The sequence below is a fragment of the Aedes aegypti genome, chromosome 3 (assembly GCF_002204515.2).
Source record: "Aedes aegypti strain LVP_AGWG chromosome 3, AaegL5.0 Primary Assembly, whole genome shotgun sequence".
Classification (NCBI taxonomy): domain Eukaryota; kingdom Metazoa; phylum Arthropoda; class Insecta; order Diptera; family Culicidae; genus Aedes; species Aedes aegypti.
The window spans coordinates 59,163,820-59,307,998 of NC_035109.1; positions in this window are offsets into that span (position 1 = coordinate 59,163,820).

The following is a 144,179-nucleotide window of genomic DNA, read 5'->3' on the forward strand; positions in this document are numbered from 1 at the left end:
GGACTTTCGATGAATTTTGCGGAAGAATTTGTAAATATTTTTTTGAAAAAACTATTTTAAGGGACTCGCAGAAGAATTTCTCTACTAGAAATTCATTCAACGAAATATCTCAGTATAAGATATGACAGTATCAATGATTTTTTTGAGGAATTGTGAGGAAAAACTGAAAAGAGATTATCTAACGTTTTTTAGGTAAATCCGGGAACATATTCCGGAATCAATAAACTAATAAAAAGTAGACATTCAAGGAATGGATGTCAACAAGGTGGAATTCGCTATGAAAATATGAACAAGTCCCACAATATTATTTGACTTATTTACAATAGATTTTCAAAAGTTCTGAAGCCAACCTTCATTATTATTTGAGAGATTTGATTATACTAAAATTCTATAAAGAATATCGAAGTTAATTAAAACAATGCCACAATTCTGTTGGCAATTAATAAAATATAATTTATGAACTAATAAGTTTTCTTGGAAAAACATAGATTAATCGATAGTTTTGTTACACTTTTTCACACCAGCTTAAATTTCTGCCATTCATCTAAAGAAAACAAGTTACCCCAGCAAAGGCGGATAACTGGATGATATCAAAATGATAACAACTTTTACTATCGCAGTTATCATTTTGATATTATGTTATCAATGATAACCGAATGATAACAAAATTTGTTATCATTGAATCCGTGACAGACATTTTTGATAACTGGTTGATAACAAAATATGTTATCATACATATTTTGTATAACATTTTTGTTATTAAAAAAAGTTGATTTTTCATCATACAAAATTCTGTAAAATTATTTGGAGCGTAAGTTTCATCCAAAACACTCATCTCTCAAAATTTTTCCCTGATTTATGACCATAAAATTCAAAATTATATGATGATATAAATTTAGTTATCAACTTGAACTCAATGATAACATAATTTACTATTACTTTGTTATTCGACAAACAAATTTGAGTTCTCATTTTTGTTATGTTGGCTGGTAATTCAGCCAAGGTGATAACAAAATCAGTTATCAAATGATGATAACCAGGTAACAAGATTTGTTATCATTTTGCTATTCACCTTTGCTCGGGTATGCCTTATTTCCGACAAAAATTTTGGCAATGTATTGTCTTAAAATTACCTTTAGCAATTTTCTCTATTTTTTTCAATTTTTTCACAGACATTATAGAATTGGAGTTAATGTACGGACTTCTTTAGTGAATTCTCATCACCGGACACCTCGAGCAGGGTATCCTCCAAAAACATAATACATCAAAATGCAGGGAACATGCTGCGTTATGCTGAAACAGTATTATTTGGATTTGGAACGAATCAGAAAATTTTGCTGCATGTCAATTTGTTGTTTTTTTGTTTATTTTAATTTTTATTATCATCAAAAATTCTGGGGGGCTAGATGATTCTGGAGGGGGCCAGGGCCCCCTGACGCCCCCTGTTCCTACGCCAATGGGTATTTCCAAGAATTTCAGTGACCCTCGAAATATTAGACATCCAGACAATTTCATTCAATCTTATTCGAAGGTAATCATTAATTTCTAAAAGGGCAGCTTCATATTGCTGTTCAGTTTACTGGACGGATACGAGTTAAGCAATAATTAACAAGATGAGACTTTAACATTATTATGTTTGTCTTTTTCGTGTAAAATGTGTATTTTTCATTCCGTAAAAATTATAATCTTTAACAATTATAACTCGAAACACTTAGTTAATGATTCTGACACCTAATCCTCTTATCTAACATGCACCAAATACCTTTTAGAGCATAATCCCCTGACACGTCGTAATGCCCAAAAGCCGAGATTTACCCATAAATCAAATTTGGCAAACCACAATCGCTAGCTCTGAACAGGGACAGCGAGCTTCGAACGGTTCATTCCCAGGGCAGGCTAATATTTGCAAATTTGTGTCATGCCGTTTTGCGGTTTAGCTTAGGTGCACCAAATTCAAAACTAGGCAGCGGTTATGGTGGTGACGGGGGAGGCGATTGACTGTGACTTGCGTGGTCACATTTCAATTAACATTACTCCATGCGGCCCAGGCCAAGAAGGGGGTAAGCCACACATGCTTCCGCGGAAAGTTCATACCAGCAGAGGATGTATCGGGGATATATTTAATCAAAGCAAATATCATCGACCAGAGATGGGACATTCGGCCGCGGGTTGGCTTACCCCGTTTCTGGTTTACGGTTTAATGATGTTGCATATATACGGCACGCGTAGAATTAGCGTTCTTTGAGTGCGGTGTGTTACAGCGATGCCAGGGATAGTGGATGGGAAATTTTCTGAAAATTAAGGAATCTAAAACATAAATTAAAATTACACGTTATATCTACGGAAATTATAATTTCCGTTGCCAAAAGTGGTTTGTTTTTTAATATTTATACCATTGGATCACGAAAGCAGCACACAGAACAAAGAACTGCTAAGGCACTACTATAATTTACTTTGACAAGGAATGTTTTTCTCAACCAAATTGTCTGAAACTTTGCAATAAGACGATTTTCAATATATGCATATTGTGACAAAATATGAGCTCAGTAGCTTTTAGAAAACATCCCTGTTGAAGTGAATCAAAAGAGCTAAAAATAAGATCCGGAACGCTTTGTTTCAAGATGATCGCTTTCTATTTTTAAAAGCTTGTCAGAATTTCGGCTGCAAGCTTTCACAGATTCCTTTGAAAGTAATAGTAGAGCATTGGAAAATTCTTACTTCAACAAAAGCGTCATTTTACTTAGGAATTAATACATTAAAATAGGCCAGCTCAAATAATGTGTATGTATCAGGAATCGGAGTGAATTCGATCACACCCATTTTACAACAATATTTTAATTTATTTCGATTTATTTGTTCGACGTACCTAAATGTCGAGAAGTACATTTCGAGTATAGTCAACTCTCCATAACTCGATATTGAAAGGGCCATCATGAACAGAAAACCAGTGCATATGCGACTCAAAGGACCATCGCGGTAGCCATTAAACCCAACTTTAACTACCAGATTGAAATATTGAGTAAGAAAGAATTGACTGTAAGGAGTGTATCGAAAAGTAGTCGCAAACATTCAAAACAGTCTCAAAAATATTGGGTTGAACCCACACATTTTTTTTTGATCAACATCAACTTAACAATGTATTTAAAAATAATTATGTGGAAATTTTGTTTTAATAAAGTGGCATTTTGTATGATAATTTTTCAAATTACTAACAGATGTCGATGAAAATCTAGCACACCTCTGAAAAAATTGATTTGTTAAATAATGTGTCAAATTTAAAAAAAAAATGGTTTTTGTTTATGCTAATATATTCTGTGCCACAACTATCATGACATAATGCAACCAATATATTGAAATATACATTAACAAGCATTTGAGAGCAAATACAAAAATCGAAAAAAGGCTTTTTTCGATTTTTTCTTTCTATACGTTAATGGTAATATCGAACGATTGGAACGAATAAAAAAAAATGTCTTGATTGGAAAAGTTTCTTTGCATGTTTATGAAGTAAAGTAAGCAAAACATGGTACTTTATACAAAAGCCGCTGTATATGACAGAGCTTCAAAAGTTGATTATACAAAAAGACTTTCAAAAACCGACCTTATTCCAATAATTGAGCTTTCTTAGAGCAAACATTTATTTTATTGAAATCCATTTTACATGCAGTATAAAGTAAACATATTTTCCGATATAATAAGCCTTTCATCCTATTTTGTTTAATATAAATTTTGTTCAATACGAATCATCGAATCTTCAAAAGACACTTCAAAAATGTAATTTTGTGCAAGATTTTATTTTCTATGCTTTATTAACCTTGTTGTATTTATATTAAAACTGCAAATCAATCTAAATTTTCTTTTAGTTGCTTCAATATTAAATGACATTATGAAGATTTGCGTGAAAAAAGCTTTTAAAAAGATGATGTATGCTCTGAGATATACCGTTTTGAATGTTTGCGACTACTTTTCGAAACACTCCTTAGTAAATCACGCAGCACAGTTTGTTTGAGTTATAATTCTAAAGGGTCAGCCGTCAGATCGTTAGTTTGAGAAATTCGATATGAATATTGTTCACCATATTTTGGATTCCTATTTCTCAATTTCAATCAACGTGATTTCTTGCTCGCTGAGTGACGATTTACTATAACTGTACATTGATAATAGATTTTATTCTGACAACTGTCAATAAAGTGAAACAATGATGAGTTTAAATCTTGAGTCATATTCGAGATTTAACCAGGCATTGGTCTTTTCATATGCCAACTTGATTTTTGTTAGCCTGCATTGGCCCAAGATCACACCAAAAATATCTTAGATTTACACGTAACGTAATTTTAGCTTCAATCAAGCAAAATAGTTTATCATGTATTTTTTTTTAATTATTATTATTCACAATAATTTCTTAAAAACTAATTTACAAAACGAGTGTGTTAGTTGGTTACCTTAATAGTTCTACAAGCTCATTTCTGAATCTTTTTGTGACTGGTGTAGTATACATGAAGTGTATGTACTTGCTAAACACTAATACAATATTTTCTCTCTCTGATCTACTAAATTCTGTTAATTCGGGAAACTGAAATCTATCAAATCTTTGGCTAGTGAATTTTATTGGGTTGATTTGTCTGAGATGTTCGAAGCATATTCCCCACATCGAATCAGCTGTACTACATTCTGAAAACAAATGGGACAGTGTCTCGATCATTATATTGCAATGTCTACACAGATTTGTGGAACTGCGGCCATGTCTAAAATATGAATCCATGTTTGGAACTTTTTCATTCACAATCAAATAGTAAATCGACTTTTCTTCTGAGTTCATTACTTTTGACAAGCTGATGTTTCTCCAGATATGAGTCCACCTTTTATTAGGATGCTTTATTGTTATTTCAGCATGCCCTTTCTTTGAAAAATAATGTTCATATAATAATTTACACGAAAATCTTTCCATTATATGCTGAGGTATTGACGACAACTCCGAGCGAAAAAAACTTACAAAATCGAGACTGGTTGGAATTATGGAATTTTGTTGGTTCAAAAATTGATTCACGATAAATGAATTGTCACAATTACAGGTAACAAAAGTGTTTATGATCAATGACCAGCTTTTGCATTCTGGATCATGTAATGCCAAACCACCAGATTTTCGAGGCAATATTAATTGGTTAAAAGCAACTCTCATTCCATGATTTCGCCAAAGAAATATTCCAATCAAGTTCTTTAATTTGGCGCAGTACTTATTGTTTAGCTTTATCTCTGAAGCTACATACCACGCTCTAGATAGAGCAAATGTATTCACAAAGATTTGTTTTTGTATTAGATTAAGTTTCCTCGGTTGATTTACTTGAAGAACAAAAGATACGTTTTCAACAACAGATTTCCAATTTTCATCTGACATTTTTTTGATTGAGTTCGAATACTGTATTCCTAGGATTTTAACTCTATCAGTCATATTTAACCAAACAGGAATCGAAGAAATTTGTGGTCCATGTCCTATCTGTATAGCTTTTGTTTTATTAACATTGAGCTGTGCACCTGAAACTTTCCCGAAGTTCACGAACAGTTGTTTAATTATTTCTAAGTCATTCAAATTGTTGATCACCAATGACGCGTCGTCAGCATAAGCGTTGACTAAATCCAGCACATTTGAACAACTAGCAATAATCTTTTGTAATAATGGCTCCATATACAGCACAAATAAATGCATAGATATAGGGTCACCTTGCCTTATCGATCTTTCAATTTTGATTTCTCTGGACAAACATCCATTTACGAGAATTTTTGAATAAGAAACATCTCTAATTATTTTCATAAAATCGACAAATTTTCTGTTAACGTTCATCGCATTCAAAGTATCAAATAAACAACGTGGTTCCACTCTATCAAAAGCTTTTTCCATGTCAAAAGAAATCAAAAGTGCCTTCTTCCTATTATGTTGCAGCTCTACTATGCGATCTCTTATAGAATAAGTTACTTCAAATATGTTTCTTTTGGGATTGGCGCATTTTTGATTTGAACAGATCAAATCAGGCATTAGCTTGTTCAACCTTTCTTTCAATATCCTTGCGATTATCTTATAATCAAAATTCAAAAGAGTCAGTGGACGATACCTTTCTATCCTATTATTAGAATTCTTTTTTCTAACCAAAACAATCATACCATCACATATTTTTTTCTCCATGTTTCCGTCAATTGCACAATTTATAACAGCTGTTATTTTTGTTTTCACGGTACTCCAACTATCCATAAAAAACTTTTTCGGCAACCCGTCTAACCCTGGTGCTTTTTTTGAAGCACTGGTTTTAATTGCATGATAAACTTCATCTTCCGTTACTTCAGACATCAAATTTTCATTCTGCAAATTTCCAGCCGGTAAGACATTTTCTGGTCTGAAATCTCTCCCATCTTCAATGGGATTCGATTTGAAAAACGATTCAAAATGATCAACGATATGCTCTTGAATAATATCTGAACTATGCTCTTGCCTTCCTTCGATATCTAGAATTTTAATTTGTGTTTTACTCTTTTTCTTTACCTTCTCATCCAACTGAAAAATTGACATCGGTTCTCCACTGAAATAAATTTCATTATTCCTGGACAGAAACGTGCTGAATTCTCGTTGTAGTTTTAACATTTTCCCATTGATCCTGTTTATTTCAGCGATCTTTTGACTATTGATCAGATAATCGTCATATGCTCTGCGCAGAGCAAAGTACCAGAACTCCATATTACTATGAAAGTCCTTATAAATTGCACCTGATTTCCATTTGAGAAACGATATTACTTTTGCCTTTGCATATTCTGTTCACCAAACTAACCAATTTCTATAATAACGTCATTGTGAAACCCAATACTGCCATTTTTGATTGAATTCGACACGATTTTGTTCATCTGCTAAAATCAGGGATTTGTAATTCCACACACCTTTCCCAAAGGTTTTCCTAGAAACGGTAATTGAATTCTTACGATGTGAGCTTTATGATCCGTGAAAGACGAAACCTGGTATTTTGCGTTAACGATATGTTTTGAAAGTGATTTAGATACATATATGCGATCAATTCTTGAACCAAAACCTCCTCTTACAAAGGAAAATTCTTGTCAGTTACCAGATACGACTTCCCAAGCATCCTCCAAATGGAGTGCCTGCCTCAATCTCTTCAACATGGGACTGAAATTATTTGTATTTGCATCACTACTATCCTTACCATTTTCAATGCAATTAAAATCGCCTCCAAGAATAATTAAATCAGAAGAACCTCTCAAATAATATGGTACGGTCTCTTGAAAAAATTGTTCTCTACTAGATCGGTTTGCAGAACCAGACGGAGCATAAACATTGCAAATAATGACGTCATTGTTAAGTTTCAGCTTGATTACTCTGGAATCTACGCTTCATTCAATCTCTCTACACTGTAAATGTGCCTTAACCGCTATTGCGGTTCCTCTTTTCTCATGATCAATGTTATACACTATATCAAACCCATACAGATCTAAATTCTCATTTTCTACCTCTTGGAACAGAATCACATCTACATCCATCAATTTAACAAATGTCTTCAGAGAGTTTATCTTGTTAGTATTGGAAATGTTGTTTAAAATTATACTGGCGATATTATATGATGTTAGTCTGTTAGTATCGGTGTTAGTAGCCATTGTTCTAAGCTTCTCGTACTTTCCTGCCTTTATTCTTCGTTTCTCCTCTTCTTGAAGACGTAGACTTCATTGAACAATCGGTCTCGTAATCAGAGATATCATTCGGGTCCATCAATGCCTCAAACACATTCGACTTCTGCACACTTGTTTGGTTATCGTTAACACCTTCAGTTGGCTTACCGAAACCATCACTACCACCGATGATGCTGGAAACACGAATTACTTTGTTGGGTGTAACGAAATCAGATGAATGCTGCTCGACGAGATCTGCTGCCGGTAGTAATGGTAGCCTTCAGGTTGTCCTTGTCTTGAGTTAACTTCCTATTCAGAGCGTTCAAGTTAACCATTTTAGGTTCAATCCTGTCCATTGTCGCTGGTCTTTTAGGTGGTTTCAATGTACTTGACGATCCTTGAAGTATGTCCGCGTAACCTGATGATGCCCTCTGCATTCTCGTGTTGACGCTTTTCTGTGTGCCGACGATTTGTATCGCCTCCGCGCATTTTGCACCGTAGTGAACTTGTCAGCCGCAATGCCTACACGTGATCTGTTGGTTTTTGTATGTAACGAGTGTTGAATGACCAGCCATGAAAATGTATGATGGAATGGTGGTCGCTAGTCGAATCCGCTTTTTCCTAACACCGCTGGGTATTCCCCTCAACTGCTCCGGTGCTTCCCAAACCTCGCTCTTGATCGATAGTATTTCGCCGTATATCTCCATTTCGCGCTTGATGAAATCATTATCCAATTGTGGTGGTAAATCGTGTACCCTTACAACCGTGGCACCATCGTCCATCAGTAATGGTACCGTGAACTTTACGTTGTCATACTCTACCTCATGTTCCCGGTCATGGTTCTCAACTACTTCTAAAGCATATTCCAGACTATCGCATTCTACATAAGTGATCCCACGTGATCCATTGAACTGGAACGATTTGATCCGCTCCGAGGGTAATTTGATCTTGTTGAAGATTAGATCCGTCACAGTCTCGACCTTGGGTTTCTTCGCCGCTTCCGAGAAATTAACCATAAATGTGTTGATTCGCGTGGTGTTGCTGGATCCAGCGTTGCTTGTTGCTGCCCTGTTTGAATTTGTCGTGTGTTTGTGTGTGTTGTGCTATACTACGGATACCTTCCAATGAAGGTTACTACTTTGATAATCACTTGAAATAACTACAGGTCTTACAAAAGCGTCCGCACTGAACAACAGCCAAATCGAGACTCGAAGCAAAATAGTTTATCATGTATTATTCGATGATGAAACCTTAATACATATCTGTTATATCCTACATGGAACGCGTGCAAAAACGAGCCCTACATGTTTTTCACGCTGAAAGTTCAATCAAATTTGCAATTTCACTTTCAGGATGCAAGAAAGCATGCAATATTGGCGAATGATGGATATAAATAAGATCATGAAATGTTTCAGTTTCACTCAAGATTGCAAGCATTTTTGAATGCAATGAGACAGTTTACATGATTTTTCGTTCAATAGTCAATTATAACTCGTTTTACACGATTATCATAAAAGCTTACGTGTCATGTAATTTTAGGATTTGTTTGCTGTGATGGTCCTCTTTGTTTACTTCGAATGAACAAGAGAGTCATTAGCCGCTCACTATGCTAAAGCCAATGATAGTTTACACAGGGAAAATGAGGTACCGTAAAACGGGGTAACTTTGATAGTTTTTTCGAAGAAAACTTGAATATTTATGCATGCTGTTTCAAAGATGTACAATTTATATTTTTAAAACAAGTACTGGCATCCTAGCTATCGATTACAGTCGATAGATTGGCAAACGATTTATTATGAATGGATATATAATTTTTCAAATAATCGAAAGTTGGTTTTCTGTTTTGGGGTAACTTTGATTATGGAGTATGATTCGAACAAAATTGAATGAATAACGAACATTTGTAGGGCATTGCATACCTCTAGGCGTTTAACGTTATATGGAAATTTGTGACTTAGATTACAAAAATGGCCCCAGTTTGTGAAAATGCTTTTCGCTAAGAGATTTGAGAACGATTTCAAGTTCTATGATAACTAGGCTGTCAAAGATAAGTGGCCAACTATTCAAAATTACATCAAATAGTGATCACAGAATAGATTGTTTGTAAGCGTTTCAAAAATGCTAATATTGTGTATTTTTTTTAAAATTCGTATAAAAAGCCTAATATGTTCTTGATTCAAATGAAAACCACTCTTACATGAAGAGTCATACTAATATTTTTTAGTTTTGCATTCGTTTTGCTTAACTGATTAACAGAAATTATGATATTTCGTTTAGTATCTTGTGGGTTACGCACTATCAAAGTTACCCGCATTATCAAAGTTACCCCGCTTTACGGTACCGTAAAACGGGGTAACTTTGATAATGCGGGTAACTTTGATAGTGCGAGACCCACAACATATTAAACGAAATAACGAAGTATCTGTTAATCAGTTAAGCAAAACGAATGCAACAGTAAAGAGTATTAGTATGACACTTCATGTCAAAGCTATTTTCATTGGAATCAAGTGCATTTGAGGCTTTTTTTACAAATATTAAAAATTGACACAATTTTAGCATTTTCGAAACGCTTACAAACAATCTGTTCTACGATCACTATTTGATGTAGTTTTGAATAGTTGGCCACTTATATTTGACAGCCTAGTTATCATAGAACTTGAATACGGTCTCAAATCTCTTAGCGAATAGCATTTTCACAAACTGAGACCATTTTTGTAATCTAAGTCAGAAATTTCCATATAACGTTAAACGCCTAGAGGTATGCAATGCCCTACAAATGTTCGTTATTCATTCAATTTTGTTATCAAAGTTACCCCAGAACAGAAAACCTACTTTCGATCATATGAAAAATTATATATCCATTCATAATGAATCTTTTGGAAATCTATCGACTGCAATCGATAGCTAGGATGCCAGTACTTGTTTTAAAAATATAAATTATTATTCTTTGAAACAGCAAGCATAAATATTCAAGTTTTCTTCGAAAAAACTATCAAAGTTACCCCGTTTTACGGTACTCAATAGTGAGTTCATTTCACTCAATTCAATTCCATTCGTGCGTTAACCTTATCTCGAGTGGATGGGGTAGAAGTTGTTTTCACTAAAAAGGCAGATCAAAAAACTCAACTTCCAGTACTATGTCACTTACTCAAATTTGAGGTAACGCACTAAGGTTTGGTTTTTGTGTTGTTTTGCTCTTCGCTCTCTGACAACAACTTAAGGAGCAAATTAAACAGGGAGAGAAAAATAACTTAACATTAAGTAAGAAAATACTCAAATATGAGTTTTCTGTTAGCTCTGTGCACGATTTTTTTTCCGATGAACCGTTACACGAGTTCACTACTCTGACGTTTGAGCGGTGCCGAATTCACTCCTTGTAATGGTCACGTAAATAACACGGCACCGCTCAAACGTTAAAGGGTGAACTCTTGCTCTGGTCCACTGTAGGCCCTCTTTATGGAGAGAGATCCGTGCGTTGGCCGTTTTGAGCAGAGGGTATATGCACTGAGCCAACTTACTCGATCATTGTCATATGTGGGACATATAATTTTGCACCATTGGAATTTCATATAGATTGTACCATGAAGTGAAAATGTCTGACACAAAGTATATGCGATGCTATTAGTTATGTTCTAGTTATATTTCAAGCATTCGTTTTTACACACGGTTGGTGCCCGATAAATCATTGGCTAGTTCTATACAAAATTACTTGGATTGGTGGATGGAAGCAATTAGTTCTATATGCAGCTCATAGGCATTCGGTTTGCTCAATTTATGAATCGTTTTGAGAATAATGATAAATCAAACGCACAAATATCGGTTTACAATCATTATATTTCCTTTGAATATATGCATATTTGTTCAAAATACATTTAATTTCCTGTCACCTCAAATTGAAAACATAATTATGTTGCATTTTGTTGGGTCCAATTCGAAGTCCACTAAATAAAATCTTATATCGATTTTTAAGGATCTGCAGTGTAGTATTCGTACTGAAAGTATGCAAATTTCATTATAAGCAATTTTTATTTGATCATATTTTGATCAGAAGGCAGGCTCCATTTACCAGATTAAAGACTTGAGTCCTTGAATTATAATTTTGCCATAATTCAAAATAAAATCCACACAGGAACTTTTCAGGACTGGGTTACTTTTCCTCGTTTCAATCTCATCTTATTATGTCGTGCACAGAAATGTCATGTCCGATAGGGAAACAGAGGATAATATGCCCATAGGGGGCATAACGCGCCACCATCGATTTGGCCGAACGATGTGTTTTAGGATGCTTTTTTTCACCCTAGATCATAGAAAATGGATAAAAATGCTTTTCCTAATATGTTTTTATGTGTTTTTCTCAACCAAATCGATAAAATCGTATAAAAACGTTTTTCGCTGTTTTCGTTGCAATTTTGTGCGATTTTCAATGTCATTTTTTAGGTCGATAAACAACCAAATTTCTGAAACTATTGCCGAGAGCCAACTTGTGCAATGTCATAGTTTGTATTACGTGCAAAACATATGTTAAATTTGCCCTCAAAAAGCTTGTTGAAGGACCTAAACTTTAATCAACTCTGGGGGCAAAACGCCCACCCCTATTTCATAACACCAAAACTGCCGTTTGAATTCAAATTCTACCAAACGTAATGCCACGTTGAAGTTACTCACAAATTGGAACCTTACAAATGTACATTTTTCGCATCAGCATGTACACTATTATGGAACAATAACATCTGAACAAACGCCTGGATGTATGCAACTCATATACAATTGATTGTGTGCGTTCGTTTACAGCATGGCTAACGCCGAACTCAAGCGGGGCGTTTTACCCCGCAAAACAATACAAATGCAGTTAAGCAAGCATTTTTTTTAAAATTAATTTATAAACACCAGAAAAGTCAAAATGGATAGCTGTTTCTACTATTTGGTAAAAAACATGTTTGTCTATCCGACCATAATTAAAAAAGAGCATAAAATAATGTTTTTCACATCTAAAATCGCTGTTCTCCTTAACGTGGGCAAACTTCCCCCAGTCCCACTATACTGCCCATAAACGCATAATTGTCCCATGTGCATTGGAAACCCAGCAAACATGGGACTGACATGCATTTATGGGCAGTATATTTGTTCTTCGGCATTATTTTACTTCGCCTCCACCACTACAGTGCTGAAATCATACCATCGATATGACGAGCATGCATATAGCAAGCACGACACAATCGAATCAATCAATGTCATATGCAGTGCGGAACGTACATTCGTTCTGTGCGTACACGAATTCTCTCTGCTCTTGGAAGTTTTCTTAAAAACTACCTAAAGCAATAAAACAGTACTTTTCAGTGCTACAAAAGCAGTACTTTTCAGAGCTAAAATTAAAAACGGTACTTTTCAGTGCTACGAACACAGTACTTTTCAGTACTATTTGTTCTACTATTGATCCCGTTATGATCCTTGTTTGGACCTGTGCCTTCGATTTTTCGTTTCGATTCCGTTGGCGAAAGCTAGCGGTGGTAATCCTTCTTGGACACCATCTTTGGAAAAAAAAAAACCTCTCGAAGGTCACGTCTTCTTTCGTTTATTAACTAAACATGGTATCAACAACAAACAAAAGGAAGGGTGAATCTCTGCATTCACAACTTCCTTCCAAAAAAGTGGGATTTAAAACTGTCACTAAACGTGGCAAAAATGGAAGAAAGGATGTTTCCCCGGAATGCGAACTTTCTTCCAATGGTGAAATGAATAATTGTATCGAAATGAGCAATCAGTTCGAAACTCTAGACAAATTTTCGGAACACTAAATCGAAGCAGCCTCTAACACAGATGTTGAACTCCATTAGGGGAATCAAGGTTTCCTTCCAAATCGCAAAGAAAGGAGACTGTCGCGTTTTGCCGGAAACTCTTAAAGATCGCGAACTTCTTCTCAAACATCTTGAAGAGAAGAAGCAACATTTTTTACTTATGACGTCAAAACTAAACGTTTTTCAAAGTTGTCTTGAAAGGTCTCTCAAGTGACTATAAGTCTCCTGAAGAGATCAAAAATGGAATAAATGATTTACTTGGATTTTCCCCAGTCCAAGTAATCATTATGAAAAAGAGAACACAATCTGGCATTGTTCGGAAAGGGCTTTCTCAAGAATATTATTAAGTTCACTTTAGCAAAAACGAACTAAATAATATTGAAGCTTTAGAAAAAGCAAAACTTTTGTTCGATGTCCGTGTGACGTGGGAACATTTCCAGAAACCTGGAGGAAATTATCAGAACCCCACTCAGTGCCGTCGGTGCCAAAAGTGGGGTCATGGTATAAAAAATTGTCGCATGGATGCTAAATGCATGATTTGTGGAGGTTCTTCTCACGCTAAGGACGTCTGTCCAGTGAAGGAAGATACCACCAAGTTCATATGCTCTAATTGCGGGGCCAAGCATAAGTAAAATTTTTGGGATTGCCCTTCACGCAAGAGAGTCATTGAGGCTCGTGCCAGGCAGATGAAAGATAATATCCGCTACGATAATAGTCCTTTTCCGGAATTTCCCTGGTAGAGTATCGAACAATACTCATTTTTCAGTTAACGATCGCTCGATTAGGAATCATACCCATCAGGAAGATCATAATCATGCTCATTCACAAACTAATTTCAATCCGTCGGGTAGCCGTTCGAATCTTTCATTTTCGAATGTATCTACCACGGTAAATCCTTTGCCGATATCGTAGCAGGTAATTTGAACTCCTCCCCTATTCGTACTATGAGTACCCATTCTACTTGTTTCAAATTAAATGGAAAAGAAACCCTACCACCACAGGTAACATCTGCTCCGCCTCTTCGTCTGCCGAAAATTCTAATGGGAATTCATCAGTTAATGTACCCACTTCAAGTGATATGTCTGCTTCTGATTTTAATTTTCTAACTGAACAATTGAATCTAATGATTGATGCAATGTTCAAAGTCACCACTATGACTGAAACAGTCCAAGTTGGTGTAAAATTTACAAATCAAATTGTTATTGGATTACGTTTTTCTAATGGATCCAAATAATAATTTAAATATTTTAAATTGGAATGCTCGTTCTCTGAATGGTAAAGAGGACGAGCTATTTAATTCTTTTACAGCTAATAACGTGCATATAGCAGTTATTACTGTAACGTATTTGAAACCTGGATATAAACTCAAAAGCGATCCTAACTTTTTTGTTTATCGTAATGATCGACTTGATGGGGCATGTGGGGGAGTTGCAATCATCATTCATAGGCGTATAAAACATCAACTGTTTTCGTCATTTGAAACTAAAATTTTTGAAACTTTAGGTGTTTCAGTTGAAACACAGCTTGGTAAATATACTTTCATAGCTGCCTATTTGCCTTTTCAATGCTCTGGACAGCAAGTTAGTTTGCTCCAAACTGACTTGCGAAAATTGACTCGCAATAAGTCAAAAATTGTTGTCATTGGTGACTTTAATGCCAAACATCGGTCATGGAATAATTCTCAAAGTAATTCCAACGGCAGAATTTTATTTGATGAGTGCCTTTCAGGATATTTCTCAATTCAATACCCTGATAGCCCTACGTGTTTTTCGTCTTCTAGAAATCCATCTACGATTGACATGGCTTTAACCGACTCTAGTCATCTTTTAAGCCAATTAGTTACTCATGCTGATTTTGATTTTGATCATGTCCCTGTTACATTTCAAATATCTCATAAAGCGATTCTTAATCCTATCAGCTCCATTTTCAATTATTTTCGAGCCGACTGGAATATATATGAAACATTTATTGACTCTTATCTTGATGTTAATATTCCCTTACAAACAAAACTTGATATTGACAATGCTATTGAAACTTTAACAAATTCCATTGTTGAAGCCAGGAGCATTGCAATTCCAAAATGTGAAGTAAAATTTGAATCCGTGATTATAGACGATGATCTTAAACTCCTCATCTGTCTTAAAAACGTGATGATAAGGCAATTTCAACGCACTCGCGATCCTGCTTTGAATATTATATGGCAGGATTTGCAGAAAGAAATCAAGAAACGTTTTGCACAATTAAGAAAAAAAAAGTTTGAAAATAAGATTTCATAATTGGATTCTGGCTCTAAGCCCTTTTGGAAATTATCTTAAATTTTGAAAAAACCTCAGAGGCCAATACCGGCATTGAAAGAGGAAAACAAATTATTACTAACTAATTGCGAAAAAGCTCAAAAACTTGCTAAGCAGTTTGAAAGCGCGCACAATTTTAATTTAGGACTTACTAGTCCAATTGAAAATCAAGTTACACAGGACTTCGAAAATATTCTCAATCAAGAGAACGTTTTCGAAAATGCCTGGGAGACTGATTTGGAAGAAGTGAGAACTACTATTAAAAAAATCAAAAATATGAAAGCTCCTGGCGATGATGGAATTTTCTACATCCTCACCAAGAAACTTCCAGAAAGTAGCTTATCATTTTCAGTTGATATATTTAACAAATGTTTTCAATTAGCATATTTTCCTGACAAATGGAAAAATGCTGAGGATGTTCCAATTTTAAAACCAGACAAAAATCCTGCAGAAGCTTCTAGCTATCGTACAATCAGTTTGCTTTCCTCCATCAGTAAACTTTTTGAAAAGGTCATTTTGAACAGAATGCTGGCCCACATAAACGAAAATTCAATTTTTGCCAATGAACAGTTCGGATTCCGCCATGGACATTCGAACACTCATCAACTTTTACGTGTAACAAGTTTGATCCGTTCCAACAAATCTGAAGGCTATTCTACTGGTCTTTCTCTTCTAGACATAGAAAAAGCATTCGACAGTGTTTGGCATGAAGGTTTGATCGTAAAATTGATAAACTTCAATTTTCCAACATACATTGTTAGAATAATTCAAAGTTATCTGTCAAATCGTACACTTCAGGTTAATTATCAGAACTCCAGGTCTGAAAGACTTCCTGTAAGAGCTGGTGTTCCTCAAGGCAACATTTTGGGACCAATATTATACAATATTTTCACATCTGACTTACCTGAGTTACCTCAGGGATGTCAAAAATCTTTGTTTGCGGATGACACAGGCCTCTCCGCCAAAGGACGAAGCCTGCGTGTCATCTGTAGTCGATTGCAAAAAAGTTTGGATATTTTTTCTTCATACTTGCAATTTCTCCTAATGCTTCCAAAACTCAACTAATAATATTCCCACATTAACCAAAAGCTCTTTATTTGAAACTTTCAAGTAGACATGTTGTCACGATGAGAGGGGTTCCAATAAATTGGTCAGATGAAGTTAAGTATCTAGGGCTAATGCTAGATAAGAATTCAACTTTCGCGTTCAACGGACACGTTCTTCTACCTCGGATAATTTCTGGCGGCTGACAAGAATGTTAGTTGGGAAATACGAAGGCACATCATCAGTGGAAGCCGTGTCTACTATGGGCTCCAGAAAAAACTGAAGCTATTGTAATTCTTATCATATCGGTATTATTAAACCTATTCAATTTATAGTAAGATCTTGTTTATATGGTTCTCCAATCTGAATCTCTAATCTAACTCTCGCTCTAATGCTGCTTGGCATCACTTCCCTACAAATAGGAAAACCCCCAGGGCAGACATATATGCGATTTAGTTAATATCCAATTGCCTATTTAGGTGTGTTTTAATTTCGGCCAAAAATTTTCGTTCAGCAAATTATTAACGCAATTCCGACGTCAATATGCCGCAACGTGGCGACACGATTCGCGAGGCGGAAATGAATTGGAGCCTCGGGAGCGAGAACCGTGTGTGCTCTTTGTGGTTACACCCATCTCCCAACCGAATATTGCGAGGATTTTCGCTAAATGTTTTATCGTTTTATGTATTGTTCCATTAAAATTGGATTCACGGTAATGGGATTTTTGGAGCCTGTCCCGGTCCTCGTGTGCAAACGTTTGCCGGGTTCATGCGCCGACAAATAAGCGACCGTGTGATCCGTCGGAATTGCATTATTGAGATGGGCTTTTGATAATGCTCCGATGGAAATAATTAAAATGAAATGAGTCCCAGATTGTGACGCAGGAAGCAGAAATTAGAGAATTCAATATCGTTGTCGAGAGCGCACGTGGGAATGGGATTCGAGGGTGGTTTTCCAGTTGGATACGAGAATGCTCACAGAAGAATTATAATTATTGTTCTATAATGGTTCCTAATAAGTGAGGCAGAACTTGCATTCGAACCATGATTTGAAATTTATTAAATTGTAGATTAAAATTTATTGCGTGATATGATACTTTGTGGACATGTCAACTACATTTTCTTTTTTTTTGCATTGCATCTAATCCAAATTTGATCAGAATTTTTTTGTTAGCATAAGATAAAAATAACCATATCGATTTTTTCCGGACATGTTCTATATTAACCATTTCCATGGCTCAAGGAACCTACTATAGACGTGTCATGACAGCTTGTTGTTCTATAAGTGCTCTCGATAGCATCATCTTGAAAAATCCTGGAGATTGGCCTGTGTGATTGTACGGGAGTGCTGATCTAAGCCTTACTTTCAACAACTGAAAGCTTAATGAAAATGTGCTTAAATCCAGATACAACCTTCGGCAACTATGTTCATTAGCGTATCAACTAGTGAATTTGTCATTCTGGGCTCAATTGAACGCGATTAACTAGTGTACGAGACGAAATAGTGACAAAGGGTCAATTTTCAATATGTTAGAGACGAATATTCCATACAAGCTTTGAGTTGAATGCGCCAGCTGGGGGAGCAACCAAATAAGTTGAAATTTTGAGAGAGCTTTTTTCTTACCCTAAGGCACATATCTAGGGGGTGCCCCGTCGAATTTTACAACTTTTTTGTTTAAGGGCCAGTCTAGTCGGACATGTTGGAAATTGACAGGACACCTGGAACCTATTATACAAAGATCATGGCATCCGATGGCTCTCAAAATTTTACAAAACGCAAAAATCTTGAAGATTGATACCTATATTGATATGGTTTCGGACATGTCCCATGAGGGCCCAGATAGCCGTATTTTGGTTAACGCGCAGCTATTCAGCAAGACCTAGCCGAGAATCGTGGGTTCGACTCCCGACCAAGAATTCGGAACTATCGCTACTTCACTGACGTGTTCAGAATATTTGGTTCCGCGGTTTCTGGAATTTATTATTGAAATGAGACAAATACACTGAAACTTTTTTGTAATGCGATATATGGTTCCATATAGAAGAAATATCCCAAAAATACACACTGTTGTTGTCGAATTTCAATCTCGTAAAGTGATTCAGCTCCCACCCCAGAATTTCACCGATGTTGACGAAAACTATGCGATAAGTTTTCATCTAATGAAACACTTTCAATAAACAACAATTATTTAAAACACTTGCCGTTTGCAGTGCTGCAAACTTGAAGCAAGCATGCCTGCCGGGAGTGTAGAAAAAGCCACTCGAAAGTCCCATCACTTATTTACCCGAACATAAGCACATCTCATTTCATTTATGAACACATTTGCTAGGTTGCTAGGCTAGTTTTCCCGGGCGCAAGCTCATAAAAACAAGCACTAGGAAACACTATCCCATAACTATATTGCCATACATGGCAGAAAAGTTACGGTGGGAACGAAGCTGCACACTCGATGGTGATGCATATTGCTTATGCTTGGGCAAAAGAGTTGTGTTCTAAATCCATTTGGAAAATAATTTATGAGTTCATTTTATACGGGAATTTATTTTTCGGCAATTCAATTTGGAAGGAGGAAAATTTTTGTCAACATGTGAGGTATGATTGCCACGGGACGTGTGTAACCATTAGAAACCGTTAGGCAATAGTTTTGGCGAAAGAAAGGAAAAAAATCACAAATTAAATATAAAAAAGCAATCCCTACCGCTAGACAGTTTCGACGTTGAATAAATAATTAGGCCATTATTCAACATCCATTACCCAAGTTTCTAGTTGACAAATTATACAGATAATTTAAATTTTACTCAGTGGCTTGTTCTGATGGTCTAAGTAATTATCAAACAGATATACTTTCCCATTCAAGGCAATAGACGTTTTTAAAATTATCTGAAGAGTTTGGCAAAGAAGTATTCCAAAATTTGTAATATATCCATATTTAATCAAAATTAGATGTTTCACTAAAACAAAAACGGTTTAATATCGGACAGTCAGGGCAGAGTAGTCTGCCCATAACTGCATAACAGTCACATTCGACGTTTTTTACAAATTGGAGTTAATACCATGGAGAGTCATCAAATAATGAATAGTTTCGATCAACCTAATGAAATCTGTGAGATTGTTCTAGAAAATTCGAAAAAGTGTTGACGTTGGATAACCTTAGGCTGGTTCAAAAAGGATATGGTTTCGAAAATGGTCTTAATGAAGGGCCGATTATTTTGGGCGGTCTTACACATAGTTCAGTTTAATGCAGCATTTTTCGATTATTCCAAAATTGGTCAGAGTGAGATAGTGATATTTTTGAAAGAAATATGATTCAAAACAACTCATACTCTTGGAGGCCCTGATGAACTATAAGGGTACATCCCTATGGGGTTATACGAACTGGTGACGTAGGAGCACGATGATTAATGTAACCGAATTTGATCTCGTTCAGTGTTCGAAACTTTCGTAAATATTTATGCATATAACGATTTGCAGCCATGTGTACGTTTAATCATGTCCCAAATTAACATTATCGCTATCCGATGAATGTGTGTTCGTTTTGTATAAACATTACAATTTGGTCAATCATACGTCATATTTATCTATGAAAATGTGAAATTTCACATCCTAAAGCAGATTTAACAGCAATGTGTCTTTAGAAAGTTATTCGAGGATTGTAATGAAAGCTCTAGTCATCGCTTTGTTGATCTTATGGTTTGAGAGAAATATTATTCATTGCTTGGAAATGTGATAAATAAAGTTTGAAAAATTACTCTCAACTCTTTAACGCGCATTCGGTGGCCCTGAAAAGGGCCAAAGGATTTGTTAGCTCGGATGCTGTCAAAGATATATAGCACTACAGGGAGTTATCAGTTGATTGCCATGGTTAAACGGGGAATCCTCGACGTAAGTGTATAAATTTGAATAAATTCTCTGCGTATACGACGAGCCAGCTGAATGTTTCGTGGTGTGGATGGCACACATCAGCAACAGGTATTGGATCACACGACTGAAGTCGAAATCTGAAAACGTCGCTCAAGTTTGAAACCTTGAGCGATTTCACAAGCCAAACGCTCGATTTGTTTGATAGTAGTGGTAATGGTACCTAACGTGCTAACATTCACTCCGACCAATACCTGGTGATGGTGAAACTGCGCCCAAAACTATCCGTCATCAATTATGTACGGTACCAACGCCCGCCCCGGTACAATCTCAAACGGCTGAAACAACCGAATGTCGCCAATGCGTACGCGTAGCATTGCAGCGTTGCCAGATGAGAGCGAGCTCGATTGGGCCCCTCTTGAAGACTGCTGGAGGACAGTCAAAGCAGCCATTAACGACGCTGCCGAAAGCATTGTCGAATATGTGGAACGGAGCTCAAGAAACGATTGGTTCAACGAGGAGTGCCAGGAGGTTTTAGAGGAGAAGAATGCAGCGCGGGCTGCAATGCTGCAGCATGGTACGCGGCAAAACGTGGAACGATACAGACTGAAGCGGAAAGAGCAAACACGCCTATTCCCGGACAAAAAGCGCCGCCTGGAACAGGTGGAATTCCAAGAGTTGGAGTTGCTGTACCGTTCTCAAGAAACGAAGAAGCGCGAAAGTTCTATCAGAAGCTCAACACATCCCGCAAAGGCTTCATGCCGCGAGCTGAGATGTGCCGGGATAAGGATGGGAGCATCTTGACGGACGGACGCGAGGTGATCGAAAGGTGGAAGCAGCACCACGATGAACACCTGAATGGCGCAGAGAACACAGGCACAGAAGGTCAGGACAACGAAGGCGATGGCTACGTCAGCACAGCGGACAGCGGAAACCAACCGATTGTGCGATATTTGCCAGAAAACCATTCGCCAGAAAACTATTCGCCAGAATGACATCTGCCAGAAAACCATTCGCCAGAATGTACCATTTACCTGAAAACCATTTGCCAGAATGTACCATTCGCCAGAAAGTACCATTCCCCAGAATTATTTTTCTTGTCGATTTTGATCATGAAATACAGTGGATCCACAATTAAGAATCGTCCACAATTTATGAATCAGCTGACTTTAAATGACAAAATAACAACAAAAATCAACACAAAACATCACCTAAACAGTTTTACTCAAAATAAATTATAAGCAAAAATGTTTCCGTGATGTTTTGTGCTATTTTTTACTGTTATTTTGTCCTTTAAAGGCAGTTGATTCATAAATTGTGGGTGATTCTTAATTGTGGATTCACTGTATCTCGGAATCTAAGGATTGCCGTCACAATATTCGACTTGTGCCACTTTTCACATGTTCAAAAGCACTAAATTGAATAAATAGTACGGTCGTTCTTCTCATTTTAAAATTTCTGCTAGTGCACAGAGCGAACACAATATAACACTGTTATTCTACATCTCTTGCGAGATTTTTTGGCTATGAGGTTTTGATACAATATTCTAAGCTATTTTACCTAGTTTTATAAAAATTTCATTTCCTGTCACCGCGAGCTGTTCTTTATCAGAATATTGTATTGTACAGAATTTCTCGTACAACTACCAGATAGTTTTTGCTTTTCAATGGACAGTTTATTTGGGGTTGTGCTACTTTGTCCCGAATATCGATACCCAGAATGCCGTTTCCCTGAAAACCGCTTCCCTGAATACCCCGTTTTTACAAGAAAATAGGTTCCTCGAAAATGTTTTGGCACTCATAATTATCAGAACTTATTGATTATTTCAGGCTGATGAACGGTTCATATGATATGCACCCTTCTTTTTTGATCAGCGGTTCTTAAAAGTTTCTCTGAACTCAGCATTTTATCTTGTTTTCTTTATCATTCTTTCTAGTTCACCACTCTGTATCTGAAGATTGTTTCTTATCTATTTTGAACTGCATCTATTTTTGGGCCGTCCATGAACCACGTGGTCGTTCAAGAGGGAGTAGAAGTGGGTGGTTCTAACATAATACCACGATCCATACTAATTTTGGATCATTCACGGATAAAAATCTGATCCCCAAATCATGATTTACAAATCATGAAATTCATAAATTGGTTAGGTCATAATATCAGGATCACAAATCATGGTTCCTGGAGTCATAATCATGATTCTTCATAAGCGTAACATCCAGGGTGAAAACACAAACCGGTGCGCTTGGCTTCAACTCATTCGTATCGATCACTCTCAATTCAAGATAACGAAGAGGTTCAGTGGTAGAGTACGTGCCTTTCAATCGAAAGGTTCTTGGCTCAAATCTGAGTGCATGCCATTTTTTTTATTTTTATTTATTTTTATTTCGTCGATCATAAACGGATGTGCGACTCAGCATTTTTGGCATTTGAATCATGGTTTCGTGCAATCAGCAACAAAAAGCATAACGCGTGTGTTGCGTTACGGGAATCTGGCTCATGATATCATGAGTCCAAATCATGATGTATTTTCATAAGATGAAAACACGCTGGAACCATGATAACATGAGTCATAATCTTGTTTTTGGATTCAGATTTCTTCCCATGTTCGGGAGAATGGATTGCAGGAAAAATGTCGTTCGGGTATCTGGCGCTCGGGGAAATGATATTCGTGGGAACAACATTCGGGTAAAAATAGACCAAAAGGTTTTTATTAATAATGGTCACCTAAATATCAGTACATGAAAAAATATTCAAAAAAGAGTATTTGTTTACCGCTACTTGACATGTTTTTTGGCAAATAAGAATTCTTCATTCCCCATATATAGGATGTTCTTCTTGATTTTACAACTGTCTTATTTGTAGAAAAGCTCCTGAAAGTTGTTATAGTAAATGTAACTTTGGTTTGCGAATGGAGGCATTCATTACTTCATCGAACGGACGGCACAAATAGTTGCAACGTGTATCGAAATCTTGTAAATATCCAATAAACTAGCTCTTAAGTAGCAACAAAACTTTTAAGAACCGCTTATGATGAAAAGAAGGGAGCACCACTTGTGAAATATTCCAAACCATAATTCCCTGTAAAGCCTAATAATCTTAAAAAAACATTAATTTAATCTGAAAAAAACAGAAATTTATTGATTATAAAATAGCATTATGTCATGCTATAACATCTGTAGAATGATAGTTGCAACGTATATTGAAAAGAAGCAACAAAACTTTGAAGAACAGCTTATGCTGAAAAGAAGGGCGAATCGCTTGTGAAGCCTTTTAAACCATAATACCATTTTACAGGGACAACATATATTGAAAAAAAAACTTACTCTACTATCCGACATGCTAAATATCCATTCTTTACATCAGTACGCAGTATCTTTCATACATAGTGAAGCAGCTTTTAATGAATGCAATCTTTATTCTACTGTATATTTTTTTCTTTCCAGTTCCACGGTCCCCCAGTATTAAGTGTTGCTTTTTCAATTCATATTCATAAAACTTCAAATATTGCTGTTGATCGTTGAATCAGGTCCGTCACACTCGGGCTCAGATTGGGTACCACTTCTAGTACTGCATTTGGTCCCTCGGTAGTGCGAAAGGTACCCAAGTTTGACAGATCGCAGTACACTTTGAACGGCATTCTAGATTACCTTATGAGCCATGAAATTTTGAGCAACTGCAAGGGACATGGGGGTCTTTAATTTGTCTTTGGTTGAATATATATGTACCTAGTCCAACAATTAGAATATGGATATTAGAAGCTGGTTCACTAAGTCAACGGTAGGTTGTATCCAAAAGACCTTGTACTTTTTTGAGTATATTAACCAAAATAATCTCACAGATTTTTTTAATGCTCTACGATTACAAACTTGATTCACCTGAGAAAAAAAAATAAAAAAAATCCTAGGGGCTGGTCAATTCTGGGGAATGGTACATTCTGGCGATTAGTTTTCTGGCGAATGGTACTTTCTGGCAAATGATTTTCTGCCATATGGTACTTTCTGGCGAATGTCATTCTGGCGAATAGTTTTCTGGCGAATGGTTTTCTGGCAAACATCGCACAATCAACCAACCAGCTCCCACGATGGGGGAAGTTAAGGATGCCATTCAACAGCTCAAGAACAACAAGGCCGCTGGCAAGGATGGTATCGGAGCCGAACTCATCAAGATAGGCCCGGACAGATTGGCCGCTTGTCTGCATCGGCTGATAGTCAAAATCTGGGAAACGGAACAACTACCGGAGGAGTGGAAGCAAGGCGTTATATGCCCTAACTACAAAAAGGGCGACAAACTGGAGTGTGAAAATTATCGTGCAATCACCATCCTAAACGCCGCCTACAAAGTGCTATCCCAGATTCTCATCCGTCGTCTATCACCTATAGCAAACGAGTTCGTGGGAAGTTATCAAGCAGGTTTCATCGACGGCCGCTCGTCAACGGACCAGATCTTTTCCGTGCGACAAATCCTCCAGAAACGCCGTAAGTACCAGGTCCCTACGCACCATTTGTTCATCGATTTCAAGGCGGCATACGATAGTATCGACCGCGTAGAGCTGTGGAAAATCATGGACGAGAACAGCTTTCCCGGGAAGCTCACAAGATTGATCAGAGCAACGATGAACGGTGTGCAAAACTGCGTGAAGATCTCGGGCGAACACTCCAGTTCGTTCGAGTCTCGGCGGGGACTACGACAGGGCGATGGACTTTCGTGCCTATTGTTCAATATTGCGCTTGAAGGTGTTATGCGGAGAGCCGGACTTAACAGTCGAGGCACGATTTTCACGAGATTAGGACAATTTGTTTGCTTCGCGGACGACATGGATATTATTGGGAGAAATTTTGAAACGGTGGCAGATTTGTTCACCCGCCTAAAACGCGAAGCAACAAGAGTCGGGCTAATGGTGAATGCGTCGAAAACAAAGTACATGCTGGTTGGCGGAACTGAGCGCGACAGGACCCGCCTAGGAAGCAGTGTTACGATAGACGGAGATACCTTCGAGGTGGTGGACGAGTTCGTCTACCTCGGATCCTTGTTGACGGCTGACAACAATGTTAGTCCGGAAATACGAGGTCGTGCCTACTATGGGCTCAGGAAGGAACTGCGGTCAAGAAAGATTCACCCCCGCACCAAATGTACGATGTACAAAACGCACATAAGACCGGTAGTCCTCTATGGGCATGAGGCGTGGACTATGCTCGAGGAGGACTTGCAAGCTCTTGGGGTTTTCGAACGCCGAGTGCTTAGGACGATCTTCGGCGGTGTACAGGAGAACGGCGTGTGGCGGCGAAGGATGAACCACGAGCTCGCTCAACTCTACGGCGAACCCAGTATCGAGAAGGTAGCTAAAGCTGGAAGGATACTCTGGGCAGGGCATGTTGCAAGAATGCCGGAAAATAACCCTGTAAAGATAGTGTTCGCTATGAATCCAGTCGGAACAAGAAGGCGTGGGGCGCAGCGAGCTAGGTGGATTGACCAGGTACACCAGGACCTGGAGAGCGTGGGTCACAGTCGAGGATGGACAGAAGCGGCCATGAACCGAGTGAATTGGCGAATTATTGTTGGCGAGGCTTTATCAAGATAATTGATGTAAAGCCAAATAAGTAAGTAATGGTACCTAACGAGATTTATTCTTGACTGCACCACCAAAAGCCGAAATTTAGAAGCGCCGGTCAATCTAGAAATCTTGAGCGATTTTACCAGACGCTGATCAACAGCTCATAGTTGGAATTGTTGGAAGGGTTGAAATTCCCTAAATGTTGATAATCAATAGTTTTCTTTATTATGAAGGTAAAATTTCTAATCCATGGGTGCCAAAATTATTACAATGGGTCGATGAGAATTGATTTGAAAAGCGTTCGAAATATGTCGCAATATTGTTAAATGTGATAATTTTAGTAATCGAAGTGTTCCCTTAAAATATGGGAAATTAAAGACGATGTTGAAAATGCCACTCTATTTTAAAATCGTCGTGAAATGTTGAGCCCTCTCACCCTGACGGCACTGCAGCAGCGTCCGCATTCTCAAATTATCGTGTCATCAATTATTTATGACAAATGAGATATTGTATGAAGCTGTGCGATTTATTGAGGAATATGAAATGTAATAAAGTCGGAAATATTACTCTTCTAACTATTTTCCACACATTTGATGGCCCTGAGAAGGGGAGCACTGCGGGATGTTATCAGTTGATTTCCATGGTTAAATGTATAAATTTGAGTTATCTGCTTAAACGACGAACCAGCAGAATGTTTCGTGGAGTGGATGGCGCACAACAGCAACAGGTAGTAGATCACACGGCTTAAGTCGAAATCTGGAAACGTAGCTCAATCTTTATATATTGAGTCTTGAGAAGAAATCTAGAAGCGTGGGTCAATCTAAGGCGATTTCACAAACCAGACGCTGATCAACAGCTCAGTAGGCTTCTGGCTGCGAGGTGCTCCTCGCTAAGCAGGTTCGTATGAGTTCTTACCTGCTCTAAAGCAAAAATGGAATGAAACCGAATCCGGCGAAGGAAGCATGTTTTAAACCCTTAGATTAGCAGATGATGCTCCTCCCTTTTGTGCTGTTCTCTTTCTAGTCATCCAATTTGCGAAATGGGTATGTACCAAAAATGAGTTGGGCTTAGAATTACTTGAAAATTGCGGAAAATGATAATACGTGAGAAATTGGTCGAACATGAATAGTTGGTAGGGTTGACATTTACTAAATATTCAATGGTAAGCTATTGATAATCAACAGTTTTCTTTAGTATGAAGGAAAATTTCGGATTCATGGGTGCCAATTTGATGACCCTGAAAAGGGCCGATGGCTTTCTTAGTTTCGGTGTGGTCACAGATGAATATCACCGCGAAATGTAATCAGTTGATTAAACGGGGAATCCTCAACGCAAATGTATCAATTGGAGCAAGTTATTTGCTTATACGACGAACCAGCTAAATGGTTCGTGACGTGGATGGCGCACAACATCAACGGGTTGTGGATCACCGGGCGTAAGTCAAAATCTGGAAACTCAGCTCCTCGGATCAGCTTCTGGAAACAGGGCCTCGGATCAGCAACTCAGGGGGCTCCTGGTATTTCGTTCCTAACGGGTTTGCTTCTTGACCACCGATGCTGAATTTATCACGAGTCGAAATCTGTGAGCGCGGATTAATTTGCGGCGGCGATGACGATGGCTTGGGCTTGGGGCAGTAGTTCGCCGCTCGGAGCAGCTCCAAAGCCATCGTCATCGCCGCCGCAAATCAACCTTGCGTCTTCCTCTTCCGACGACACAAATTGAACTGTGACGCGGGTGCAAACGCAAAGCAAAAATAACTCGCCCGACCGTGTTCACAGTTCGACCGCAAAAAGAAGACTGAGGCAAGAAACAGGACCGGTGCGCTTTTATAGTGGGAAGCGGAACCCAAAAATGTGCTTGAACGCGATTGGTTATATAAGAAAGGGGTCAACATTTTACGATTTTTCAATAGTTTGTTGCCAATAATCAATCCATTTGAATCGACGCGTAGATAAATTTCCGTTCGATTGATATGTAAATATTAAAAATTTATCGATAAATGGCTGAGTTATTAGCGGTCAAAACCTGACCTTTTCGTTACAATTTTTCGTGTTTTGGAATTGTACCCCTATATGTTGCCGACGTTATCCAACGTCAAAAATCGCTAAAGCATATTATAATTGATTACGATACTGTACAGATTTATGGTTCACGAAGGTAAAATGCGTTCTGTGTAATTTCAACTCTATTTGATGAGATATTTGCGTTTTAATCCAACTTCGATCCATATCTGTGCGCAATCCATAACTGTGGGGTGACTGTAATTTGAACAAAATTATAACCGTCATACTCTTAAATTCTCGATAGCTTATCTCCACAGGGACGGAGACTTCTTCTCAGCTTTTTGTTCTTAGAGCATTTTGACAATTGTTAATAGCTACATTCACCCAAGGTGCCATTTTGCATTTGAACATAGAAATTATCATTCGGTGGGTGGTTATTTTAATTAATTAATTTAATTTCTTTGGAACGTGGCTAGTCACGTTGGGTATGCTAGTAAGTATATTATTCTAAAAAAATGTGTCGTCAATCAAATCCGTTTACCAGTGGCGACTTGTAACATCACTTTTCACCTGTTCACCATAAATTTTGTAAATTCGGATAATTTGCAATACATAGCGTACAGTATGTTACTGGAAACCTCAATTCTCTTATCATTAGGTGCAAATTTGACGTTGAATTTCAAGAATTTTATTCGTTGAACAGGCGGAGACTCCGTCCACAAATTACGTAACGTCGAAGAGGGAGAGATAAGGTAAACTAAAGCTATACGACTCAAACAAAATTTTGAAAATTCCCGTGCAATAAGCGTTACGGGATGTTGTCAAAAATTTCCTTTTTCAGGGTCACGTTTTCAAAAGATGCTTCCAGATTTGAGGTTAGAAAATCACCAATAGTAAAATTCTATAGTTAACGGACTTACTCACTGTGTCAGGTTTACTCACTCTTCCCCAACTAGCATCGCTAGGTGAGTTAAGGAAAAACGTCATAGAAAAGATTCGTTTACATAAAAAAAAGGATTTTATTCAACGAAACTAACACATATTTGTGTAATGCTTCTCGCTATTATTAGTTCATGTTTCCATTATTGCTATTCTTGACAACAGATACCAAATTGAACAACTAACAAAAAATCCGGAAGATAGCCGCCCTGGAGGCACAGCATAAACTACTTAATTTAACCGCATTAATTGAAGTACCTACCGGAGCTAGGTGCATCTTAGAGTACATATTTTTCTTTAGGATATGGGACCTTTGTTTCTCTACAGCACACGTTTTCAATTCGAAAAGTGAAAGAAGTGAATTTACTTCACAATGTTGCGCCATACAATTTTCTGAACACAACCTTTTTTATCGCAATTATGAACACTTTTTTCTTGATTTACTTATCACTTATGTCTACAGTATAATCAAATAAGCCTATTACTCATTTCACAATTAAGTCATAGATTTTTTTTTCACACAAGGCACTCGCGACAAACCACTAGCTATCCCGACGGCAGTAAAGATGAAACTGTTAGCCGTGCGTGTGATGTATTGACGCAGCGTGGTACCGTAATGATCAGCGGGGTAACATTGATCGGAATGACTCATCTCGTAAAAAGTTCGTATCATCATTTATTGATGGAACATTTCCAAATCACGAATGGTGCTTCTCTTTCTTATATTTATAAGCTAATGTAAGTGAGGATTTTTGTGAAAATTGCGTTTACATTATGCGTAAATTTGTCAACTTTTCGAAACAATGATTTCAATGGGTAAGGATGACACTACCAAAGATTCATGTCTCACATAAGATCTGCAAATGATATGGGCAAAGAAAATGCGGTTCTTACTAAAAATGACATCGCCGAAAACGATTCCGTTGTCAAAACTTTCATAAGTATGCTCAATTAGGCAACATTAACGAATTACCGTAATCCGGGGTAACATTGATCAGCGGGGTAACATTGATCGGGATGACTCATCTTGTTAAACGTTCAAATAAAGATTTATTGATGAAACATTTTCGAACCATGAATGGTGCCTCTCTTTCGTATATTCATAAGCTAATGATAATTAAGGTTTTTGCCAAAATTGCCTTTAGTTCATGCGCAAATTTGTCAACTTTTTGAAACAATGATTTCTATCATTTTCACTGACACTACCGAAAATTCATGTCTCACATGAGTTCTGCAGACGATGTGATCAAGGAAAATGCGGGTGTTACTAAAAATGGCATCGCCGAAAACGATTCCGTTGTCAAATCTTTCATAAGTTTATTCAATTAGGCAACATTAACTAATTACTATTACGAATGTAGAATTTCCTGAGGAAATTGCCTACTTTTAGGCGTATTCCGCGGTTCACGGTGTTTTTAATTTTGAAATAACTCAAAAAGTAAATGACTTGTAAGAGTTTGGTCTTCATATTCGGCTTCAGGGGCCCTGATTTTAGTAAGTAACGACATTTCCAATATTAGCGAACGTTGTTTACTTGGGTGATCAATGTTACCCCATATCAGCTGAATCAAAAAATCACTTAAAACATTTATTTAAACATGTTTAAATGTTTCGAAAAACAAAATAAAGTACATAGTTAGGAGCGGTGGGTGCCAGTACTTGTTTTAAAAATATGAAACTTGTAACATTTGTACCGTTAAGTCACCAGTCACCGTGCGGGCTCCATTCACCGTGCACATATACAAATTCCTACAGAATATTCATACAATTTTCACAAATTATTCTTTTGTCAGCAAAATAAGATAAAACTGATAAAATGAAGTAGTTTTTGTCACAAAGCATTTTGAAAGACCTAGTTTATGTAGTCAAAATCATGTGAATTCTGTTTGATAATGAGATTTTTCAACACTCTTAGTAGAAACGCCAAAAATAACCATTTTTCATTTTAACGTTAGAGTATGAAATTTTTCAAAATTTCAACAAGTTTACACTGTGGATACTACTAGTTAGATATATTTCATCGTATGAGCAATGAAATTTTATGCAATTTATATTTTTTTATTGTGTTTTAGTCAAAACCTAAATGCACGGTAAATGGACCCTTTTCAATATGTATGGTTTCCATTACCGTGCATTACTGTAAAAAGCTTGAAATTATTCGGTAATATTAGATTGACTGTTATGTCGTGATTAAAAAACTTCATATTGAGTGTTTGAGTGAATATGAAATGGTTTGGACAATACAGTCAAACCTCCTATAACGATTTTAATGAAAAATTATGTATTTAGTTAATTTTAAACTTTTTATGGTTTTTATTATAAATGAAGATTTCAATACTCTTAAAAATAAGTGCGCACACTACTAGCAACATAGTTGCTCCATTGCCAACGTTTCTTCAAGATACAAAATTAAATCATGACGAAAACTATATGAACGGTGAATGGTGCACTAGTGTGCACGGTAAATGGTGACATAGAACGGTACGAGGCGACCTTAACATAACATTTTCAAACATATTTTTAGAGTATTTTTTTTTATCCAACACTAGTTTTATATATTTTCCTGAATTATTATATAATTGCACGCTACGTAGTGGTATTCTAGTACGCATCAAATTATTTGGGAAAGTTATACAATTTATTGAAGTGCAAATTTTTCTTAAATGCACGGTGAATGGTAGCTTGACGGTATTGTGAAATGAAAAATTTAAGAAAAACTAAAAAAAGGATAATGTTACCCCAGATTACGGTACTGTAAAGAATATAGATTTCCCTTATGAAATTGCCTACCTTTAGGCGTATTCCATGGTTCGAAGTGTTTTTAATTTTAAAATAACTCGAAAAGTAAATGATTTGTAAGCATTTGGCTTCGGGGGCCATGATTTAAGTAAGCAACGATATTTTCAATATTACCCAACGTTGTTTACATACAATCAATGTTACCCCATATCAGCTAAATCAAAAAATCATTTAAAACATTTTTTTAAACATGCTTTAATCTTTCAAAAAAAAACAAAATGCAGTATACAGTCTCAAGCTATGGGTGGCAGTACTTGTTTTAAAAATATAAAATTTGCAACATTTTCAAACGAAATATTCAAGAAATATTCAACAAATGATCAATGTTACCCCGGATTAAGGTACTCGTAAAACATTTCAAACGTGCATAAGTTACAAAAGTGGTTATTTATTTGTTCGTGTCCATATTGTTTATATAGTTCATTTCACGGTGAAATTCTCTCAATTTCGCTCTTTAACGAAACTTGACAACAACGGTGCCAGTACACCGTTGTTTTCAGATTTCTCGAAGGAGAAAAAGAGAGCGATTTTCTGATGACGTCACCATGATATAGCCAATTGAATCAGTATGAAGCAAGGTGTGTGCATTGTACTCTGTAGTGAAACGAGCCCGCCTTGGTATGAAGCCGTTTTAATGGTTTCTTTTAATTGCAAAATCAAAAGAATGAATTCTATAACGCATTACAATGCATTGTAGGTACCGTAATCCGGGGTAAAATTGACCAGTTGTTTTTGGATATTTCTTTAACATTTCATTTGAAAATGCAAATGTTGCAAGTTTTATATTTTGAAAACAATTACTGCTAAGCGTTGCTCGTGACTGTATACTGTATTTTGCTTTCTGAAAGATTTAAGCATGTTAAAAAATAAAAGTTTAATGTAATTTTTTGATTTAGCTGAAATGGGATAACATTGACCACCTATGTGAACAATGATCGGTAATATATAAAATATCGGTACTAACTTAAGTCATGGCTTCTGAAGCCGAATATGAAGGCCAAACGCTTACAAGTCATTTACTTTTTGAGCCATTTTAAAACTAAAACCACCTTGAAACGCGGAATACGCCCAAAGGTAGGCAATTTCCTGAGGAAATTCTACATTCTTAACAGTAATTTGTTAATGTTGCCTAATTGAACATTCTTATGAAAGGTTTGACAACGGAAACGTTTTCAGAGTTGCTATTTTCAGTAAGAACCGCATTTTCCTCGCTGATATCGCTTGCAGAACTTATGTGAGGCATGAATCTTCGGTAGCGTCATCGTTAACTATGGAAATCGTCGTTCCGAAAAGTTGACAATTGGGTCCTAAATTTTTTAATGAAATCTTGTTTTTATTCAATAATACGAAAGAGCATGTTACTGTTACTATTTAGAAGTTTTTCCCGCTAAAAAACGGATATATCATGTTTAAACTTTAATTTGAAAATTGGGTCCATATACAAACCTTGACACTTTTGATCATGTTTGACGTTCGTTTAGTCGACAAAACACCACAGGGGTTTAAGTTTTAACACTGGGGTTGTTCCTTTATGACATTTCGGAAGGGACACGGAAAACATAATACACCCAAAATTTGAGTTACAGCCAAAGGGTGTGACAAAATAAAAAAAAATATAAAAAAAATGTTTTTTGGATGGATACCAACTGAAAACATTAGAAAATTGAGTAAACAAGTGTTATTGGCCTGAACTTATGCGTTTGGCACTGAAATTGGGACAGGGCTTTAGGACCCTATTTTACGCGTAAAGTCAACGCAATTTTCGCAGAAATCTTTATTTTCATTAGTTTATGAATATAAGAAAAAGTAGCGCAATCCATGCTCTGGAAATGTTCCATCAATAAATGATGATACCGTAAAACGGGGTATCTTTGATAATGCGGGTATTTTTTATAGTGCGTAACCCACCACATACTAAACGAAATATCATAATTTCTGGTAATCAGTTAAGCAAAACGAATGCAAAACTAAGGAGTATTAGTATGATACTTCATGTAAAAGTGGTTTTCATTTGAATCAAGAGCATTTGAGGCTTTTTATACGAATATTAAAATTTGACACAATTTTACCATTTTTTCAACGCTTACAAACAATCTGTTCTACGATCACTATTTGATGTAGTTTTGAATAGTTGGTCATTTATCTTTGACAACCTAGTTATCATAGAACTTGAATACGGTCTCAAATCTCTTAGCGAAACGCATTTACACAAACTGGGACCATTTTTATAATCTAAGCCAGAAATTTCGATATAACGTTAAACGCCTAGACTGCCCATAAACGCATGTCAGTCCCATGTTTGCTGGATATCCTATTCAAATGGGACAATTATGCGTTTATGGGCAGTAGAGGTATGCAATTCCCTACAAATGATCGTTATTCATTCCATTTTGTTCGATTCATACTCCATTACCAAAGTTACCCCAAAACAGAAAACCAACTTTCGATTATATAAAAAATTATATATACATTCAAAATAAATCTTTTGGCAATCTATCGACTGCAATCGATAGCTAGGATTCCAGTACTTGTTTTAAAAAGATAAATTATAATTCTTTGATACAACAGCTACCCCGTTTTACGGTACGAACTTTTTACGAGATGAGCCATTCCGATCAATTTCACCCCACTGATCAATGATACCCCGGATTACGGTACTAAGACTTTCTTAGGGTCATTTGAAATGTTGAGTGAGATTCCATATGTACACACGAAGAAATCAGATAACCCAAAAAAATAAATGGTTCAATGAAACTATGATTTGGCTAGTTCATAAGTCATGCAGTATGGAAAGTATTATTGCCACAGTGTGCACTGCCGTGAATTTGAGTTGAGTTTATCTTTTAACATTTTTTACTATGCTCTTTCAGCTGTACGAATGAGGAAATGGTCCCATAAAGAAAAGAAGTCGCATATAAGTCCCACAACATATTTTCGCTCCGTGATACACAACAATGAAGCTTGTTTTGATCATCTCTATATATATGCCCACTAAATTTCAGGAAAAGTTTGAGCTCCTAAACTTCAACACGTTGATTGCCACTGCCTCGATGGAATTTGACGAATCTCAGCAGACTCTTGTCAATCAAGATGATGGAATTGAACCCAATAGTAAGTGAAAAAACAAGTGGTTTAATTTTCTGTAGGGTAAAAAGGGGCAAGATGGATCACATAAGGAAACGACACCCTTATCTACCCATATACATCCTGGATCCTTGACGATCAGTTTCCAGAACGTCTGCTACAGTCAATTCTCCCTTTTTCGATATTTTGCGTCTCGATATCGAGTTAGAGAGCAATCGTAAAAGTTGATAATAAATCTTCAAGCTGTTTAGTAGAATACCTATAATGAGATGAAAAAAAAACGAATTTAGTATTATACCATTTAATTCCACTAGAGTTTGTATCCTTTGACAGATACGCGTATTTCGACCTCAACTGTAAGGCCGTCTTCAGTGTCGTGTACTAGTCGAGTGTACCTATTTTTACATGAATATGTCATATTTAGCTGAACTGCTTTGATTTTGTTCGCCATTGTTCGTTTTTGGAAGATCTCACCCCGTGAATAGTGATTTCATATTGATTTATCTGCTATTTATAATTACTAAATAAAATTACTGCAATAATTTTCCGAAATTGTGAGTGAAAAATGTCACGTTTCTGAGAACGGTATTCTTTATGCTAGAAACCCTGAAAAATACATGAAAATCCAAAATGTTTTAAACTCGTTTTTTCAATTCAATTTATCAAAAGGGTGTTTTTTGTAACACAAAGAAACAAATCGATTTTTTCGGACGTTTTGGAGGTTCAAATCTAACGCATCTCTGAAATTTCTTCAAATATATCAATAAATAGTGTTTTTTTGTCATTGGCATCAATGGAACCCGATTTTATCTGCTGAATTTTCCAAAATTTGTTTATAAAATGATAAAAAAAACATCAAAAAATGACACTGTAGATCTTTGTTTCTGAAAAGATGGATGCCAGAAATATTAACTTCCAGACCTTAAAGTTCACATACAAAAAATCCTCCTTTTATAAAATATTGGGCACTACTCCTTATATAAAATATTGGGCATCTGACAAATCTTGTGAAAATTTCAAATGCTGAGCATTCTTAAAACTCACATGATATTTTAAAACCTCAATGCATGACACAAATATTTTGTGTTTGACAATCATATAATGGTGTCTATCATAATTTTGAAATTACCATGATTAGATATATAACGATGTATGGTAAAATTGTCCTGGAAATAGTTAAGTTTTGAATTGATTAACTATCAGATGTGTGTCCTCCAAAGGTTTTGAGTAATTATTTTCAAATGTTCCCATCTTTGCTTTTTCGCCCCCTTTCAGGATTTTTCGCCCCCCAAATTCTGTTTTACAAATTTTCGCCCCCTTAAGCTTGAAAATCGCCCCACGGGGGCGAATTCGCCCACTTTGGGTATCACTGCACTAAAGAGACGTCTAAGACAGTAAGGCATTGAAAAATTTTCATAGATAACTAATTGTCACCAGTTTACGCAGGTCCACACAATTATAATCAAATTTATAAATCTGTATTAAATACTTATTGAAGTATACCTCAAAAACGATCCAACGTGACTCCAATGATCACCTTGTTCTCTATTCAAGCATATGGATTTTCTATCTTGTACCAGCGCTTCTCATGTCAAACACCATCTTTCCACAGCACACTGGCAAAAAAGAGCCTCACATTACAATCTGCAATCATTCACTCCAGTCAACAAACTGAAGCACTACTCAAATCCATTCCTAGATTGGCAGTGCAACTCTTTGCTTTCCATTGGAATCCTTTAGGTTTCTTACCAAGTATCATTCCCTACTCAGAGAGTGTGTCCATCGACATAACTCAATTGATGAATCGACTGTGGTAGTAGTGATTCCTATTGAAAGTTGCAGCATGTTGAATTGCACGATTTACATTGACCACGTTGGTCTTGGTCTCCCTTGCACTAGTTGTAATGTCCGTGGCTACAAAGGAAAGCCATGCTGAAGATTTCTGGGTTCAATTTCGGTCGGTTCAGGGTTTTATCATAATGAAACATTTCTTGGATTTGCTGGGCATACAGTATCATCTTGTCTGCCTCGCGATCTACGAATATGAAAGTATCAACTTTGTCAAATGAAGCTTCGATCAATAACTTTGTAAGTGCTCAATGAACACTAAGCTGAGAAGCAGTTAATAATTGGTTTCAATGTAATTTCATTGCAAAACCGCAATTGAATCCAAACAATTTCATTGGTTTTATTTGTAATGCAATTGACAGAGATTCAACATGTTATATTCAGACCCAACTTACCGCGTAGTTTGAATTTAAACCGTACTGGATTCAAATATGCGTCTGATGGACAGGAAGCCAAAAGCAGCTCCAAGCTCAATTGAATGCCTTCACCGCCTCTGCATTTTACCATTTTTACTCTCTCTCTCTCTCGGTGAAGAGCTCCATTCACCAAAGGTAGCCCCAGAAGAAGGCAGATAAACACGTTAACGTCTCCTTGACTAGCACGGCCGGAAGAATTTGAATACTGCCAGGTTTCGCAAGGAAATATTCTACCTACGCAAGGATGTTCGTTTACCCCAGCCAGCAGTCGGGCCGGATGAAGGTGTGCACTGTAGTCTACATGTTTTCCCACTGACGCATTTGTACGGTTGTCGATGGAAGTTAGTTGGATAGATGGTTTGATGAACCAAGAAGATACGGGATGGAGTATGAATGCTCGTTCGAGTGAATGATGTGTGTGCCTTAGAGGATTTCCCAATATCATCACTATCATCATCTCCATCTCCATTGCCACCGCTCGGAACCGGATGAAGTGGAGTCAGACGGAACCACTGGTAGAATGTAGGTGTAAAACGGTATCAGAGATCCGGCACTCACCGGTAGTCCCTTGGCTTGATCCGGATAGTTGTTGTTGTTATTCGCTTGGTTTGTATTTACACGGGCTCGAATTGGGATACTAGTTACGGAAAGGGGAGATGCGACTGGTGGCAACTCGTCTCGAGTCGAGTTCATGTTATATATGTTAACCAGTGCACATAAGATACATCCAATTCCGTTCTACGTTTTGTGAGAGGAACGAGGCTACGGAGGAGCGGAAGATCTGGTAACCTTCTCCCCAAGACCCAAGCTACACGTGTTGGCGTGCATCGACGAGGGTATAGTGAACAACATCAAGGTTGACGAAATGCTTTCATGCTTTTCAATTTGCATATGAGGATTCCATGACAGTTGGATATGATACCATGTTTGGATGCTACCGCTCGACTCGACTCGTCCATTTCGGTGCACCCGATCTAGACGTTTGTTTAAGCGCTCTGTGGTGGACCCAGTTCTATTGCAAATGTTTGTCTCTGTTGTGACTGTTAACAGCGTCACATTTCAAAGGATTAATCCTTCACGATGCCAACCGGGGATAGATGGAATGCACGCCATTCGTTGCGCACGTCATCGTCATCGTTGTCGGCACAGTCTGGAATGTTGTGGCGTTGTTCAACGGATGTGTGTCGTTGTATGGAATTCGGTAAATGGAGCGATGTACGATGACAATGGGAAATTATGGGGTCAAAATTATGCAATTTTTGGCTAAAATATTAAGAAAAAAAACAATATTGAGGATAGCTGGTAAGACTTTAAATGTTTCACAGAAATAGGACAAACCCGTTACACTTCTGTTGAGATTTCAGCCGATGCCTGTCGATTTTCGTAAAGACTTCAGAAAAAACTTTTATAGAGAGCTTTGTGAAAAGCTCCATGCAAAATTTTGTGGAGTATTATGTGACAACCTCCTTGGAGATATCTGCGGAGAGTTCAGTGCCTTCAGGGGAATCTTTTACGGAGACCTTAGTAGAGATCACTGTGGACACATCTGAAGAGGACTCTACAACGACCTCTGTGAAGCTCAATTTCTATAGATTTACAGCACTTCTAGAAAAAGCTAGAAATTTTAACCTTTCCCGGCTGCTGTTTGCGCTAACCTTTTCATAGCTTGGGCCACAAGCCTGATGAACTTAGGACTATTTCTCGGTATAATTCTGGAGGGCAAGGACCTATAAAAACCGCTACGCCTTTTAAGCGTCTCCTGTTCACGACAATAACCATAAGCCTATCGCCGAAGCTGATTTTTCGGAGGAAAGAGAGATGCGAGAGTGTTTTCTCACGAGATCTGCAGCAACGAATCTATACGTAATGGCTCGAGAACGGGTCAACGGATTTGCAAAATTCTCTCACTGTCGTATTCATCAGGGGTTTCGACGTGATCGTGAGAAACGTTTTGTGAAAGGCTTTAGAAAAGGCTCCAGAATAGTCGAAAAAACGGGATACAAATAATCTGTAATTTTGTATACAGACTACTTGATGGCAAGACGAAGTTTGCCGGGACCACTAATTTATAATATTAACCTTGTGATGATTACAACGGTAAGTTTAGAGCTGATAGAGTTTAGAGATAAGCTGATAAAGTTGGACCAGTGCAAATGATCAGACTTTTTAAAATTTTCACAACTTAGGGTGCTTTGGCATCGGAGGTTTTCTCAGCCGATTTGTCTGATACTTTCGAATAAGAAGCATTTAAATACGATGCATGTTGTGGCCACATATAAGGTCAGTACCGTGATGCATTAATACCCAGACACTTAAGCCGACACAAATGTTTGAACTCTAATATGAGTGTATTGTTTTAGGACATTCTCCATGTTATATTGTTTAATACATTGTTTCATGCCAGATCTTCACGAAAGTGATGAACTTTTTTAATCTAATCTAATCTAAGCGCTTGCACAGCCAATATTGAAAAGTATCCTGGAAATATCTTAATTAATTAAGGTACTTTCTTGTCAGTATTAATATTTGCAGAATATCGGCAATATGATACAAATATTAAAAAGGCCAGGCCCACTGTGCAGACTTTGGGGTTGAAGGCAATTGAAAAAAAAAATCATGACTATTAGGTTATTCACGCATGAATAAACTGATAGGCAAAACCATTCCAATTCATGAAAGGAAGAAACGGGGACAACCGTACCAACCGTTTCGATTCAGGGTTATAGGTAAAATCGTTGGAAGTGGCGTTGCTAAGAAAGTTAATGCACACTCCATTGTTGAAATCCTCGGATGGGACATAGGCATTTCTTCCTCATGTCCTGGCTCTAGAGCCTTGGTTTAAGCGCCTTTGCTCGCTTTCTGAAACGAGATGAAAATTTATTTTGCCCCTTACCCCTTATAGGAAATCGCTATACAGGAGTTGTTTTCTATGAATTCATATGTGCAATTTGACCCAAAATTATAATATTGAGAGTTCAAAACGATCTCACCAGATTGCATGTGTCGACGTTAGTTGTTTTTACTCCTGGATCGTGCATCCCGCTGTAATCGCCAATGCTTGCTAGTTTTGCTTTGATAATCAACGGTAGCTTTTTGGTGGTCAGCAAATGCAGCATTTTTCGTTTCTGGTCGCCTTGGGTTTTTAGTGCATTGTCCCGTCATCTATGTATATGTCCGGACGCCAAGACCGACACTAAATTATACTCCTTGATGGTCCACCGCAAGCCAAAGTCACTTCCTTCAACTGAACTCAAGCACATTATTGGAAGTTCACCTTTTTTTTAAAATTGCAGCAATATCGCTTGGAAAATCTTCTCAGCAAGAATACTACTGCTTAATAAACACACTTATTAACGTAATACATGCAGCAATTACTAATTATAAAATAACTGTAAATTCTTGAATTTGACGCACGGAATTTTTACGTCCTTTGTTTACCACAGCACACTTCAGTATAATGGCCACTTCCACCAGTGAACCTGTATTCGGATCAACCCAGCTTGTGGCCAAGTCATCCAAAAATGGTTGAACTATTTTTATTTAGACTTGGTATGCAAAATCATGAAGTTGATTTGTCACATGGACTCGAAATTCAAATGGTTACTGATTTTTCAAGTGGGATTACCTTACTTCTTCCCGTGACGAATCTAAAATTACAGTGAATTTCTAATCGATGACCGTGGATCCAAAAACTAGGAGAATTTTGTGATCGACCTCGAAAATTCAACTGAAATTAATTGAAAAACGGATTGGAAATAATGTTTTGACATTGAAAATTTCAATCAAATTTGACGTCAGCATGAATGATGAATGCATCACGATAATACAAACACATAAAACAGGTTGTATTCCATATGGGATGCAAAGCCAACGTAAGAAAATATTCAAAACGATTTTTTCCAAACAACAGATAATTAAAAACTGCGTACTGAATATTCTGTTCAAGATCAGCGCTACGAATTGTGTAGTGTGACAGTTATGCGTAGAAATACAGTAGTGGGACAGATATGCGTGGAAACTCAACAATGGGACAAATTGACTTAACTTGCTTTTCATTGAGTTTGCGAACAAAGTTAATTTTTGGTAAGTGTTTTCTGAAACTAGACGTAAAAATAAACTGTTTGATGACAAAAAGTCAAAATGCATAAAAAGTAACATGGGATAATTATGCGTATGCCGTTAGCTTTCAGAAAACCCCACTGCCAAAGTGAATCAAAAGTGCCAAGAATAGGATCCGGCCCTACCTGTGCAAGTTCTGTTTTAGCTCAAATTCCAAATATGACTCATATTCCCAGTCCCAAAAGCATTTTTAAAGATTTCTTTCTCAATTTTCAATGTCTATGACCTGTAATGTAAAATAACCAGACACTCCAGACAACCAAAATGTACGTATAACGAAATCACTTGGAGGCGATAAATGAGCATATATTATGTGATGAATAATAGCATGCAATGCGAGTGTATAAATGTTCTACCGAAACTAACCTGTGATCTTATGCGACTTAACTTATGATAACAAATGTTGATTTGACTGCTGCTATGGATTGAATCGACTTACTTTATACGAGTGTACGGGACGAAACAAAATGTACAAACGAACTCAGATTAAAAGCGTTTTATGCGAGGAAACTCATCAATCTGACGATTTTATCCACCGTGTTTTGCGGGTTTGATGTAATTTGTATAAATTTACGAGTTATAACGTGAAGTTTTGTGCGACTTCTGGTTGTCTGGGTCTTCTGATCAACAGGTATGAGTATACGTACAAATTCTTATATATAACTAGGTAGTATTTTGCTAAGGCAATAAGAATCCTTTAGGAATCTGTCGAGGGTTTCAGAATATTAATTTAGATATCCCACGAAATCCTGCAGCTTGTTGCAGCAATTTACCGATGATTTTCAAAAAAAGGAAATGTTTAGTGTATGATCAATATTTCGCTAGGTAACAACTAAGAATGTCAAAAACAGCCAAATATATTTCATAGAGTTTAATAAAAACTTAATGAAATCCATCTAGAACCTTTTGGGAGATTTTTAAGACATAACAATGCCAGGAAATAACGGTACACGGTGTCTTTGTGGAGCAACTTTATTACAAAAAAATAGGTAAGTCTGAAATTTCAAACGAAAAACAATTAGACTTTGCTCTTTCATTTGCGACCAAAATCAAAAAAATCGGTCGGGGGGTCCAGAACATTTTTTTTTTATTTTGTGTAAAGTATTTATACATATGTGTTTTTGTACCGACGCAAATTGCGTTGAACGTATGTAGATACGGGACAAAATGCAAGATTAAACCATTTGCATACCTTGGCATGGAAATTAAAGTTGTTCTTGGTCAAAAGAGCTGTAAAAGCATAAGTCATATATGATATACGCATAATCGCAAAACTGTCTCAAGCACCATTTTAATTATTTCCTACAAAAACCCTTGAAAATCGTACTTAAATTGGTCATAATGATGTAAGAAGTTATTAGGAAATATTTCTCGCATAACTTATGATCTCGTCCTGAGGTGAAGATGCATCGAAGTCAAACCTCGAATTTTTAAGAGCACAAATCTAGAGAATCTGACAACCTTATGCGTTGAACATTTTATCGATTGGTCGCTACCAGCGAGTGACCAATGAGCTACCGGTTGTCTGCTTCTCTAGACTTGTGCTTTTAAAAACTCTAGGTTTGGCTTCTATGTATCTTCATTCTAAAAAATCTTGGTAACCGAGGGTGTAGCTCATTGTTATTAAGCAGATAAACGGACCAAAATAAAAAACTGTCACCGCTGGGAGACAGAGGAGGATCTTCTCTTCATTTTAGCATTGTGAAATAAAGTGTAAATCCATTGGTTTGCTCAGTAATAACAAGTTATACACCTGGTCACCTATGGCTTTAAGGACGAGATTATAAATTATGCAGGATTTATCTTTTTACTCGGCGATACAAAAGTGAAATACCGGAATCTTTTCAAATGCATCACATACTTGATTACAATTACAAATCTTAATTATTTGATTTAATTTAATTTAAATAATTGCTTTATTTGTTATTATAATAGGTGGATACTAATAGATGGATAACAGTTTTATATAATTACGCGTCGCATTTGAAAAAAAAAACACTGAAATTTTGACTAATATCCATTCTCCAGTATTTCTAGTATACTTAAATATTTACTTACAGATATACATACGTACATTCATTTATATATACATCCAAATATACATTAGGCCGATTCAAACTTTAAAATTGTGAGAAAATCCAATCTCCTCTATACTCCTTAGCATCCTTACCATGAAAATAGTGTTCTGTGAAATTTTCAGCTTTCTAGGTGGTGATTTAAAGGTGGCTCAAAGACAATGTAGGTTTCTATGGAAATTACTATGGCAAAATTTTGAGAAATGTTCCAGATACGCTAGTACTGTAATGTAAGTAGAAACTTATCATCACATATTGAAAAATCATTCTTCAAACCTTAATGAAAGATGTTGCTGAAGAAACAAATCCCTTTGAGCTAATTTTGTTTGGGATTTTTGTACATGTTTGCAGGGCTATAATCCCATATAAATCTAAATAATTGCAAATAAACTCATGAATATTTCTTCTGCTATCCGTCGGATTGAATTTCTCTCTTCAGCAAGTTTCTTTAGTATAGTTTGAAGAATTAGTTTTAACAATAGGATAATAAGTTTGTACTTACATTACAGTACAAGCGTGTTTGGGACATATCTCAAAATTTCTTTATAGTAATTTCCACGTAAACCTACATTGTCTCTGGGCCTTTAATTCACCTTTAAATCACCTCGTAGAAAGCTGAAAATTACACAGCACACTATTGTTATAGCAAGGATGGTAAATAATAAATGGGAGAATGGATTCTCAAACATTTTTAAATTTTGACCCGCCCCAATTTACATAAACACATAGATACGCAAATACAAATATATGTGCAAGGCCCTCGAAATCAATAAAAAAAATTACTCTAGACCCCCCGACCGATTATTTTGGTTTTTGCAGCAAATGAACGCGAGAGACCTGGACTTTATTGTGGCGAAGTTTCAGACTTACCTATTTTTTTGTAATAAATTTGTTCTACGAAACACACCGTGCGGTAGCATATCTCAAATCGTGGTTATACAGAGAATATGGTAAGAATCTTTTTTTTTTTAATTTCATAAAAACTTCCGCTAAGTTTCCATAGAGGTCTCGTAATAATTCGCTAGTGATCTCGCCTGGAATTCATGATGTGTCCTACAAAAAATCAATCAAAGAGGAGAAATCCGTCTAAGATTTTCCTTGGAAACTGACAGTTTTTTGTACACGATTTTCTAAAACATTCGTAAAGGATCTCTCCAGAAACTTTGATTAGACATGGTGTGCAGCACGAAATGTTAGATGGAGAAATCCCTCTTTCCGATGCATCAAAATAATGAAACGAAGATAGGAAATCTCGTGGTTGCTACTGTCTGTGCTGAAAAAGCAGGGCAAATCTAAATATATGAAAAATAAATCAGGACGCCTCAAAAGAAACTCAAAATCAGTTGCACTTCCGCGATAAATTCATTCAATGCTCTTGTTTCCTTGACTCCAGCTGCGACGTGTCTCTGCGACGACACGTTACATTCTTGATGTTAGCTGCATAACTTTTACTGATTCGTGTTTCTGTGCTTTTGAAGTTGATGATTCTCTTGACTTTACTGTGCTACTCAACTTACTCTTAGAGATGATCTGTTGGATGCCGAGGCCGGTCCTGTGATTCCAGTTTTTCGGATTCCCTGGCGCCCAGACTCCCAAAGTCGACAGTTCATCGCGATCGATATTACTCGACATAGCCCCCGACAATGAAGGTTGCTACTCCGTTGTGTAGGGTCTTACACCCTATGGAATCCAGGAGAGAGGAATCAAAGTAGGCACTGGGAAAAAGAGGCGAAATTACTAAGCTACCGATCAGTGTGGATGCTGAAAGGAAGAGCTTGTGATAAAGAAGTGAAAATACAGCAACAGTAGACGAATTGGAATTATTATTTTAAATAGAATCCTTAAACGTGATATCCGAATATTATAATACGTCCCGTGAAGTAGCGGTTTATGAAGTCAACAAATCAGTACAAGCTAGATTTGATCAGCTAGAGCTTAGTGACATTTGAACGCACGAAGACTAGCATACGCTCGTCATACACAGTTTGTTTTTGTTTTCCTCAAAAGACAACTTGCACACGCTTTCCAGACTCATCAAAATGCATATGGAAATATTACCCAATTTGAAAAATTTACACCCGCTTTCGGGGTGTTTTTTCATTCCGTCGATTAATTGTAATCGTCTGTCACCTATGTATGCAATAAATACATCAAATCACTTACTGCACTTCCATACTTCTGTTCATTGTATTTTTCTTGAACATGACAATAAATTAAAACACGGTTCAAAGATATACAGTTAACTCTCCCTTAATCGAAATTACGACACTACTAATCCGGCGAGACGAATCAAGCTCATCACTAATAAATAGCTGATTACTGAGGCGTCCGAATTGAAAACGGTCTTCGGTAAAGATGTGGCTGGCGAATGTATCCAAATGGCCCCCCTTAAGGAACCTCTGGGGACACATAAGTAAGAAATTCTCGAGGGGAGCAGAGAATTAATTTATCGTGGAAATGACAAAAGAAGGGTTTGCTATTTACAGCAACCAGATTCCACTTACTGTTAAGATTGTCGATCAGAATATGATCATCAAAGGACTGATATCAACTTAAAGTAGATCGTTTGATTATTGATGATTCAACTTCACCTTCGGATAGATTCATCTTCTTCTTGATATTAACGTCCCCACTGGAACAGAGCCGGCTACTCAACGTAGTGTCCTGAGAGCACTTCCACAGTTATTAACTGAGAGCTTTCTTTGCCTAAGTTGCCATTTTCGCATTCGTATATCGTGTGGCAGGTACGATGATACTCTATGCCCAGGGAAGTCAAGGAAATTTCTATTGCGAAAAGATCCTAGACCGTCCGGGAGTCGAACCCAGACACCTTCAGCATTTGGTATTTCATCAAAATATACCCGAAAAGATGCTAGGAACAAAATTTGAAGGCAAAAAATATTTGAGATTTATTCCAACTGCCAAAAGTAATAGTTTTTTGTCTCGAGATGAACCGGTTAATGGCCGAAAATCTCGTTAATAAAGGGAAAAAAAAAAGTTTTTCAGTTTCCAGTATCAGAAGACACTATTTAATTCAGTGCGGAAAAATAGGCCATTTCATGCCAGATTGGCATGCTGTAAAGTAGCCTATTACGATGAGAAATTGCAAAAAGACTTTTTGCATTTTCTTATCGTAATAGGCAGTTTTTCATCACGCCAATCTGTCATGAAACGGCCTACTTTCCTGCACTGAAGTATGCAGTGCGGGAATAGTCATTACGCAACTGAAAACAGAGCTATAATGATTCATTACGCAACGCTTTCTCATTACGAAACTGTTTTGAGTTGCGTAATGAATCATAACACAACATTTTTTCAGAAATTGTAAAACAATGGTGAATGCATTCAGATATAATTTCTGATACCCTAAAGCGGTCTTCTACGAAATTGCAAAAAACGTAGTACTAAACTCATTGCAGAACTCGATTTTTATAAAACTCGTCGTAATCCTATCATTCTGCAACTTGCTTCGTAAATTACTATTCCATCTTCTATCATGAATCTCAATACTAATTACCTCCAAAGTGTTCAAATCTTTATCGAAATGTCACTCCAACCATTTCTTGTGGCATGATGTCTGAAGATTCTTATAAAACTTTTATTTTATATGTAGATTGAAGCTGCTTCAGTGTCGCGTATCCTACTTATAGTGGCATTTGTTTTTCTTTTTTTTCTTTTCTCACACAAAGCTCCAATCAGCTTTGTTACGATATTCTTGCATTTAGCTCACTATTCCAACGCAACCCGGAGTTGAAAACGACGACATCCATTCACGCAACCGATGGAGTGCGATGTTTGTGCAAAGACAGATTCCATACACTTAAAAACATTTACCTGCATTTGACATCGGCTAACGAATGGATAAATTCCTGTCGAAAGGAATCCGTTCGAATTGAATTGACATTGATTGAGGAATCTGGCATTCTTGTGCGGTGACCAAACGCTTTCTCCTAGTCCGGCGAGAAAAAGCTCAGCTCCATGCACAACAGCTTTGTGCTGAAGTTATTTTACCAATTTGTTTTTCCTTCATCAAAAATCCGCTTCCTAAATATACAAACTCGGTTCGCCGTGGAGCACCGTCCTGTAGTGTCAGCTGTGATCAACAGCGATGACCTATTCCCCATGTCGAGCGCTCAAATTTTCCCCAGAGTTGTTTTTACTCCACTTTATTTTCGGTTAACAACAACACTGTGGCAGAAAACTTTCCGCCCTCAACCGTGGTAGCGGTAACGATGGGCGAGAAGGCAGCAGCTGTGAACATTATATGATGTGTAGCCACACACACGCCCATGACCCACAGATGGCATGGGCGTAGCCGGGTTTCCTTCAAACGACCTCAAAGACATTATTGACTAATTTCTCATAAAATGACAATTAGCAACACTTTGCGCGGCCTTTTTGTAGTTATTTTAAACTTTTGAAATGACTAATAAGGTTATTGACATTAGTAATTTCTGAAATGAGATTTAACAGTATGGTGATAACAGGTGATAACGACTGCCTGTAGTTAATGATAGATCCGAAAATGTTCTTTTAAATCTTCTTTTAAAGCCCCCCCCCCCCCTTCCTTGACCCTCTCTAGTTACGCCCACGCATAGATAGGATGGAAGCGTCCATTGCATTGAGCTGGCCGGCCGCCATCCGGTCGCCAGTCGGACCCGGAAGTGTGGGTCTTCTTCCCTCCGTTCGAGCCCGGAAAGCACTAACAACGCCAACCGTAATCAACGTTCATGAACCGAACGGGATGTAACACATACTCGCCCCTTCCGTCGTTGTCGTTGTCACCCTCCTGTAATTCCTTGCTGCAAGAAAAAGTTCGCACATGTTTGTGTTCCATGCTGGTAAAACACCACCCGTACCCAGCACAGTTTCGATGCCGTGGAAAACTTTTTGGCTGGAGACAACAGACAAACACTATATGGATATCAGCAGCCGCAGCAACACGCTGCACAATTTATTGTTCGGCTCATAACCCGTTTGTTGGCCCGAACGTGAATGGCTATCGGAGAGAATGTCGAGGATAGTTCTCCTCTTGAAGTGCTACTCGAGAGGTAGCCCCCGGGAAGGTTTAAAGTTTGGGTCATGCAGAATGCTGATAAAGTACCCCTTTAAAGATTTTGATGTTTTGAAATTTTAAGGAAAATAACTGGAATTACTTGTTTTGGAAAGTTATCTTTAAAAGCTATTTCACAAAGCTTCTTTTTCGCTAAAGCACTAGACAATTTGAATACTATAGTTGACTTCAGATCTCGATATCGAAGGGACCATCGAAGTAGGGAGAGACCTAGACAAAGAACAAACCTTAAATTAGAATTAGGTTTAATTTTCACAAATAGTAAAATTCGTTTTTTTTTATTGTGATGTTCGCTCCTGCGGTAACGTGCGAACAGATCGGGATCACACTCCTTTGATGTAAAAAGCGTTTGTCATGTAATATTGTGAACTCTGTTAGGCTTGAGTATATCATGGATTGCATCACCAATTTAGGTAAAGTAGCCCGTCATTCCTTTTGGCAGTCATATTGAAATTGCAGCTCGCAATTATTAAAACTCTGCCTTTATAGTTCATGATGATCCGAAAAAGTATCACTATATTAATTGGTATTGGTATATTTTCAGATACGTCAGAGCAACACCAACTTTTTTTTTAATTTCTTTATTAGTATCATTCCAAACATTACATTCATTTCTTATATCTAGGTGTTCTGTGTTATTAGACAACACTAATTTGGTAAAACAAATTTGGATTTTATTAACATTTTGTTAACAACATATTGCATTTCATTTGCCGTAGCAGTTCAGATATTTTCACAGTTGAGTTGATTTCACCTGCTTATAAGAGAAAAAAACGCTTTCAATTTACTTAACCTAACTTAACCTAAACATATAACCAATTAATCGTGGCAATGGAAGATTGTAACGATTTTTGCCTGAAATTATTAATGATTTTATTTGACATTTGTTCCAATGTTTCAACATTGGATATTCTATTTAACTCATTGGTACTATACCAGAGAGGAAGCTTCAGAATCATTTCCAAAATTTTATTTTGATTTCTCTGCAGAGCTCTTTTCCTGGTATAACAACAGCTAGTCCATATTGGTGCAGCATACAACATGGCAGGCCTGAAAATTCGTTTGAATATCAAAAGCTTGTTCTTAAGACAAAGTTTTGATTTTCAATTAATAAGGGATAGATTTTACGTATTTGTTACATTTGGCTTGAATGCCCTCAATGTGATTTTTGAAAGTTAAATTCTTATCTAGCATGAGCCCTAGATATTTAACTTCATCTGACCAATTTATTGGAACCCCTCTCATCGTGACAACATGTCTACTTGAAGGTTTCAAATAAAGAACTTTTGGTTTATGTGGGAATATTATTAGTTGAGTTTTGGAAGCATTAGGAGAAATCTTCCATTTTTGCAAGTATGAAGAAAAAATATTCAGGTAAGTCAGATGTGAAAATATTGTATAATTTGGTCCAAAAATGCTGCCTTGAGGAACACCAGCTCTTACAGGAAGTCTTTCAGACCTAGAGTTGTGATAATTAACCTGAAGTGTACGATTTGACAGATAACTTTGAATTATTCTAACAATGTATGTTGGAAAATTAAAGTTTTTTAATCTTACGATCAAGCCTTCATGCCAAACACTGTCGAATACCTTTTATATGTCTAGAACAGCAAGACCAGTAGAAGACCAGATGTGTTGAAACGGATAAAATTTGTTACACATAAAAGTTGATAAGTGGTCGAATGTCCATGGCGGAATCCGAACAGTTCATTGGCAAAAATTGAATTTTCGTTATTGTGGACCATCATTCTGTTCAAAAAGTTTACTAATGGAAGAAAGCAAACTGATTAGACGATAGCTAGAAACTCTTGCAGGATTTTTGTCTGGTTTTAAAATTGGAACAACCTTAGCATTTTTCCATTTATCAGGAAAATATGCCAACTGAAAACATTTGTTAAATATGTTAACTAATAATGATAAGCTACTTTCTGGAAGTTTCTTGATGAGGATGTAGAAAATTCCATCATTGCCAGGAGCTCCAATTGAGAAATCCAATTTTCCAAATTTTTGTTCCTTAATTGTGCAAAACGTTCCTTGATTTCTTTCTGCAAATCGTGCCAAATGTTATCATCAAGATTAGAATCAAATATGTTTCATATATATTCCACGGCACGGCACTGCGTCTAAAATCGCCGTGTGAAAAAATAGTCAATCAACTTGTAGCAACAGTCAATTCCTTGTGCTTTTCCACTAGTGCCACAAATGAAAGAAATACTGATCGAGAGTTTTTGCAAGTTGCGTTCATCGTCCAAATATTTTTCCAGATTGTTGAGATCTTCCATGCTGACAACGAGATGATGACGTGGTCATTTTCTTGTCCCATCGGTATTCTCTCTTTCAGCAAGACATCATGCTGGTCCATCGATTCCACCAGAATATCCAACGTTGTTTGCATTTGTGCCATACTACCCATAAACGCATAATTATCCCATGTGAATAGGAAATCCAGCTAACATAGGACTGACATGCATTTATGGGCAGCATAGACCTCATAATTTTAGTTTGGTTGTTCTTAATGATGTTCTGGTTACAGATGACAGTTCTTAAATCGCCAGAGTCAACAGCGACATGAATTCCCGAAATCAGAATCAATGTAGGGTAAGAAAGGGCAAGATGGGTCAAGGGAAAAAATAGGTCAGTGTCATTTTGAAGCGCAATTTATGTTTCTCTAATGTCATGAATAAGTTTATTAGTGACAAACGTGTAGCTACTTGATAGATACATGTTAGTTTTATTGTTCCTTACGTTACTTCATTTTTTCAGTTGTTAAAAATAATAATGTAAAATCGTTAATACATCGCTGCGATCCAAGGGACAATGGGGTTGGTCATGAAAACCAACTTTTACGGTTGTTCTCTAACTCAATATCGAGACGCGAAATATCGAAAAAGGGAGAATTGACTTAGCAGACGTTCTGGAAACTGCTCGTCAAGGATCCAGGATGTATATTGGTAGATAAAGGAGTCGTTTCTTTAATGTGATCCATTTTGCCCCTTTTTACCCTACAGAAAATTAAACCACTTGTTTTTTCACTTACTATTGGGTCCAATTCCATCATCTTGATTGACAAGAGTCTGCTGAGATTTGTCAAGATCCATCGAAGCAGTGGCAATCAACGTGTTGAAGTTTAGAGGCTCAAACTTTTCCTGGAATTTAGTGGGCACTTCGTTCCGGACTTTCTATTTGGGTGGGAACATGGTGCGGTTGTCTTCGATTTCCGTGTCGGATTTGTTCTCCATCCAATCCATTTCAGCATCTGCTTCGAATCGTGTTTCGAGCTCTCGCTTACATACGCAGTTCATCCGCTCCCATTTTTCGTCCGGCGTTGATGATTCCACTTGCGACAACTTACCCACCAGATGCTTATTTGGCCAGAAGAGAATCCCTTTTGACTCCCGTCCACTGGGAACTACACTCAAACATATTTCTCCATCCTCAATTGTTTGGACCACTTTGTAAGGCATGATTTTATATGATTTTTAGCACACGAAACAATTATCACCTTGTTGTGATGATGCGAGCATAAGAATATCTAAATCAAAACAAACACCTGTCAAATCAATTTAGCTTTATGTGAAAAATACACTCTTATTTAAGATGACTGTAAACACAAATTGATTAGTAGCGATGTGGGGTATTTAGAGGTGCGGGCGAACATCAAATTAGTATTTGTGATAACATCAGTTTTGAAGTGGTAGTTGTGCAATGCCAACTTCGGCAAACCCAAAGTTCACGAAGTAGCCGAAGATGACGTCACGTTGAGAAAGCTGCGAACAAAATTCTTCGCAGCCTTGTCGTCACCATCAGCTGATCGTTTTGTTTACATCTTTTTCGTGACTAATACAAGCAAACACATATTAAGAGCCGGACCTGTTATATATGACATTGAATTAGTAGTGGGTTTATAGTAGAGTTTCCAGTTTTTTCTCTTGCGAATTTTTTTTTGATGGGGAAATTGATTTTATTCAACCCAAGACTAGTTTGTTACGGTTTTAATTAAGGGAAGGAAGAATAATAAAGATTTGACGAGATTTAATAGAAATAAAACAGTAGCCATATTTGAACTTACTTAAATATTCTCAAGTTTTTTCATCAGTTTTCTCGAAATATGATGATTCGCACTCTTTAATTTTCTAGTAATTAACATTCCTATAAATTTAATGACACAAATCGCTATATTTCTTGACATGCAATACTATGCGCTCATTAGATCAAACATTAATTCACTATAATGTCACAATACTTTCGCAGCGGTTTATTTTATTCTTCACTTTTTTGTATACATTCACGGCAAGAGGTTTTCATGCAATAAACTGAATCAATATATCATACTCAAAATAACGAAAACGAATGAATTTTCTTATTTTGCACCTTGGAATTTAAGAAGATGAATCAATCTAGAACTGGTTATCAACAATTATTTTCAAACTCAAAGCATTCTGGATAAAGTTCCTTTTAAAGTTTATACTCTAAAAACATTTTTTTTAATTTCATGCGTATCTCAAACGCAATCAAAAAACGACTTTGAACAAAACTAGGAAGGTTTGTGGAGCTCTTCATACTACTTCTGGACAGCATCTTGTAGCGTGGACCAAATCAGTTTTATACGTTATTTACAACTGATTTGTCGCGTCTTTGAAGGATTTTATGATTTGATCACAGTTTTATCGAGTTGCGCTCATGCCTTACTTCAAATATATATTCATACAAAAATTGTTACTTGGAGTGCGTCTGTCAAAAGATACAAATTGTAGTGGTATTAAATGGTACGATATTTAATTCGGTTTTTCATTTATTTTGCCGTTTTTGTTTTTTTATAATTATAAGAGCATCATATAGAGTTTTTTTTACATTTTTTACATATTGAGTTTTTACATATTGAGGATGCTACTGATGCTCGGGTTTTCAGACCAAATTATATTATGAAACCCTCTACAGGCAGTTTATTTTTGAACCAAAAATAAAATACCGTTTCTGACTATTTCGACACTTTTGCTCCACAAGTTCCTTAAAAATAGAAGATTTTTTGGAATCTGTGTCGATATTGACCATTGGCAATCAAGTTTTGAAGTTATTTTTATATTCCTGGGGGAACTGACACTTTCCATATAAAATTTAGTTGGCCGCCATTTTGTTTTAATCTAAATTATCAAGAATAAAAAAATGTGGGCTATACTATGTCAGTTTATTAAGAGCTTCTATGAAACAATCATACAAATCGGTTGAATAACCTTCAAGAAATCAAAAAATAACAACATGATGTTATTACAGTCAACTCTCCCTAGCTCGAATTGAAGGGACCATCGAGTAATAGAACACCACATCAGTGCTTATGCGATCCAAGGGACTATCGAGGTAGCCATGAAAACAAATTTTTATTATTATTCTCTAATAGTGATCGATTAAGGAAGATTGAACTGGGTTTTTAATAGGCTATCTCAGTCTTAATATAATAATGATTTTCTTCATGGATTTCAGCCATTTCCAAGGAAAAACTTGTGTGTCGTTTGACGAAACGTTGAAATCGTCATTTCTTCTGTCGATTTTTTAGGACAAAACGATAAACATTTTTACCCTATAAAAAGGCCAAAATCGGGGCCGAAACGTTGGACTGAATTAAATAAAATCGTTTATATTATTAAAACTAAGTACCAGTCGAACCTTCCAATTTAACAATATAATGTTTTATAAGTTTTCAAGATCTTATGGCCAGGTTCAAATTTTAATTCAGAGTGCAAAAATAAACTACAACTCCTCAAAGTCACGAATAAAAATATCACTTCTATCCCAAAATGAGTATCTTCCGAGCTCAAGATTATCGTGTAGTTTTTCATGAAAAGGACGGTAAAGCTATTAATCCTAAGATGAACTATCTTGAATCTTGAAATCTTGCTGCAAGGATAAAACAACAACTATAAAGCACAAAGTGTGATGCCTGGTTTTCTTCTTTACGTTTGAATGCCAGACTTTCTGTTTACCAGGAAAAACTTTGATCAGTAGTACATAAAGCAATTTACCCAATTAATTGGCGTTGAATTTGCTTGGTCATCGTCACTTCGCTACATAGGAATTTGCGAGAGCTTCTCGGAAATGTGCTGTCAACAGAGTTGCTCTTCCAACATAATTGTTTCCATGTTACTGGCACTATCCGAACTGACCAACGGAGTGCACTCTCTAGTTAAACAATTCCTGAAAAGAAACTTTTTGCAAACAGAAAATAAAGTTATCTTGTTATGGATCCGTTACTCCATTCCGATGCCACTGGAGCACTGCATTAGAAATGGTGATGCACATTTCCCACGCCGGCTGCTAGTGCAATGGCTCACACTTGGATGCAGCCGAAAGGATGTCAACAGTGAAGACGAAGACGAGGACGACTACGGTGACGATGACTCGTTGAGTTACAGCTCCGTCCATTGCTTCGTAAGCTCATAAATAATTCATTCGTTGTAGTCATCGTCGTCTCTCCGCAGTTTCTCTGATGTTGACTCTCGCTCGGCCTGTACCTAGGTACCTACTACTACTGCAGCAAGTTTTCTTGGGTTTTACAGCCACCCACACTGTGGACCCAATGCTGACCATCGTCAACACGACCGCCGAAGGAGTGTTCGTTACACAAAACGATCGGACAGAACGCTGCGTCTGTAAATTATCCTGATTCATTATTCAATTACTTAATTTACTCTGTCTACAGAGACGGGATAGAGTTTGATTGCCATTTTCGGTGCATTTGCAATTGAATTTCTATGTGATTAGCTGATAGTTACAATGTCAACAATTGTGTACCTATGCGTAAATAGCTTGAACGAATATTTCTGACTAATTGCGAAAAAGTGCAAAAGTTTGAATGCAGTGTCTAGACAAACGACAATATTAAAAATATGTAACAATAAGTGTCTAAAAAAACTACCAGATTCGTGAAAATTGTAATAATTGCAACGGATATTACATTTCAGCTGAGCTGATAAACATGATTTTGACCAGTAATGACGTTACCCCGAGAGATTACCATAATATCATTTTTAAACCAAGATCCTTCGAATTTTCATATTAAATTTCTCCCAGTGCCTCACAGTTGGCTTCAATCGTGAGAAATGCATTGAATTCTAGTAACACCTTTCGCGAAAATGAAACTCTAACACACACACAGAGAGAGCTCCCATGTCGGCTAATGGATGAAACTGGTCTCCGAAAACCGCAGCGACCACTAAATGGCACATACTACACTTTGGCCGACATACCGCAACACTGCCCAACTGACTGCCACCAGGTTTTCGAAAGTGGTCGCTGCAGCAAGTAACATCATAATGTGGGCCACATCCCGATGGCCTATAGGAAAATCATAACCGCAGAAAAGGCACACAAACCGGCAGAAGTCCTCTGGACCAGGCGGTCAGCGGCGTAAATTACATAGCGCTAGCTGACGAAGAATTTTCTAACACTAGTTGGTATATGATAAAATGTTTGAAATTTCTTCTTCGGCATACCAATAGAGTTCTCCGTGCGATAGATTTGTATAAATTGTTAAGTGGTATAAATGTTTTCCTTTTTAAGGGCTACAGATAATTCAAATGTTATTCGATAGATGCCAACATATTTTTTTTTAATTTAATAACTTGAATGACTTATTTAGTCTTAACTAAGATAACTTTGAATAAACTCTACGTTTTAGACTCAACGTTAGTAAAGATTGGTAAGTATCTCGAAAATGTACTGGCCAAAAACCAAAGAACGTGAGCTCATTCAAATAGTATACTATAGTATACTTACACTTAATATAATATACTATCACAGTATACTATACAGTATACAATTAACAAATCGCACCAACGAGATGTATTTTTTTTTCTCATGCATTTAGTATACTAGTATACGTAGTGAACTATCAAAGTATACTACCATCATATACAACCATAGTATACTACCAAAGTATACTACCATTATATACTATAATAGTATACTATCGTAGTATACTATTATGGTATATTACAATAGTTTACAATAATAGTATACTACCGTACTATACTGTGGAGGCTATTCATATCAAATTCGTCTATCGTGCGCTGGAGTGTCGAACTCATATCCATACCAACTAAATCCACCTTCGCCCACGAGCCATTCCCCCCGGAACTGCCTCTTGGCATTACTTCATGGGGGAGGTTATTGTACTAACCGCTGCTTATGACTCACGCTTTCTGCGTATGACTCACGTGCATCTTTCGCTCCTGTACTTCCCTTGCTCTCTTCGTACTGCCGGCATCGTGCCAGGGCCATATTTCTACTGCCGCTTCTGTGATTGCTACGCTTCATTGCTCTGCTGCGACGTGTTTGGAGCTGGCATCTCACCAGAGCCCTGCGTAACTTTTGCGCCTGCTGCTAATCCACCGATTCTCGAGCTCTCTAGGTTGGACCAGTTGGATGCTGAGGTCAGTCCAGCGATTCCGGTTGGAGTATGGCTTTCGGTTCACTGGTGCCCCGACGACTTAAGCCGGTGACTCGCTACGGACTACTCAGAATAGTCAACGACGGTGGATCTATCCTACTCCGTCGAAGATTTCCCCAACGGCGGAAGATCTCCCGAACCGATGCTTTAAGGGCTGATGCCGAGGTTGGTCCTGCGATTCCGGCGGAGGGAAACTTCCGATTTACAGGCGCCTCGATGACCATTAACCGGTGCAACTACGCTGTCTACTCAGTTAGTCCCCGACGGTGGACTTAACCTACTCCGAAGCTGGCCGGGCAGATGCCGAGGTCGGTCCTGCAATTCAGGTGTAGATAAACTTCCGGTTCACAGGCGCCCCGACGACCATTTGCCGGTGCTGTTTCGCGATCTACTCGGCTAGTCCCCGGCCAAAGGACATAGCCTACTCCTAGGACTAGGATGACTTCCGGTCTGCAGGCGACTCGATGACTTATTACCGATACTACGCTACGCTCGGTCTAGTCCCCGTCGGAGGATCTAGCCTACTCCGGTCGCGCCCGTTGCTCACTACAACAAACTGATTTGTCAAGTGCCGAAGTCGGTCCGACGGTTCCGGCTGCCCCAACGACGCAGAGCCATGTGCTGTCCGCTGTGTTGAGTGCCGCTGCCCCTCTAGCCATCTTCGTTGAAGAAGAGACATCAGCTGGACGATTGTCCTGTTTACCGCGTCCCATTTCTCTCCTTCAGCACACAATCGTAGGACGGTATTGTGCACATTAACGCCGACGACGGATGTCATCTCGGCTCGCTCATGCGCGAAGCGCGGACATTCGAAGACCACGTGCTCGGGGGTTTCATCAACGTTGCCGCACCCGGTGCATAACGGTGATCTTGCGGGTCCAAATCTATTCAGTTATTTCTTGAAGCAGCCATAACCAGACAAAAACTGCGTCAAGTAGAAATTCCCTTCTCCGTGTTTTCTGTTTACCTACATCGACAGGTACGATATTAGTCGGTGGCAGTGCTGGGAATGGTAATAGTAGTAGGCTTGAATTTTTGCGAAAATCACGTGGCACTTCAGTACAGTAGTTCCAAAAACGTGAATCTCATCAAGTAGCCTATGTTGGGTGCACGAAATTTCTAAATCATGAGTGTCATTGAAGGCTCCAAATGCGGGAAATAGAACATTTTTCTACAGTAATTCTGGGTTGCCCTTAGCAACGGGTGTTTTGCTATTTTCAAGGCTTTTTGCCTACAGCAGCGATGAGCGTGAGAGTCACTGGCTTCGCTGACTGTGATTGGCTTTGCTTGGCTACTGAAGAGTGAATTTCAAGATTTTTCTCAACCCTGGTCGGTGGGTCCATCTACCGTTCTCAGCGCTATCCCACTGCTGTTGCCATTTCCTCATGGTTTCATCGCTGGCTCTTTTTCGAATTCCCCGTGTGCCTCGATCCCTGTAGCACTCGCTGTCATCTTCAAGGTGAAGGCTTATAGGGATCAATCCTGCAATCACACAGACTGCCTACGATGATATTGTTCGATACGCACTCGACACACGCATGGCCGTTAATGTGAGACAATATTTAGATTCTCACTCCAGTCCACTTTTTGGATTGCATTTAGGTCCCATAACAACTGTGTAAAATTTCTGTTCGTTCGGAGAAACTGTATTTTAGCGCCAGCCGTTCAAAGTTTATATGGGATTTACTATGGGATAACTTGCTTTAACATCAGCCTTTAGGTTGCTTATCATCACTACTTTTGTGATGGGCAAACACAAGCTTCTTCCCTCGCATCCATTCTTCCACGGCGTCTACGGCTTCAGTAGTAAGTATCTCTACTTACTCTAGTGATTTCACCGATAACTATGAGCACCACGTCATCCGTGAAGCCGACGAGCTTCACACCCCGAGGGAAGTTCAGCTTCAACACTCCGTCATACATAGCGTTCCAGAGGGTCGGGCCAAGAATAGAACCATGTGGGACGCCCGCCGTGACTGTATGTTTGTCCCAGCGTATGTTTCGTAGATCAGTGTACGTTTTTAAAATTACAATCTTACAACGATACTCGAGGACCTCCAATCTGTGTAGCGATTCGGCGATTGCAGCCCAACTGGCACAGTTGAAGGCATTTTTACGTCCTGTGTGACCACACTGCAGTACCGAATTCCTCTCCTCTTTTGTTTCCGCGCCGTCTCCAAAGCTTCCACGACCATTACGATGACATCAACGGTGGATCTACCTTTCCGAAAGCCGAACTGCATGTCCGCAGGCCGTTTTCTTCCTCCGTGTATTTCGTAAGCCAGTTTAGGATTACTCGCTCCAGCACTTTGCCAACTGCCAGCAAACATATCGGTCTATATGGTGAAGGATCTCCAGGAGGCTTGTCTGGTTCAGGCAGCAGCCCCAGCTTTTGTCGCTTCCAAATGTCGGGGAAGTTACCATTCTTGATATATGTTTGCAGCACGATCCTGAACATATCCGGGTTTTCTTGGATTGCTGCTGCAGAACTACGTTGGGGATACCGTCTGGAACCGGAGCCTTCCTGTCTTTCGCCACCGTGATCAGTTCATCGTTCGTTACCTGAGCTTCTTCTTCATCATCATCCTGAGCTCTGTACGGTGTGGACGGCCAACTCGTCGGTTCGTGTCGGGGGAATAGCACTTCAATTATAAACACCTATCGGGTGGTACAGCTAAGCCCCTCAACTTCGCCATTGCAACTCTGTAGGTGTGACCCCACGGGTTTGAATTGGCGTTGCGTCGATCTGCTCTTTCAGCGTCGTTGCGGGCTCTCTGCATCTTTCTCTTAGCCCAAAAGCAGTTCGCACGCAGACCGGCAATCGTCGAGTTCCACCACTAGGCTGGGCGGCGACCATGACGCGGTTTACCTTCTCTCTGCATGGTTGCATCGCATGCTCTTGCTAATGCCGCTGTCAACTCACTCGCAGTAAAGTGTTGAGCATTGCGCTCCAACCTCAACGCCTCAACAAACACCTCCTTGTCAAACTGCGACGTTTTCCACCTCCGCTCCTTTGATGGAATCGCACGCGCTTCCAACTGCCGTCCGCTACCAATATTGCACCGAAGCGCTTGGTGGTCACCGTGCGTATACTCCTCACTCACTCGCCAGTTCAATCTTCCTGACAACCCAGGGCTACAAAATATTACCTCAATAATTGACTCTTGGCCATCCCGACGGTATGTGCTGGTGGTACCATCGTTGGCAATCTTGCTAAGGCCTCCAGTAGACTGCTCCCTCTTGAGTTGGTGAAGCGACTGCCCCATTCTATGGCCCACGCGTTTAAATCGTCGGCTATGACGACTAGTCTGCGATCTGTGAGCTCTTCAGTCAACTTGTCGAGCATCTCGTTGAACTCGTCAATAGACCATCGCGGGGGTGCGTAGCAGTTACAGAAAATGACTTCTACCGTATTACCCATGGCTTTCTCGGTGAGCTCTTTGTAGGAAGAGCTGCGGGCCATCGGATCTCTTTTTAGCTCTAGGATCATATCTCCGTTGCGGGTGTGCCTGACTTTCTGCACGTCTTCACCTACCTATACGAGCTCCGAGTATGTCCGCATTGCACGGAGAACCTTCTCGTACGAGTCATCGTTTGCCTTGACTATAAGCGCCTCACCTGTCTTCCGGCCCTTGATGAGGTTTTGTTTTTCGGACCTGCTCTTTGTTTTCGTCTTTCGATTTCTTCCTTTGACGATTTCCCATGGGGCATTGATGCCTTGTTGCTTCGTTCGCTGGCTCGTTGACGCAAGCGTCCTTGTGTTTCTTGGGACCATCCGGTCTTGCATCTCCTGGTGATGCCCTTGACCCCTTCGACGTGGAGGGCACGCTCTCCATGCTCTGGGATGTGTCCCTCTTTACGTTGGTTTCCCTCGCAAAAGTGATTGGCTTCGCCGTTTGTTGCCTTATTTTTAAGGCAGTCTTGGCCGCCGACAACTCCTTCTCAGTCGATTCCACTTTCTGTGCAACGGTCGCCCATACTTTGAGGTGCTGTTGTTGCTGCTGCTGATCGCGCTGCTGTTGCCCTAGCAGCGATGGTGTTGATCTTACTCAGCCGACATTTGCGAAAGAGTTCGCCGCGCCTTCTTCGATAGACTCTCTTCCATTATTCGGGGTCCCCCCCTCTGGGCTCCCGCCGTACGTAGTCGCCTTTCATGATCCCATGGTTATCTATGCAAGCGATCCCTTATGAGAATCGTGTTCAGAGCCGGATCGGCGTACATCGGGGTTTGGTCATCCGAGCCTAGTACTCATTACTTAAGATGGACGGGTTCCGAACGTATCCAGAGGCCTGCCAAGGTTTTACCGGGATGGAGGCAATCGCACTATTAGCCTACTCGCCGTTTCAAGTTGGTATCACCCATCACGCATAGAATAACACGACTGTCAGTAATATAGTTTGTAATCCGTAATCCGTGACCTGTCCGTTGTTCTGCGCTGTGACCAGTATACCATAATCAGGATTTTACTGGCATCCATCCTGATGTACCGGTTGGCACTCCAGAGGGCTAAGGTACTTTGAAAGCGGTACCAGCGCACAGCTAAAAATATGTTGTAAATTTAAGTTTATTTTCATGCTCATATTTGGAGCATCAAAATCAACTGAAATGTCAACGAAAAATCGCTTATTTTTCAATCAAATGCACTTTTAATTTACACGATCATGTAGCATTGGAGCATCTTTAGTTGAAAATTAAATGAAATGCCGTAAGAATAGATGAATTTGGTTGATTTTTACTTTATGCCTCAGTTTACACTTCATTGGAATTTAAATATTTTTATCTGTACCAGATCGCTTGTTCAGGGCTACTTGCAGATATGTGGTTTTTTGTAGAGATTCACCAGAGCCCACTGATGAACCCCCGCCACATCCTAGGTAGACTATGCTTGAGCCCCTGGTCAAATGGACCAGAGGCTCAGCCACCTCCCGAAGGAAGTCTTAAAGGTGGTATTCTATACAGCTGTATGTACGAGTTTCGCTTGGAAAGGGTAAGAACCCCAAAATCCCACCTGGCACCCCCTCACTCTAGCTGATGTCAGAAGGACAACAGTGCAAAATACTCGGTGGGACCGCTATCAATCGATACTAAAGACTTTCTACAATGGACCTATGCACGCGTTCACTAGTTGACGTTTGAACTCGCTCGTTGCCATGGTCACGTAAATAACCCGGCACCGCTCAAACGTCAGATAGTGAAATCGTACATCGGTCCATAAGAAATGATCCAATCGTTGGTCCAATTTGACAATCGAGAAACTGAGTCACATTTAGGCCTCCCATATCAACAATTCCGACTATAGAGATGTTATCCTTATCAACATTCACCACATCATAACCACAGTACGAACCGAACTGCTTACTATTCATAAATAACCCACAACACATGCACCGACCATAAATGGGTTTTGGACTTACGCCCGAGAAGAAGCACCACATGGCTGTCTGTTGGCTTCTTTCCGTACTGCTGGCTGAGAGTACAGGATCCAGAAAACTTTGGCTGCGCAAAACTGGAAATAATTTCCCTATGTCAAGAACGTCCGCAATCGCCACCGCATGCAGTCATCACACCGACCGTATGGAAATAATTGCTAGTGTCGTTGTCGTCGTAGTTCCGTCCGTAATAGTACATGCAATAAACCGGGCATATCCTAAACGAGCTCAATCTGGCTACAATAATTAAATGGCTCAAGGGAACAGTGTCTTTTTGCCTCCCCGGAAGGATGCGACTCGCAGACGGGACATTCGATGGTGTGAATGCTAATCATAATGGAGTTTCTTCGGCACAAAAGTGTATTTGCACTATAGGGTATGTGCACCATTATTTGTCATCCTAAGGAAAATTACGTGTTAATAAGTAGTGGCCCTTTTAAAATTAGAACATTCACAAATTGGAATAACTTGGATATAATTCAACAAAACTGAATTTTGTTGAACTCAAATGTAGTATTGTTTGTAAGTTTCAAAGGAAAAATAATAAAAAAAATGCATCCCCCTTAATGAGAAATTGTCGAAGTTTTCCTAGAATACGGTTAATTAATTTGCGCAAACTATTTTCATTCATATTTTTGACAAGTACATCCCATTTAGTTTACAGTTCGTCGATGTTTTGGCAATACTTTGGTTCGCTCTTAGCTTCCGCTTCGTAATAGCCCAAAATATCTTAAATGGGATGAGTTGGGGTCAATTACGTGGGTATCACCTTTCATGAAAAAATCGTTAAATTTCGTCAACATTTGATCAAACAACTTTATGTTACGGAATTTGGCCTCATTTCTCCAATTTTGTGGTATGATCTGAGGCTTCAATATCTGGAGTCGAATCCATTGCACGGCAGCACCGAACTTTTTGGCCACATCGCGGTCTGAAATGTTTGGAATTGAATGGTCCTGACTTTAATCCACAGCTGACGGTGCACATTAACTGCCCGACGCTTTCTTTGTGGCTTGAGATCTGTCAAAATAGTTACTTCGTACTTATTCAGTACGAGTCACATAGTATTTAATAATAAACCTAAAACTTTTGCAAATATAATTCCTGATCAAGGATTTTTTCAAATTTTTGTGCGCAATTATTTCCCTTCTCTCTTCTTCCATGTTGAATTTCTCAGAAGTGCGTTCGAATAAGGCTGCGAAAAAAATCACTTGATGTTATTAATGTAATAGAGCACACATGGACGGTTCAGCTTTTAAATTGGTCCACTAGAGTCGTTGTAAGAACCAAACATTTTTGTTCCAATTAAGTGGGCCACACCTCATCAATCAAAATACTGTCAATACGTTAAACGAAAGCTTTCAAACCAGCTTTCAAACAGATACATACTAATACTAATGTCTTAGGTTACTTTTATAAAAAAAATAAGGTTTTTAAGAATTTTTTGCTTTTAATTACTTTGTATAAATTCAATGAAAAATTTTATTCAACTCAGGTCTACTTTATGTATATACAAGCAACTTCTCTGAATATACAATTGTGATTTGAACTCTCTTTAAATTCGTAAATAGGTTGTGAATCATGGATCGCAAATATTATTTTTTCTTGAAAAATCATGTCCACGGTCCACTCAAACACCTGAGTAAAATTCAAAATGCAATGAATCTGCTTCAAACTTTGAACTTAAACCATCAATATGTTAACGAAGTCGGGAAAAATATTACCGTTCGGAGAAAACAACTTTGAATTTTGAGGTCTTGGCTGCCTTTGAACCATTGTGGACTGCCATGCTGATCATGGGAGGAGCGGAGCTCGAAGTATCCACACTTTTTTTTTAATACCCTCCACTGACCCCCATACCAAGAAGCTCACACTGAGCTCCCTGGTAATAGACACTTACAAAAATATAAAAACTAATAATTAATTACAAAACTCGGAGATAAGGAAAAACAACAATAGCAAATTGAAATCCCAGTAGAACTTTGTTCCTTTGAAGGGATTTACTGAATGAACAACTAAATTTAAATCCAAAATAAGTTAACTAGTGATAGCTTTTGTGGCTTTAACGAATAAACTAAACTAAAAAGTAAACATGCAAGGAAAAACCAGCAGAAGCCAGAAAAAAACCTACATAAATAAAAGGTTAACACGATCAAATAATATATTCATTTACGTTCCTCAATATGTACTGTTTTAACTTGCTTTTAAATAGTATGACATTTGAAATTGACTTTAAGTCGGAAGGAAGTCCGTTATACTTCAATGACCCGTAATTTTTGATACGCACAAGATCCATGTTCGTGCATGCATTGCTTCTCAATAGTTCATTTGCTTGTCTAGTATGTTGTATAGTAACTCTGGTCGGAAAAACAATATTGTGGTGAAAACTACGATTGCACAAGATATTATGTACAAACATGATAGTTTGTGTATCCCGCAAACCAAGAATGGGTATAATTGTATGCTGTAGTCTAGTATAAAGTGAAACTGTCGAATATAATGGTGGTAAATTAAAGATTACTTTTACACATCTGTTCTGCAGTGTTTGAACTTTTATAAGTTTCGATTTTGCGGCATGACCCCAAACGATGATTAAATATTGAATTATAGAGTGGATACACGCATAATAAAATCGCAGAAGTGCTTCATTGGGCACGAATGAGCGAACTCTTTTCATAATACCGCATAACGAGGAGACTTTATTTGAAACATGCTTTATATGTGCGTCCCAGAAAAGGGTCGAATCTAAGTACAACCCTAAATATTTGAAAGAAAACACTTTTTCAATTTGTAAATTTTCAACGTACGGATCAGAGTGTTGCAGTATTTTTTTTTCCGAGACGAGTGGAAGATCATATATTTAGTCTTTGTGAGGTTCAAAGAGAGATGATTGCCGTTAAAATAATGCAAGAGGCTTACAAGGTCTGATTCAATATCTTCAATTATTGATGATATATTGGAGTGAGGATAGAATAATGCCGTATCGTCTGCAAAGAGCCTTGGTGTTCCACGTAGTTTCAGATTACCCAAGTCATTTACGAACATCAAAAATAATAGAGGGCCAATGTTGCTCCCCTGTGGCACTCCTATATCAATAAAGCATAAACTACTACGGGTACCATTAAGCGCTACGTACTGCTTACGATCTGACAGATAACTTTTTATTAGGTCATTGGCCACTCCTCTTATTCCATATCGATCAAGATTTTTAAGTAAAATGTCGTGATCGATAGTGTCAAAAGCCTTCTTCAAATCAATGAATAAGCCCCCCACAATCTTTTTGCGGTCTATTTCGCAATACATATCATTTAAAAGCTCGATGATTGCAGTTGATGTACCACAACCTTCCCGGAATCCATACTGGAATTTATAAAAAAAACCTTGTTAGCGGTCAAAAAGTTTACAAGCCGACTCGTTAAAAGTTTTTCGAAGATTTTGTTCAAAACTGTGAGGGTTGAGATTGGCCGATAGTTTGAAGGGTCGTAAGCGTCACCAGTCTTGAAAACTGGCGTTACTTTAGCAATTTTTAAAATATTTGGGTACACACCGGTTGTTATTATTTTATTAAAAAGTTTTGCAATAATCTCTGAGAAAGGGCCCATATTAGCTTTGATCAGATCAGCGGAAATATTATCGTGTCCTCTACTTTTTTTAACATCTAGCTGACTTATTAGGATACTTACTTCACTTACGTTAGTGGGACGCAGAATTATAGAGTTATTGACAGTTTTAACATTTTTCAAAACATCGAAATTATTTTTAGGAAGTTTATTAGCCAGATTGTGTCCGATGTTAGCAAAGTAGGTGTTAAAAATTTCAACAACACCTCTATCAGAGTGTACAGTTTCACCGTCAATTTTTAATTTGATTTGTTCTCTGACTTTTGAACGACCAAAAATTTGATTCATTTTTTTCCACACATTGGAGTGATTAGAACTCTTAAGAATATTTTCATAATTTTCCCGTTTACAGCGAGTTTTTGCAGCTTTAACTTTTGTGCCAACATTTCCTTGACCTGAGCGTTATTGGGATCCTTTTTGGATTTCGCAAGGTAATTGTTTTTGATTTGCATCAATCGCCAGAGACTGTAAGTCATCCATGGACAATGATCGTTTTTAACTCGGACCGTTTTTGTGACAGATCTCGTGCACTCGGTTAAAAGTCTATTGTGGGTTTCGATAAGAGATTTAAACGAAGCTTCAACATCTTCGGTGACTTGGAAGTCAGTCAAAAAAAGGGAAAATTGGTGTTGGAATGTAGCACGATCTACTATACTCATACTCAATTCTTGTTGTTTCTTTTCATTACTTAGAGGTATGGACGAAAAAATAGGAAGATGGTCACTTAAATCGTTAAATATAGTATGATTTTGGAGCTTTGCAGCAAGATCAATAGGACAAATAAAATGATCTAATATATTATTGCTAGCAGGACGAGTTGCAACAGTATTGGTGCACACGTATCCGTAGGATTCTAATAGGGTTTTGTACCTAGTTACCACATTATTGTGCTGTAAATTAATGGGTACATTCACGTCACCAACTATAAGAATCGGTTTTGACGGAGAAGCGTGTGTTAGCCAGCCTTCCATAAGATTCTGGAACTCAGCGTAGTCAAACGAAGGTGGACGGTAGATATCGTTAACATTATAAAATTGGCCATTAGGTTTTACTTCTAGATGAACGTAATGCAATCCTTCAATAGACTTAATATTTATCAATTTATAATCTAGAGAGTTCTTTATGAAATCCGCTAGCCCACCAGAGGAGCTTTCGCGGCAAGAAAATACAGCACTATATCCAGGAAGATTATAAATATTACTGTTTTCTTTCTTTATCCAAGTCTCGCCAACAACAACAACATCAATGTTCATTCTACATTCAGTTACAAAATAAACCAATTCATCAAACTTTTCAAAATCGTTTATCCCTCTAACATTCCACTGGACTACATTGAAGCTATTTTCAACAACGTTCTCACATTTTTGATTGAAATCAAACAAACTTTCATGGTTCTTGTTTTGAATCATTATAGTTGCTAAATCTATTTTTAAAGTTATATAGAAAGTGCTTGAAATATACTACCGCATTGGCATTAACCACTGCGTACAAAGTGACACATAACGCGATCAAGATCCACTCTATTCTTTACCAATTCTGGTTTGCTATCATTATCTCTTTTAACCAATATGGTGCCACCTCTACCTGCCCAAACGTACCGAACACCCATAATTTCTTGGGATTCTCTAAGCTTTTTCAGCAAATCCAAGGATAATGGAGACAACTCATCGCGCAACATCACGCTTGTAGCTTTTCCATTAAACTTCAATTTATCATCAATCACGGTAGAATATAATTTCCCATATTTCTTCTTTTTATTGAAGACCATCTCTTTTGATTTTTTGTTGTTGAACACAATCCTGATAGGGACCGAGTTGTGTTTGATCCTTCGACCTTGACGCTTGCTCCTACGGGAGCCGGCGATGAGGGCAGGATCAAACATGTCGCGCGATCGGTCGGGTAAAGTGAAAAAGTGGCGCGTTCGATTAGTTCTTTTTGATCTTTCGAAGTTGACACTTGCTCCTGGGCAGTGCAGCAAGAAAGCCCGAGCAGTCGTCAGTTGTTTTCCCTCTCGGGTCGTGCGCCTATTTTCTCTGAGTGCTTTTATATAGCCGATCAAATGAGTGAAGCTGAAAGTGGATTGTTGCTGCTCAAGGATGACGGATCAATTGGTGAGCTCGTTTCATGCTACTATTTCTAATCTATAAAATATGTATGACTGCACCTTTAATCGTTACAACGGTGAGACGTAAATATGATTTTTCAACAAACTATGAAAGGTTCGTCACTGTGAGTGTCGACATAAACTCTGATTCATAAATTATTAATGTCTAATTTTTTTTTTTCAAAACACCTTTTTCCTTTCACCTTTATTTTTGTAATTAAAAAAAAAACTTTGAATGGTTCGACACTACGAGTGTAGACTTGCGAAAGGTTCACTTTATTCAACAAACTTTGAAAGGTTCGTCACGTCAAGTGTCGGCATAATTTTTCTCTACATACACTGCCCACACTATTATGGGTCACCTTGTCACGATTATTAGTCACTCTATTCTACATGCAATTCAAACGGGAATGACCCATAATAGTGGGTGACCCATGATAGTGTAACCACTGTAGATATTGTTCATATCAAATGAAAAAATAATATTTACATATAAGCATGTTTATATCTCACCAATAATTATTTATCATGGTCTAATCGCTTATCAAAGTGAATCCTGTGACCCAACGATCCTCCCCATTAACAAACATCCCTCCCAGTAACCTTTGTGGAGATGCAGAGGCAAACACGGTCTCCAAATAGCAAAGGTTACACACTAACATTCCTTCCCCCAATCCCACCTGACTGCAAGGACGTGGCCGGCGCCGTTATTGACCATGTATAAATAGAGGCACTGAATTATGCACACTGAAGAAGATTATGGCCAATCCCAGCCGATCTTCTAGTTGATTCTTTGTGCATTTTCACTGACTCCGGTCAATCACGGAATAGCAACCATTGATATGTGTAGTCAGTCTAAGCTAAGCTAAGCTAAGCTTGAACACAATCCTGATAGGGACCATGGTACCACTACGTCCATTACTAAACACAGTTGACAACCGCTCTTCGTTCGCGATACACGTACTTTTTATTTGCTCCAGTTTTTCGATTTTTCGCAGTTTCTGTTGCGATAGAACTTTGTGTCTGACGCAAAATGCCTTCGCATAGAAGAAACACGTTAGTAGTGGACTTTAGTACCCTACCAAAACGGCCAGTTCTAGATCAGGTGGAGGAATTTCTGAAACAAAGAATCAAGCTCGACATGGCCGACGTGAAGAGCATTCAGCTGCACCACCTCGAGAACTGCGTGTTCATAGAAATGAACAACGCAAGCTTGGCGCCACGATTGCAGAAGCAACACCATCTGCGACATTCCTTCGTTTACGAAGGAAGGGACTATTTCGTTCCGGTGTACGTAGATGGCCCCAACATGGTCGTGAAGATTCACGACCTCCCGCCACAAATGTCCAACACGACAATTAGCAACTACATGCAACAGTACGGCAAGGTGATTTCTATTCAAAACGACGTTTGGAAGAACTTTTTCCCGGGGGTCCCGAACGCTGTTCAAGTTGTGCGAATGAGAATAGAAAAACCCTTGCCGTCATACGTTGCAGTGGACGGTCACCGCAGCTATATCAGCTACCTGAAAGCCGATAACAATCAACGCACACCATCAATCACAACAACAAAATCGACATCCCAAGTACCATCAACCACAAGTGACGAGAAAGCCGAAAACAACTACTGCGGCGCACCATCGGTCCATTATGCCGATGACTCAAGTGACCATGACGATGACGACGGGGACGAGAGCAACAACGACGACGACGTTAACAGCAACAGCGGTGATATGCATGCAAGTGAAACAATCGAATCTACCGGGAAGAGACAATTGTCGACTGAGACAAACAGTGGAGCAACAGAAGACAATATACCGAAGCGATCATGTAGCCAGGGCAGCCAGAAAGTCGATCCCGAATGGAAGGTTTAACAAACAAGATCTAGGAAGAAATGAAATTGTTATCGATGTATCGTGTACCTAATGTTAACTTTTTCAATCTTTCAGACACGAATGCACCAGATGGTGTAAAGTGTCTATAAAAAAAAAATACTAAACAGTCGCTCAGCAGATTTGATATGATCACTGTTCCCTTTGCAGCCCAACGGAGACAAGTAGCTTTTCAACTAATCTGGGTACATTTTCTTCTGTCGCTGTTGGAACACCCCACAATATCGCATTATTATCCAGAGCTACCTTATCAGCCTTGTCAGCATTACATTCAAGTGTGCAAACCATTTTCCGTAAATCAGATTGCGATTTCTTCATTTTTTCTATTTCGGTCACTAATCTATCGTTCTAACATTTGAGACGATTAAATTCAATGACAATGTCATCAAACTTTGTGGACAAAAATTCCTGGGATTTTTCGATAGCATAAGTAATTTGTTTGACCTCAGTTGTAACTGTTCTTATTTCCTTAGCAACGGAGGCTGAGATCGTTGCTCTCATTTCTGAAGCTAAAGAACACACCATGGAATTATTACTGTTTTGCATCATAACAATCCGTTGGTTGATTGCAGAACATTGAGAGGAGCAGAAGTAATCAGTATTTCTCATTCGACGCATGGCACTAGAAGCGATATTTTTGCATTTGAAGTGGACACTCGTGAAGCAATACATGCACGTTAACAATGTTGAGCTATCGGACTCTCTTTTTCGACAAATATTACAGACAAATTCATCTTTGTTCATTTTTGCAGCTTACGAGAATCTAACTGGAGTAAAAGTTGTTGAATGAGAAAGGAAAGTAAATAAACAAGTATTCTCTGAAACAACACACACTACTACTAGTTTAAAAAAAGCCACAACAAAATCTTCAATGATCAATGGACATGAAGTACTAGAATAACAGCATGTGTATAATATAAATAAATGCTTGGACACCAACAAAAACAGTCCTTTTGTGATTGTGTGGCTATGACGTGCTCAGCTGCGATAACAAGTGGATTTATATGTGAGATCCAGCTCTCGAGGCTACTCAATATAGCGAACGTGAAAGTCTGTTTTTGGCCTACCAGACTAAACTACTCTACCATAACCGAAGCAAATTGCTCGTCAAGTTACCGTTTGGGCGGCAGTAGGTATCACAAATGCTAATCACGGGAGCGGACCAAAATGTGTATCAGCCAATTTTCAAGCGATTGCTTCACGTTTGTCAAGTGACCGTTTGGGCGGCAAGGGATAGCACGAAAAAGCTCTCGAAAGAAATGGTGAAAACACAGAATGTGTCTATAGGCGTACTCACAGTCACTTCTACTCAATTCAATATACTTTCACCAAAACCAAGCTCCTTCACTCTAATACAACTCCAGCAGCACAACAACAGCAAGCAACGTACAGGCTTCAGTACAACACAATGGAATCTTTTCTGGAGACCGATGCAATAGCAAGAAATAAAATATATGTTTCTTGGGTTATTCCAATGTTTTACCACCAAATACCACGATCAACTAAAAGAATGAACGCTATCACTTTCAAAAAACAAGTATTTGAATATTTAACGTAGTTTTAACACACTAATTATTGCATTATACACGGACAAGCTAAAAAAAATGTGTTAACCAGAACGACAGTGTTGCTGATTTCAACTTGTGAACGGAGAAGGTTGTTGAACAGAAAGAGATGATGCCACAACGGAATTCGAAGACGTCTTGGATATACTCCACTGCACTGTGACGTCACGCATCAATTTTGCCAGGTACTGGTCCTGTTGTTTACAGTTTGGACTTAGTACTTTTTTCGAATCATTCTTAATTTTGTGAAAGTTTGCTACGAGGAGAGGTCAAATCCACTGCAGATACCCACGGATCGTATTATTCTATCTTCCTACCGTGGAAAATCGTCACCATCAGCATGCTGGTGGTAGAAATACAAAGATGAAAAAATGATGAAAAAAACGACTAAGTCCGAAACGTAAACAACAGGACCAGCAGCTGTCAAATAAGTGAGGTTAGGTTCGTCATATGCAGCGCTCTATAGGAGGATTATGCAGCAACGAATGATGCTTCTCATGGCATGAGCGACATGTGAACTTCAACCTTGATTGAACCACCTGATGTCCATTGCCCAAACAATTCCAGAATAACCGTTGCTGTCCGTGATTGTCAGAGCACGATAAAGGACAAGCCGAAAGAGAATGAAAATGGAACGAACTCATTGGTCTTTACTTGACGAAGATGGCTGCTCCAATCCCAGTGACGGTGTTCGTACCATTTTCCATGCATGTTCCTCCTACCAATTTATAGTCAATTTGATCTGGATTGATCCACAGATTCCGGGAATTCTTGGGATTAGTTTTAATGTTCTGAATTCAGGGACAAGCAAAACGGTCTGGAAATGAACACTCTAACTGGTACTCTGGCTATCATAGGTGCACCCACCCTACTGTGGTCGATTCCAGCCGACCGATCGTAAGTCTGTATTCGGAAAACACGACCAGCACCCATTTCAACAGCTCTGCTATGTAGGCGGAGATGACTCCTTGGCTTGGTCCAATATGGCTGTAATTAACTCAATATTCTCAGGCATAGCTCTAGGATCCCACAAACAGCTGATGATTCCAAATGGCACTATGAAAAAGCACGTGCTCTTCTAGCTGGGTGTGCCATGCTTGCCTTTGGACTTTTTGTTGACAGGGGGAAACTTTCAATGGGTTTCCATAAACATATTAAAAATGCCAGATCACATCGATTGCTGTGTACGTGCTAGTTGTTTATGGGCAGTGCTTCTAGCAAATTAAGCAAAGTTTGGTAGATTTTAGAAATTGTTCGTAAAAAGAATAAATCCTCCAAATTCATGCTATCGTGTAGAGTTCAGATGGTTTTTTTTTTCACGCAAAAGCTAGAACTGTTATTTGATATAAACAATATGTGTTCATTATATACGATGTGGGATCATTGTACACAACAGCTGCACCCTTTTGCATGGAACGTTGAACGTTAAAACATCCATCGTTGCTTGTCTTTAATAGTGAGCAAAGTGGAATCCAAAACACATCTTAGCTAAGTTTGTTGGCTTGGTAACGGATTCATCTAACACATTGCAAAATACCGGATTGGAAAAATTTTGAAGGTTCGAGTTCCCTTTTACTGTCAATTTCAGTGTAGCGAGTTACTAAAACAGGATATAAAAATTTCATACAGTAAAATCAGGAATTCTCTTCTTCTTCTTGCAATGATTCGGACAACAAATCTCTCTGGAAAATGTCTCCAGATTCATGTAAAAAAAAATCTAAGATTTGTTTCAAGTGTCTTCTTTTTCTTGGTCCTCACTGGGACAGAGCCTGCTTCTCAGCTTAGTGTTCTTATGAGCACTTCCACAGTTATTAACTGGAAGCTTTCTTTGCCAATGTTGCCATTTTCGCATTCGTATATCATGTGGCAAGTACGATGATACTCTATGCCCAGGGAAGTCAAAGAAATTTCCATTACGAAAAGATCCTGGACCGACCGGGAATCTAACCCAGATACCTTCAGCATGGCTTTGTTTTGTAGCCGAGGACTCTCACCACTTGGCTAAGGAAGGCCCCAAGTAATTTGCATTCTCGAAGGAGTTCTTCCAGAAATTCCACATGTATTCTCAAAAATGAATGCTTTACAAGACACTGTTCTACAAGGGATAAATCCAATTGATAAACAAATCAGTAAGTTCGTCCACGGATTGATTCATTATTATTATTATTATTTATTAAGGACACTTTACCACTTTAGTGGCATTCGTGTCAGCGTTAACTTATTTGTTTACTATACAAGTATTAGGATATTAAATTTCATTGTATATGTTGCTGTCTTTTAAAAACTGTAGAATTGCTGTTTCTCGTTGTGGGTTATACGATAAAATTTCGCATAGTGAGCCGGTGATTCCACAGTTAGATCGTTGATGAGCGTATAATCTGCAGTCAGTCAGGATGTGTTGAACAGTAGTTCGCGTCCCACAGCTGTTACACATTGGCGGAGACGACTTGTTGAACAGATACGAATGGGTGAGACGAGTATGTCCTATACGAAGTCGTGTCAAAGTGCGTTGTTCAGAGGCGCATTTGCGGTCTGGGTATTTTATGGGTGAACATTTTACTTGTCTTAGTTGTGATACACTTTGACGCCACTCGAGCTCCCATACAGACCAAATCTTACGCCTGATGTTCTTAATGAGGTCTTGGGCTGGTAATGCAATGTCAAGTTTTTGTTTGCTTCGAGCTTGCTTGGCTAAGCTGTCAGCGCGCTCATTCCCTGCGATACCACAGTGACCTGGGATCCAACAGAACGTGATGCTTCGACTTCGGGAAACTCTTTCTATGGATTGAATCCACGGGTGTTTAGAATGACCGCTCTGTAGAGCGTCCAGACAACTAGCAGAGTCGGTGAAGATAATCGTGTTATGGTGCTCACTTGCTATAGTCGCAGCGGTCATGAGGGCGTGAGCTTCGGCTGAGAACACGCTGCAGGCTTCCGGTAGCGCATAACTTTCTTCCTTGTCCTCCATGACTACACCTACTCCGGTGAAGTCAGCGTCTTTGGAGCCGTCAGTGAAGGTTTTTTTGTGGTATTGGTACTGGTTAGATATCAACTCTTGGAATGTGGGTATAACAATATTGCTGTTTGTACCCGCTTTGATCTTATTTCTAACATGGTTCTCGGTGTGCGGGGAGTGTGCATACCATTCTCGGTCATAATTTCTCAGCGTGCTACATACATTTGGCATGCTGTAGCCTGTTGTTTGCTGTAGAAAATCCTTAGCTCTTAGCACTACAGGATAGTTGACTGCTGAGGGATTTTTCTCCAGAAGCCGCACCGCTAGTTGCGCTAGACGTTGTATTAATGCCAGGCGAAATGGGAGACATCCAGCTTCCGCCATAACAGAATTGATGGGGCTGGATACAAAGGCTCCCGAAGACTGGCGTACTACCTCGTTGTATGTTGGTCCAAGTATTCGCTCCATGTCATCAATATTGCGGCTTGTAAGACCTAGGCCGAAAAACAGTTTTGAGGTGATCAGAGCTGCTCCTGCTTTCAGTAGGGTGAATCTGCTGCTTCTTTTCAGTCGGCATCCTAGAATTCTAAGAATGTTAATCCTTTTGCTGCAGCTGCTCTTGACGGATGCTAGGTGTTGCTTAAAGTTGAGGTTTGAATCTAGCATAATTCCGAGTATTCTCATTTTTCGAACATGCGCTATAGATGCTCCGTTGATTTTAATAGCTCGGCCTCGCTTCCGATGACGCAGTCGGCAGCAGTGAAGAAGTTTGGATTTGGTTGGCGCAATCGAGAAGCCAACACTATTGGCCCATTCAGTAACAGAACGAACAGTTTTATTCATTATTTGGCGTAACAATTGTCGATTTGACCCCTTCACTACAAGGATGACATCGTCAGCGTATAGCAAAATTTCAGCGTTTGGAGGTATTTTGGTGAAGATGGGCTGCATGGCTATCAGGAAGAGGGTGACCGACAAAATGGATCCCTGTGGCACTCCGTTTTCAGCTATCCTTGGGCTTGATATGTGTCCGTTGGCGGAAACCTGGAATGATCTGTCGACAAGGAAGCTGCAAAGCATATTTAACATTCGGCCGGAAATTTTCCATTCCTTCAGAGTGCGCAGAATTCCCGGCTTCCATGTTGTGTCGTAAGCTTTAGATATATCGAGGGCTACGATCTCGACATGCTCATCGTTTTCGAAGCTTAGAAGGGACTCGAGGTGAGCTAGATGGGACTCAACACCTTTACCTGGGCGGAAAGCATGTTGACGAGGGTCCAATTTCTTGTTTATCTCGAGCTCGGTAGTGAGACGACGGTTTATCATCCTTTCGAAGACTTTTCCTAAGCAACTAAGCAGAGCTATCGGTCTGTAGCCGTCTGCCCTGCTGCGATCCGCGTCTGGTTTGGGAATAGGCACAACTGTTGCTAATTTCCACCGTTCTGGGAATGTTCCACTGTTCCATATTCGGTTGAACAGCTCCAACATGGCCGTTTTGGACGATATCGGTAGACGCTGCAGCATTGGATAGCCAATGTTATCTGCACCAGTTGATGAACCTCCTTTGCGATCAAGAGCCCATACTAATTCTTCTATAGTAAGGTCTGTGTTGTAGCGTTTGTAGAGGTGTGGTCGCTGGGACTTGTTGTATAAGTTGGAGTTTGATGCGTGTTTTCTTCTGAATTTTTCAGGGTAGCTGGAATTAGCTGATTTTGTTTCGTACTCGTCAGCCAGAGCTTCTGCTACATCTCTTCCGTTGTTTGTGAAACCTTTCGGGAGGTTTAGTGCAAGTGTGTTTGAAGTCCGTTTACCTTGGAGTCTGTTTAGCTTATTCCATACCTCGCTAGCTGAACTCGTGGGGTTGATACTTTCTACGAAGTCTTCCCAGCATTTTTGTTTTGCTTCTTTAACAATCTTACGGGACGAAGCACGGGCGTCGTGAAATTGATTCAAAGCCTCTTGCCTCTTAGGATCTTCGGGTCCAAGCCGCCGAAGGGCACGCAGTCGCTTGCGTCTTTGTTTCACGGCTATCTTGACGTCTTCGCTCCACCATGCAACCGATTTTGTCCCACGTTTAGTTGAGCTTTTTGGAATAGAAGCTTCAGCTGCTGAGATGATTCTATTTGTGAACTCTTCGACTGTCAAAAAATTTCCTGGACGTAGAGTTTCGCTGGTGATTTCTTGGAATAGTTCCCAGTTAGCTTTGCCGTAAATCCATTTCGATCGACAGTGCAATTCGCTTGAAGCGCTCAACAGATCAATTAAAATTGGCAGGTGATCGCTGTCTGAGGTATCCGTCTGTATTTTCCAGGCGAACTTAGCTGCCACCGATGTAGAACATATCGAGATATCGAGGGCTTGAGAGTTCCCGGTGACAGGATCTATTCGGGTGTGAGAGCCGTCGTTTAGGACAACCATGTCATTCTGGACCACCAATTCCAGAATTGCTTCACCTCTTCTTTTTGCTTCAGTGATAGCTGTGCTTGTTGTGCTTCCCCAGGCAACATGATGTGCGTTCAGGTCTCCCAAGAGCATTACTGGTTTTGGAAGCTCTTCTAGAAGATCTTCTAGTAGGTTGATAGCGTTCTTGTCCTTTGGAGGTAGATACACTGAGACAACGGTAATTTCCGTTGGAGCGAAGAGTTGAACCGCAACAGCTTGGATACGGGTTTGTATTTGTATTCGTTGGAAGGGTGAGCCCCTCCTGACGGCCACACCTGCGCCTTGTCTTCCGTGTGTCGAACACGAGCTAAATAGGAATTCGTATTTGTCGCCCAGGAGTTTCGCCGGTGCTCTTTGATGGTCTATATTCGTTTCTTGGAGAGAGACTACTACTGGTTGATGTTTCGCGATCAGCATCTGTAGCTCGCTGTAGTGTGACCTGAGACCACATATGTTCCATTGCATGGCAAAAGAAGGTGAAACGGCTTGCTCATCGCTGTTTGATGATATTGTAGCGTCGGAGGATTTTGAGTTAGATCGTGGGCTTCTTGGGTGTCGGTGGAGGATGTTTGGTGCGGCATCAGTTGTGAAAGTGTGGGTATAGTTCGGCTCGACTGGATTTTGAGAGGGGGAGAGAAATGCAAGGCGCTCGTGGTAGGCGTCATTCCTGCCCCCCCGAGCATCCACTTCCAGAACTGGAAGGGGGTAGGTAACTTCACGCTTTCCCTTCGCTCGTCGAGGTTCCTCGTGAAGATGGCTACGGAGAAAGGACTCGTTGTTCTTGTTTTCGGTGGTATTGCTTCTCCGCTGTGTGGTGGCTGTGTTTGTCCCTAGATTGGTGGGAGAGTTTGGAAGGATTGAATGGTTCACTGGTAAATAGCGTGAAGTGAAGATACTTGCCGATACAGTCGGCTTTGCCACGTCGACTGCCGCCAGAGGCTCATCGGAAAAATCCGGGACATCTCTGGTCAGGGTCGACGTGGTAAGCCTCGCACATGGCGAATCAAAAGAAGTAGAACTGGACGATGGTTTACAGTTCAGGTTGTTGTACTGGTCGTAAGCAGCAGAGTTAGAAACAATGTTGTAAGGTAAAGCTGAACTTTTTCGCTTGATAGCAGCCGAGCTGGAAGTTTGGCGGTCGACGGGTTGGAGGTAGACGTCCCGGATCGCCTCTCTTGCCAGACTCGCTTCCTCTTCTGGAAGTGAAGGGGGTACTACACATTCCCCACCTTCAAACCGCTCGCAGTATTGATTGTTGTAATCTAGCGTATTTTTCGATCGATGTCCAGAATCATGTTCCGTTGGTTTGTAGCTGGGGTCCATTCTTGCGTCTTGATATAAGTTCCGTTCTTCCGTGTTCGTGTCCGTTTTAGTTGCCAGGTCAGGGTCGGAGTTTGGGGAGATAGTTTTGTAGGTTTCTCCGGTCATCACGTTTCCGTGTTGGTGGTGTTGTTGCTTGTACATGGATGGTTCGATACACGTTTGCCCCGGTTGCCGCGGGAGTCTGTCGGAGAAATTTCGAATACACGTTTACCACTTCGGCTCCTGGTTCGAATGCCATCATCGGTTCCATTGTCTTCAGCAGACGGTGATACAAATGGTTTATCTCTTCTCGACTGGTGCTCAGTCTTACGGCTTGTTCCAGATACCCGGGTGGGTGCAACAGATGAATTTGGTGGTAATGATGATGGTTTTGTAAACGTTGGTTGTGGTTCTTGAGGGGCTGACTTGAGAATTGCTAACTCTTTGGCTAGATCAGCAACCTGTTTTTGGAGAGTTGCAATCAGTTGGTCCTTCTTAGCAACTTCCTGTTTGAGCTGGTTCTGGATCATACGAGCGATGGTTTCTCTTCTATTTTCTTCACTGTAGAGACGTCTTGCTTCGCCAAACGAAATTCCGCGATCAATTTTTAGGTGAATGATCTTATCCTCTTCCTTGTATTTAGAGCATTCCCGAGACATGATGGGGTGTTCTTCATTGCAGTGGAAGCAGTTTGGTGTGTTTGCGCACTGCTCGCCTTCTGTTACATGGAGAGGTTGCGAGCACCGTAAGCAGATACCTGGTTGTTGGCAGGATTTTCGTGCATGGCCGTACGATCCACAGTTGAAACAAAGTAGTGGCGATGGGTAGTAGGTTCTTACTGGAATTCGTAAGAGTCCAAAGTACACATACTCTGGGAGTTCTGTACCGTGAAATGACAAGATTAGCAGGGGGGTGTTTTGTAGCTTGCCGTTTACTCGTTTTTTGATACGACGCACCGTGTGTACCTCCTGGGGGATAAGGTGTTTCTCGATCATTTTCTCGTCGGTGTTTATGGAGTCCGGTTCATACACAATACCCTGGACGGTGTTCAATGTCGGGTGTGGGACAATTTCGATTGGCGTGCCGTCGATCAGTTCCGTCAACTTTTGGAGCTTATTGATGATGGTTTTCGAGTTAGTGCGAAGGAGATATCGTGAGCCACGTCCTTCACGGGTGGTTTTTACACTTCTGGCTTCCTTTGCTCCTATTGCTAGTTCGACTGATGTGCCGATGGTAAATGGTTCAGGGAGGCGAGGATCAGCAGTTACGTTTTCCGGCACTTTGCAACGTAGAACTAGAACCATGGTTTGGCCCATCTCATCCTTACTTTGCATCCATCCCGGTGTTCTTCCGCAGCGTTGGGAGCCAATTGGATCGTCTGGTACCCCCGCCATCAGGGCGGGGGGCTTACCGGTCATTTGACCGGACGAGGGTAGCACTAATTCGGATCCACTTCTTTATTCGTTTCCCGCGACAAAATTTCGTACGACCGAATTGAATTCGTTGTTGGCGTCAACTCGCACTCGGGGCTTGCGGGACAATAAAGTCTATCAGCGCGACGTTAGTGTGGGTAGTCTGAGATTAGCGGCACCTCCCTGAATTTATTTTGACGCGAATTTCACTAATAATTCCTCGATTTTTCACCAAATTCCGTTGGGTCAGTATGACAACTGACGGTGTCTACCACACAACAATTTTGTGGGAATAAATGAGCTGTGATTCGTAGCAAACCGATAAGTTTTGTTACTAGTAGCTGGCGCGTGTTGATATGCAACATGACCCGATCACTCGAAACTGATTGATTCAGGAATGCTTTAATTATGATTTCAGGAATCGTTTCAAGATTATTTCAAACCTCTTACATTAGATATCATCATGATATTTATGTGGGCATTACTCTTTTTCTGAGACTCGGTTCTAAGTTTGCATGAATTTCATCAAGAATTTTATCAAAAGTTCATTCATAACTTAGAAAAAACTCTTAAATCCTTTTAGTGCTCTCCAGAGAAATTCTTCTTGGAAACTATGTGAAAGAATTCCTTCAGAGTTTCATTCAGATATTTCTACATAAATTTTCCCAAGAAAGTTTTAAAAATAAATCTGCTGTTTCTAAAGAAAAACCTTCTTTAAATACTCTAGCAATCCTTTGAGGAACTCCGCCAAGAATTTCTTCAAGTTTTTTTTTCCAAAAAACAATATGTTGAGAATTTCTTTTTCAATTTTGAACATGATTGTTTTGGTTTTATTAAAATCATGTAAAAGTAAATCAATGATAATATATTTTTAGAAAAAGCCCTGAATAAAAACTATTCTTGATACATCTTTGCAAGAATTCCTGTTTGAATAATTAGACAGATCCTATGATAATTATTAAACTTCTTCTGAGGGATATCATAGGACAAATTTCTTGACTAATCAATGCGATACGTTTCAAATGTCATTTTAGTGTGAAAACAAACTATATCACTTATAATACTTCGATTATTTTTCGAAGGAATTCTTGAAATTTTCCGAATTTTCTATTAGAATATTTGACAACTCCTCAAAGAACTCCAGGAAGAATTCCTAGATTAAATTCTTGAAAAACTATGATGTTTCTATCTTAAGAATTGCATGGTGAAATTTCTTCAGGAATCACCTCACGATATTTTTATGTAATATTTGGAATAACTTTTAGAATGATCCGGAAAAGATATACAGGGAATATTCCTTAACGAATTCCAATTATCTGAAGTATTCTGTTAACTTGTTCTAAGTAGCTCAAATAGTATTTCTGAAGGAAAATTCCGAATGAAATATCTAAAACCTTTTAAGGAAAATTACTTTGAGTAATTTCTCGAGGAATCCCTGCCTAAGACCATGCTTGGAGATGTTATTTGTGAAATTACTGATCGAATCTTGGAAAACTTTCAGAAAAAATTCCTACAAAAATCCTTTGGTAATCTAAACAGATTCTAATGAAATTGCTCAGAATGATCATGGACAACTCCCGAAGGTGTCATCTTTAAAGAATACTTGAATCCTTTAAAACTTCCCATTAAGTTCTTTACTAGAACTCTCAAAGCAATTCATTGAGTAATACCTGTCAGGATACCAAATATGCATTCCAAATTATGTTGCTGAGTAGAGTTGATGATCACTCGTTGGAGAAATTCGATGTACTCCAAAGAATGATTTCTGAAAAAGAATCCTGTAGTGATTATTCGAATAATTTCTTGAAAAATCGAAAGAAAACATATGTATGAAACCGAGCTAGAATTCCTGGGCTATATGTGTCGTATTATTGAAATTATCGAATAATTCTGGACGAATTCGTTGGGAATAATCATTTTAAGTGTCATATCAGTTTTTTTTGGTATATTGCTCCCATTGATTCTGTTGAAGACAAATGTTGAGAAATTCAAACACAGTGTTTATTTTCGAAGCTTATTTTATTCATTGGCCAAGAAAGGGCGAAGCAACGCGAAATTTCCTGTGGAGATTCCTGACAGAAGTCTAATTTTAAGTTGGACACAAAGAATTATCCAAAATTGATATTGACGCAATTTTATATTTTTATATTTTTCAAATTCCTTGTTACATCAAATTCCTTGTACATCAATTTCGAGAAGAGTTGCAGGAGAAAACTTAGAAATTTTAGGTAACCATTGTGCATGTTTGCAAGGTCTGTTAGTGAAATTTTTTGAGAAATCTTTGAAGATAATTCGTGGAAATTACTTGATTTAATTTCACATAGAATAAAACTAAAAAATATTGGGATTGGTATCAGATACCTCAAAATATTAGCCAACCTTGAACTGAAAATATCTTAAATGAAGATATCTATCTATCAGAACCCTTGAGAAAATTCAAGAAAAATCCATTAAATAGTACTTTGTTTCCTCAATAATATTCTCTGAATAATTGTGAATGACCACAAAAAGAAAATGTGGAGGAAATCATGGATGCATATCAAAAATAATTGGTGAAAGTCTTGAGGCAGTTAGTAAAGACATCATCAATGGAATGCTAAAACAGTTCCGACAGAGTCCTAACTCAGAACAAATCCAAACTTTTTTTGTTCATCGTAATGATCGACTGGATGAAGCATGTGGTAGAGTTGCAATCATAACGCATAGGTGTAGAAAATATTAACTTTTTTCGTCATTTGAAACCAAAGTTTTTGAAACTTTGGCTGTTTCAGCGAAAGCACGGTTTGGTAAATATACTTTCACAGCAGCCTATTTGATCTTTCAAAACACTGGGTAGCAAGTTAGTCTTCTTCAAACTGACCTGCGAAAAGCGACTCGGAGTTAGTCGAATATTTTTGTCATTGATGACTTTAATGTAAAACATCGCTCATGGAATAAATCGCAAAGCAATTCCAACGGCAGAATTTTATTTGATGAGTTCTCTTCACGATACTTTTCTATTCAATACCCTGATAACCCTACATGTTTCTCCTTTTCTATAAATCCTTCTACGATTGATTTGGTCTTAACCTACTCTAGCAGCCAACTGGTTACTCTCGCTGATTCTGATCATGTCCCTGTTACATTGCAAATATCCCATGAAACGATTCTCAATCCCATCAGCTTCACATTCAAGTATTTTCGAGCGGACTGGAAAACAGATGAAACATTTATCGATAGAAATTTTGATGTTAACATTTCTTTGCAAACAAAACTTGATATTGACAATAATCTCGAAACTTTAACAAATTACATTGTTGAAGCAAGGGGCACTGCAATACAAATTTGGGAAGCTAAACATTCTATTCCGTGATTATAGACGATGTTTTTAAAATCTTGAACCGTCTTCAAAAAGTGAGAAGAAGGCAATTTCAACACACCCGCAATCCTGCTATGAAAATTATACGGCAGAATCTGCAAAAAAACAAAATATAAAACGTTTTACTTAATTAAGAAGCAACAATCTTGAACATAAAATTTCTCAATTGGGCACTGGCTCTAAGCCCTTTTGTCAATTATCTAAAACTTTGAAGAAAAAACCTCAAAAGCTGATTCCATTATTAAAAGAGGAAAATAAATCACTACTAACTAATTACAAAAAAGTAAAAAAACTTGCTGTGTGGTTTAAAAGCGCGCACAATTTTAATTTAGCACTCACTAATCCAATTAAAAATCAAGTAACTCAGGATTTCGAAAGCATTCTCAATCCAGAAAATATTTTCGAAAATTCCTGGGAGACTGATTTATGAAAGTAAGAACTATAAAAATATATCAAAAACATGTAAGCCATTGGTGATGATGAATTTTTATACATACTTATCAAGATAATTACAGAGAGCAGACTATGAATAAATATTTTCAGCTGACATATTTCCCTGATAAATAGAAAATTTCCAAGCTTGTACCAATTTGAAAACAGGCAAAAAAAATCCTGCTACAAATAAATATAAGTTGCGTGTAATGATTACGACGGGTATCACATTTTTGATACCAACACATGTTTCCTCCTCATGTCTAATAATCACCCATTTTCTCCCAGAAAATTCTAGCCATGCCAAAAAGTTTCCAAAATTAGAATAATGGTCACGTTTGTGCAAAACCACATATTGTAGCAAATTCTCTTTTCAATCACTTTATAACTGAGCCCAAACTTGATATCCCAATCAAATGGCTTCCACACCCACAGTCAACTTGCCACAACACAAGAATCGACTTTTGACCTGCATCAATTTTTGATCAATGAAAATCCTTCCTTTCTGCCATGCGTCATTGAATTGAGCTCGAATCAACAATGAAAAGATTTTCTGCTCTGCCAAGCTAAGGCCCTCTTAGAGTAGGAACGATCGAATCCTTGCTTACACCATCGCCACACGAGGACGACAACGAACTATTCTTCTATCCCGTTGGATCAAAACAGGCATCAGACAGGACGACCGACACACAACAATGGACATCCATTAGACGGAAATTCCGACGACAACGACAGTAAAAACGGCAACCTTCCCCATACCCGATGGTTACTCACTGTCGCCGTGCAAATTCACAAGGTTCGATGCAATATTGGATAAACTCGATTTGAAATGCAAAGTGTGTGTAGCTCCAGGAAGCTCGATTGGATTTACTTGTACCCTTCGATGACTCAGTGTCATGATGTCGGATGAAGGTACCGTGAAACGGAGTAACTTGTAACACTTTTTAACTTAGAAGCTAAAGCTATCGGATTCAGATGCATTTAAAACGAACTAGTTAGGATCCCGGGGCATGTTGGACCTAAAAAAACGAAAGTTTTAACAAATTATTCGATATTATTATCAAATGTCAATATTTTGCAAATCCAACAACACGATCACATTTTGGCAATATATTTTCTGGTGCTTGCAACAATTGGATTGAAAAAATTCGAAATTGTGAAAACCTTAAATGAAAATTGTAAAATACCATGTTGACAAAAACGATGCATAAATGTTTAAAGAAAAAGGTAATGAAAATTTTTAAGATAGAATTCAACATAAATCAGATATTCTTCCAGAACACTATCAAAGCTACCCCGTTCTACGATACCAATGTACCTTACGCCTACGCCTTGACATTGAAGCTGGGCTGTAAAAGTTTCGATGCAAGTCTTCTGATGGACGCATTCATTTGCATGCATCAGTAACGAATGGGATTTGATCAGATTACAAAGCATTCTTTCTGAGGAAAAATCCTTCTTCCTTCTTAAAACCTCATCAATTAATCATGCCAATGGATGCTGCCCAAAGCATTGTTAATTGAGCAACTTTTTAATGACCCAAGATTTTTGTCACCTGCTCTTCACAGAGTGCGAAACAATCGCACCGCTGGCTGGTTGCTAATCCCTAAGTTTATTGCCTTCGTTTCACGCAATTAGGGCAGCCTACGGGTCATATTCAAATTGACTTGCTCAGTTTTGAGCCACACCTCCCTTACCCCGGACCCGAAAATTCAATTAAACTCATTTGACGCCGAAACCAGACTTGATATTTTCACCTGCCCTGACCGTAGAGAGAGAGAGTGGAAAATTATTCATCGCAGTTCTTCACCTCATCAGCACAAAAGGTTGAAAGACGGATAATCCTTTTCAATGGCGCAGAGGGCAACAGCCAAGCGTAAGGAAGCAACTTTCTTAATTATAATCTGATTCGTTTATGAGGGAGGAAGCCCAGCCGTGGGCCGCAAATATGGCTTCGTTTGGAGTGTTTCTCAGCTGAGGTGAGCAGCACTGGGTCTGTAAAGTAATATAATTGCAACTGTGGACAATGGAGGTTATATTTTAATAGAGAATCCCAATCTAATTATATGGGTAATGAACCCCATGGAATTAACGATTTTCTAAATCATGTTCTGCGTATTTAACGTATTTGGCGAGTGCAATCAATGAAACATAATTCAAATTTGCAATCGTTGGTTTTTTTTCTACGTATTTAATAAAAAATAGGAGCATTATTTTGAGTGTATCTTGGATTTTGACGCCATATTGATTTTAAGTGGCAGAATGATTTTTTCATCTAGTTAGCACTTAACTTATTGAATTTTGAGGATATCTTAGAAAACAGGTTACGTTTCTCGTTCTTATTTTTGTGGCGTTACGTCCTTACTGGAACAGAGCCTACTTCTCTGCTTAATTAGGAAAAAACGGGATATTAAATGAGAATATTCTCTTATAATGTTTTCTCGAAACCATAATAGCATAGCATAGCAGCATAGTATAGACTGACTACAATGGTTGCTACTCCGTGATTGATTGGAACTGGTAAGAATTGCACTTCGACCCAAATGAATATGGGATGGGAGTTTCCGCATACTTTCGAAGTGCAATTTTAGCAGATCTCATATTATTGACCAATTACGGTGCAGTTGGGATGGGGAAGGAATGTTAGGGTGTGATGATTGTTGCTTCTAGAGACCGAGAATACCTCTGGATCTCTACAATCACCACGGGAAGGGCGTTTATTAGAGAGGAAGGAAACAGATGTAAGGGATAAGGGGAAAAGATACGACTTTTACTTAAAACAATTTTTGCATTTTGTCTCGCTGGTGTAAAGATATTTTAGGATAGAAGAATAAGAAAATACGTTGACATTCAAAATGTCGAACTATTCAAAGTTTTTTTTTAGTAATGACGAGATAAAATTGTATTTAATAAGAATAAGAGTTCGTGCCGACACTTAAAATGACGAACCATGCAGTTTGTTTGAAAAATACAAGCATGATAATGATAAAGGTATGAAAAAAAAATAAAACACTATTCAATCTTCTTAATTTAATGCAGTTCGATGAAAATTAGTGAAATAGTCATGAATATTTTATAAAAGAAATCGTATATGATATCTTTAAGAAAACGTAACTTTGTGGTACACCGACATTCATAATGTCGAACCTTTCAAAGTTTAATTTCAGTAATGACGAAAAAGGAAAGGTATATTAACATTATTTAAAACAGAATAAGGGTTTATGCCGACACTTGTAGTGACGAACCATCCACAGTTTGTTTGAAAAATACAAAAAAGTAACATTGCTTCAATAAAATGTTTAATCATAAGCATGAAACGAGCTCACCAGTTGGCAATCCATCGTCGACCGAACTCGAACATCCTTTCGCACTCGTACATCGTGAACCGGTCACGATTGACCTTGATTGCACAGGAACAGAAACAAAGGACCACGCGCTACCCCACCGCACAGCAAATTGCGCGCACTACAGTCACCCCACAGTTATGGGTTACCTAAGGGTCATATTTCTGAATAAAAAATCGTTATAAATCATGGTGATGCTGTACAAAACGAAGCTAACTCCCTGGCACTGCACAGTATAGTTGTTTTCGGGAATATACCTCAAAACTCGCGATTATTTACGAAAAAGTATCGATTTCTGTAGAAATTTCAAAAGTTGTCCATCCCACAGATGTGGATCAGTGGGAGAGGGCGATCCCTATTATGGATCAAATCGACTCATATTATGGATCAAAACACAATAACAGCAATTTATCTGCGAGGTAAACGAATGGTGCTTCAGTGATAGCATACGTTTTGGCGTTTCTTTCCGAACCGGCTTATATTTGATTCATAACTGTGGTATGGTTTTCAATGCCCCACAGTTATGAATCAACGCTTTTATGAATGTGTTTGACATTTTATTTCCTACGGACGAAAACAATATGCTAACGAGTATTATAACTGTTTGCTATGTTGTATGGATTTATGTTTTAGGTAGTCAAAATGATTTCTGGGTAATTTCAACTCTATTTGATGAGATATTCTCCGTTTTATTCAACTTTGATCCATATCTGTGTGCTATCCATAACTGTGGGATGACTGTAATGCCACGAAAAAAAAACGTTTTGCTCGGGCTTTCCCGAAGCATTGCCCAGCAATTCGTGCGCAAACGGAATGAAGGGAACCGCACTGATCTGTTTTTCGAAACCATGAAGAGATTAATAAGTCTTGTGTTGTTTTAATGCAAAATATTGCCAAAAGTGCATTATTTATATTGATCTTCCATAAATGACGTAGCATTTTAGGGAAGAGTAGAGAGTCTACGATTTTGTGACGAACCATGTATTAGGTATGTAAAAAAGGCTACGATGGGAGAAGGGGGTATCGAAAGTGTGCCAAATAATACAACATCATTTATGGGCAATCTCTAGTAGAAATCTAGTTTCCAAAAATTTCCATAATTTTGAAAAATAGCAAAATTTAACAGCTAATAAGCAGGATTTGTCCCCATTTGGACGTAATACTCAGGAGAATCATTTTGAGTTGTGAATCTGGCGGCTATCTTGGATTTCAACGCCAACTGGGGAACTGCACTTAACAGAGGAATTGCGAGGCGGAGAAACTGCGGACTTTGAGTAGGGGGGCTGGGGGCAAGAAGGACACCTTAAGATATATAGGTTCAAATCATGGTTGATTAGCACAATTTTTGAAGATTATTCCAGTGTAGGGGCAAGCTCACCTCTTGTTCTAAATGATGTTATCGATAGATTTCAAAAATATAAGAATTACATGATGATTTGAGATTTTTGAAAATGTCCCTTCTTATGAGGTTTTTCAACGAGGCACGGGGCAAGAGTGCCACTCATATGGGGCAAGAAGACCACCAGAGCAAAATGCCACAAATTTTGTATATTATTATTTCCCCACCTAAACGATAAATTCTAGAGTAAGTAAACATAAAAACTGAGGGATAAAAGTTGACTTATAGTTAAAAAGTAATTTTACGAAATTAATTTAGTTCTCATCTTATTTGACTGTAACAATAATAGTAAAAAATTTCAGAAACGATTTTGAATGTCCAAGATGGTTTATTTTGATTTTATTGAGTAGGAAGCATTGATTTAATGCAATATTGAACAAGAAAAATAAAAATTCATGTGATTTTATATGAGAAAATTGCGGTGTCCCACTTGCCCCATAAGACATACTGTTTTTATATATGTAAAACTTAATGTCAAAAGAACTTTTTCGAAAAAAATTCCTCACAGATATATAAAACAATTAAAAATCATCAATACTGTGCGGAAAAACAAATATGTTTTGTATTTATTGGGAGTCAAACCTTGTTTTCCAGTCTTATATTCTTATAATATTTCGCATTTTTTGCGTTGGTGAGTTAAATACATTTTTCTAATTTTTTGTACTAAACATTTTTAACTGTAATATTTACACAACCCTCAATTGATACTCAATTTATTCTTATCCTGCGTTAAACACCAAAAAATTGATTTGAACTACATGAAATTAGAGGTGGCACTTTTGCCCCGGGTGTCCTTCTTGCCCCATGTCCCCCTACCGTGATAGTTTTAAGGTTTAAAAAAAAAACAAGTATATCTTGCTTCAAGTTACAAACTAAACTGAACGTTCTTTTTTTTTTCTTTACAGATAACCATCGGATCAACCACGGTAGACACAACAAGGTAGGCTATTTCCACGTTTGAACAACGATTTTCCATCAAAACATGTGTGGTCATTCCTATCGTCAAGCATGAGGCCTTGAGGATAGTAAAGGAGAGCAGGCTTTGCTTTCTTTTGCACCCGTTCGAGTTTGCGATAGGAATGACGTCACTGCCAAATGTCATTTGCTTCCTTTTACCGTGGGATCAAACAGTCGCGGAACGAATACACCCGAAATTTGACAGTTCGAATCGAATGCGCAGGGTGCGCCTGAGCGTCATGGATATGACAGTTCTTCCCCTTCAATTGATTTATCAGATCGGCCGTTACCAACTTAGATAGAATTCAAATTCAAACAAAAAAAAATCAAATTCAATAAACCTTAATTCTATAAACGATCTGGAGGTTGATTTCATCGGAACTTATAAAGAAAATCATTATCAATATTCTTCTTCCTAGTAGGGGAACTGGGTGTAAAATGCGCCGTTGGGGTAAAACGCACCACCCTTGTTTTGAACGAACGACGTGCTTTGGGACGCTGTTTTTCACTCTAGATAATGGAAAATGTATCAAAATGCTTCTCTATATATATTTAAAGTACTTTCCTTGCAAAAATCGTGAAAAACTTAAAAAAACGTTCTTGCTGTTTTCGATGTAATTTTGTGTTATTTTCTAGGCCATTTTTCAAGCCGATAAACAACAAAACTTTTGAAACTATCACCGAGAATCGACTTGTGCACTCTCATAGTTTGTATTGCATGCAAAAAAAAGTGTTGAATTCAACCTTAAAAAGCGTATTGAAGGACTTAAACTTTAATCAACTCGTGGGGCAAAACGGCCACACCTATTTCATGACACCAAAACAGCCGTTTGAATTTAAATTCCAGCAAACGTAATGGCACGCTGTAGTGACGTGCCAATTTGAACCTTACAAATGCATATTTCTCGAATCAGCATGTATACTATAATCGAACAATAACATCTGATCAAACGCACTAATATATGCAACGTATTTGCAAGCATGATTGCGTACACTGAGCCAGAAATTGCGTACGAATTTCATAAGAGAACGCTTGTGAATTGATTTCTTGACTGGTATTCTCTCTTTCATAAGATTCTTATGAAACACAAAACGTCCGATATTCACAAGAAATTCTTGTCGTTATCATTAGAGATCTTATGAATATCTTTATTTTGCTAAATTCAAAGAGCGATTCTCTAAATACATAATGGTCCTAAAGAATTCCATAATTGATATCTATGATCCTTCATAAGAGTGTCTTATGATATTATACCTATTTGTATTATGAACGCAATGATCGATGGAAGTTCACAAGTTTTTGTTATGAATCTCATTAGATGCTTCTTATGTCTTTATTCCAAAAGAATTTCGTATGAAATTCTTACGTGGTTTTTGATAGGAAGTCGACTGTTTTTCACAAGTGTTACTAATCATTGTCATACGCGCGCTTATGAATCTCAATCGTTAATATTTTGTTATTAGCATCTCTCCACGTAATTCATAAGATTTTCGTATGAAATTGTTAAGAAAATCGTACTCCATTAGATTGTCTTATGAATGCCAATGATCAATGCGTTTGAAATCCAAAAAGAGTTTCTTATGGAATTATATCTGTCTATGTAATGAGTGTTATTTCATAAGTCTGTTGTGGAATGTTATAAGATTCTCGAATGAAGAACAAAATACTTCTTATGTCGTTATTCCATAAGAAATTCTTATGTACCTCATACGTTCCGTTTCCTCAGTGTATGCGTGCGCGCGAACGACTAACGCCAAGATCAGGTGGCGCGTTTTACCCCGCAAAAAATAAAAATGCAGATAAACAAGCATTTTGTAAAAATTGATTTATTAACACCAGAAAAAAGAAAATGAATGGCAGTTTCTACTATTTGATAGAAAACATGTTTGTCTATGAGATAGTGAATAAAAAATGGCTAATAATAAAGTTTTTCATAGCTAAAAACGCTTCCTTCCTTAGAGGGCGCGTTTTACCCCCAGTTACCCTACGTTTGTAACGCCGAAGTCCCTCTGTTTCAATATCAGCCATACTTGGTAGTTTTCTTTGACAGTTTATCTATTCGCATATCTCTCCCGTAGGAGTTGGTTGCCCAGTTCCTCGGTTGTAGTCGAGCTTCTCCTCGCAATCTTCTGCGGTCACTTTTGTTTCGAGATCACGCATTTCATCATCTTCTAGTCTTCTTAGAACAGCGTTGGGTAGGGACCAATACAGACGTTCCTTGCACACCTTTAGCTGTTTATGGTGTGCCAATACGCTGACGCTTCTAACATGAATCTGGAAAATATTTTGAGAATATTTTTTACTAAAGGTTGCTTTGGTTGTATCTTGCTAGACTGTGGGGGTTTTTGGTTCTGTACCACACTGCCGTTATACGCATAATTGTCCCATGTTTCAAAATATGCAATCGAGAAAAACGCGTTTAAAGATTTTAACACATTTAGGCCTCGTATTGACCAGGTTTGTGGTAAATTAAATCAAAATCTTCACAATACTATAAAGAATAGCGTGTTTATTAGACTCAAGAGTTTGTATTACGGGAATAAAGTAAATTTGGCTACGAAAATCAAAGTGGGACTGTTATGCCTAGAAATACGGAGTTTTCGGTGAATTTCTACGCATAACAGTCCCACTGAGAGTAGTGACCAATTATGTGCTAAGCATACTGCTGTAGATGACCATTCTTACGTACAGATTGTACCGAATGTAGAGGACGTATATTCTCAAGACTATGTTAAGGTACCTAATGAAGGCTCAAGTGACATGTGCCAAACGGAGCCACGTGTGGTGAAGTGAAGAAATACGATTTTATAGTTAGGGATGGAAAGCAAACTTTTCAGTATGTGTGATAAAAAGAAAATGTATGGATTAGTGAAAAAAGAGTAGATGAGTAAGTTAGAGAGTTTCTAATATGTAATAAATTCCTATATCGACTTTTCCAGCTGCAGGCTTGACAGAAACTCATCTGCAAGTTCAAGGTTATTCTGCGGAGTAAATATTTAACTCAAAATTTACGACACAAATTTCCACACGATTTGAAATTTCTTTGAACCTGGTTTGCAAAATCATGATATTTGATACATCGCAAATTAAGTTTTGGTATCGCCAACATATTTTCCACTTGCACCGAAGAATCAGTTATTCGCAATAACCCAGTATGTGGCCAGGTCATCCAAAACCTCTTGAACTATTCTTCTTTTGACTTAATTTGCTAATTCATGAAGTTTGATATGTCGCAAGATAGGTCTCAGAACCGCCAATATAATGGCCACTTCCTCTGGGGAACAAGGTATCCAAAACAACCTGGCATGTTATCAAGTCATTCAAGAACGTTAAAATTACCCATCTCTAGCCTTTATTTGGGAAGTTGAAGTTTGATGTTGGTCTCAGAACCGACAATTTAGTACCTGACTAGAGGTACATCGCAAAAATATAATAAAATTTTATCAGAATATGATATACATATCTTATTATGATATGATTTTGTTAGACACCGTTATCCATAGAAAATATTGAACCAAAAATATATCATATTGTATTATATTTATTTTGGATATATTTCTTTTCGATTATTTTTAACAATTTTATAACACAATTAAATAAACATTTGTGCATTTTAATCAACTTGAGTTTTTGAATCAAGCAAAATATAATTGTTTTATTTGAGAAGAATGAAAAAAAATTCTCTTGGGTTTGTAAAACCAGCCAAGCGATAACAAAATGTTATAATCTAAATTTAATTATTGACTGATTGCAAGGGATTAAAAAGTGACTTGTTGCGACTTTTAATTGTTTGTTTTATATCAAAATATACATTTTTTCTTTCGTATATGAAGTTTTTTAGAATTTTTATATATGTAATTGATAAAAAAAACTGGTTATAACCATATATGTTTCTGTCTATTGCACGGAATATCATGTTTTGTTAGAATTTTCATATAATTGATCAAGAAGCTCGTAGCTTAATGAGTTACCCCGTATATTAAACAGTATTATAATTTTGATACTTTGTATCAAAAATTATAACTGAACTTGATATGTGTTTGATAGATTAAAATCAAAATTTGCTATACTTATGTTACAATTCATAGAACTTTTTGTTATAAATTTAGTTATTTTAACAACATCCTGCATCAAAATTGTAACAACTTTTGTTCGATAAAATCTTCATATCACAAAAACATAAGCTGATTTAATTATGTTATGTAACCATTTTCCGCAGGGAACCGGGAACTCGGAACAATCCGACATGTGGTTAATTGATGTGTGGCTAGCCAGGTTTCAGATTCGCCACTTCCACCAGTGAACCGGTATTCAGAACAACCCAGCATGTGGCCAAGTCATCCAGAAACCGTCGAACCATTTTTTAGAAGTGGTTTGCTAAATCATGAAGGTGATTTGTCGCAAACCATGGACTCGAAATTAAAGTGGTTACTGATTGTTCAAGTGGGATTACCTCAGTAACTCAGTACTCCCCGTGATGAATCCAAAATTACGGTTAATTTTTAATGCATGACTGCGGTACCAAAAAGTCGAAGAATTTTGTGATCGCCCCAGAAAATTCAACTGTAATTCATTGAAAAACGGATGGGAAATAATATTTTGATATTGAAAATTTCAATCAAATTTGACGTTAGGCTGAATGAATGATGGATGCATCCCGATAATAGAAACATATAAAACAGGTTGTGTTCCACATGGGATGTAAAGCCAATGTAATAAGATATTCAAAACGATTTTCCCAAACACCAGCTAATTAAAAACTGCCTACTGAATATTTTGTTCGAGATCAGCGCAGCGAATTGTATAGTGTGACAGTTATGCGTAGAAATACAGTAGTGGGACAATTATGCGTGGAAACTCAATAATGGGACAAATTGACTTGACTTGCTTTTCATTGAGTTTCCGAACAAAGTTAATTTTTGGTAAGTGTTTTCTAAAACTATACGTAAAAATAAACTGTTTGATGACAAAAAGTCAAAATGTACAAAAAGTAACATGGGACAATTATGCGTATAACGGCAGCACACCTCTAAATGTAAAATATGATACTGTTCAGCGAAAACGATGTGAAACTAATTGGTTTGTCAACGCATACTATCACATGTGCGATCAATCCTTCAAGTCCACAACTAGAGGTATAACCACAATATCCTTTCGAGGATCAGAAAATTCCATTTTTTTTTAAAGCAATGGTTTACTTTCTTCGAATGCTCTTTGGCAGTTTTCATCCCATACATACTTTACGTTGTTCTTAAGTTAATTATACAAATGGTAAAGCTGAGAGGATAAATGTGGTATGAATTGATGATAATAATTAAGCAGTCCAAAGAAGGATTTAAGCCCTTATTCATTTTTCGGAGTCTTTGCTTTCTCAATGGTTTAAATTTTGTCATTGTATGGACTTAGTCCTTCTTCACTTATAAAGGACCATTAGAAGTTTAACCTTGCACTCCTCTAGGTTTTTTGCAGCTATTACAACGTCGTCCAAACATACTGAAATATGATCAATTCCTTGCAAAACTTTATTCATTACTTGCTGACATATAGATGCACTTGAAGAAGCGCCCTGGGGAAGCCAGTTATACACATATAATCCTGAATCTATGTGGTCGAAAGTACATTTTGTCGAACGGACATTTCGTCCAATGGGCATTTGGTCGAAAAGGTTAAGTTACAATAGAAAGCATATTATGTTTGGTCGAACCGTAATTTCGTGGAAAGGATAGTGGTCGAATCTAAATAGTATGGAAAGAAAGTTCTACGATTAGTCTGACTATCGTCAAGAGTAGCATTTTGTCATTAATACAAGAGTAATTGAATAATCGAAAAAAACATCAGCACATAACCTACAATCTCTATGCAATAGGAAAAATTTTGTTATTCAATTTGATGGATGCTCTTCCAACATATTGATCAGCCTCTTGCGTTTTCAATGTTTCATGCTGCTTTTTCGTTCAGGCATGTTCGGCGATTCGAGATAAACTAATCCTAAATGGAAGCAATCCAACTTATGTCTCCTCAATCAACTATTATTTTCTTAACCGAAACATATAATTAGCACAATTTTCAAATTTGATAATTTTAAGCTTCTACTGAAAACTCTGTTATTCACCCGAGGTCAAAAACACTGTCAGCAAAGCCATATATTAGCTTGAGAAATGTTATTAAGCTGAAAGTCACACTAAGAAAATTGGTCCTAAGTAGAGTTACCGACACTTAACATTAACTTTGCCATAAAGATTTCTCTTAAAGTGATATCTTCCTGCCGTTTTAATTATGATTTCCGCATACACAAATTTAACCCACGTCCATAAGCTGCAAGACCATGAATTCAAAGAAAAATCCTGAGCACTCTCTCCGAATTATTCCATTAGATGAAGATCAGCAGTTCATTACGAAGAACAATAGCATTTTAAATGAATAATAAATAATGAAAACATTATGTTTGCATCGTAGATCAATAAAATAAAAACTTGTTGAGCAGTTTTTGAAAGAATGGTGATGTTTTCAGAGAATAATAAATTCATAAAAAATACTTATGAAAAACCACTTCTGAAAAGTTCATGTGAATAATCATCGAAATACTAGATTTTGGCTTAACTTCAAATCACAAATCAAAATACGAATAAGATTTAAAAAATAAAACTACATAAAATGTCTCATTGTTTTTTCAACAACAGTTAATGATTCAGAATATTCAAAAGAATACGTTATCTTACCAACTTTACAAAACTTAGAAAACAATAGTCAATTTTACCAAATGATCTTTCAATAAACCATTTGAAATGTTAAACTTTCAACCAAATATCCGCTCAACTAAAAGTCATTCGACCAAAATAAATGTTCCAAAGCTATTCGCCCAAATGTCCTTTCGATCAAATGTCATTCGATGAAATGTCTTAAGCCTATAATCCTTTCATGGTAATAATGACTACGAATCTCCTGGACCTTTCCGTCAACTTCAATTTCTGTCGCAATCAGTTTCCAGATTCGTCTCACAACTTACGGCTCACTGTGATATAGTGAGTGGTCAAAACACAACACATCAACGCAATTATTTTTTTTTTACTACAACACATAGACCTACGGGCATCTCCCTCCATTCCTTCAGAATGATGGAATATACTAATTTCCTTTAAAATTCATTGTTCGCCATCAAAATTCAGCCCGAAAATATAAACACAATTCCTTTTGACCGAACAATTATGGCATTTGCTCACAGTGCAGCGAAAACAACACAATCAAAGGAACCGTATTTTTACATCGAGCATCGCCCACACATTGATACGCACAAGCTTTTTTTTTTATCAGTACGACGGATTGAACTTTGTTTACATTCTCAATTTTACAAAGTCGTTGAGGAAATTTCATAAAATTTCGTGAATTATAGAATTTTCACGGCGAGTGATTGGAATGATATCCTTCAGTGAAGAAGTACAAAGGTTTTGCATAGTGAAAATAAGTGCCCGGCGAAGTAAGTCACACAGGGGGCCGGAAGAAACTTGTATCATAAAGTGGTGTGACTGGTGTCGATCGTTAAGGTGAAGTAGGCCGTCATTGAAATTTGTACGCGCCGTTGATGATTGTTGCTAAATCATGTCACAATTTCGAATTGATGAACATCAGTTGGTAGTGCAATGACGTAGTTGAAAAAGTATCAAAATACTTTCAGCATGTAAGCGCATATAGTGATATTTTTCCGTATCAATATCAACTATGGGACTGACGTTTATCACTTTGGAATTGCAAGCTTAAATGATAACATGGCTGCCAAAACAAATGACGGGCTACTTAGCATTACTCTCAAATCGTGTTCGTCCATGCGAATTCGGTGAAAAAGTGCAAAGTGGATAATTGAACTGAAGTTATTTATCGAAACACAGTAGTTTTATTGGACTTTTGGTGTACTTGGAAAATGAGTCTGTGTTGCACGTAAGTTGGAATATCCGCCGTAGTCGAACATTTTAAGTTTAATACTACGAATAATAGCGCTAACGACGAAGCATAACGATACCTTACCTTGCAGTCTATAACTTATCGAATTTCCTTGTTCTTTTTTTTGGCGAAAAGGGAGAATATTCTCGGCCTTAGCAGTCTATATGGCATATAGACGGCTAAGGCCGAGAATATCCCCCCTTTTCGCCAAATAAACACTGACAGTCGTGATGGAACTCCAAAATCAAATGCCGTTGTTCTTTTTCTTAACTATAATGAAAGGAGATGCCCATTCGCTTCTACCAATGGGTGTGATTACGTTTTCATTTCCAGTTTATCCAAATAAGTGGAAACTTTGTCCCTCAATATGTAAGGAACTTCATAAGCCTTCGTGAAAATAGGCGTCTCGTCTCTCAAAACTGTCGGCAGAAGGACTAGGTCTGTAAGAATCAACAAGATTAACGGCATCTCGCTCTAGATTCTTCAGTTTAAAACATTTTTTTCTTGATGTGCGCTTTCATTCCGCAGAAATTGCATACTATTTACTAATAGTCCGGTACTTGTCTCTTTGGAAATCCTCCATCATGCCGGAAATGGACCGTCTTCGTATCGTAATGTCTTTTACCTCTTGAATGGTGTCCTTCGTCATATGATCTCATTCCCAGACGGCTTTCCACTGGACCTCGGCTGCTTCCGATTCCCCTAAATGCTTCCTCCTATTGATACCTTTTTGCTAAATCCAAAGTCCTGCTAAGTTTTCCGTAGGCTGTTCCAGTATGTTCTGATTAAACCATTACGAATTGGTACTACGAATCCAGTACTAGTCGGACTCGATTATCCGGAGACTGGATTATTCGGTGACTCGATTATCCGGGATTCGATTATCCGGAATTTTGGACTCCATCATCCGGAATTTGTTTATTGATGTTCTCGTTTTTCAATGTTTATGCATAAATCTGAGATAATGTGGTATTGCAATATACAATATGAATGGTTTTGCAGTTTTTACCATATTAAATAAAAGGGGGGGTTGGAAAAAGTGGCTTTCTGTATATTCTACTACATTTTTTTTTTCTTTAAAGACTTCTACTGTTTCTAGAAATAATTTCTGGCTACTCCACCGCATCATATAAATATAAACAACGAAGATTTTATTTTTATCTTAGTGATTCGATTATCCGGAGTGAAAAAATCGATACTCCGGATAATCGAGTCCGACCTGTGTTTCCATTTGGTTCCTCATCCACTGCACCTGCGTTAGCCTTTGCTGTTTCCCAAGTTGCTATAATTTTCTCAGCATTTGCCACAAATTTTCTCAGCAACCCACAAAATTCGGCTTGAAGATTCAGTGCCAGCACAAAATCCTCAGTGGTTTCACTCGGATTTTGTACCCTAGAGCTAAACTTGTAGCGTAGTACTAGATCAGGTTCTATTTTGTCCAAACGACTTTTGAGTTTAGCAATTGAAACATCAAATGCCATTTCTTTAAAATTACCTGCCGGATAAAGCAATTTTATTTCGGAAAACATGGTTGGTCCACTCAACGTTATGTAATTTGCCATATTATCCTCTTCCTTGACGTTGTTCTCCTTAAACAAGTACTTCAATCAGGTGAACCAATTGGTAAAGGGGCGTGGTGCTTACTTAAGGCTCAATGGTAGAAGCCATGTTAGCACTGATTTTGTGAAGCTCTTTTTCAAAGGGTAATTGTCGATAGTAAAATTCAAAAGCAATGACACCAATTGATAGAACAAGAATTTCAATAAATCAGTAAAAAATGGCAAATAATATCACAATGACTCAAAAGGTTTTAATTCAACAGGAGGAAAAAAAACAGTACCTCAGTTAACCCAAAAAAAACTAAATCCTTTGAAAAGAACCAAAATGTCCCCGTAACACAAAGGATACAACTTTGTCCTTACAACACATAGGATTTAACTTTCATTACAAAAAGAAAATGACTCTCAAAATCACTTCCCGTCCTGATGGCTGAGTTTTAGCTGAACTGTCCAGCTCTAGGTAGACCGAGCTTGGCAACAGTAGTCTCGGCTCTACGGAACTTGCTGGATTCCAATGAGTGTCGTTGTTCGAACTGGCCGTCAGGGAATCGACCTGGATCATGCACTTTCCGTCCTGAATTCGGCCAAGAAGCTGTACGAGTGATAAAAACACTAACGATATACCACTGGCGAAAAATAAACTGAACTTTATTTTCTTTTTTCTTTCCAGGGAACCATCGGATGAACCGGTCGTAGAACGAATACACCCGATCTTTGACAGTTCGAATCGAATGCGAAGGGTGCGCCTGAACGTCATGGACATGACAGTATCAACATACGATTTGACAAATATTCAAAACAATATACCTCTTTTATATTGTAAGCATGTTATTTCAATATGACCCGTTCGGGATGGAATCGATCAATCTAATAATGAAGCACTTGTTTTATAATTTCCGATGCGAATCCTGAAAGCGCCGATATATAATTCAAAATAAATCGTTCATTTACAGTCTTCCCACAGTTATGGATCAACTAAGGATCATTTTTCAGAACACAATATGATTAAAAAGCATGATGACGCTGTACAAAACAAAATTACCTCCCTGGCACTGCAGAATATAGTTGTTTTTTGAGAATACATCTCAACATTCCCGGTTATTTACGAAAAAGTGTCGATTTCAATAGAAATTTCAAACGATGTCCACATATATGGATCAGTAGGAGACGAGGATCCCTATTATGGATCAAATCGACTCATATTATGGATCAAAACACTGTAACAGCAATTTATCTGCGAGGTAAATATGATAACAAAAATGATTCATAACTGTGGTATGGTTTTCAATGCCCCACAGTTATGAATCAGCGCTTCTGGGAATATGTTTCACATTTTATTTCCTACGGGCAGAACAAATATGCCTAAGCAGATTATAATTGCATGCAATGCTGTACAGATTTAGGGTTCCCGTAGGGTAAAAATGTGTTCTGCGTAATTGCAACTCTATTTGATGAGATATTCCTTTTAAACCAACTCTGATCCATATCTGTGTGCTATCCATAACTGTGGGGTGACTGTAACAATAATGAAATCCAGGGTTATAGATTACAAATAGTTAGCTATAATAGTTCAAAATAAATTATATACTTACAAGCTGTCAAGAAGGCACATTCGAAATGATGCAACATAATGAGTGGCTGAGATCCCAAGAGCTTGGAAAATCCTATAATTTCCGGCATTTGAGTTATGCGCTTGGGTGGAAGAAATCGGAACAAAGTTTCACCCCAATTAGCAATATTATCCCTTTTAATCAGCTTTACAATTTCTCTCCGATTTAACCGGACAAACGTTGCAAGCGATACCTACATGGCAAAAGTTCTACCTCTGCGTCCTGGTAAATGGTTTGAGAGTGCCAGAAGCTATGGTAAAGCTTCATTCTCCCGAAGATTATTGGTTCGTGTATTTCTCCAGGAAGCGAGTAGATTGCTTCCTATCCGGTTTTATTTCGTTTCAGACGCTTAACAATGAGAGGCTAATGAGTTCCTGGCTAGGGCCAGTTCAGTGCCCCTAAAGGCAGGTGAGGCAAACAATGTAAATAATTTACACTGCGATACTGTAATTTAATCACAAAGTTTTCCAATTTTATTCGGTTTCTTGGGGAGCTACTAGTTAGTTGTTTCCATTTCAAGTGCATTTTTTGAGGCGAAGACGGATTTCACCCCAACTCGACAAAGGGATTGGTAGCACCCCTTCAGAATTCAATGAATCTTTCTGGGTGTGAAGACTATGTGAAACTAAGATACTTCACATACTTTGTTTTATTCAAAATCCATCTAGACTAATATTTGGAAAGGGTCAAAGTTATTTTATTTATTTTTATAAACCCATATAACTCGAAAACGGTGAGACCTACAAAAAAGTGTTGTATGGGGGACTGTCGTGAAATTTCCTGAAGTTTTAGAAAAAAAATATTGAAAAAATAAAACAACATATAACAACGAAAAATATTCAAAACTTTAAAGTCGATTTAAAAAAAAGGTCATTCCAGATTTTGATCATCTTAAATAAAAAGTTTCGTAAATAAACTAACTAAAAGTCGTCCATACATTGCAAATTGGGCATATTTTAGGGAAAAAAGTTTTTCTTACATCGAATGTTTTAAGTCCAAAATGATTTTTTTATTTTATTTTTGTTTCGCTTTGAATAGTCTAGTATGATCATATGTTCAAGTGATAAATGAGTTGTAATCACTAAAGAGATAATATTTGTTTTATTGGGAATAGATAAAAGAAATAAAACGGAATTGTAGAGAGTTTTTTTTAATTAAATACTATTGATCTCGCACCAAACCGCAACAGATAAACAGGTTGTTATTGATTTCTTTGATAGTGATGATATTAGTAGGCCTATGCCAGAAGCCAATGACTTCGTTTCTGAGTACCGAAAGGGTAGTAAAGAACAAGTTCAAAAGCGTCTATCGATGATGTCTCATAAAGAGACGTACATGATTTCTGAAGAAAGATGCCAAAATGTAGAAATTGGTTTTACTTTGTTTACTATGTTGAGGCTTAAACATTGTAGGCTTCTCGATAGCACAGGAATTCACAATGTATGTGTGTGTGATTGGGGCCCAGATAGCCGTAGCGGTAAACGCGCAGCTATTTAGCAAAACCATGCTGAGGGTCGTGGATTCGAATCCCACCGGTCGAGGATCTTTTCGGGTTGGAAATTTTCTCGACTTCCCAGGGCATAGAGTATCTTCGTACCTGCCACACGATATACGCATGCCAAAATGGTCATTGGCACAGTAAGCTCTCAGTTAATAACTGTGGAAGTGCTCATAAGAACACTATACTGAGCAGCAGGCTCTGTCCCAGTGGGGACGTAATGCCAGAAAGAAGAAGAAGTGTGTGCACATACCACGAAAATGTGAAATTAATGCTTAACAGTTTAGGAATTGTCTCTCAGGCAGAAATTAGTGAGAAACTGTTATGCGATGTTTTAGTAAGAACGACTGATTGTTTTTTTCTAGAATGTGAAAATTGTAATTCCAAAGAAGAGGAAAGCGACAAAGAAGATGTAGTATTTCAGCAATGGCTCACCACCGATCGCTGCAACTTCTTCTTCTTCTTCTTTTCTGGCGTTACGTCTCCACTGGGACAGAGCCTGCTTCTCAGCTTAGTGTTCTTATGAGCACTTCCACAGTTATTAACTGAGAGCTTACTATGCCAATGACCATTTTTGCATGCGTATCTCGTGTGGCAGGTACGAAGATACTCTATGCCCTGGGAAGTCGAGAAAATTTCCAACCCGAAAAGATCCTCGACCGGTGGGATTCGAACCCACGACCCTCAGCTTGGTCTTGCTGAATAGCTGCGCGTTTACCGCTACGGCTATCTGGGCCCCCATCGCTGCAACTTAGAAACTATAATAAAGCCTATTGAAGAATTTGTTACGTATTTCGTGGAGGAAGTTAATAAGCTCATAACTCATGATTTTATTTGCAAAGAACAGTCTTCTTTTCAAAAAAGACTCCTTAAAGCAAAGAGAAATACTGGTAATTAGCGACTTTTCTGAAAATTATAGTTTTATCATACAAAACGCTGCTCAAGGATATCACTGGAATAATTCCCAAGCAACGATACACCCATTCGAGGTTTACCATAAAAAATATTATAAATTGGAAAACGTTAGTTTTATTATTATATCAGAAGTGTTGACCCATAACACAGTAGCAGTTCAGCTATTTATTTCAAAATTGATAAATTTTGTTAAACAAAAAACAAATTTCTCAAAAGTTTTTTTTATGTCAGATGGAGCTGCAGCTCATTATAAAAAAAATGCCAGCTTATGTTATTTCAAAAAAATACATGGATTGAGAGCAGAGTGACACTTTTTGCCACATGCCATGGCAAAGGCCCCTGTGACGCTATTGGTGGCACTCTCAAACGAATGGCAAAAATAGCAAGTCTTGCAAAAGACTATGGAAACACAATCGCAACTCCGCGAGAACTATTCGACTGGGCAGTGAAACAAACTGATACATGTACCACCAAATTAAATTTATGTTACATATCTAATGAACAATATGTTAAAATGTCAGAGGAATTGGTGGAATTGTTTGATAAGGTTAAAACTGTCCCTGGTACCCAAAAATATCATTGTTTTATGCCTATTAGTGATACACAAATTGCAGCCAAACGGTATTCCAATTCAGAGGATGCACCAAAATTATTCAATTTATTCAGTAAAGCCCAAAAATAATGTAAATATTCATGTGCAGATACTACGTTTTAGGATAGATAGCAATAATAAAAATAATAATGCATGATAAAAACAAACCACGACTTTTTTTTTCATAAGCATAATATTGACCCTTTCCAGACACCTGTTAAGATTGGCTTTGACCAAATAAGAAATGAAATATTATTGTGATATCTTTCCAACCATAAAAAAAACATCGGATTGTTGGTTTTCTCATAAGAGGTTTGGTGCGAGATCAATTGTATTTAATTAGAAAAAAAAAAACTCTGTAGAATTACGTTTTCTTTCTTTTAACTACTCCCAACAAAACAAATATAATCTATTTTGTGATTAAAACTCATTTATCACTTGAACACATGATTATACTAGACTATTTAAAGCGAAATAAAAATGAAATAATAAAATATTTTAGACTTAGAAAATTCGATGTTAGAAAAACATTTTTCCCTGAAATATGCCCAATATGCAATGTATGGACGACTTTAAGTACGAAATTTATTTCTTAAGGATGATCAAAATCTGAAATGGCCTTTTTTTTTAAATCGACTTTAAAGTTTTTAATCATTTATTTTATAGTGTAGAAAACGTTTATTCTTATTATTTCAATATATTTTTCTAAAACTTCAGGAAATTTCACGACAGTCCCCCATACAACACTTTTTTGTAGGTCTTAGCGTTTTCAAGTTATACGGGTTTATAAAAATTAAGTAAAAAAAACTTAAACCCTTTCCAAATCGATCGATTTTGAAAAAACAATATATGCAAAGTATCTTAGTTTCACATACTTTTGACATCCAGAAAGTTTCATTGAATTCGGAAGGGGTGTTGCCAATCGCGTGTCGAGTTGGCGTGAAATCCGTTGAAGGCAAAAACGTAATCGATGGCACATCGTAGGGACTAGAAATGGAAACGTCTACGTCAGATTCTAAGAAAATAAGGATACCGTTCCAATTCAACTTCCGGACACTTTTGTTTGGGAAATTTTTGCACGAAATACTCCAATGTTTGCAGGTTACAAGTTTACACTTAGGAAGCGCGTTATACTAAGCTTTTCCTGTAGATAGGTATCTTTATGAATATATGTTTTCCAACTGCCTTACCCGTCTCTCTATTGAGTTATATTTCCCTTTGCATTCGGTCACACAAAATAAGTCATTTCTCCAAGAGAAAAGAATAAATTAATTATATATTCACTTTGGCTCTAATTGACCGTAATATGGAACAAAATGATATTTGTAGATTTATAGAACACCTTTCATCAAACTGCATGTGCAAATATTGAACGTTCATTTGAAAACTGTTTACTTACCTCGTACATTAACAACGGGTGGTTGACTTTTAATTGAAATCTCTCGATGGCTTAACAAGGGCAGCGCCATAAGGCGATGTTAATTAAATGTTACAAGTATTTAATTGATGATTTTTTCATGCGCCCCGGAATCCATCCAATTATTGTCTGTGATTGCGATTATCATTCCTCTGGAAATCTGGAATTTCTTTGTGATGATTAAATTAATATGATAGCTCAGTAAGGTTGCCACCATCCATCGTAGCACTGTGAGACTTGCTTTCGCAAGAGGATGATTATTTCCGACCTCAATAATCCAACGAAAATTTTTCCCAGTGTCAGAACAATTTTGATTGCATTCCAGTGAGTAAACCGAGCGATAAAGAAAGCATCAGGAGCAGCATCACCGCACAATCCTAGGGAACGATTGTTGTTGTTCATCAAACTAATTAAATTCTGCAAATATACCAGCACGCATTCTTGCTGCTCAAAGCCAAGAGAATGATGATGATGCTGATGCTTCTGCTGCTTCAGATGGATGAAAGGCGATGATTCTTCATTTCATTTGATCGAACTTGAATCCCTTTTTAAGGATGGGCGCTGGTCCAAGACTGGAAGATCTTCCCCATCGAATGCGTTTTAAATTACTAAACTAAATCCTCCAAGAGTGTAGGGGAGACTTTATCTCCTTTTCTTAATGCAACACCGATTTAAGCACAGGCTCTAAAGTAAACATGTTTTTCAATATTATACAATACGAACTAAAGGAGCCTATCTAAAAATATTGAGGAGGTCAAAAAAAAAATTGGAGAAACTGTGTTCACTGTATTCACTAATGCCATTTCATAACATATTTTATAGTCAGAGACATCACCATTCTAAGAAAATATAAGTCAACAAATAGAGTTTTCTTGCACTACAAATACAGTACTGGAGAGAATCAAGTATACATTGGCTATTTTTCATGAAAAATGATCTGCTGCTAAGGGGGCAAATGACCCCCCCTGATTTGAGAGGGCCCCCGAAGAACCCAATAAGAAACAAAAAATTTTCTTTTCAATTATTTCAACGTTAAAATCAACATATGTATATATGAGTAGATATTTATTTTTCACCTCATATCTGAATCTCACAGTATAGTTTGGTCAATCTCATTTTTCATTATATTATTCATATAACCATAATGGAAGTTGAACCAAAATTGTTGAACCAATACTCTTCTCAAGTTATTTAAAAAAATTGAATTACAGATTCACCTCAAGTTATTGCAATTTCAAAAAATATGGCTAAACCTGTACTAGCCAATTTATAAAGTTTTTTTTTGGATTCCTATCAGAACTTTAAAATTTAAACATATTTGAAATGCTATAAGAAACGTATGATATCCGGGAAATTCTTTTATGACGCGATAGTCAGTATTTGTAAGTGGAGACGTTTTTTTTTAAATTCAGTAAAGGCGATTAGTTTCTATGCAAATGTAAATCTTATTTACGAAAAAATACGGCCCTCATACAGGGTTGCCACAGTTAAATCTGTATTTTTTCCTTCAATTGTCTGTAGAGTGCTTCGTGAAGCCCAAGCAGGACAGTTCGGTTTTGCGTCGTCCGATAAATTTGGCTCACGGTTTCGCGCATGTTTTCGTCGCCGGAGATTTTTTTTTTCCTGTTTTCAAGCGTCTTGCTGGGTAGTGCTTCGTGAAGCCCAAGCAGGACAGTTCGGTTTTGCGTCGTCCGATAGATTTGGCTCACGGTTTCGCGCGTGTTTTCGGCTCCTAAGATTTTTTTTCTGTTTTGGAGCGTCTTGCTGGGTAGGTATTTGGAAGGCACAAGCAAGACGGTTTGTTTTCGGGACGCCAAGAAGTTTTGCTGTCAGTATCAGTTTTGTGTTCAGTCGAGGATGGATTACCAACTGGTGAGTTCGTTTCATTCTTGTGATAACACATATTTTCTTGAAAGCGTAACTTTTAAGTAATTTTAAAACAAACTTTGTATGGTTCGTCACTATAAGTGTCGGCATTATTTTTTTTTTCTTATACAATTTCAATATACATAAATATATTTGCCTCTTTTATGCATTATTAAAAATTATCTTTTGAATTGTTCGACATTGTGAATGTTGACGTATTTTTTAAAACTTGTACCATATCGAGACAAAATGCACAGTAATACTCATATGTAATTTTCAATTAAACTATGTATAGTTCGTCACTACAAGTGTCGGCATTATTCCTGTTTCATATAATTTAAAATATATACATGTAATTTTCAGTTTTCGTCATTAATAAAAACATCTTTTGAATAGAGTAGTGTTTGATCCTTCCACCTTGACGCTTACTCCTGCGGGAGCGGGTGATGAGGGCAGGATCAAACATGTCGCGCGTCGGTAGTGAAGCGGTGAAAAAGTGATCGGTTCGTTAGTAGTGTTTGATCCTTCGACCTTGACGCTTGCTCCTGCGGGGGCGGGCGATGGGGGCAGGATCAAACTTGTCGCGCGTCGTTCGCTCAGAGAAATGAAAAAGCGCCGCGGATCGCTAGTAGTGTTTGATCTATTGATCGCGTCGCTTGCTCTTGCGTGGGCGAGTGACGAACACTTGTTCGGCGTTTAATGCGATTATCGAATTATTTCGCGAATCCGGTTAGGCGTGATTATATCATGGCTCGCATCACCAAACATTGGTGACTCCCAGATCTTTACCTTATCCCACTAACCCAATATCCTCTCCATGACAACCGTGGAGATGCAGAGGTGATCTCGGTCTCTAGTAACAACGGTAGTCACACTAACATTCCTTCCCTTCCCCGATGACCGTAAGGACGTGGCCGGCGCCGTTATTGACTTTTAAATTTGAGCTCTCGATTTGTGCACATTGAAGAATGGTAAGCTAATCCCAAGCCCCATTCATTAATTCCCTGTGCAACTTCGATTGTTCTGGTCAATCACGGAGTAGCAACTACGAATTGTACGGTCATCTATGCTTATGCTTATGCTTATGCTTATTTTTTCCTTCAATTGTCTGTATTTCTGTATCCTAGAACAAAATATCTGTGTTTTAAATCTGTATGCTTCAAAATTTAGCTAGGAATTAAAATTATGCAAGAAATTCATGAAAATACCTATCATTTGTAACTACATTGCGAATTTGTCACATCAAAGTTTAAATAGTAAAACTTAAAAAAAAAAAAAATCATTTTACTCAAAAATCTGTATGATTCTGTATAATTTTGCCCAAATTCTGTATACAGAATCTATATACCTGTATTTTAACAAAAATCTGTAATCTATATATACAGATTCTTGGTCACAAAATAATCGAGAAAATCTGTAAAATACAGATAAATCTGTATATGTAGCAACCCTGCCCCCAGAGAAAAACTGAAAGCTTGTACACATGAGAATCAATCGATTATAAATGAAAACTCCATATATGTTTTAGTTATTATTAGATAACGAGCTAATGATCAAAAACGTCACAGTAAAAGGATCAGAAACTAGAAGTTCGATCAATTGGATCAAAAAGAAATGACGGTAATAATGCCGAGCACATAATAACATGATTAAAATCTTTATCAAGTTCAAAAAAAATCATAACAGATAACACTGCGGAACAAGTTTTTGTCTCAAGCACCAAAATACCGCTATTTACTTAATTAAGGTTGGCTGAATCCATTGCTGTTTTAAAAATTATCATTAAACGTCTAGTTTTTGAGATATAAATTGTTGAAAATGCTAAATATGGCTATTTTAGCCAACTTGCATGCAAGTTTGCCAGCTTGTATGGCAATTTATTTGCTCTATTTGCCACATAATTCAAGGTTCATGGGAATAACAGTATACATTCAACATAGTTCATAATACTTTCGATATTCAAAAATTATTTTTTTCTATTTCTCATCGTAATAGGCTGTTTTTCATCATGCCAATCTGTCATAAAACGGCCTACTTTCCTGCACTGAAGTATGCAGTGCGGGAATAGTCATTACGCAACTGAAACCAGTGCTGTAATGATTCATTACGCAACGCTTTCTCATTACGCAACTGTTTTGAGTTGCGTAATAAATCATAACACAACAATTTCTCAGAAATTGTAAAATAATGATGAATGCATTCTGATATAATTTCTGATACCCTCAAGTGGTCTTCTACGAAATTGCAAAAAATGTTGTACGTAACTCGCAGAACACGATTTTTACAGCACTCGTCGTAATTATCCTACTCGGCAAGCCTCGTTACGAATCGTGCTGTAAAAATCATCATTCTGCAACTTGTTCCGTAAACTACTATTTCTGTGGTTCAGAAAAGTATTGTATTTTACTATATAAGAAAAACGAAGAATTAAGTATGGAGACTGCAAGCATATTGAAGATTTAATGTAAATTTTACAATGCAATTTCTACTAAATTAATTAGTTTTTTGAATTAAGTAGTTTTTTGAAGTAGTTGAATAGTAAAAAACCGAATAAGTATTATTGAATTCCGATTGCTAAAATTTAAAAGTTTTTACCTTACTTAGCAAGTATTTGCCAAATAAATAAATAAAAAAACTAAATAAATTATTTCTGAATTCAAAGTTTAAGTCTCATTTTGCATGCTGGGTGGATTAGACCACAAACAAGTATTCATACTATGAATTTCATGCAAACATTAATAAAACCAGTGTTTTATACAACATTGACGACCTGTAGCTAAAAATTGTGGCGTGTTGGAATATTTCTGAGAACGGGATCAGATTCAGCGAACCCAAATTTACTAGAGATACATAGTTTGATCGTTGAGACACGCAAAAATGTCATTTTTGTTACGCTGTGTAATCGGTTCATTCGAAAGAATTCATAATAGATAATCGAAACTTTCGTGGAAATGGTGTCCGGAGAAGAGGCAAAATTGTCGAATTCTCGATACAACTTTTGCTCTTTAAAAAATCAATGAAGGTAGAATCATTCCACAGGCGTGTTTGTCTTTATATCAATTCATGTCTTAGTTATTTTTAGAAGTAGAGTGAAAATATGCTATTTTCAGTATAATGGCGGTGAAAGCCTTGAAGAAAAACGGCTTTGAAGTTTTTTCAGCAATTTTTCACTTTTTACAAATCATATAGAACCCAAAAACAATTAAATCTTCAATGAATTATTTGATGTTTCACTTTCTTTCCGTCCCACGAGAAAAACTTAAACTGAAAGCTCAAAAATAGTCGAATTTTTCTATGTTTATTGCTAACAGTCGAGAAAAATGTCACATACACCCCTTTGAATTTGGACCCCTCATGTCTTTGTACCGCAAATCTCATGCAAAACTCAAATTCAATACATTTGTTTGTTTATGAAATCCCAAAACGTGATGAATTTTATATCATATTCTTTTATAAGATCCGACCTGGACCTCCCGCCACTGCTTAGATAGTTCTATTCGAAAGATTTTTTATCCCAAATTTAATCAATTTCGTTAAAATTGAGATGTGTGATAACATTTAGATTTGTTTATGAAAAGCTGTGAATTTTCAGTTGAGGAAATTTCATGTTATTTCTAATCTACAGTTAAAAACAAACAACTCTAGTGACGCAAGTAGATCACCATTGCACAATGGTCGAAAAAAATACGAAGTTTGGCCAAAACTAGTTTTATCGCCTTAATCGATGAAATATGTAATCCGAATATGCTTTTTGGCGTTTTTATTGTTTCAGAAGGGGTTATTATTATTATTATTCACATACTACGTAAATTTTTTTAAAGTTTTTTTTTATTAGAAATGCAATAAAATTTGTCTGAAAGCAGAAATTTTTTTTGTATTTTAACGAGTTCGATCAAAATATGTATGAAGAGTGGTTAAATATATTTTTATCAACGCCTTTTTGATTGTATGAGTCCAAAAATTTAAAGGAAATCTCCACTAATGTTTTATTCAACGTTTGTTTATTTGGTTATTTGTAACTACTGAGCGAAGTAAGAACTATGAAGATTGACGAAATTTTGAGTTACGCCCTTTTGAAGGTGTAACCATTAAAAACAATAATTTGAAATAGATTAATTACGCATTCTAATACAGTTAAGCATGTTCAAACATATTTAACTAACATGCCGCTAAAGATTTTCACAATTAACTGATGGTCCATAGGCCCAAGCGCCGTAAGGCATTACGGAGCCAATTGTATATTATTATTAATCATAACATATTGTTACAGTCCAACTAGCTGCCCCCTTAGCTGTTCCGGCAAACTTTGTACTGCCCCAAAACTTAAACTTCAATTGCTGAGTAATGCACTATTGACCAAACTATGGCATTCTACACCAGTAATCCTCAGCCCTGTTTTTTTAACCATTTTTATTCCTGATTGTGGATAGTTTTCGTAATGGTTTTGTTTGATGTTCTTGATAACTTTGGCTCGCGGGCCGCACTTTGGTGACCACGGCTCTAGACCATTGTCAATACTCTTGTGATCATGTGTAGCACTTATTACTACATTATGATTGTTCACAAATGTGCTAGTTTATTTGTGGGTTTCCCATACTTTTCGATCACACAAAACACGTAAGAGTTTTGGAAGAATACAATAGTGAAAGAATTGTATAAATTCATTAACCAATTCTCAAGTTAACTCGTGAAGAGGAACCCTCAATACTCAAAATACGCTTAATCCTCTAATACCCAACTCCACTTTTAGACGGGGTACACTTTGGAATGTTGTGTATTTTTTCGTAGCTCGAAAATCAAAATGATTTTATATTTAGCTAAAACCTTGACTCATAACACGCATAAAGGAACATTTTTTTATGATTTTTGAAACTTTTTAGTATTTTTGAAAATTGTTTGAAAAATTGTATTCTTATACAACCTACAAATGCCCGGGGTTCATTTAACGTGTGATATAAAAAATCGTACCTATATATTTTTCTACGATCAACCTATCACAAAGGAAATAATTACAAACCTGTTTTTTCGTTGAATACACGGAAAATAAAAATATTCCCAGAAATATATAAAAAAAATATATTTTTAAAATTACCGTTAAAATTTTAATTTTTATTATTGCCAAAAATCAGTAATTAGAAGAGGCTTCAAGAAAAAATGGAAAAGAGTAGGGATGTTCAAAAATAAAAATTATAAAAATCAAAAACCGAAATCCATAGATTTGCGAATAAAAATAAATAATTGCCTAAAACGTGTTTAGAACGATTTTAGATAACTAAAAATGATATTTAGATCGAAAATAAAAATTTGGGTATTAGAGGGTTAATAAAAGTAAGAAATATCCGACATTATTTAGTTTTTTGAATCATTACACTTGCAAAGCTAAATTTTAAATGTCTCCCTAAAAAATCAATACTCACGTCCAAATTATTTAAAGAAGATTCTACCCCATAACCCCGAATTTAATTTCCCCGAATGCCACCTTCACTCTACATGTATTGGTATGGAAACAAATAAATAAAATAAACGCACCAGTATGCCGAATGCTATTGCCCCGAATATATAATTAAGGTACCGTGGGATATACAGGAAAATCTAGAGTCAACTTCATTGTTACGTACAGTTAACGTGAATAATGTAATTCAAACTTTTTTCTGTGGATAACAAATGAGGGACTAATATACTGTAAGTGGATCATCAATTAAAGAAAATTAATTCTCAAATCATATGTAATGTAATTATGTATAGTAAGAATAATATTACTCTCATTATTATAATAAGTGCTATGATAAAGATTCTGATAGTTGGAAATTAAGAAAAAGCTTTATTTTATTAAAAAAGTATGCAAAATTATTATGCATTTGTATTAAACAGAAAAAATGCATTTTGTACACTAACTTATGTGTACAAAATAAGTAGGTTTATTTCTAATGATGTTACCGAAAGACATTCGTGGCTTAAAAATATTATTAAAATAACATTTACTTTAGTTTAAAAAACTTAAATCTTTTTATTCTATTTATGAATATATCTTCTTCTTCTTCTTTCTGGCGTTACGTCTCCACTGGGACAAAGCCTGCTTCTCAGCTTAGTGTTCTTATGAGCACTTCCACAGTTATTAACTGAGAGCTTACTATGCCAATGACCATTTTTGCATGCGTATATCGTGTGGCAGGTACGAAGATACTCTATGCCCTGGGAAGTCGAGAAAATTTCCAACCCGAAAAGATCCTCGACCGGTGGGATTCGAACCCACGACCCTCAGCTTGGTCTTGCTGAATAGCGCGCGTTTACCGCTACGGCTAACTGGGCCCAAAATAAATTTGAATATATCTGTCTTGAGCAATTGATATGGTCAAATACTGTACAATAATTGAGGAACTTGTATTTTTTGCTCTTATGCAACCAGCATAGATAAACCCCGAAAAGCTAGATTTTGCAATATTCATTTTTTCATACCAAAAAGACTATAAAAAACTTTTAGGTGGAATAATAATAATAAAATCCACTGGTCAATTTGACATATTTAAGCTAGAAATAGAAAAAGTTAAAGGCAAACATCATTTGAAGATATTAAAACATATTCAATATATGATAATAATTCTTGATCCACCCCATCCCGTTAAAAGGTATGGGGAAGTGTACCATGTCCAATATATCTGTATATATTTATAAAAATCACATTTTTTCATTGTGATTCATTCAATTAAAACTTGAGTGTCTAGCATACGTTAAAAAATCTAATACTATTTGATTTTAGGCAGAGTTATAATAGATACTTGATTGACAAAAAGCAATTTTGAAAATAATTAATTTTTGCGGCTGACAAGTTTGCTTATTGTATTAGTGCACGTGTAGTTTCAGTTTTGGAGTAGTATCAGTGTGGACGTGAGAATATAACCTAAGACGAAGCATTTGTGCGAAATCTTTTCAAAATATTTATACTTATTATGGACAAAATTAATAAAATAAATTAATGATCCACTTACCCCACTGTACCTTACTTCGAATGACATTGCCCCGTTATGGTGGAATTTGGGGTAACGGCTTTTTGCCATTTAGATGGGCACTTTCTCTCTTTATCAGCGGGGATTTATGTTTCGTTTACAAATGACAAACTTGTCTGTCTACTGGCTTTTCCATCGGTGTACTAATTTCACTCGGTTCAAAAATTTGACACTCGAGCGGGGTCCGAAAACGGAAGCGTGCCTCTCTCAAGTGTCACAATTCTTGGGCGGTGTGAGTTTAGAACATTAGTTGATAAGACCATGCTGAGAGCGCTGAGAGCACGAAAGGGCAGCAAAGTGTGCTTATAATCTAATCCACTGGTGTACTGAACCAACTCGGTCGAAGATTTTTGACGGGAGAGCGGGTTACTCGGTCTGAGAATTGTGACACTTGTGTGAGGCATGCTTCCGTATGCTCCCCACATGTCCTGGCCCGATCTAGTGTCATAATTCTTGGACCGAGTAAATTGAGTTCATCGGTGGATAAGTCAAACTCAGCTTTATGGTCTAATCCACCGGTGTACTAAATTCACTCGATCCACTCGATGACACTTGAGCGGGGCCGGATCACGTGGAAAGCATACAGAAGGTTGTTCCGTTCAAGTGTCAAAATTCTCTGACCGAGTGAATTTAGTATACCGGTGGATAGGACTCTCAGGATAGGACCATGGACCTATGCACGAGTTCACGAATTTGACGTTTGAGCGGTGCCGAATTCACTCGTTTCCATGGTCACGTAAATTACACAGCACCGCTCAAACGTCAGCGAGTGAACGCGTGCATAGGTCCATACTGCCGTGAATCGTTAGTCTCATCTATGAAAAGTAGGCATTGAGAAAATTGGTTGTAAAGTATCCGAACTCATTTTCCATACGAATGTTCAAAAAATTCCGGAGTATAGGAAAATGTTCAAATCTTAATGAAACTTTCACAATTTGCTTTTCACTACGATATCTTACCGAGAAAAATATAAAGATGAACATACACGGAGCGGAAATCTGTAGTGGGACTGATATGCGGTTACTTTTCGTTATGCGACTATTTGACTTGCTGTTTTTTTTTTTCGAACAAATTTTATTATCTCCTTTGTGCAGCTGAAAGAGCATTGGAAGATGTGTTAAAAACTGAACTCAGCTCAATTTTGACGAAACACGGCAACATAGGAAAAAATAATCAGTTAATTCTATCGCAACTTTTCAAAAGGACCTATGTAACAATGAGAGATTCTATGTTACGCACTCTTAAAAAAAATGAAATTTACATGCGACTTAATCCAACCTGCACTGATTTAATTTGTGACGTAAATGCATTTACAACACAATTTTATGTTTCTTATGATTTAAAGTTCAAAACCGTAAAACAAAATAAGATTTCCAATAAAACTAGATTGAAAATCACGTTCACTAATTTAACTTTCCAAGCACATGTAACGTTTGCGTCAATTTTCTAATCGCACATGTTGCATGCCGTAGAATATAATTATGAGACTGGAATTTCAGTTTTAAAAAACCTAAATTTACATGATCTTTGACTTTGCGCCGGCAGCATATCAGTCATTGAGTTTGTTTTCAACATGGCCGGTGTCGTGACTTTTCTCTGGAGTGTTTATGTGCTAATTAATTGAAAATTTAATATTTAGAACTCGATATATGCAAATATTATTTTGCAGTGAAACTGTTAATAGTTATCTTCAATAGGGAAAGTGTGGTTGAGCGATACTTAGTGCATTATTAAGCGTGACGCTCCGCAGGTGTGAAAATTTGGCTCGCGACGGCTGATTGCGACCGATAATTTGGAAGAAGAGATTTACACCGGTTCCGGTAGTGTTCCGTTAGATTATCAGAGCAATGTAATCTGATGAAAACATCATTACTTGTTATACGTTGAAGATTGTTCGTCCCATAATAAAGTGTGTGTATGTCGAAAAAGAAGCAATAAAAAGTGTTTTCTAATTCTCACTCCCGCGAGAATGAAGGAGTCTACGAAAACGTGTGCAGCAGACAACGCGTTGCAACGACCATTAGCTCTTCCAAGTTTTTACCAGTCCTATGTGTATTCATAGCAAAAGGTAAGAGTTTTGAAGTTTTTTCAAAATGTTCCCGACTTAGCGCATGAGAATTGGTCATCGTATTCTTGAGGAACGACAACAAGATAAGCACAGAATTACACGTCGTGATGTAAAAGTCAGTTGTTATGGCTTTTACGTCCCGGCGTGTAATTTTTTTTTTTTTGGTTTTTTGTTTTCATGTAATTTTAAGAACAGATGTAAATTTATGTCGAATGGTTCGCTTATTTTATGTGCATCAAAGAAGTCGTAAATTTACTTGATTTTTTATAAGAGTGCGGGTCACTTTTCATATGATCCGTTGTATGACTGCTGATCAAAGGAACCGACTCTTGCCAAAAAAGATCCACGGATCTTTCGTTCAATGGACCGATGCACGCGTTCATTATTTGACGTTTTAGCGGTGCCGTGTTATATATGTGACCATAGCAACCAGTGAATTCGGCACCGCTCAAACGTCAAATTAGTGAACTCGTGCATCGGTTCATAGAGTGATACGGTTCATTTGAACGGCTTCGATTCATTTTACCCATCTCTACACTGCACATTGGTCCCAAAGCCACAAACTTTGCCAAAGAACCTAAATTTCTCTCTCTCTCTCTTATAGTTCGCGAGTTATGTTTTTTTTAAACAAATAAGTGGTGGTCTTAAAAAATCAGTTTTTTCTTGAAAACGTTCTATACGATAATTTCTCGTAAAAACTTTTCTTTCGAGCAATTAAGTAAAACCTATGGAAATGTGATACAAATTTCGAGACTTCCAAAAGTATTCTATGATTTCCGTTTAGAGTTCTTGGATTCTGGTGAGAATATTTTGATTTCCGTAGTTATATGGAATTTTTGTGTGAACTGTGTGGCATTGCAATAATTATTTTGTGATTTTCGCAGGAATACTGACACTAGGATGAGAATGCTAAGACTTCAATAGAAATTGTGATTTTGAAGTGGAATCTCTGACGTTGGGCTGTAGGTTTTAAGATATTCTCCTGAATACCGTTAGCCATTCTGGCATTATCATAAGAATTCCTGCACTCTGGCAGTTGTTCCTTCATTCTTGTTGGAATTCTTGGAGTCCAGTAGGAAGAAGGATTTTTTTTTTCTTATTCAGATGAGAATGTATGGGCTTCCGATTATGAACACTTTTAATCCTTTGGAAATCTTTGTAGCTCTGATCGGAATATTTGGTCTATCGTTGGTAATCTTCGAGATTTCAATAGGGTTCTGGTCATCTGTTAGGAATCTTTGTAATTTTGATGGCAACTTTATATTTCTAGTAAAAATCAATTCAATTTCAATTATTATTGAATTCAAAGATATATCTTAAGTTCTGGTAGGTATCGAGCATCCTACAAGCACCTCAAATATTCTTGAAAAATTCTTAAAAACCATGATTCCTATTAGAATATGAGAAAGTCCAGGAACTACAAAAATTTTACAAAACAGGTCTTACAGGAATGTTTACATGGTTTTATCCGAATCCTAAAACATATAACTGAATTCCTGAAGATTTTGACTGGAATCGAAGGATTACTACCAGAATTCCGGAGAACCACACCAAAAACTAATCATCCAAAACATTCCAGGGATACTAACAGAATTTTAGGTGTACGAGCGGAGTACCTAGAACACATACCACCCAAACACGTAGAATGTCATATTCATAATCAGAAATCAACATACTATTCAATCGGATACGGATCCAATCGGAATCTAGGAATCTCCAAAATTCTACCAAAATTTTGCCAAAATTTCAGTAATGCTACAAGTATTTTAAGACTCGCAGGCTAAAATTTATATGATGCCTAGCTTGATTGCTATAATCTCAAGATCTCCACAGATAATCCAGATTTCAAACATTAAGCTGAGAAGCTGGCTTTGTCTCAGTTAAGACGTAATGTCAAGGAGAAGAAGAAGAAGAAGAAGAAGAAGAAGAAGGAGATAAAGAAGATGGTGGCGAAGGCGGAAAGCAAACCGCATGGACAGTTATATGCAACAAGTATGTGATAAAAGTTCATATTTTAAAGATGTACGTGCTTCATGTTTGAATCATGTTTTATCCAAACCAACAATGTTGTAAGCTCTGTGGAACTTGTTTTCGAGTAAATGCTACATGTAGTAAAATTTAGCGTTTTTATTCGTACCATCCAATTCGTATTTTGTATAGCAGACGTATCGAAAACACTTTTTTTTTATAAAAGAATGGGATCAAGTCGACCCAGTATCCCCTACAGAGAGATCCTAAGAATTCATTACGGTGAAGCAATTGGCATATCCAGTGTAAGCGATTGCAACATGATGCTGATAAAATAATCCTACACTATTGAAGAAAAGTGATTTAGGAGATTGGAAAACAAGTGCTCCTGAATCTAGTACGAATGAAGAGGATGAAAACGATGAATTGAATTTCCTGATTCCACCAGCAAACGAAACGTCTTCCAAATCAAATTAACCTGAGCCTTAAGTCTTTCAAATCGATACCCAGATACTTGCTCTAGATGAACATAATGGTCAATTACATTTGTCTGTGTAACAAAACAAAAACGAATGTTTAATTGCTTTGAAATTCATGTACACACGAACAATTTATTAAATTTGACAGATTACTAATGGTAGTTAGTGTGGTTGCGAAGCTCAATTCATGAAAAATTTATATTGTACAAATTGTAATTTGGTTTGAAAATTAAATCTATCATATCTTCCTACAATCCATAGGATAAAAATTATACGGTAATTACTATGAACAAATATTTAAAAATGTTCCAAATACGCTAGTACTGGAATATAAGCACAAATTTATCATCTAAAAGTGAGAACTTATTCTTCAAACTATAATACAATAAGTTGTTAGAGGCAGGGTATCTATGACGTGTAATCCATAAGTGGGTTCCAATACCACCGGTCGGTCGAGGATTTTCTCGTAGACGAAAATTCCTCGACTTCCTAGGCCATATAGTATTTTCGTACCAGGCGCACGATATACACTTGCAAAAATGGTAAATAGGCAAAGTTAATAACTGTAGAAGTGCTCATAAAAACACTAAGCTGAGTAGCAGGCTCTATTCCATTAGCGATGTATCGCCAGAGAAAAAAAAAAGAAAAAAAAATCAATTTGAAAAAAAAAAAAATTTTACTCAAATAAAATTTGCTTAGTTTATTGTTATCCCAAAATGCACATATAGGTAACACAGAAATACAAAATTGAACAATTGAACCGGGATAGAGTAAGATTTGGATTTTCCGAGAAAACTACACGTGCACAAAACCGAACAGAATATGGCAACCTGCTTTCATTGGATACTGACTGGTTTGTTGCTCCAGTTGCTCATTCTCCGTTTAACTCGGACGGAACTATGCAGCCGGAAAAAGGAAACGAACGACAGAGGAACATGAGCCATGAACAAGGTGTAAGGAGATTTCCGATGCATGCATGACTATTCGGGTTTTTGCGGAAGTGAAACTTGACATGGAATTCACATGATGGCCAAAAGTGAATTCAAGGGATTTTTTTGCAAGTGACACTCTATTTTTCTTCAAATCAAATCAGAAAATTTAGGTGGGGGATTTTGTGTATCTTCAATAAATTATATTCTGTTGGTCATTAAGAGTTATGCGGCAATTTTTGTAGAAATAAGAGTTTCAATTAATAACTTCGAGTGCAAGTAAGTAATACTTGTTAAGTTATGTTTTAATGTTCATGTTATATAACAAAAACCGCGCATAAACCACCGTGAAAAACTTTGACAAAAATTTAATCTCATCGTAACAAATAACGACCACTGTATGTTCAAAATATTTTGTTTTTGCTTTTTCAATGGAATTCAAAAACATTACTCAAATAAAGTAAGTTTTTGTAAAAGACAACTCTAAACCTAGCCCACATTGCAAGAACAGCAACTTTCTGTGCGAAAAAACATATTAAAAGCCATTAAGAACACGAAATTGAAACACGTTTCAGTTGCAACAGTCGTCGCCGTTTGTTGCCATCCTGACGACGAAAAAACGAAACACTATCAGACAAGGTAAAACCTTCTCTTAGAAAAAAAAAAGGAGATTGGGTAGAATATACACGGCCGGATCAGGGAAGCATTGGTGATGCGGGTGGTTAAAATAATGAAACTTACACTTGTACACTGTTCTTCTCCACAGTGCTGCTGCTGCTGCTGCTGCAACCAATAGCCATTGAAGCGCATATAAAAAGGTCAGAAACCAACCCCATTGCGGATGATTTATGGCAAATTGAATTTCGTTGGTTTTGTCTGTCTGTGGGATGCAGAAAGTGGTAGCAGTTGAGTTTTTGCTTGCTCGAACGCAGACAACCAGAACCTTGTAGGAGTTGAAGGATTAGAAAAGTTCGTCCTCTCTGTGCACTGATTCGAATCGAACACGAATTTAACCATCGAAGTTAATATTTGTACACGATATGAAGCAATTGCATTATTTGAAGTCATTTAATAAGTGATTTTGCATTGGACTGTGAAAATGGGCTGGAGAGTTCGTTAAGCAACGGAATCGTACATTAAATTTCAAGAATTTGTACTTTGGATGTAATCCTACGATTTTAAATCACTAAATATCTGATCAATTATAACTCTTAATTAATATGTACAAAATTTCTTCCAGTTGATACATTTATTCATGTTCGAGACAATAATGTCGTAGAGATAAAACTCTTCGAAAGAAACGATGATACAAACCATCAGCCCTATCCGAGAGCCCTGCCCGAGCAGTAATGCATCAACAAGACTAATGCCACAGACAGAAGTGGTAAATTCAATAAACAGGATTAGCTGATTTACTGTAAAGTGAAAAAGCTGAATGCGGCGTGGCTCTGGCCCAGAGTGCTATCGATGCGAAACAGAAGTCTTTGACAGCACTTTCCTCCTGCCATCAGCTCCGGTTGGCCAAGCCAAGAGATCTCCTACCGTATGGCAGTGTTGCCACATATTTTTTGACTCACATCTGTGTTTTTGATGGAAATGATCATTTTCATCTTAAGTCAATCCCCAAAAATCTTGGTTTAAATAAATGCAGCGCAAAAATTCCGAAAGTTGAACTATTTTGATTGACGAAAACTTTTGCAAACATATCCCGGCTATTTTAGGCATGTTACACTTATTTTTATAAGTAGGTTCATGATGAACAGTTATGTCTTACACACTAATTTGTTTCGCTGAATTCAGAAAAAAATTGCTGATTTTTTTTTGTATTTTTCAAAAAAAAAATCCTGCTGATTTCCGATTTTAGATTATTTTTTACTGATATTCAGCAATATGGTTTGCTCAATATATCAGCCTTACAAATTTAAAAAAAAAACTATTGTGGAATGGGTTTGGTACTGTACACTCATGTTATATCATAAAAATCCAAAAATCTACCTGTTGGCAAGAAAAGGATAACATCTGTGAATGTGGCACCACTGCTATATAGTGTGCTGGACTATGAGGACCACCTCACCAGCAACACTGTCAGATGGCAGTTTGTTTGTTTCTTCGGAATCGTATTTTCCGGTTTAAATTTATTTTCCCAGTTGATCAGTAAGATTTACTTTTACGAGCTGGATTTTCCCCCAACCGCGAAGGCTCCCCTCTCGTATCGTCTCAAAAGAAGCTGTTGCTCAGGCGTTCACTGCGGACCGTCCAGTCGAGAAAACAGAGATCGGTAATTGATGGCCGGGTGATGCGTTCCGATGGCAGTTTTTCCCCCCACTCCACCGGAGCCATTCATTGACTAAACTGCAAAAGTAAACTTAATTAACCAGCAAATTGATTTTAATGGCTGGCCCTCTTCGTTCCGGTTCTTAGGGAGCTGCTGTCGAGATTTGAATGAAGAAACCGGTGCTGATGGCTTCAAGATTGATGGTTGCGCCACTGGGATTTGATGAGACAAGAGCCTCGCGCACTCCTTCATCAGATTCTTGAGGATTTTGTAGTTTCTTGATGAGGACATTTACACTATAGCTGATTTCCGATAGAGTGCACAGCAAAAAGTTATTGAAAAATTGAGACGTTTTTTTCCGAGGATGTACACCCAGCAAATAAATCCTTTTTTTTTTAAATTGCCACATGAAAAACACATCCCACGATTAGTAATACCAGCTGAAACACCATGATTTTTTATGTGTGGAGTGAGCATTTTGTCCATATTGGAAAAACGAAACCCTTCATAGCGAAATTGAATTTCAAGTGAAGGGGTAATTAAAGTGCACTTCAAACAAGGGAAATTAATTAGGAAATTTAGGGATAGCTCTCGGTATTTGTAATTAAGCGATAGCTTTAGACACTTCAAAGTAATCGAAGATAAAAGTCTATGTATGTTGTTGTATTCTTTTTCAACTCAGTCTTACAGGTATTTGTTAAAGTACACACCAACTGTAGCGCCAATTGTATATTAAAATCTCATCGGTAGAATTTCTTTTCTGGTTAGAATTATTCTCATCTTCCGTGGACATAGAGTATATTCATGGTTGCCACACGAATACGGATAGAAAATGGTCTACTGGCAATGTAAGCCCTCAACTGACTATGGTAGAGCTCCTAAGAATATTAAGCTAAGAAACAAGCTTTATTTAGATTGGGACGTAATGCTATAAGGAAGAAGCAGGAATAAACAAGTGCTCTCGTGAACAGAATACACAGTATTTTTATTAATTTTTGATATCTTTTATACGGAAAATTTTACTTGTAAATTAACCAATCAGCTCTTGAAATTCCAGTGAATACAAACTCTTCAATCGCTCTTCTCCAAAGATTCTTCTAGAAATTCCATAGCGCATTCGTGAATCCAAGTATTGCCATTTGTGAACACGATATTGACGAAAAAGAAGCTCAATCTAAGAAAACGTCATGTAACTGGTGAATGATTTTCTGGATCTCCGATGATTTGTACTGAAATAACTACAGTTAACTCTCCCTCACTCGATATTCCGTATCTAGATATCGAGTTATAGAACCATAGTAAAAGTTGGTTTTCGTGACTAACTCGATGGTCCCTTGGATCGCAGTTGCACTGCTTTTGTGTTCTGTAACTCGATACCTCTTTTACTCGATGGTCCCTTCAATATCGAGTTAGGGAGAGTTGACTGTATCACTTACAACACTGCTATATTTGATTCCTAAGTATTGAAATTACCGCGAAATATCAGATGGACATCAAGAGCAAATCTGACATATCCCAGACAACCAGAAATCGCATGAAAGTTCACGTTACAACTCGTTTATTCATACCAATTATATCAAACCCGCAAAACACCGTGGATAAACTCGTCAGTTTGATGAGTTTCCTCGCATAAAACACTTCTTTTCTGAGTTCATTTATACATTTTGTTTCGTCTCGTACACTCGTACAAAGTTAGTCGCATCAATCCGTAGCAGCTGTCAAATCAACATTTGTTATCATAAGTTAAGTCGCATAAGATCACAGGTTGATTCGGTAGAATATTTATACACTCGCATTGTATGTTATTATTCATCACATAATATATGCACGCATATCGCCTCCACTTTTGTACGTAGAAGGCCTTTTCGCGACATCTTATAAGTGAAATTTTGCACTTATAAAGCCTCCAGGTGATTTCGTTATACGTACATTTTGGTTGTCTGGGATGTGTAAAGGTAAATCCAATGTTTTTTTTCCTTTAACGGACAAAACAGTATAACGTCTCAAGTATAAAACTAAATAATGACTTATGCACGGAAAATTAAGAAATTTATTTTCCAGATAAAAATATTATAACGAAAATGATAAGAGCAGTGCAGTTAGAGCTAAGTTTCAGGGTAGAGGATAATTACAAAATGATTGCAAATTATGTTCTTGTTAACTTACAAGTTCCATCTTGTTTTGAATAAGAGTTCATATAACTAAGAATAACGCAGTTCGACAAAAAAAGTCGATATGAATGCACAGAGACGGGACACCCCGGGCCTAAAGGTAGGGTGATGTGAATTTTCCCAGTATTGCAGTGAATGATGGTGACACAAACCGATGCCAAACAATTCTTTCTTAAAACGGCTTTAGCATTGTACAATAACATTTTGATAAATCTTGGTCTCTTTTTGGAAATAATGCAAAGAAAATGCATCTTACCGTATTCTCAGTCCGTCGTATCGTTTTCAACTCCGTCGCAATCAGTTTCCAGATTTGTCTCACAACTTACGGCTCACTGTGTGTATTGAATGGTTAAAACACAACATATCAACGCTATAATAAAATGTTTTACTAGACTATATAGATCTACTGGCATCTCCCTACATTCCTTCAGCATGATGGAATATACTAATTTCCTTTAAAATTCATTGTTCGTTATCAAAATTCAGCCCAAACATATGAACACAATTCCTTTTGACCGTACAATTATGGCATTTGCTCACAGTACAGCGAAAACAACACAATCAAAGAAACCGTATTTTTACATCGAGCGTCGCGCACACATTGATGCGCACAAGCTTTTTTTTTTCTCAGTACGACGGATTAAATTTTGTTTACATTCTCAAATATACGCGGCGGTTGAGGAAATTTCGTAAAATTTGGTGATTTATTGAAGTTTTACGGCATGTGATTGGAATGAAATCCTTCAGTGAAGAAGTACGAAGGTTTTCCATAGTGAAAATAAGTGCCCGGCGAAGTAAGTCACACACGGGGGCGGGAAGAAACTTGTGTTGGAAAGTGGTGTGGCTCAGTCGATCGCTAAGCATTTCTCTCAAATCGTGTTCGTCCATGCGATTTCGGTGAAAAAAGTGCAAAGTGGATAATTGAACTGAAGTTATTTACCGAAATACCGTAGTTTAATTGCATTTTTGGTGAACAAGTGTACAAACCATAACAGCTTTCACAAAATTACACTTGGATAATGAATCTATGTTGCAGGTAAGTTTGAATATCCGCCATAGTGGAACATTTAAAGTTTGATACGACGAATAGTAGCGCTTACGACGAAGAAGAATAAAACCCTATACAAAAAAAAAAACAAAAATAATGGCGTTTGCAGAATGTTCGTGCCTGCCCAGGTCGTTTTCAAAATAGACTTGAACATTTTGCATTTTTTATTTGTATATCAAATCTTACCAATAACCCGACACAGTGTTTTACTTTCAGGACAGCAGAATTCAAGTGCCATATCATGTTTTAAAAATGGAATTCAATATGAAGAGTTGTACTAAGATTTGCATGGACCCCCCCCCCCCCTTTTTGTTCCCGCCCCATTTTTAAAGTAGGTATCACAAATGATGTAATATTTGATATAAATGGTTGAAATAAGCGATTTTAGTGATACTACAATCAATCCAGAAATATCGTGGTTAATGAACAACCACTTGACCATAATGTGGTGCATAAATCAGGCTTGATAGAAACTTCTATGCGATACAAAGATGAGGTGATTTTGCCGTTATTCTGAGGAGTAAAAACTGAATTCAAAATTTTCAACACAGATCCTCAACACGCTAAGCCCGCTCAACGCAGCGCCTGTGTAAAAACTACACAGAATGAGGCAACCAATGCAGGACTCTCTGGCTGAGTGAAAATTCTGTGTAAGTCGCACTCATGCTGTGTGTAGCCGATGTGTTGGCCTTCGGCTGTGCGGGGATCGATGGAAATGGAACTGTCAATCTCTCTCGCGCGGCAGCAAACAGTTGGCCGTTGGTAAGATGGGGAGTTTTCTGTGATTTTTTTAGGCGAAAAGCCGGAAGATGGTCGCAGATTTGAAAGTTTTTTCCCTATTTGCTTCCGCTTCGGCTATTCGAATGAAAAAATCTCTGAAAACTTGAAAATTTGAATGGTTTTTTTTAATGTTTTCAGAAGCAAAACAAAAATGAAAGCGAATTCCACATTCCAAGCGTTCCTCCTCTGTGCGCATTTCATTCATTCGGTTTGTTTACCTCCGTTTGCACAAAACTGTTTAAAGCCCCCTTTGCACAGAATCTGTGCTGCATGAAGAGAGGCCGATTTTGTGTACTCTGCACTCATTTCTGAGCGGATGAAGTTTAGCGTGAAGCGATTCGAGTGAGACTGCAAAAAAAAATCGAGGATTTTTTCGGGTACTCTCTTCTTCATTTGTTGCTCACCTTCACTCACACTCCAAAAGAACTCTTGAGTGTCACACCCGAACAAGGCAGTACTCGGGGAGTTGTGAGAGCCGGCATCTTTCTCACACATTTTCCATTCCCTTTCCATTTTTTTTCCATACGTTTTGACATTTTTCGACTACCATTTCTCCATGCGCTTGAATTGGAAGTTTGAGAACCGAGCGTACCGAGTTCAGTGAGTGGAATACAAACATCAGCACGCTAAACTTGCTACGCTCAAAAATGAGTGCCGAGTACACAAAATCGGCCTCTCTTCATGCAGCACAAATTCTGTGCAAAGGGGACTGTACTCAGTTTTGTGCAAACGGTGGTAAACAAACCGAATGAGTGAAATGCGTACAGAGGAGGAACGCTTGGAATGCGAAATTCGCTTCCATTTTTGTTTTGCTTCTGAAAACATTAAAAAACAAACATTCCTATTTTAAAGTTTTTCAGAGATTTTTTCATTCGAATAGCCGAAGCGGAAGAAAATGGGGAAACACTTTCTCATTTGCGACCATCTTCCGGCTTTTCACTAGAAAAATTCCAGAAAACTCCGCATCTTACCAACGGCCAACTGTTTGCTGCCGCACGGGAGATGATTGACAGTTCCATTTCCATGGATCTCCGCACAGCCGAAGGCCAACACGTCGGCTACTCACAGAATGAGTGCGACCTACACAGAATTTTCATTCAGTCAGCCAGTTCTGCATTGGTTGCCTCATTCTGTGTAGTTTTAACACATGCGCTGCGTGGAGCAGGCTTAGCAGGTGAGGGAAAAACTGGAAAAATCTCTGTAGAGATCGCTGTAGAGATTTTCTTAGAGAAGTTCCTGGATTAGTCTCCGGAGAAACTCCTGTAGAAATTGCTGGAGGATTAGGGATGATTCAAATATAACATAACGTAGAATTTATCAATTTTATACCCTCTCCCTTCCCCACGTAACAACTTTTGTATGGAAATCTTGTTTGGTATGAAGCACAACACTACGGAATACCTCCTCCCTCCCTCTATTGCCTTACGTGATATTTGAACGAACCCTTATCTAAGTTAAAACGCTAACGATTGTTTCTCAAATATTAACAGTTTCTTGAATATTGACAATAACTTCTCGAACATTCAGCTTCTCTCACAGGCCGCTGAACGGCGACACTGATGTTTGTATTCCGCTCCGGAAGATATCTCCGGAAATACTCCTGGAGTATTCATGGAAGAAATCCTGAGATAGATCCTGGAGGAATACTGGGAGAAATCACTGGAAAAAAAAACCAGTAAAGATTTTACTCGAGTAATTCATGAAGCAATCACTGGAGGAACTCCTGGCGAAATCTCAAAAGGAATCCCTGTAGATATTCTTTTGCTGGAATCCTTTGGATCCTTTGGAGAAATTGCTGATGAAATTCCGGGAGCCCTATCGGAACCGATCTAAAATGTCTCACGGCGAACAAAAGTTCTTCCTGGATGAATCTCTGGCAAAAACCCAAGTGAAATCCCTGGAAAAATCGTTCTAGGGATTACGATAAAGATTATATTGGAGGACAATCTAGTAAAATCTCTGGAAGAATTCAAATGAGTTCCTGGAGATTGTTTTTGAAGAAATCTCTGGTGGTTTTCTGAAGGTTCCTAGAGCCCCATTGGACTGGTTCCAAAATTACGATTTCTGTCAAATTATAACTTTTCGTCAGCGATAAATTATCGTTTTAATTATAGATAAATAAAACATAAATTATGATTTATCGAATAATGCCGATTAATTATATTATTTTTTACAAATTTGGCCGTACCGAAAATGGTATTCAGATAATAATTTTGTATTTGGGAGGCTCATATTGCCGTAGCAGCCAACGCGTAGCTTTTTGGCAAATGGCCAATCAGCAAAGGAAGCTCTCAGTAAATAACTGTAAAAGTTCTCATAAGAACACTAATATGAGAAGCAGACTCTATCTCAGTTAAGATGTAGCGCAAGAAACAAGAAGAGGAATTTTATGTTTGGTTTTGGCATAGTGTCTATTTAGTACTGGATGGAAAAATATGACTTAAGAGGTCTAAAAATATCCGGAAAACTCCGACTAAATCCGGACATATTTAATTGTTGGTCCTCTTGAAGCTCTTGTAAATCGGAATGAAAAACCATGATATTTGAACCGTCGTTTCATACATGTGTATGAACTGCTGAATGTGATATTTGCTAGTTCTTTCTGAAACAGATTCTAGGTGCCCTAGTGCCTTTGTGCCCAGAATGGTCTTACTCACAAACAATGTCCGGAGGTCCATTCCCCTGGTTTACCTTCACGGTAGTTTAGGTCCTTCATTCTGTCAATCTGTTAAAGCAATTTGAAAAACACAAGAAAATGATCCATTTGTTTGCATAGAACTCAAAACCGATCTTCAATTTGCAAAATTTGGCTTATCTATTAAACAGATGGTCTGGGATATTTAGTTTTGTTTGTTAAACTGTAGCAGTGTTGCCAGTTCACAAAACAATTTTATATCTTAAATAAAGCAATGATTGGGAATTAACGTTCAACGCTCCGTCATCGTAATCATCGTCATCATCGAAATTTCAAAAGCAGTTTTTTTGTTCAGTACTAAAAATAATTCGATGAAAATGTGTTCACTGTGTTTCGCTTGGAGAATAGAATACAGTGAACACATTTTCCTGTAAATTTTCTTGATTTTGAACGAAAAAACTGCTTTTTAAATTTTCGAAATCAATGACGGATCCTGCCCCCTTAACACTACCTCAAATTTACGGCTTAAATCAGCTGACGGTGTTTTCAAAATACCTGAAGGTCGTAGACGCAAAGATCAATTTGGACAAATTGAGATGCAAAATTGTGAAAAATAATAGAATCGTTCTGGTGTGCTTCGATCCTACGACTCCCAATACGCTAGACTGTGCGCGTTAACCAACTACGCCACAGAATGGGTAACCGTTCTGCAGCGCAATCGGCTAACCTGAAAACAAAGTCCGTCACGACCCCATATTCTCCTTCACAACTCTACACCTCCTTCGGCTCTCTGAGATGCCCAATTTGACTCTCCCAAGCGTCCTTAGTTTTATTTGATTTGATTTAATGTGATCGTATGCATTAAACTAATTACAATGCTCTTCCGTAAATACAACTAAAACTTAGATCTTATTACATACATATTTTTTTTTGACATTTCGACATTTGAACAATCACTGTTTACATTATAAAATGACATTATACGATATATAGGTTCATTTCTTAGGGGCCCAGATAGCCGTAGCGGTAAACGCGCAGCTATTCAGCATGACCAAGCTGAGGGTCGTGGGTTCGAATCCCACCGGTCGAGGATCTTTTCGGGTTGGAAATTTTCTCGACTTCCCAGGGCATAGAGTATCTTCGTACCTGCCACACGATATACACATGCAAAAATGGTCATTGGCATAGTAAGCTCTCAGTTAATAACTGTGGAAGTGCTCATAAGAACACTAAGCTGAGAAGCAGGCTCTGTCCCAGTGGGGACGTAACGCCAGAAAGAAGAAGAAGGTTCATTCCTAGCATAGTTTTGAACTCTAATGGAATTTGAAACGGCCATGACAATCTCAAACCTGTTATACCATCATATAATGATATCTTATAATGAAATCTGCCCAGTTCGGCATTGAGAAATATTTCTACCATCAATCCTTTAGGAACAAAACGTCAGCCGTTTTTCTTCTAATTTCGAGCGAATCGATTTCAACAAGCATGCATATTTTTTTTTTTTTTTTTAATTTCTTTATTAGTATCATTCCAACCATAACATTCTTTTCTTATATCTAGGTGTTCTGTGTTATTAGACAACACTATCATCCTAATTTGGTAAAATAAATTTAAGATTTTATTAACATTTTGTTAACAACATATTACATTTCAGTTGCCGTAGCAGTTCAGTTTTTTTTTACAGGTGAGTTGATTTCACCTGCTTATAAGAGAAAAAAAAAAACGTTTTTAATATACTTAACCTAACTTAACCTAAACATATAACGCATTAATCGTGGCAATAGAAGATTGTAACGATTTTTGCCTGAAATTATTAATGATTGTATTTGACATTTGTTCCAATGTTTCAACATTGGATATTCTATGTAACTCATTGGTACTATACCAGGGAGGAAGCCTCAGAATCATTTTCAAAATTTTATTTTGAATTCTCTGCAGAGCTTTCTTCCTGGTATTCCAACAGCTAGTCCATATTGGTACAGCATACAACATGGCTGGCCTAAAAATTTGTTTGAATATCAAAAGCTTGTTCTTAAGACAAAGTTTTGATTTTCTATTAATAAGGGGATAGAGACATTTTACATATTTATTACATTTGGCTTGAATGCCCTCAATGTGATTTTTGAAAGTTAAATTCTTATCTAGCATGAGCCCTAGATACTTAACTTCATCTGACCAATTTATTGGAACCCCTCTCATCGTGACAACATGTCTACTTGAAGGTTTCAAATAAAGAGCTTTTGGTTTATGTGGGAATATTATTAGTTGAGTTTTGGAAGCATTAGGAGAAATCTTCCATTTTTGCAAGTATGAAGAAAAAATATCCAAACTTTTTTGCAATCGACTACAGATGACACGCAGGCTTCGTCCTTTAGCGGAGAGGCCTGTGTCATCCGCAAATAATGATTTTTGACATCCCTGAGGTAACTCAGGTAAGTCAGATGTGAAAATATTGTATAATATTGGTCCCAAAATGCTGCCTTGAGGAACACCAGCTCTTACAGGAAGTCTTTCAGATCTGGAGTTCTGATAATTAACCTGAAGTGTACGATTTGACAGATAACTTTGACCTTCATGCCAAACACTGTCGAATGCTTTTTCTATGTCTAGAAGAACAAGACCAGTAGAATAGCCTTCAGATTTGTTGGAACGGATCAAATTTGTTACACGTAAAAGTTGATGAGTGGTCGAATGTCCATGGCGGAATCCGAACTGTTCATTGGCAAAAATTGAATTTTCGTTGATGTGGGCCATCATTCTGTTCAAAATAACCTTTTCAAAAAGTTTACTGATGGAGGAAAGCAAACTGATTGGACGATAGCTAGAAGCTTCTGCAGGATTTTTGTCTGGTTTTAAAATTGGAACAACCTTAGCATTTTTCCATTTGTCAGGAAAATATGCTAATTGAAAACATTTGTTAAATATATCAACTAAAAATGATAAGCTACTTTCTGGAAGTTTCTTGATGAGAATGTAAAAAATTCCATCATCGCCAGGAGCTTTCATGTTTTTGAATTTTTTAATAATAGTTCTCACTTCTTCCAAATCAGTCTCCCAGGCATTTTCGAAAACGTGCTCTTGATTGAGAATATTTTCGAACTCCTGAGTAACTTCATTTTCAATTGGACTAGTAAGTCCTAAATTAAAATTGTGCGCACTTTCAAACTGCATAGCAAGTTTTTGAGCTTTTTCGCAATTAGTTAGTAATAATTTGTTTTCCTCTTTCAATGCCGGTATTGGCTTCTGAGGTTTTTTCAAGATTTTCGATAATTTCCAAAGGGGCTTAGAGCCAGGGTCCAATTGAGAAATTTTATTTTCAAAATTTTTGTTTCTTAATTGAGCAAAACGTTTCTTGATTTCTTTCTGCAAATCCTGCCATATAATTTTCATAGCAGGATCGCGAGTGCGTTGAAATTGCCTTCTCCTCACGTTTTTAAGACGGATCAAGAGTTTAAGATCATCGTCTATAATCACGGATTCAAATTTTACTTCACATTTTGGAATTGCAATGCTCCTGGCTTCAACAATGGAATTTCTTAAAGTTTCAAGAGCATTGTCAATATCAAGTTTAGTTTCCAAAGAAATGTTAACATCAAGATTGGAATCAACATACGTTTTATATATATTCCAGTCGGCTCGTAAATAATTGAAAGTGGAGCTGATAGGATTGAGAATCGCTTCTTGGGATATTTGAAATGTAACAGGGACATGATCAGAATCAAAATCAGCATGAGTAATCAGTTGGCTACAAAGATGATTAGAGTCGGTTAAGACCAAATCAATCGTAGATGGATTTCTAGAAGAGGAAAAACATGTGGGGCTATCAGGGTATTGAATTGAGAAATATCCTGAAGAGCACTCATCAAATAAAATTCTGCCGTTGAATTACTTTGAGAATTATTCCATGACCGATGTTTGGCATTAAAGTCACCAATGACAAAAAATTTTGACTTATTGCGAGTCAATTTACGCAAGTCAGTTTGGAGCAAATTAACTTGCTGCCCAGAGCATTGAAAAGGCAAATAGGCAGCTATGAAAGTATATTTACCAAACTGTGTTTCAACAGAAACACCTAAAGTTTCAAAAAGTTTAGTTTCAAATGATGAAAACAGTTGATGTTTTATACGCCTATGAATGATGATTGCAACTCCCCCACATGCCCCATCAAGTTGATCATTACGATAAACAAAAAAGTTAGGATCTCTTTTGAGTTTATATCCAGGTTTTAAATACGTTTCGGTAATAACTGCTATATGCACGTTATTAACCGTAAGAAAATTAAACAGCTCATCCTCTTTACCATTCAGAGAACGAGCATTCCAATTTAAAATATTTAAATTATTATTTGGATCCATTAGAAAAACGTAATCCAATAACAATTTGATTTGTAAATTTTACACCTACTTGGACTGCTTCAGTCATAGTGGTGGCTTTGAACATTGCATCAATCATTAGATTCAATTGTTCAGTTAGAAAATTAAAATCAGAGGCAGACATGTCATGTGATTTCCCATTGGAATTTCCGGTAGACGAAGAAGCGGAGTTACCTGTGGCGGTAGGGTTTTTTCCATTTGATTTGAAACAAGTAGAATGGGTACCCATGGATCGAACAGGGGAGGAGTTCGAATTTCCTGCTGCGATATCGGCAAAGGATTTACCGTGGGTAGATACATTCGAAATAGAAAGATTCGAACGGCTACCCGACGGATTAAAATTAGTTTGTGAATGAGCATGATTATGATCTTCCTGATGGGTATGATTCATGATCAAGCGATCGTTAACTGAAAAATGAGCATTGTTTGATACTCTACCAGGCAAATTCCGGAAACGACCGTTATCGTGACGGATATTATCTTTCATCTGCCTGGCACGAGCCTCAATGACCTTTTTGCGTGAAGAACAATTCCAAAAATTGGACTTATGGTTAGCCCCGCAATTACAACATATGAATTTGGTGGTATCTTCCTTCACTGGACAAACGTGTTTGGCGTGAGAAGAACCTCCGCAAATCATGCATTTAGCATCCATGCGACAATTTTTTGTACCATGACCCCACTTTTGGCACCGACGGCACTGAGTGGGGTTCTGGTAATTTCCTCCAGGTTTCTGGAAATGTTCCCATGTCACACGGACATCAAACAAAAGTTTTGCTTTTTCTAAAGCTTTAATATTATTTAGTTCTTTTTTGTTAAAGTGAACTAAATAAAATTCTTGAGAAAGCCCTTTCCGAACAATGCCAGATTGGGTTCTCTGTTTCATAATGATTACTTGGACTGGGGAAAATCCAAGTAAATCATTTATTCCATTTTTGATCTCTTCAAGTGATTTATAGTCACTTGAGAGACCTTTCAAGACAACTTTGAACAAACGTTCAGTTTTGTCGTCATAAGTAAAAAATGTGTGCTTCTTCTCTTCAAGATGTTTGAGAAGAAGTTCACGATCTTTAAGAGTTTCCGGCAAAACGCGACAGTCTCCTTTCTTTGCGATTTGGAAGGAAACCTTGATTCCCCTAATGGAGTTCAAGATCTCCTGCCTAAATCCACCAAATTCGGAACAACTGACCACGATAGGCGGCACTCTTTGCTTCCTCGCTTGAATCAAAGAGCCTGGGCTAGAGGCTGCTTCGATTTGGTGTTCGGAAAATTTGTCTAGAGCATCGAACTGATTGCTCATTTCGATACAATTATTCATTTCACCCTTGGAAGAAAGTTCGCATGCCTTGGAAGCGTCATTTCTTCCATTCTTGCCACGTGTAGTGACAGTTTTAAAACCCACTTTTTTGGAAGGAAGTAGTGAATTCAGAGATTCACCCTTCCTTTTGTTTGTTGTTGATACCATGTTTAATTAATAAACGAAAGAAGACGTGACCTTCGAAAGGTTTTTTCCCAAGACGGTGTCCAAGAAGGATTACCACCGCTAGCTTTCGCCAACGGGTCCAACGAAAAATCGAAGGCACGGGTCCAAACAAGGATCGTAAAGGAATCAATAGTAGAAAAAATAGTACTGAAAAGTACTGTTTTAGTAGCACTGAAAAGTACCGTTTTTAATTTTAGCACTGAAAAGTACTGTTTTATTGCTTTAGGTAGTTTTTAAGAAAACTTCCAAGAGCAGAGAGAATTCGTGTACGCACAGCACGAAGGTACGATGCGCACTGAATTTAGCATCGTTATGTGTAACATTGGATTGCGATTAAAGCCATCTATATTATATATCAATCATCAGATTTTAAATATTCAACTTCATTTAATTTTATTGAAGCAGTGTTGCCAGCTTTGTGTATATTGTTGCATCGGTGGTCGGTCATTTGGCGTAAAGTCGTTTGGCATAAAGCCGTTTGGCATAATAGACGTTTGGCATAATGAGTCTGAAACTAAAAAATTCTTATGATGACCATCCTTTTCACTTTTCATTTGAATCCCATTGACAACATCAGGCTTATTTTGGAGTTAATTGATACAAAAATGCCACTTTATTCATCTATCATATGCACTTAAAATAACTAAATCATATTACGAAAGGAATTGCCACTAGTATTTTATTATTTATCCAGAAATTACACTTCTTTCAAATATAAGGTAATCTTTTGACGCTATTAGAATAAATTTCGCATTGAGGATTTTGTTATATTTAGCACAAATTTACCCGTCTTTCATACATTGGATGTTCTCTCGGAATATAATGTAACAATAATTATAGGCATAACAACTGTTGATTTAAAATTTAAATAAATTTCACCTTCTTATATACATAGGCTGTTCTTTGGAGCTATATTTTTTTGGTTCCATCTGATATAAGAGCGGCAATCGATAACATTGTGCTGTTAGAATAATGTTTACTTTGGAACCTGCTTAAATATCAACATTACAACATAAATATTTTTTTACAAACACATGTTCTCATTCCGCGATATGTTGAAAAAATATGATTTCAATCACAAATGTTTCCTTCTTTCGATAATGTACGGTACTTTTGATTCGCACATCTAAAATTAAAATTAATTTTAAATAGTTCAACAATTTTCCCAACAAATAATTTCTTTCAAAACTGTATTGTTAGTTTGAGTTATGCTGTGAGAAGCTTTTTTTGCGTCAAAACCTTAAACATCTTAAACAATAAATAATCTGCTCTCGTATAAAGGCTATTTTTCCACTATGCTACGATAATAAATCTTTGATTAGAGTTTCCAATAGTTTTTATATATTTTTTTCCTGTTTTTTTTTCCAAGTAATTTTCATCAAGTGTTACGTCCTAACTGGGGCATAGCTTGAATTGCAGCAATATGTTCTATGAGCGTTCCTTTAATTTGAAGTGACCATACGTTCCGGATTATCCAAGGCAGAAAAAAAATGACAGTATGACTTCCAATACTGTTTATTTCAAGTAACTTAGTACAGGTCTTAGATTAAATATGAATGTAAATTGCACATCAAATATAGGCAGCACATCATTGGGGATGAGATCTTACAAGCGTCCCGGATTTTTTTCCGGGACACATCTGGTCACATTACAATTAATAATTGTGAACTTTCTTTGCCAATTTAATATTTTGAAACAAATATATCACAATAATCTCAAAAATACTCTATGTTCTGAGATGTGAAGGAACAAACTACTTTTGACATTCATGGCTTGGCAAATATTTGAACGGACACCACAACCAACACCACCAAGCATTTTTGATATGGGCTCCTTGGTGCTGATCTTGGTAAAAAAAAATCCAAAATATGCCAATATTCAAAGAGAAAAGATTGTATATTTTTAAAGGTGTATTATATTGATTTGAAATCTGCTCATTCTAAATCACTCATTATGCCAAACGGCCATTATGCTTAACGACTATATGCCAAACGGGGTGTATCGTTTTGACTCGAAATCCGGACACTTAAGAACCGGGTTAACTTCAAGCACCATTTTTATAATTCATAATATATATTTCCCTTGTTTTTTTTGTGGTTTATCTTGTAGTTAAATGTTTATTTTATTGCATGGTACAATAAAAATAGTGATTTATTATGCAAAAAACGTTTAAATATGCAAAAACATGAGATGAGTCTAGATTCGAAATCAGGACACTATTAATAGGTTGCTTCTAATTCCGGACACTTTTGCTTCGAGTCCCGGACACTTCTTTTTGACAAAATATTTGCATATTTTGTATAAAATTTAACACACGAACTCTAACTAAATTTCACAATTTTGAACAGTTTACTGTATGTAATCACAAAAGTCTCGAGGCGGTAAAAACGTTGAAGCTGACAGAAATGTACATAAAGTTTCGTCAAAAATCACTCCACTCACCTTATGCTAGCGCCTGGATTCACAATGCATTACCCCACCTATAGTTAGATTCATGGTAACACTCTTGATTTGATGCACTACTTAGTCACTGAAGTAGCACAATTATTGTTTTGCGAAGTTAAAAAATTAATGTTCGTTGTTTAACTAGACACGACACCTCCCAATGAATTGGATTAAACTTAGTTTTCTTCAAATATTCCTGTATGTCCGGCTTTCGAAGCGGTCAAATAATTTGCTTCTTAATCCGGACACTGAGATTTTTTCACATAAAACCATTAATCCAAGCATTTCTGGTCATTTCCACATCACAGCAATAGGACACAATAGGTGGCTCTTCATTTAAAACGTGATTTGGCACAATAACACTGTTTTCAATTAAAATTAAATCGAATCTTTCTTCAACGGCAACTGTAAGATGCAGTCTAACAAGCACTGAAATGTGTGGGGAGTCGATACGCATTTTGTTTTTTATTTTTATTTTTATATATTGCAGCCTACTGCGATATATTAACAACTATAACATACAATTCAAATTGAAGAACAGTTTTGTATATAAGAAACATCGAAAAATTTGAATTTATATTATTAAAGATGTAAAAACAGTCATAGTGTCCGGCTTTCGAAGCGTCCGGCAATTCGAAGCAAAACGGTATTCAGCTGTGTGCGATACTGCATTTCTCACTCAGCCTCTGGATACCAGAATAGACGCTGTTTGAGCCGCACCTCCGGGTGAAAAGACGCTCAAGACGTGCCTCCCCAATCCAGCTAATGTCAGACGGACAAAAGTGCCTAGGCTACCAGCTAAGTACGCAACCCTTTAACTCGCGGTTGTTGTCGTTTGACCTGTGGAACCGTGAGGTAAGTACCGTTTTGACTCATATTCCGAACACTTAAGGACGACAGTGACTTCAATTGCATCTGCTGAGCATAAATTACCTGATATTTGTGTAAATTTTAATTCCTTCGCAAAGTCTAACGGTTAGCTGTTGTTTGTGCTACTAACAATGTTTATTTTAATTTGTTTAGTTTTGTTTTTACGTAAAAGTACCCAACAACATTTTGATTCAAATGCCGAACACTGTGTTCATTCTGTCTCATATTCCGAACACCTTGATTCAAATTCCGAACAACACGAATAAATCGTATTCAAAAGAAGAATTTCGCAAATAAATGTATTTGAGCTTATTCTACTGGTGTCGAACCAGATAATCATCACTACTCCAGAGGTATAAAATAGATTGGAAGACGTTAAAATTGAATTGCAATTGACTGCCATTCCCTTGTAATTTGATGACATATTTCAGCGAAACATTTCAACCAAATCGCCATACAAAAACCGAGTGTTCGGAATATGAGTCTGTTCGGAATTTGAGACAAAACGGTACTTGTGAGAAACAAAGCTGTGTTGGACGCTTCAAGGTACCGTTTTGACTCATATTCCGAACACTTAAGGCCAACAGTGACTTCAAATGCATCTGATAGGCACAAATTAGCTGATATTTGTGAAAATTTTAATTTCTTCACTAAGTCTAACTGTTAGCTGTTGGGTTTGCTGATAAAAATGTACATTTAAACTTGTTTAGTATTATTTTTACGTAAAAGTATAGAACAACATTTTGATTCAAATGTCGAACACTGTGTTTATTCTGTCTCAAATTCCGAACACCTTGATTCAAATTCCGAACAGCACAAATAAATAATATCCAAATGGATGATTTCGCAAATAAATTTATCTGAGCTAGTTCTACTGGTCTCGAACTAGAAAATCATCACTACTCCCGAGGAATAAAATAGATTGGAAGACGTTTAAATTGAATTGCAATTGACTGCCATTTACTGGTAATTTGATGACATATTTCAGCGAAACATTTCAACCAATTCGTCATACAAAAACCGAGTGTTCGGAATATGAGTCTGTTCGGAATTTGAGACAAAACGGTACGCAAACAGTTTGAAGTTTGAAAAATTTCTATGCTGATTTGGGGTGTTCCTTCACAACACTTCAACATATCAAAATGTGGCAAAACTACTCTGCTAATTCGATCATTGTAGTAATCATTTCAAATATGTAAAGATTTTCCAAATGGACATTCAGTACGGAAAACTACCTAATTACGCTACAACTGAACACCTCATCCCCAGTCATCGTCCTGATGTAAAATTGACGCAATGACGAACCGTGAAACCAATCCGGAACCCATGCTTAGCTAAACCTTTCAGTGGTGCCCTGTCCGAATTAGCAATTTTCCCGACAATTAATTTCAATCGTTAATTAAATTGCAATCAACATTCGTGTGATTTCTATCACGCCCAGGAGGGCGGTCCGCTGTTTTGCGTGCGTGACATCAAAGCTTTTACCGGTCAGGTATATCCCGGTGGTGGTTCTGCATTCGACGTTTAGTAACGACGCACCGAGCCGCCGCAATCCTAAACGCATGTCATCGGCAGAGCTTCCGTCAGAGTGATGCATTTATTGGTGCTAATTTATGGAGCGTCAGGATGCAAAATTAGAGAGCTCATAATTTCAGGATACCATCAAACGGCAAATGGGTTCACGCTATGTAAATCGTGACGACATGGCGAGAATGGTGATGTTTTCAGACACTTCAAATCAGCGGAAAATCGTAAATTTTGAACACTGTTGGCCCAAATTTATCCCTGGCCGTTGATTGGCTCCGTGAAAAGCTATCGTTGTTTGGACGGTTTCAGTTTCAATGTATTTAAATTTTGTGATGAGGTTGCACTGGTAGGATGGATACTGCATCCGCATGGAATGGGAATTAAATCTTCCTGCTAATATCCGAAGCACGTTTTGATGCCGATAATTTCATCAGGACTGTGCTATCGTTTGACATTCTCGTAAGCTACCGTCATCATCATCATCATCATCATATTGGGGAAATGGAAAAAAAGAACACAAGTGATACGGCAGCCGCCCAGGTGCTGATTGACTTCAAATGAGATCGATTCGTTGCCAACAACGATGCAAATGCAACAAATGCAGCTTGACCCGCGCGCGTCAAGTGTTAAACGAAACAGCCCCCGCCATACCAAGATCAACCACTCGAACATTGAAGCCATGGATGGGTTGGAAATTAATTTCAAATTGAATCGTGATATGGAAACTTGATTATCTCGAAATTGCAACCGGCTGGGGATGTCCATGGCCATGGCAGATGGTGGAGGGTGTTGATATGAAGCATGAAATAATTAAAATTGAATCAAAGATTGGACGTGATACGTTGCAATGGATGGATATGATATGGTGAAACAGTTACAAAATGAACACTTGTGTGCAACACATGAGCGGTTTTGAAGGGTAACTCGAAAATTGAGCGTTAGTTGCAGTAATTTCTCCTAGTCAAATTATCCTAGAGTTCATAGCATCAATTATCACTAAAATTATCTTAGGAATCTTTGATTTAATTATAAATCTGTGATATTAAAAATAAAAATATTCAAAGTTGTGTGGAAAAAAATCAGCATTTCAAAATAAGGCATTTCACGGCGAAATTCTCTCTCTTTCGCTCTTCAACAAAACTTGAAAACATTGGTATCAGTACCAGTCAATTTTGACAGGTACTGGCACCGTTGTTTTCAGATTTCCCGAAGGAGGGAAAGAGAGCGATTTGCTGATGACGTCACCGTGCTATGGGCAATTCCTTTTAACGCTGGTAATATTGTTCAAGCAGAACGAATACATAAAAACTAAACATGCATAATTCGGAACAAAATAGCAAATTTATTACAAAAATGAAGTGTGCACAAATCATTAACTTTTGTTTCATATATATGATGCAACAGATTGTACCCCGTTTGGCATAAAATCGTTTGGCATAATGAGTGATTTAGAATGAGCAGATTTAAAATTAAATCTTTTTACCGAGATCAGCACCAACGAGCTCATAGCAAAAATGTTTGGTAGTGTTTGTTGTGGTGTTCGTTCAAATGTTTGCCAAGCCATGGATGTTAAAAGTAGTTGTTACCTTAGAAAGCATAACTTATCAACTTAAACATTGTAAAATTGTTTAATTTCTGCCACAAATCCGTAGTAGATACAACGAGGAAGAATCATTTGTTAACAAAAACCTTCGGATATACTATCTACCTAAAAAACTTTTAAGTGAACTTTTGAACTTCAATGGTGTATGATTTCATTGCAGCAAAAAAAAAAATAAATCGCTTAGATAACAATAGAAAAATGCATTGTCCAAGACTATTGGACTCTTAACTTTTTCTTGACCATTTGTAATGAGCTTAAGTTTTCTCACCTTGGAAGTAAAAAAGTTGAACTTTTCTAACCGAAAATATTGTTTACAACACTTACTGTTTCTAAATGATCAACTTGCATTAATTTTGTCTTAATAAAATACAAAGTTAATTCTGTTGAGTTATCAGATATCGACGACACACTTTAAATAATGATATTTTGATAAACCGAAAACTTTACTTTTTTTTGCTGAAACTGTGTTTATTTTATGGGAATGTAACTATTGATAATAATTTCGGGACTTAAGCACAGTTGTGGGCTACCTTGGGCGTTAACGGGTTTATCTGTGACGAACTATATCCCCGTAACTTAGAGTTAGTAACTGGCTTCCTAGTATTGGATAAGATGCGACAATGCGTTATCTCCAACTTCAGCTTTATGAAGACGCTTTTAACGAGCAGCTCGAACGCGATGCGACCGATGCTTAAGCCACGACGATAAAATCATCGTAGGAGATCTAAACGCTCAGGTTGACCTGGAGAATAAGTTCAGACCGACTGATTTCGCTGCCTCCAAGAATATGGCCATTCGCACAGCCTTCTATACCAATACACCTGCATCACAGAAGACAGCATCACAAATCGACCACGTTCTGATTGATGGACGGCACTTCTCCGACATTATCGACGTCAGGACATATCGTGGCGCTAACATCGACTCTGACCACTATCTGGTGATGGTTAAACTGCGCCCAAAACTCTCCGTCGTTAACAACGTACGGTACCGACGGTCGCCCCGGAATGACCTAGAGTGGCTTAAGCGGCTAGAGCGGATGTCGCAACTGCATACGCGCAGCGCCTCGAGGCTGCATTACCGGAAAATGATGAGCTGGATGAAGCCCCTCTTGAGGACTGCTGCAGAACAGTAAAATCAGCTATCAACATTGCAGCTGAGGGCAACGTCGAGTACGTGGGACGGAGTCGACAGAATGATTGGTTCGACGAGGAACGTAGGCAGATTCTGGAGGAGAAGAATGCAGCGAGGTCGGTCATGCTGCAGCAAGGGACCCGGCAGAACGTGGAACGTTAAAGACGGAAACGGCAACCGCATACCCGCCTCTTTCGGGAGAAAAAACGCCGCCTGGAGGAGACGGAGTGTGAGGAGATGGAACAGCTGTGTCGGTCTTAAGAAACACGCAAGTTCTATAAAAAGCTCAATGCATCCCGCAAAGGCTTCGTCCCACGAGCCTTGGCAGGGATAAGGATGAGAGCATTTTGACGAACGAGCGTGAGGTGATCGAAAGGTGGAAGCAGCACGTCTATGAACACCTAAATAGCGCTGAAAGTACAGGCAATGATGGCCAAGACAACAAATGAAATGCCTTCGCCAGTTCTGCAGACGATGGAAACCAACCAGCCGTGCCTCCACTTTGAGGGAGGTTAAGGATGCCATTCACCTGCTCAAGAACAATAAAGCTGCTGGTAAGGATGGTATCGGAGCTGAGCTCATAAAGATGGACCCGGAGAGGCTGACCATTTGTCTGCACCGGCTGATGGGCATAATCTGGAAAACAGAACTGCTACCGGAGGAGTGGAAGGAAGGGGTGATATACCCCTTCTACACAAAAGGCGACAAGTTAGATTGTGAGAACTTTCGAGCGATAAGCATTATGATAGTAAACGAGTTTGTGGGGAGTTGTCGGTCGATCGACAACGGACCAGATCTTTACTGAGCGGCAAATCCTCCAAAAATGTCGTGAATACCAGGTCCCAACGTGTCACCTTTTCATCGACTTCAAGGCGGCATATGATAGTATCGAATGCGTAAAGCTATGGAAAATCATGGAAGGAAACAGCTTTCCCGGAAAGCTCACAAGGCTAACGCAACGATTGAACTTGCGCAAATTTGTGTGAAGGTTGCCGGGGACTACGGCAAGGTGATGGGCTCTCGTGCCTGTTGTTCAATATTGCGCTAGAAGGTGTTATGCGGAGAGCCAGGCTTAACAGCAGGGGTACGATTTTTACGAGATCCAGTCTGTTTGATGGCTTCGCGAATGATATGGACATTGTCGGCCGAACATTTGGAAAGGTTGCAGACCTGTAGACCCGCCTGAAACGCGAGGCAGCAAAAGTTGGACTGGTGGTAAATGTGACCAAGACAAAGTATATGCTAGTTTGTGGAGTGCGACAGAGCTCGCATAGATAGCAGTGTTACGATAGACGGGGATACGTTCGAGGTAGTCTTGGAACGTCAGGTGCTTAGGACGATCTTCGGCGATGTGCAGGAAAACGGTGTGTGGCGATGAAGGATGAACCACGAGCTCGTCCAACTCTACGGCGAACCCAGTATCCAGGAGGTGGCCAAACCTGGAAGGATACGATGGGCAGGGCATGTTGCAAGAATGGCGGACAGATACTCTGCAAAGAGGGTGTTCGCTTCGGATCGAAGTAGCACAAGAAGGCGTGGAGCACTGCGAGCTAGGTGGGCGGATCAAGTGCTCATCGATTTGGCCCATGCTCGCCAGAACCGAGTATTGTGGCGTGAAATTGTTGATTTTAGTTCGCTAGTCTGTTTAGATGTTAACTAAATAAATGAAAAATGCCGGCAAGATTCCAATGATGGCGTCTGGTTGTTCATAGAGAGTGCTCAGGATCTCCGGAACATTCAACGGATGGAGAAAAAAACAGTTGACTGCTTTCCTTGCTTCCCCTTTGAGACAGCTTTGGTTCTCGTTGACATATCCTAGCTGCTCTAAAACAATGGCCATTCGGATTACCCGAAACAGAGGGAAGTTCCTTTGGGACGACATGGCGGGCTGCCAGCTGCTGTGTTGTCGGAATGTTGAACGATTGCGCGTTGAAACTTTATTAATTGTGTACGGAAAAAAATTGCTGTAGCTTTTTACCCATTGAATATTTTCCATTGGAATTTTGGGTGTAATTTGTTCAATGCGTATTTGTTTACGCTGTGTTAGTTTCACTAGCAGATGAGCAATCGTTGTGTAGATGGAGTCGGAAGAACAGCAGCGATGCAAAAAAAAAATTGCGCACGTACCTAAAAAATCCGGATCTATCTCATCGTGCAGAAAGATGGGAATGGTACATTCTACGGTGTCTCATGTTTTAAATCGGTACCACGAACGTTTGACCATCGATCGGAAAGAAAAAAAGTGGCAAAAGTGTTTCTCCGTATAGTGTTACGGATCACAAACGGGTAGTTCAAGCTTTCAAGAGGAATCCCAACAGTTCAGTTCGAGATATGGCGATAAAACTGAATCTACCCAAAACTTGCGTGCAAGATGCAAAAAAAAACCGTGAAGTACTACATACAAAGTCCAAAAAACGCCTAATCGCAATGAAGGGCAGAATACGGTAGGTAAAACACGTGCACGGAATCTCTACACCCAGATGTTGACGAAATCACATTGCTTCGTTATGGATGATGAGACGTATGTAAAAGCAGACTTCCGATAGTACTTGACTATCATGAAGCAAACACAAACACGGAAGCATCCTAAGGAAGTGAAATCTTAGATATGAAGAAAAAATTGACTGCCACGCAAAAAAAGTTGGTCCAAGTGTTGTACATAACCTCATGAGTAGTGTGAAGAGAAAAGATCGTGCATTTGGATATAGAATTGAAATTGAATGAAACAAACATGGGAAAATATTTAAAACATGTTTTATTTTACTCCATGAAAGT